At 41.4% G+C, this 144,179-nt stretch overlaps 2 protein-coding genes across 2 annotated transcripts; both read left to right on the forward strand.

The window, feature by feature from the left end:
• Window positions 1-8,042: 8,042 nt before the first annotated feature.
• Window positions 8,043-42,427, forward strand: CLRN1 (clarin 1). Its single transcript, XM_012782807.2, has 3 exons — window positions 8,043-8,295; window positions 29,387-29,566; window positions 42,162-42,427. Exons 1-3 carry the CDS (start codon window positions 8,043-8,045, stop codon window positions 42,425-42,427), a joined length of 699 nt encoding a protein of 232 aa, XP_012638261.1.
• Window positions 42,428-66,001: 23,574 nt separating this feature from the next.
• MINDY4B (MINDY family member 4B) lies at window positions 66,002-98,106 on the forward strand. The gene is made up of 12 exons (XM_076010260.1): window positions 66,002-66,114; window positions 66,351-66,378; window positions 68,001-68,168; window positions 75,678-75,797; window positions 76,492-76,583; window positions 78,500-78,665; window positions 79,235-79,300; window positions 84,168-84,238; window positions 85,843-85,915; window positions 86,497-86,658; window positions 95,864-96,044; window positions 97,964-98,106. Exons 1-12 carry the CDS (start codon window positions 66,002-66,004, stop codon window positions 98,104-98,106), a joined length of 1,383 nt encoding a protein of 460 aa, XP_075866375.1.
• Window positions 98,107-144,179: the final 46,073 nt, after the last annotated feature.

Consider the following 144,179-nt stretch of genomic DNA (forward strand, 5'->3'; position numbering starts at 1 on the left):
CCTGCTCTCAAGCAATCCTCCCGCCTGGGCCTCCCAAAGTTCTAGAATTATAGGCATGAGCCACCACGTTTGGCCTAATTTATCTATTTGTTTTTAATTTTATGGTTCATACTCTTTTTGTCTAAGAAATCTTCACTTAACCCACGGTCACAAAGATTTTTCTCCTATGTTTGTTTCCTCCTAGAAGTTTTTTACTTTAGACTTTACACATAAATCTATTTTTGTGTATGGTATCTTGGTTAAAATAAACTTTTTCATAATGATAAAATATTTGTGTAATTAATATGAAAAAGTCATTGGCTAGCCAGTTTTCATTCCAATAGAAATAAAAGCGCAGAGTTCTTCTCCATAAGGATACCAGGTTGTTGAATTTACATCTATTCTCAGTAGTGCCTGTGGCTCAGTGCCCAGACATTTTACATCCTTTAAAGACACATTGTCGTGTCTGACCTGGCTTGCAGTGATTTTCTGCACATGGCAAGTCAAAGAGTTTTGGCTCCCAATTATGTAATTCCATGGGCAGTCTCCAGCCCAGCTTAGGGATTCCAGGGCTCACCCCCTCCTTACCCACGTGTGGCCGCTTATCTTGGAGAGATACTTTATAGATAAGACACTCATACCCTAGGTTTCTTTGGCTATAATCTGCCCTTATAATTTTTTCAAATAAGGACTATGCACATAAAATATACACAGAGAAGTCAGAAAATTAATAAAGATCTTATATTTATTTCAATCTGAAATTCCTGAAAAGGGCCTCTTAACTTAGAAGTTTTGCCTTGCTAATGCTTAATAAAATTATCTTGGTCACTAGGTTTAAAATATTTAGTTTTAACATTTCACTGCCCTAGTGACTAGCCTGTATTTTACCACCAAAAGGAACAGTACTGTTTCTCTAGGTAAATATATATGTACATTGTTAAGGATTTTCATTTTCTCAGAGATGGACAAAATATTTATTCTTGCTAATTAAATGAAAGAGAAAGAAAGGGGGGGGAGAGAGAACCTCTAGAATAGTTATGGTAGAAAAGATATTTGAAAGATTAATTCATGTGTGTTCTCCCTTCTCTGTAAGTCTGATCCCTTTACATCTACCTTGGGAGTTGGGGGACACAAAGAGTCAGATCCGAGCAGGGCATGCATTGCTTCCTATAGATCTGCTAAAGGACACTGTAGTCTGGGAAGGCAAAGAGGAGGAAGAGACCCAGCTGTCTGGGGAGAGTGTATTGGGAGACTGAGTTGGAACTAGGTTCTGGAGGGAAGTCAAGTCCCACATGCTATGCCCAATTGTACCCAGTCCTTCTCGTGGCCAGCTAGTGAGGCCTACAACCATTGACAGCAGCCATTGACTCACAGCAGGGCTGCCTACCTCTGCTCCAGGACTTAGTTCAGCCTTCCCTACCCCCTTCAGTTCTTCTCCATGAAGTCAACCTCAGGAAGCTCAGCAGCCTGAACTTCCTGAGGTTCACAGCACTCCTGTGGTTCCTCCAGGATAGGAGGGTGGGGCCCTAGACACCTGGGGACAGCATGAAAGTGCAGTACTCATCCCTGATGAAGGAAGGACCAGACAAGACCACCTTGACCGAAAGCTCCCGCTAAGCTAGGGCACTGTTGGCCACAGAGGCCCCGGGAATGGGGACAGTTGATGCTAACACACGTATGTTGTGAACCACACATGGGGTCTGCAGAGCGAACATCTGTCCTTCACTCAGGTGGCCTTCACAGCCAGTTTCACCCAGAACACTGGACCAAGAACCAGACAGTGGGGAGAGCTGAAAATCAGTGCTTTCTGGAGCTTTCTTTAGAAAGCAAACAAACAGGTAAAAGACTAAGAAAACTTTTAAAACAGAGAACTATGCTTTACTGCTGAGAAGGAGAATGGTAGAAAAATTGAGCAATTTGGGCATTATAGTGCAATTCAAGTCCTTATTGGTGGGAAAAAACTTGCTTCCTTCTCACTTTCTGCAGACTGGCTTCCAATGCTTTGACTGTGTCTCTCAATACAATGTCTACCTTTTCGGGAGACATAATCCGATTGATCCAGATGTTTACTCCAAATCTAAATAGGGCAGAGAGGGTGGGTTACATAGTTCAAACGTGGCTGCCACAGAGCTTATATTATATCTGTGGATATTAATAGAATTTCTCGAAGAAAGTGCTAAGGGCTGGGCAGACACCCGAAGGTGTATATTACACTGTAGTAGCACTTGCAATAGTCATTTCACACTGTTATCTTTTTGTCTGGTTAACTGTCTTTTCACATGAGAGCCTGACAACCCAGATTTCTCCAGGCAATTACATCTTAAAAATCTGAATGCATCTTGTTGCTTTGGTCCCATCTTTATAAACTATTAAGACAACCTTGAATCTCAATTTGATCATCTACTATTTTTAGCTGTCTCTGCTCATAGTGCTCTCAAAAAGGTTTGATATGAAGCTAAAATTTTGAATGACATATAGTCTATGCTTTTATCCAAGTTGCTGATAAAAATATATGGATGAATTAGTCTGAAGATCTCTCTAGTTAGCATTATTCCATAAGTCAACACTCCTTGTTTCTGGAGATTTGACAAAATATATATCTACCTAATTGTACTATTATCCAGTTCTTCACTACAAGAATATTTTAGGAAATTTTGTGATCTGACTAAGGATTAAGCTATTATATTAGCTGGGATATCTTAACAGAGAAGGGATAGGAAATCCAATAATTGCACCAGTGTGTCTGAAAAGAAAAGAAGTTAGAATAGAGCTGATACATAGCAAACTCCCCTATGCATTACATTTTTGTTAATATTGCTACCATTATTTTGCTGTAAGTCAACGAGGAAATTGTCAGTATTTTAAGTGTCACACATAAAGGAAGACATTTATACAACAATAATAGTTGGTAATGACAGAATCAAACTACCCCAAAGTTTACCCCCTAAGCATGTCTATCCCAGGTTATAGCAATAAGAAAAATTATTATCTATTTCTCTTTACTAGAAATCTAGTTTTTCTATTATTGTTAAAAACAGTGTCTCAAACTATGCCTTCTTTCTTCACCTCTTTAGGTTAAGTAGCTCTTCCCTCTTTCTTGTAATAGCTCAGACATTCTGCTGGGCTAAGGTCTGAAGGTCAACATAGCCTTGGTGTGAGATATTAACAAGAAATGCAAACAAATCTGAAGGTGTCACACAATATCTTATGCCGCAGATCTCATAGGCAGCAACTTTCCTCCACTGCTTGCTCCCTCCCTGCAACTTCCCTATCAGAAGCCCAGCTCTTCCCCTTACTCTAAATGTCCCCACAACTGTCATCAGCTCTAAAAATCCCTGCACCAAATTCTCCTTCCCAGTCCAAATTCAAATCCACTGTGGGTTCATCTGTATTCCAAGGGAACTTTGTTTTCTTTTTCTTCCCTTCCCTCAATCCTTTTAATCCTCTAGTTCAAGCAATTAGCTCTACAAATATTAGCTGCAATCAAGGTCTAGCACATGTGGTAATTTTCCCTCTAATAAATCAATCAATTCTTTCCATGGAGTGTTTTTTTTCCCTTACAGTCATTAGAGAATTACAATGCTACTTGAGGATCACCAGCAACTTGAATTAGTCAAGGAATGTCAATCAAATTTGCCAGATTTTGCTTTAAAGATGAGAAAAATGGGATAGATTCACAAAGGCCTCTTGTCTTAGAATAGGAAGCTTGATAGACCCTCGTTGAGTCTCTTTTAGAGAGGCCTTCTAGTATAATGATCCATTTGGAGGAAAATCAAAATCAGCACTACCAGTGACAAATCAGACAAAAGGCAGAACCTCTCATTAAATAATCTAAAAATTAATAATTGGTATAATCAACCATGCAATGTCCCTAGGCAATGCGATATTCTCGCATAGCTAACAGGTTAGCACAGCCAAGAAAAAAGAAATAATCTAGCAAATGGACAAAATCTAGTTCCATAACTTACAAAAAAATTTTTTTGTTTTCTTTCATTAGATGGAGACTAAAGGATGCAAACTGTACTTCTCAGAGCTGACTTTAGGGTCGGGGGTAGGGAGCCCTAGAGGGTAAGAACTGAGGGGATCCAGTGACAGTTCCTTGACCACCCATCCTCCCAGTATAGCAGCTCAATTTTTATCTCATTTCACCTAAGAGTTCAGGCAATGGCTTTTCTGCTTAAAAATGATTGAGAACCACCTATGTAGCCTAGACCACTCTTTTCATAAATATGTAAAATGCGAGAGAAATTAAGAAATTCTTAATTTAGTGATAGATCTGGAAACAGATCCATGTTGTCTCTTACACTTGGAAAGCAAATCAGGTAAGAATTCACATGCCTTTGAATTTGGGGGATTTTTTTGGGGGGGTGCTTTTGTTTTCAAGTGACCTTAAAAGCTAATGCCCCAACATTAGTGTGAGAAGAGGCATGAATGCTATATTGGAAGCAAAAACAGAATCTGCAATTGTCCTCCTTTCTAGTCACTCTGAAGAATCATATCATTATCTGGCAACTGAAAGGGGTCATAGGAGGGGAGGCCTAGTTCCATTTTCCTATGTCACCAAATGTATTCCTATTAAGATTGAGAGAGGTAAAGATTTCGGCAGGATACTTGGTGAAAACTTGCTGACATTAATGACTCAAATTCTCAGAGAGACTGCAAGGAAAATGGTGTCATCACTGTCATTCAAGACATTTAAGATGAAATTTCAAAAGAAGGCTGTCAGGCATAATGACTGCCAGATTCCATTATATCATTCTCAGAGGGTAGATCACACACACTACTATGCAGCCTGTGGGTGGTTGATATTGAAGTTTGAAAGGAAGCTGCACAGAGAAGAGGTGAGGTAGATGTAGGGCCTGGGGGGGGGGTGGCTGTCCCTCGTGGCCAGGATACACCCCCACTGACATTCACATAGTGATTTGAGGGTAATTCTATAATCCAAATCTATGATTTGGGGGTAAAGCCTGGTCTTTAGTCTTGGATATGCTGAAACCTGACCCCATCAGGACATTTAGACAAGATCATGCTCTTGGTGCTGACAACATTCAGGAAGGTTTGACCTATAAATTTAGTGCCCATTTATCAATTTACTATGAGCATATTCCTCTCTAGTGACCGAAATGTTCATGTCTGCATGCATTCCAGCGCTGAGACACCTGCGAAGCCCAGTTAGCAATCATAAAGTGTCTATGTGAGAAGGGGGTAAGAGCAGTGGCTTCTGAACTTGGCTGCACACTGCAATCATCTGGGGTGATTCAACACCGAGGTCATACGCTAACATCAAATAAATCTGAATCTCAGGGATGAGGATGCAGACTTCAGTATTTTAAAATCTTCTCAAGTGATTCCAATGATCAGCAAAGCTGAGAACCACTGGCTTAGAGCAAATGGCCCTTTCCACTCGGGGAGCTTTTACATCATAGATCAATGGGTTTGGTTTTGTTTTAAACTAGGAACAGACATAGGTTTGCCAATGTTTTAATTTGTCAAGTTAGGGACATTAAAAATTCAACTACCATTATTTCATTAAGAAAGGAAATTTTAACAACAAAAAGTAGGAAGGACATAATTTCAGGATAAAGGATTAACTCACTATGCTGTATTATTTTTCTCATGTCTCTGTAGAACAGTGAACACTTTGCTACAGACTGATGCAAACTTAGAAACTGATGTGATCAAATTGCTCTCTACATCCACAATCAAAGCTTTCCTGCTTGGGCAGCTTTGGATACACTTGGCTGAGTTTTGGTTAATTAAACCACTCTTCTGTGCTAACCATCCCTCTCTTGACATATCCTTTTTGTGGAGGTATTAATAGCATTAACTTGTATGTAATATCTGCTCCCAGGCTTTGGAATGTTCAGTCTCTTCCAGTTACAGAATATGTTGATTTAATAAGCTTAACTCTCCTTAGACATCTTAAACTAAGCGTTCCATAGTGGACATGACACATATATGCCCAGAAAACCACTTATTAGGGGCACTGATAGCCCCTTATTTTGCTAGTAGACAATGATGGCGATTATGCTAAGCCCAACAGAATTCACTGGAAAGCCAGATAACCTGTGATAAGTTGTTTATTCTATGTGTCAAGTTACAAAAAATAAAAAGACTCATTCATATTGTAAACCTTATTTTGAGTGCCAATTTTGAGTGTTCTACACTCTCGGTTCTTCTGTGGCCATGGTTTTTATTGCCCCCTTCCTCCTCCGAATGTGTATTGGCATTCTTGAATCAGTTCTATACTTATTGTCTATCCTTAACAAGACAGGCTCTGGCAACTCCTAGGACAGGATAGCTGAGTAAGAAGTTTACTGGTACTCCAAGACTACACCCTAAAGTTCACTTCAAAATATGCATAATGTAGAAACTCATTTATGCTGAGAATGATGTGAAATACATGTTCATTTATTAATTTCTTCTAAGCTGTAATGCTTAAAGGCGGATCAAGAGGATAGAAGCAAGCATAAACTTGTGCTTTTGGCCATCTGGGAAAGTTCTATTTGCAGATGTCTGTGTTCTTCAAGTACCCAAGATGTGTTAATTAATAATAGGCCACTCTGTCCTATGTTACTCCCAGCCCAAATAAACCAAACTAAAGTGTTTGCCATTTCTTCAAGGTCAGGGAATTTGCTTAGAATAGCACATACACCTCAGAATTAGAAGACCTGGATTTGAATCCCAGTCTACTACTATCTTAAGCAAGTTGTGTGTAAACTCTCTGAGTTTCAGTTACCTTACATATAAAATGGGGATAGCATCACCATCTTTTTCTTCTTCTTCACTTTATATGGTAATGGTTAATAATTTAGGTAATGTATTCAGCAAAGTGCCAGACATACAAGTTCTTACTAAAGTTAACTTTGGAGGTCAGAGCTCAGCACAATAACATAGCATACAATATCCAGCAAGCACTTCCTGAGACACACACATGCACACACACACACCAATCCTACATCTGTTTGCAGAAGGAGGAATCTCATTGGAAATGCAGAGTTAAAGAGCTGGCACTGAATTCTTAACTGTAGTTTTCAGGTCTTGACAATTTAGCCAAACCTACCTTGCTACTTAAGCTTGCTCATGGCTTTGTCTCTTGTCTTCCTAATGGACTACCTCTGCTGACACCCTTGCCTTTTATGGAGAATTCTAAGAGCCATATATCTGACCACAATCCATCCTTCCATGAATATGCCCTTGGTCTTTACAGATTCTGGTATTCTTTGGACCTAGAATCACATTCCCTTGCCATTCTCCTGAAGCAGCCAAACTCATTAAAGGAAAACATTTAGAAATCTAGATACTTGCACCTGCATTTACATATTTTTGTGTGCCAAGAAGAATTTGAATCAAATTCTCTATTGATACATCAGTTCTAAACCATGGATCTGGGAGAAATGGAGTTAGGAGGGCAAGCCCCCATAGTTGGTCTCTGACACTTCATATCCACATATAACCCAATTCAGTTCAATATTTTTTTTCTGCTATAATTAGAATTTTTCAAAATCCATTAATTATCAGTATATGTACATATGTTCTTCCTGCCTCTGCTAGAGCTCCCTTCCCCCCCCCCACCAAACAAAAAACAAAAATAAAAACATATCAATGAACTTCTCAAGTTGCTGAAAATTTACCATAGGATTCAAGCCTGTTTCTGAAAGTTTCAACTCCCCCAGTCAGACAAAAGGCTGAGGAAGGGAAGCATTTATCAAGTTACATGGAGGACTCCATCTGTTATCTTAGACCTTTGTTACCAAGTGACACAAGAGGAGATACTTGAAGGCAGTTTGAAAGAGTCTTATTTTACAGATTCTTAGTCCAAAGATTTCAAATTGGAGAGAAGCAGCAGCAGCAGCAAAGGAGAAAAGCCAAGTGTGAGTGATGAAGAAACTGTCTTCTGACATTTAACCTGGCAAGAACCACTGCCGATGGTGAAGTCGCCTTTTCAGCAGGGATCTGTCTGTTCAGCTTCTATAATAAATGCAGTCAAAGGGGCAGTCCCTTCTCGTTGCTCACAAAGGTCTTGTGTTTGAACTTCGCCCTCAAAAAAGCCATTTCTCATCATGCCAAACCAACAGAAGAAAATCATTTTTTGCACGGCCGGGGTGTTAAGCTTTGCGTGTGCCCTGGGAGTTGTGACGGCACTGGGGACCCCCTTATGGATCAAAGCCACCATCCTCTGCAAAACCGGGGCTCTGCTCGTCAATGCCTCTGGGCAGGAGCTGGACAAGTTCATGGGAGAGATGCAGTACGGGCTTTTCCACGGAGAGGGTGTGAGGCAGTGCGGGTTAGGAGCGAGGCCCTTTCGGTTCTCATGTAAGTAGCAATTGGATTTGAATTATTTAATACTTTAGGCAGACTCTTTCCAGTGTTGGAAGGAATCATTTTTAAGAGTCTTGCCATTTTTATGGCAGAACATTTTAAACCGGTGTGAACCAATTGAAATACCTAGGACTCTGAGTGAGCAATTTCTTCTTCCTAGTTTTTGTTATTTTACATGTTTTTATTAATTATTTCATTCTTGCTATTTTATTATGCTATTAACTATTATGCTATTAACTATGATAACACATAGTTAATAGTTGTTATGTAATTAAGCTTTTTGAAAATGTAAATAATTAAGATTCTTAAATATTCATATTTATGTAAGAAATTATGGAGTTTTTTTCAAAAGGGAACTTGGGGAAATAGGAAAGCTATAAGAAATGATCTTCATGACTTTTGTTCTTTAAAAAAGGACCGTGTCCTGGGCTCCTTAACTAATCCTACCTGCTTTTCGACTTTGTTCATAATTTTGTTTCCTGTCTCCTCCTCCCTCCCCCTTTCCTACTGGGACCTTCACTGCTGATAAATATTCTGTTTTCATTTTTCACCAATTTGGAATCACTTGGCTGTAGAAATTTAAAACTATCTGCTGTGCTAACTGGGAAAGAAATAGATGCCTATTTAGTGCAGAAAATTTGCAACTGATTGACCTTCAAATCATGTAGAGAATATGAGACAGATTTTCCTGTCGTGATTTTGTGAAATGGAAGTGTTATCCGCAGTATTTATAACCTGTTTATCTTAAGAAGAGAATTTTTAAAAAATTACCATGTGAATAGGCAACTTATTAAATGAAAATTAATAAGAAGTCATTTGTTATATCTCTCACAACACACATTCAGACGTTATTATTATTTCAAAAGGGCTGGCTTGGAACAATCTTATGAAGACACAGTCAGTAAATTACTGCATAAATCACTCTTCAGGAAAGGAGGTTACCAATTGAGGCATTTAAAATGAATTATTTTGTCTGGTTTTTTTTTCTCTAGTATAGGTAGAAGGCTAAATTAATTGAATTTATTATTAACATATGCAGTGTCTAATTAAATTTCAGTGCTGACCTATTTATATTTCTGCAACATACCTTCTATCTCCTTAGCAGTCATTGGGCACCAACCTTCAACTCACATAGGTTACTAAGGGATGTGAATTTTCACAGGGCTCCAGAAAATTTCCAAGAATTAGTTTTCAGCTTTTCAGCTGATGAAGTGGATACAAAATCTTTTCACTGAATGGCTTTAAAGTTCATTAAGGTAAAGACCTGCTTAGTTTGCCTTGGGAGGGATGGGAGAAGAGAACAAAGCAGAATGGTATGTGATAAACAATTGTATTAAAAAACAAAAAAGGGGGAAAAAATAAGTGAAATGATTTCACCATGAGTCACTGGCAGGCAAAGCGTGAGTAAAACTCCTCACAAATGAATTTAGACAAAAGCAGGAGCATATGGTGAATTTTCTGGAGCCTTTGCATTTTCTACAGTGAAATGGAGATAAGCTTTACTCATACCATGGGACATGTTTCAAACCAATAATAATACTTTGATATTATTACTATATATTAAGCACTTTATATATTACTATATATTAAGCACTCATTTAATCCTTAGACAGCCACATTCTTCTGTGGTTCAGTGATTTTTGTGGCTGTGTCCTATACTGGTCCTTTAGCGGTCCCCAAACTTTTTGGCACCAGGGAGCATTTTCATGGAAGACAATTTTTCCATGGACTGGGGTTAGTGGGGGCGATAGTTTCGGAATGATTCAAGCACATTACATTTATTGTGCACTTCATTTTTATTATTATTACCTTGTAATGTATAATGAAATAATGATACAGCTCACCATAGGTTGGGAACCTCTGCAGAGGATGAAGTTGTTCTAATCAGGTGCCACACTTCTCACTTTCTGTGAGGACTGGCAGAGCTGGTGGGCTTTAAACAGAACCCTCTCTTATCTCACGAATTACATTAGTCCCTATAATACCCTGAACATTATTCTCCTTGCCTAGTGAAGAAAATCTTGCAGTTGCTTGTTTGTTCTGCAGTGACAATCCTCTCCATATACTACAGACTATACATGTTAAGTATACTCTATATACTATGCATGTTAAAATCTCATTCATTTTGGTGAGGCCAGTGAAGTATATTTAAAGCATAACTTTTTTCTGCCTAAGCATAAAACTATCTCTTTCAATGCAACATGAGAGAGATTTGGGAAAACTCTCAACTACCCAAAGAGCATAATACCCACTTAAATAAACACCTTTAGTTAAATAAACATTCACCCTGTCAATGATGTTTCATCAGTGTATCCTTGAAGAAGGAGAGTCCTCTGATACTCTTCCTGGTAGAAAAGAATAAGCCCTGTTAATATAAATAAATAAGTGCTGTAAGCTTGCTTTCTCAATAACGGCTTCCTTGGAGCAAAATTCAGGGGCCTCCAGAGAGCTCGAGTGGACGATTTTTTTCTGTTTTTTTCCAGAAACCAACTTATGATTAGAATACAGCTCATTTCCTAGAACTTCCCTCTTTCTCATTGTCCCTCTAGAAAGCTATTAAACAAACACTTGGATCTGCAGAAACTTTCCAGTATAGGAGGAATAGGAAAGGTAACTTATCAAAGTATCAATCACCTCATGGCCAGTTTTCTTCACCTTGTCATGTTATCATCAGTTAACATGAATTTACATTTCAATTCTGTTGGATTGCTAAATGCTATTTTACTTAATCAAACTTTTCATTTTAGATCAGCATTGGTTAACAGAAATATAATGCCAGCCATAAACGCAAGCCACGTATGTCATTTTAAGTGTTCTTCTAGTAGCCAGATTAGAAAACAAAACTAAAAAGAAACAGGTGAAATTAATTTTAATGATATATTTTCTGTAACCCAAGATATCCAGAATACTATCATTTTAACATGTAATCAATCTAAAAATTATTGACATATTTTACATTCTTTTTTTTTTTGTGCTAAGTCTTTGAAATCTAGTGTGGTATTTTACATTTACAGCACACCTAATGCAGACTAGCCACATTTCAATTGCTCATTTTAATGGCTACTGGATTGGTCAGTATGAAGATTCACTCTTAATACATGGACCATTGACAGTGTCCACATTCTAATTGAATTTTTGCTTGGTTCTGCTGTACAATTCTATGTGTGTTATTTTTATGCGCAATGCTTGTGTCACTTTTAAAACCCAGTGATACAGTATAACATGAGAATGAAGAATGGGCCAGAAAAATAGTTTGGCAATGTAGTCATGTTTGTTCCTATTAAATGTTCCCTACTGACCACTCTCTCTCTCTTAATTACAATAAGAATCTGCCCTGCCAGCATGCACAGTTATGCTGGGAAAACTTCTGCCTCGTTTCCTCTGGCTGATTCTCATCCACTTATGGGTCAGTGGTTCATTTTCTAGAGGTCACCAGCATTCATACCTAGCACACAATTTCATTCATTATAATGAAGGAATGTTTTCTTTTCAAGGCAATACAACTGGTAGGCTTAATTTTTCCTGGTATGTCACCTGTAAAATTTTAATGATGATGTTTAAACTCTAAATGTAGCCATCAAGACAAAAACTGCCAGTTTTAAGCTCAGCATGTGTGGGTGGGTTTCTGTTTTGGTGGTTTGAAACACTGCAGAACATCATCAAAATATGATACCCAAGAATCATATGGTATTAATCATTCCTAGATATACTGATCTATTCATTGCCAAGGCAGTTCAATGAGCTGGTAAAAACATATGGAATTATTTTTTGAAATGTGGAAAATAAAATTTAACCAATCATGTATCATCACAGCTTGCAACTTTAGTCATACTTTGAAAAGCATTTTAATTTGCACCTTATGATTGAAAATTCATAAAAAGCTAAACAGAAATTTAGCTTAGAAAAGCAGAGTTTCTTTACTAAATGAGGCATTTGACCCAGATTGGAGAGGATGTTGACACTCCATCTGTGAGCAAGCAGGTGGCTTCTCAAACATATTTTGAGACAGAGTAGTTGGGGCTCAGGTCTCTGTGACTGTCACTGAGAGTTGGCACTTTTTGTCACCATGGTCTCCTGCAAGTGTGACTTTGCTCCTGCTGACCTGGGCTGCCCCAAGCTGCCCTGGTGAACCACTGGTCACCATCTTGCACACACCCTGTATCTCTCCTATTGCCCTGCCCATGGCAGAGCTACCAAGATCTTTTTTTTTTTTTTTTTTTTTTGGAGACAGCATCTCACTTTGTTGCCCGGGCTAGAGTGCCGTGGCATCAGCTTAGCTCACAGCAACCTCAAACTCCTGGACTCAAGCAATCCTTCTGCCTCAGCCTCCCGAGTAGCTGGGACTACAGGCATGCATCACCATACCTGGCTAATTTTTTCTATATATTTTTAGTTTTCCAGCTAATTTCTTTCTATTTTTTAGTAGAGACAGGGTCTTGCCCTTGCTCAGGCTGGTTTCAAACTCCTGACCTCCAGCAATCCTCTCACCTCGGCCTCCCAGAGCGCTAGGATTACAGGTTTGAGCCACAGTGCCTGGCCAGCTACCAAGGTCTTTGATGTATCTCCTTCTGATAACACTGCCTGTCTCTCCTCCCTTCCTTAGCTCATGGCCCGTGTAGAAGAAGGTAGGAGGGTTGGGGGAGTGGGGTGATGGGGGAGGAACCTAAGGAGTTCGCTTGGGAAGATTACCCTGTGCGGTGAAGGGAGGAGGACGCCACTTGCACCACTTCACCAGCAAGCATGGGCTCTCCTGCTTTGTAGCTTAGGGGCCCTGTTTCCTCATCTCTTTCACCTATTAAAATAGTCCAGCAAATAGAGGTTTTGCTTACCTCCCACTGGGAAAAAAGTGATTAATGAAATAGAAGATAATATTGTGCAAGAAGCACTAGTGTGAAAGAAAAACCTTTAATTTTTCTCAGCCCAATAATTATTTTTTCCTCTGTCCACCCCAGACTTTGATGCTCACCCTATTATTTCAAAACACCTGTAAGTATTTGGCAATGTGTATTTCTCTGCAAGATCTTAATCCTCCAGAAGGCAGGGCTGTGTATTATTCAGCCCAGTACTCCATCAAACCAGGGCCTAGGACTGTGCATGGCACAAAGAGGTACCTAATAAATGTCTGGTGAACTGACCCTGTAGAGGTTAAGCAATCTAGACTTGAGGTGGGTCTCTGCCATTCACAAGAGATTAGACCTTAAGCAAATCCCATCACTTCATTGATTGTTCAGTTCTTGCATCTATAAATGGGAGGTGAAACTAGGTGATTTCTAACATCTCTTACAGATTAAATGCTCTCTGATCTATATAATGAGGGGCTGGCTGTTCTAGACAAGGTCCTTCTGGCTTTGAAATTCCATAACCCATCCATCTAGTCTTGGTCACGTGAGCCTCCACTGACAGATTTTGGCCACCATCATTAGATGTGCTGTGTTATGTGTGCCTTTGCTCTGGTCCTCAAAGCTCATGATTTTTAAAGTAAAGTGTTCTGAAATATCTACCATTTATCAGGACCCAGATGGATTTTGTTATCAAAGTGAATGTTTCTTTTCTTCTCTGCCACAATCTTTTACTTTTTTGTATGGAAAATTGCAGATTAACAAAGTGGAAAATGAAGAATGGGATGCTTTGGAACTCTGGCAAGATGGGCTAGTGGGTTCCTAGAATAGGATCAGCTATAACTACTCAAACAAGTGAGATGGCATTGTTGAGAAAGCAAAAAAGGAAGAAGACCAAAAACAAAGAGAGGCTGACTTCCTTCTTCCTCTAACTTTTCCTTTCTCTGTTTTTCCTATGAACTCCTCCTCCATCCTCACTGGAAAACTCCTCTTTCCTAAATCTGATTTCTTAAACTGGTAATAGCAAGAAGTTAGGAATGATCAGCAGGGTACTCCTACTCCAAGGGTATTCTTTACTCAAAACAAGAACTTAGCAGAAATTATCTTTCAATTGATAAGAAACATGGGGAAAATGCTTTTGAGGAAAGGAACTTCTGATTCTCTCTGCTTAGTCTAGAATAAGAACCTTCATTTCTCCCTTCCCCTAATATTAATAACTACCCTCCAATATTCTTATCCAAAAAAATCCACAGAATGAGCATTGTTCAAGAATTATAATTTTGCATATGTGTGCACGTGCACACTCACCCACGCCCAGACACCTTCCTTCCCTTTAAGTCACCCCACATCCTAAGTGGTTGGGGTAGGGAGGAGGAAGCCACTCGCACCATTTTATCAGCAAGCATGGGCTCCTAGTGCTTGGAGAATCATGGGCCTGAGCATATGCTGGGAGAGGAAAAGGTGGCGGGCAGGGCTGCTTCTGAAGCTCTGGATGGAAAAGTCCTGAGTGGGGCTTCTGCAGCTGAACCCTGGTGTATAAACTTTATCTACTGGAGGGTAACTCCAAAGTTGCTGTCACAAATTTCTGCTGTTTTCTCTTCTAAGTTTGATAGGTAACTGGTCTTCTCTAAGGACTTTCAGCCATCTCAGAAGAAACAATACTTATTTCAGCTGCCCATTTATTGGATTCCTCATGGTTCCAAGCATTTTGCATGTATTATCTCCAAACCTCACGTGGGAGGTGTAATGATGCTATTTCCCCTTGGACAAATAGGGAAAGTGGAAACACAGAGAGATCACAACACTTCCCAAAATCACACAGCTAGTAAGTAGGTAGCAGGCCTGGGATTCAAATTTGAATGCCTATGATAAATCATCCTCTTTCCTCTGCCACATTTTGCCTCCTTAGAATATTAAAAAAAAAAAAGATACAAAGAGATGAATAAAATGTATAAAGATTAGCCATCAGTTTCACCATCTATTTAAAAAATATTGTTGCTACCTCACAAGAGCTTGGTTTCCTGAATCCATGGGCTAGTATTTGGCCTTAAGACTTGAATTTATTCATTGCCTTTTTATTTCACATTTCAGTGTCCCTGATGGGTAAACCCCAATCTTGGACCTTTGAAAAATGAGACAGTCAAATGAAGCCTGTTTAATAATCTGGGCGGAGCAGGTCGTATATTATGCACAATCTTTGGTTTATGCAATTATATTACCTTAAGGCTGACAGATTAAGTTTAAGGCAGGGATCTCAGATAGCACATGTGGTTAGCTGATTTATGATCACCGCCAATGAGAATCTTTGTGGTACGATCCCCAGAGTTATTTACTCTGACTATAGCAATGATTTCACCACAGCAATTAACAAAATGGCAGACTCTTTGCTGAGGTGATGTGAACAGTTTTAGAACAGAGTCAGGGACCAAAAGAAAAGCAGGTACACAGCATTTGATTCATTTCAAAAACTAGTATTTTATTAGGAGCCAAAGGGATAGAATTGGAGCATCAATTAAAATCTCTGAAGTAAAAAACAAAAAGTTCACTTTTATCTCTGAAATATATTAGGAACTTCATAAAGCTATAGGCACATTTTTCTAAAACAAAACTCATATATGTTATGCTGACAAACTCGCCTCTCATCTATTCATGTGGATAAACACCCAGACTGGCTGTGGTATGATAAACTCTTATTAGAGGTATGATAGAACTGACTGAACAGCAAACTTAGTACCTGGCAGGCTAATTCATGCAAGGTTCGTATTTTGCTCCCTCTCGGCATGTTGTAACTGTGGCAAAGCCATTCTTGGGAGTTATTACCCCAACATAATCATGCCCCTGTGGATTAGGAGCAGTTAAATGGGTTCTGTTATCAGAGACACATATGTGCCAAAGCAGCTGTCGTCCCTAAGCCACCATGGGTGATTAAGACTCACTGATGGGGCTGCCTCCGAATAGACTAGTCAGGTGGATACGCTCAGCTGAGAGAAATTCAGGTGCGGTACTGAGAAAATTATATTTTAAACGGTTTTATCATACCGTCAGGTCTCCTCCTTTCAAGTGTTGGGGTCACGGATTTCATTCAGCGTGACCACGTAGCCACCGGAAGCCTGGCTCAATACCTGGGTGTGAGATTACGGGCGATATTAAAGGAGATGAATGCATCGAGCTTATGTCAGAGAATGTCTTTTACTGGATTTTCATAATGACTGGCTGCAGATGGGCTGAGGGCAAAGTCAGATCAAGAGCATTTCTGTAAGAAGAAAGAAATCTTCCCTCTTATTCTCTTTCAAGAAAATGAATAGCTGAGCACCAAGGGGCCAAATACTTTAAAAAAAAAACACACATACCCTTTTATGTGGAGAAGGACAAGTTGAGAAGAAAAACAGGACCTCTGAAACTACCTTTATAGCTTTAATCTGGGAAGAAATTGCTGCACCATTGCTGACATCATTATCAGAGGCTGCCTGAGTTCTGAGAGCTTCACAGATGGCCTTGTCTGCATTTTACATCCGGCCAGATGAAGGCAAAAAGGGTGGATGAGACCAAAACTATTAGATCAGTGGTCCATAACCCTGGCTGCACTTAAGAGTCACCTGGGGAGCCTTTAAAACTGCTGATGGCAAGGCTCCCTCCCGGACCAGTTGAATCAGGCTCTCTGGGGGCGGGGCCTGAGCAGCGATGGTTTAAAAGCTCCCCAGGTGACTCCACTGGGCAGCCAAGGCTGAGAATGACTGAGGTGGCCAGAAGCCAAGACAGGTGGACTCAGGTAGGCCAAGGCTTAGAAGCCCTGGCTGTTAGGGATGGGGGAGGCCACCAGGAGGAGGGGAGGAGTGAGAATGAGTGTTTAGCATTGTTTCCACAGTTGGGAGGTTTTCTGGTCAAGCTTATGCTGGGATCCTTGGCCTCCATTTCTGTGAAAGCCTCAGAGGGAATGAGCGGCCTGATTGATGAGTGTGCAGTGAGAAACTGAGCATACTTGGCTCTCAGCCTGGTGCCTTCCTCTGCTTGCAGATCTGCCCACCAGTTTCAGGAGCCTGCTCACCGACTGGGCGGGTTAAAGGAGTCAGCTCTGCCCTTGATGGGGAGGCCTTCAGCTGCCTGCCCTGTCTGTGGCTGCGTGGGTGAAGCCGCCTAATTCGGGGAACTTGGTGGGAGATCTAAGCATGTTCTCTAATCGTTCCATCAGACATAAAGCTAACTTTTGACCTCCATCTGCCCGTCTCCTGTGGAAGGGCTCTGCTCCTTCCAGAGAGACTCTCGGGGGTCCTCTTTAGAGATGTGTTATCAGTCTAAAGATCATTTTAGACAAGCCATTACAGAGAATGCCCAAGAAATTGCACAGGGGAAATAGAATCAAGAATGGGAACAATATATCACACAGCAAGGAAAGTGTGTGACTGGTTTCAAATGAGTAATTAACTATAAATCCAAAGTTCCAGTATTATTTATAGCAATTGTCATCTACCTGGTCAGGGAGGAAAAAAAAGTAAAAATCTGAGCTACAAGATAGAAAGTTTGAATTCGATGTAACCCAAAGATTCCTACAGGGTGTTCTTTGGTCCCAATGCGCAGACACACTCTGACCACCTGTGGGCCAAATAACTCCCACCCTTAATGATCGATCCTGACTCTCTCCCTATACTGAGTTCCTACATTCCCCACTCTTCTCAGGGGAAATACAACCCTCCTGCTGTTCTTGTCATGTTAAAAAAATATCTAGGAAATTACTTAAAATTTACCAAGAGCTTCCACATGAATGATCTCACTTGTGCTTCTCGTAAGCTCTGTGACTTATTTCTATTAGAATCCACACTTATAGTTAAGGGAACTGAGATATACAGAGACCCACATGCATAGTAAGTGGCAAAACCAGATGAATCCCAAACTTCTCCAACTCCAAGAGCTAGGCTCTGTCCATCCTGCCATGCTGCCTCTCAGTTAATGCGCGGCTGTTTGTCTCCCTTTCCACCAGGTCCTCCACGCTTTCTGCTTTGGTGGTGCATTATATTCCAGCCACCTAATACTCACGGCTAATGCCCCTATGTTAGATTTAGATTGAATTTACTAATTCCTGTTTTCAGATTTGTAGGATAAGAGGCATGACTCTTAGACCAAATCAATAATAGATAAAAGGATGACAACGTTTCAGGATAAAATATAACACAAGAACCCAGTGGATAGAAATAAAATAAATTTTAAGGCAAGTGAAATGAAAGCCATACAACTAGGGATATCAAAACACACATTAATGGCAAGTGATAAAGGAACACACTTAGCAGTTAGTAAAAACAAATACTTTTTATTTTATTACCCTCCAATGACCTACTGCAAACAGCATGACTTTACATGTAAAACACAAATTATTTGTAAATTAAAGAGTATACATGCCCTCAAACACCTCTCCCGCAAAAAGATTACTAGATGTCTATTGTGTGCCTGAGCATTCTGCTAGACTCTGAGGATGTGAGGAATTAGAGAGGATGCTTGTTCAACAACTCAGACTCCAGCAAAAGTGATTTTAAATAATCAGCCATTTGGAAGAGCTGTATGAGCATATCAGTCAGGATGTGCTAGGTTATATTTTAGTAACAAGTAAGTCCAAACTTCACAGGTTTAAATCAACCAAGACGTGTTTCTTGCTCTCAGCTCATATTTTTCAGAGAACAGCTGGAGGTCCATTTCGGGATACAGCCACCATCTGGAATGTTGACAGTTGTAACAGAGAGAAAGAATTGTGGAGGCTTTCACACTGGCAATTAAATTCTCTGACCCAGAACTGACACATGCCACCTCCACTTTCGTTTTATAGGTCAAGGCTTGTTACACAGCCCTATCGAACTTCAGAGGGGCCAAGATTTGCAATCCTACCATGAGCTATAGATGGTTGAATAGCACTGATTGAGGAAGAACCAGAGCTATAGATGGTTGAATAGCACTGATTATTATCACAATTATTGTATTTGTTAAGAAAGCTCCTAGAAGGAGAGCACAGGGAAATCAGAGGAAAGTTTTTTAAAATGAGCTAGATTTCACTAGATGGCATTGAAGAAACATTCCAAGTAAAGGAACAGTGTGAGCAAATGTGCAAAGAGCTTATTGTGGCCAGAGTGCAGATGGTGTGTGAGAGTCAGGAGGAAGAGGCAGGAAAGGCTGCAGAGAATGCAGTAACCAGAATACGACAGACCTTGTTTGTTGTGCAGAGGTGGTTAATTTTATCTTGCAGCCATGTGAAGCCACTTAAGCAAGTTAAGCAGGTAAGTGACAGGACAGAAGATGGATTGGAAGACGACCAGAAGAGAGGTGTGGACCAGTCAGGAGTCTCCTCCAACAGTTTGGGGTCCAAATCATAGTAATGGCAGAGGAATGGGAAGGAAGGGAAATATCTCCAAAATATTCAGAAGCAAAAACCAGCAGAACTTGGTGACAGAGGATAAACCCCAGATTTCTGCTGCTTGGATAGTTGTTACAATTCACTGAGATAAGAAATACAGAAGGAAAACGTTTAGAGGGAAGATGAAGTTATTTTTGGTGGTGTTTAATTTGTGGTTCCACCTGTGGCATGTCAAGCGGAGAAGTCCATCAGTTGCACCAATTTGCAGGTTGTGAGAGAGGCCTGGGGGAGAGGTAGAGGAGTGGGAATTGGCAGATTAGAGCCTCCTTGGAGCTATAACTGAAGATGAGGTTTCCCGGGGAGGGGAATCGAATGGGAAGAGGGACAAAGATGTGTCCTAGAAGACTCTACTAGGTACGGGTGTGGGGGGTAGCTGCAAAGGAGACTGAGGCAACAGTCGGTGAGGTGGAAGGGACAAGCTGAGGATAAACCTCGAGAGGAGACACCTTCACCAGGAAGAGTCAAACAGTCCTAAACACCATGGAGTTGTCAAATGAGAGACTTGAGACAGTGAAAGTAGTTCTTTTTGTTTGTTTGTTTGTTTCAGCATATTATGGGGGTACAAGAGTTAAAGTTACATATATTGCCCATACCCCCCTACCCCCTTGAGTCAGAGCTTCAAGCATGTCCAACCCCCAAATAAAGTAGTTCTTTAAACCTTTTCCAAAGCAGTCTTGAAGAATAAGTGCAGAAAGGTATTTTGCAGAGCTGAGGAGGTTCCAGGAGGTGAGGACCCAGAGACAAGGGCTGCAGGTATAAAGGGAAAGACTGAGGCCAGGAAATAGGGGACTGAGGATCCCCACGCCAGGAGAGGGGCGTGTGTGTTTGCAATGGGAAGAGTTTGACAGTGACTGCATGGAGAGGATAGAGCAGGAGGGAGAAAAAGGCTGAAGACAGATGGAAGAGGTAAGTAGTGGATCAGAAATGCCCCATGAAGGTGGAAAAGGGTAGGTCTGAGAGCACAGGGAGAAGGCTACACCTTCGACAGGAGAAAAACATTTCTTTCACTAAGAATAAAGGAAAGGTTGGGCAAGGACCATGGAGAAGGTGTGGGTGGGTGACAATGGGGCACTGAAAAGTTAAGGAAAGTTTTGATAGCCTCTCTTTTCCCTGTGGAATAGGAGAGTTTAGTTCATGAGATATTTTTGAGCCCTTTGTACTCCAGGCATGGAAGACTAAAAGAAATGGATGTGGGTGTGATAGGTGCCTAAGAGTAGGAGAGGGTTGGAATATCTGACAAGGGACAGAAGAGGGAAAGACTGGAAAAGGCTTTGCAGATCAGAGGCTCACAGGGTCCCCATCTGACCAGGAGCAGGGGGCAGGGAGGCAAGGGACACAACTTGAAGAATGCAGTCCCCCACCAAATGATTGCGGGAGGGCAGCTTTCTTACGAGAGCATGCCTGTGACTGTGTTTTCACTCCAAGTCATTAACTTATGACTAACTCAGCTCTGTTTCATAACAGCAGACTTGAGTAATGAGGGCATGACAGCCTTTCTCTGCACACCAAGTTATGCAGTGTGGATTTTCTTTCTTTTTTTTAACCATCTCTCCTGTGACTTTGGTGCCTTCTGTACTGCTATTAGGATAGTGTATTAGAAGAGTAAACCCAGTGACTAGTTTCTTCTAGCTCTGTTTCTGACTAGGTCTCCTGTCAGAAATCTCTGCTTTCTAGACTTCACAGAGGGGGAATAAAGCTTTGAACCAGAGTTGAAAAGTGGAGTTTAATATGTACATTACACAATACCACACATGTTTTTGAGGTTTCCTTGTATCTATACTATAACTTTCATTCTTTCAGAAAGGACTCTGACCCAAATAATTCCTATCCTGGGAATTCACTCAAAAAGGTCATTCCTACTCATTCCCCAACCCATGATAAGAAAGAAAAAGGTATGTTCTTGGAGATGTTCATGGAAACATGAGTTATAATTCTGAAACAGTGGAAGGCAAACCTAACAGACCACGGCGCCTTGGTTTGGTGAAAAACGCATGCAGTTATCCAAGTAATAGTTATGAGGACAATATGTTGGATATAGAAAAAGATTATATTCTGAGTGAAAAGGACAGAACTGCATTATGGTTATGGTAATATAGGAAATAAATATTAAGATATACAAAAATTTTGAAGAAACAAAAATAAAAATGTTGCTATGTTGGTAGGACTATGGATGAAATTTTTATCTTCATTTTATTGCTACAATATTCATCAAGAAAAAAGTTCCTCCATCAACCGTTTTGGACCTTTAGACCAACTAATAGAAGCAAGGTGAGCAGGAAGTCCATTTTCCTCTACTCCACCTGCCCTGCTAACAGAAAAGAGGTTCGTCAAGTTCAGGTTTGAGATGAATTCTTTCTCCAAATCCAGAACTTTAAACCTGTTATTAAACAGCAGTCAGTTTCCATGTTACATGTTGACAATCCCCCGAGTATATTAGATTAAAATTTTCCTTTTAATAAAGGGATTTCAAATTCCATCTCAATTGCCAACCAAGGTCTTTCAACTTCTAAAAACAAAACAAAACAAAAAACACACTGGGTCTTATGGCCCCCTCTGGCCACTACTCTATTTCATGTCCATTGCTCTGGATTCTTCCCAAACCTCTCTCCATCCCACTTCTGTTTGTTTTTAGTTGGGTTTATTGAAGTATAATTTACATATAGTAAAATTCACCCTTTTTAGATGTAGAGGTCTACAAATTTTGACTAATGCATAAAGGCATGTAATGACCACCATGACCAAGATAGAGAACACTTTCATCACCCCAAAAGTTCCTTTCTGCTCCTTGGTGGTCAATCTGCTCCCCCACCCCCAATTCCAGGCAACCACTGATTTGTTTCCTGTCCTAATCATTTTGCTTTTTCCAGAATGTTGTATATATGGAATAATTCAACATGCAGCCTCTTGAATCTGATTTCTTACAGTTAGTATAACACATTTCAGATTATCTGTATTATTATACATAGCACTAGCTTGCTTTTTTTTATTGCTGACTACTATTTTATTATATGGATGTGACACAGCTTGTTTATCCATTCACCTGTTGATGGATATTAATTTTTTTCCAGTTTTTGGCAAATATAAATAAAGCCACTATAAATATTTGCATACAGATTTTGTGTGGACATACATTTTCAATTCTCTTAGGTAAATACCAAGGAATGGGATTGCTGGGTCATATATTAACTCTATGGTCAGCTTTCTAAGTTCTGGAACAACTGAATATCTGTACATAAAAAAAAAAATTAACCTTGACCCAAACTTGTACCATATACAAAGGATAACACAAAACAGATCACAGACTTAAATACAAACCTAGTACTAAAAACTTCAAGAAGAAAAACATAGCAGAAAATATTTGTGACCTTGAATTAGGCAAATACTTCTTAGATTTGACATCCAAAACATGGTACATAAAAGAAAAATGATAAACTGGACTTCATATAAATAAGAACTACTCTTCAAAAGACACTGATAACAGAATGAAAAGACAAGCCACAGACTTGGAGAAAATATTTGTGAATTTCTTATCTGATAAAGGGCTCATATCTAGCATGCATAAAGACTTCTCAAAACATAATAAAAAATCCAATAAAAATGCACAGAAGATACGGACACATCAGCAAAAATGATATAGGGAAAGCAAATAAGCTCACAAAAAGATGCTCAACATCATTAGTCATTTGGGAAATGCAAATTAAAACTAGAATGAGATAAACTACACACCTGTTAAATGGATACTGTTTTTAAAAACCTGCCAAGTGCTGGCAAGAATGTGGAACAGCTAGGACTGTCATGCATTGCTGGTGGGAAGGTGAAGTGGTACAGCAGCTTTGGAAAATACTTGGCAGTTTCTTATGCATTTGGAGCTGGGACTGGGGGATGAGTTGACTACAAAGGGGCAGGTGGGGAGGAGTTTTGGAATGGTGGAATTATTTTATATTTTGATTGTGGTGGTGGTTACAGAACTCTAGGTGTTGGTCAAAACTCACAGAACTGTATACTAAAAAGGGAGAATTTTTTGCTGTGTTAATTTTACTGTAATCTTAAAAATGGGGGCGGGGAAGTAAAAGCAAAGGCAGCAATGTCACTGTGTGACTTGAGGCAAGTTACTTAACTTCTCTGTGCCTTCAGATTTTTTAAAATTTATACACTGAAGATAATATAATACCTCCTTCCTATTGTTGTTAGAATTAAATGTGTTAATGTAAAGTACCTGGAACATAGCAAATGGTTTGTAATAATTGTCTGTTATTTTCTTATTCTTATTATTACTTGTATAATAATACAAGTCTTTGAAGAAGTTTGGTGACAATGAAGACAAAAGAAGGGCAATTAGGGGTTAGGTGGCTTAATGATGACACACTGACTCATAGAGAGGAAGCAATCAGCGAGGAGGGAATGAAAGAGAGGAAAAGCTATTCTGAATGCACAGACCTATGCGAGGCTACTAATGTGGCGTCAGCTGCCCGTTTTAATAAATAGCCCCTCTCACCTGTCAACAGCTAATCAAGTAATTTCTGGAGGCCAGAAGTGACTTGCTAGATTAATGACAGCTCCTCCACAGATCAAAACGTTCAAATTCTTTTTCTGTTGTAATCTTAAACCTAAAAGTACAGGAAGAACAAACAAACCTACCTCCTAGATACACGATATCCAATATCATTAAAGTGACATCTCCCAATATTTATTTGAATGGTCTGCTTTCAGTTTCAACTAAGGAAAAGCCACATTAGTGTTGGTCAGAAGACTGAGGGGTGTTACCAGGGTTCTGGCCGATCATTATCAATGCAGGGATTTTTATTTAAAAAAATAAGAAGAAACCTGATAAAATGTAAGTATAACATGCAGGGATTAGTGTCCCGCTGGGTGACTTTTGCACAAGAGTGGGAATTTTAAGAGATTTCATAAGAATTAAAATACCCCACATGACAATTTATTTTAGCTTCTGGCTTTTCTTTCCAGGAGGCAAACCACTTCAACTTCTTTCTGCATTTGTTTCAATTCAGTAACAATCCTCAATTTTCAGACAGGCTTAACCAACTGCCCTATCAGAGACCATGAGGTTGCCACCTTTTTAAGAGGAGATGAGATGGGTGGAAGCAGGTTTTAAATAAATAAATAAATAAATAACTGCTAGCAGAAACCAAGTCAATAGCTGATTGCATGTGAGGGAAGCTCCAGAGGGCAGGTTGTTGTAGTACAGATGCTCCCAGATTATGATGGGGCCACCTCTGTATAAACCCATTGTAAGCTGAAAATATCAAAAGTCAAAATGTACTCAATACACCTAAACCTGCCAAACACCATAACTCAGCCTCGCCTACCTTAAATGTGCACAGACACTTACATTAGCCTACGGTTCAGCAAAATCATCTGGCAACACAGCTCTCTGCTGCTGCTGCCCGGCACTGGGAGAGAATATCACACGTGTGTCGCTATGCTGGGAAAAGATCAAAATTCAAAGTGTAGTTTCTACTGAATACTTATAACTTTCAGACCATCAAAAAATTGAAAAATTGATATTATGTCGAAAATTGTAAGTCGAATCATCAGAGGTTAGCAACCATCTGTACAAGACCAGCTGTGACTCCAGAAGCAAAAGCCGGCTGTGTCCTTGGAAGACGGGGCAGAGTGGACCACTGCCATCACCCACAACAGGAGCTCAGCATCTGTGAACTTTCACATCCGTGTCGCCACTACCCCATGCTTCCAACAGAGTGGAAGAACTTTCCTATTTTATCTCCATCCATCCATCCATCCATCCATCCATCCATCCATCCATCCATGTCATTTCTAACTGATAAGGATTTTTAAAAACACAACCACAACACCATTAACATAAGCAATAAAATATCAATCACAAGATATCTAATACCCAATTCCTGTTCAATTTTCCCTGGTTATCTCAAAATTGTCTTTTTATAGATGGTCTGTTTGAATCCCAAACCATATCCATAGTCACATGTTACATTTGGTTAATGTGTCTCTTAAGTTTCATTCAATCTGTAACAGTTACAAGAGTTTTTTTACATCCTCATTTATCTTTTTAATTATAAAAAAAAGTATGTAGTAACTGAATAGACACTGCTTGTAGGAAAATAAAAAAAATATTTTTTTCTAAACTGTACAAAAAGATATATGGCAAAATGTTTCTCAGTCTCCCTTCCCAGAAGTAGTGTTACCATTTTGTGTGTGGCCTTCTAGAAATAGTCTCTGCCTAGACACACATGGCAGTCCCTGAGGCTGCTGTAGCATGATGGTAAGAGTGAAAACATGAGTTCAAATCCCTATTCTGCCACTTACTAAATATAAATTTTGGGCATGATTCATAGCCTCTGTGCCTCAGTTTTTAATAATAATACTTAATTCATAGGCTTGTTGAGAGAATTAAATCAGATAAGTGCTTAAATAATTATTTGTTATTCTATATAACCCCCATTGGCTTCAAATAGCAAAATGATACACATTTCTCTTTTCTGTTTGGTTTGTTTTTTCATCTAACATCATATTTTGGTGAAAATTCCATGCCTGTTGTTACAGATTCACTTCATTCTTTGTAATCATTGACTAATATTTCATTGTATGGATGTGCTACTGCTAAACATGTAAGTTATTTCCAACCTTTTGTTATTACCAAAAATGCAGCAATGAATATACTTATAATACTTTATTGCAATATTTTTGCATGTGCAAAAATATTCATTGAAATTGCTGAGCTAAAGTGTATGTACATTTTAATGCTTTATAGATATTTATTGCACAACTGCCTCAAAGGAGGTTATACCAATTTACACTCCCAAGAAAATGCACAAGGGTCCCCATTTCCCTACACTCCAGCTAACACAGGATATTACTAAATGTTTTCATCTTTGTAAACGTGATTTGTAGAAAATGGTATCTCATAGTTTTAGTATGCATTTCTCTTACTATTTGAAGATAAACGGAATGTAATGCTATTAAATCTCTGCAGTCAAATGACCTAGCCATGACTCCTGAGTGAGGACACTGGTGAACACTGTCAGGATCCAAACATCTTTGTATTTATGAAGAGGAGGCTCCCTATCCGATAGCACTAGGCGTACATCATATGTATACGTGTATAGTTAATAATTAGTTATATCCAGCCGTGGTGAAGGTTTGTTCTGAACCAATCCAACTGTCTCACCGGGTCCATTTCTGGCACATGCTCGGGGTAGAGCATCGTCACCACGAGACGTGTGTTTGTACAGCTGCCCGCTACCTCCTCCCTGAAACATTTTCCCCACTGGCTTCCCTGCTGTTTCACTCATGGATTTGCTCTTAACTCACAAGCTGCTCTTTTCTCAGTCTCCTTGGCTGGTTTCTCTCCCCTTCTGTCCTGGTAGACAGGGGAGCTCCAGGGCTCTTTCCAGGCTCTTCTCTCCTCTAACCACATCTTCTCCATGGCTTACATCCATTCCCATGGGTTTCAATACCAGAGCCATGACTACAGTGAGGCCACTGAGGCACCCAGCACATAAAATCTAAGGAGACATTTACTCTCAGACTCATCCAGGTGCAGAGTTGGCCGCGAGGGGGACTGCCTCCTTACCTTTTACATATGAGGCATCTCCTTGCCTCACTTCACCCTAGTCTAGGTTCTGTCAAACACCCGTCTTCTCCCTGGACCTCCAGAAACATAAATCCCATTTGACATCTCTACTTGGAGGTCTTAGAGGCAACTCGAACTTAAAATATCTAAAACAGAACCCTTCCATCACTTCCCAGCCTGGTACCCAAACCTCTTTCTTCTATTTCTCTATCTCAGTTAACAGCATCACCATTTATTCAGTTGCTCAGGAATTAAATTTAGGAGTAATCCTTGATTCTTCTTTTTTGACAAGTCCTATCTTCTGTCTCCAAAATGTATCCAAGACACGACAACCTCTCACCACCTTAGGCCTGCCTCCCTCTTTCACCTCTGTAAATAGCCTTTCCAGATCTCCCTGGGAAGATGGGGACATTTGTCCTTCCCAATTCCTGTGGTCACTACTCATCAGCAAGAGTGATCTTTTAACATCATGAAGGAGACTGTGTCGCTTTTCTACTTAAAACCTTCCAGTGGCTTCCAAATGAATTTAGAATAAAAAGCCAACTCCTCACCATGGTCAATAGACCAGGATCGAGTGAGTACAACAATCTGATCCTAGCATGAAAATCCCACTTCCACCTCCTCGTCATTTGCCAGGCTCCACCACACTGGCTAGTTCCTGCCTCAGTTGTGCTCCTTTTCCTTGGAAAGCTCTTTGCCTAGATCTTTACAGGATGACTTCCTTCTGAATGTTCAGGTGGCTGTCTGTTCAAGGGTCAGTTTCCTGACCACCCCCTTCCACTCATCCGATCACTCAAAATCCCATTACCTTTTTTATTTCTCCATAGTATTTACCACTATCTCAAAGTATCTCATTGTTACCGATGCATACCAGCCCTCCCCAACGTTCAGGGGCTTAATCCAAAAGCTTATTCATTGAACTGGACAGTTCTTGATTGAGTCTCTCCTACTGTTGCAGTTACATAGCCAGCTGGGTAGGCGTCATCTGGTACCTTTTCTGGGCTTGACATCCAGGACAACCCCTTTCCTCACATACCTGGAGCCTCAGTGCTTTTCCAGGTAGCCTCAATCTCCAGCAGAGTGGCCTGGACTTCTTGCATGGCAGCTCATGCCCCTAAGATAAACAAACAAAAAAAAAAAGCAGAGACTGCTGGTTCTCTCAAAGCATATGCCTGGAACCGCACAATGTACTTTTGCTGCCATATTCAGAAAGTCAAAGCAGTCACAGACCAGTCCAAGCTCAAGAGGACTGAGGAAAAAATTCTACCTCTTAAAAGGGGAAGTGACACATGTGTCAAAGCAGGGGAAGGCATTGGTAGTGACTGTCTTTGGACATAAGCTATCACATTCATTTGTTTACTCCCATTAGGTTATAAGCCCCATGAGACAACAGGGGCCTTGTCTATTTTGTTTTATGGTGCTACTTTTAGCACCTAGAATAATGCCTGGCACATAGTAGGTGCTCAGTAAATAAATTAAGCACTTGATAAATGTTTGAGAAACTTAAATAGACTGAACTAAATCTCCCTAGATTGGTCCTGCTGGTTTGCTGATGCCAAGCATGCTGATGCCTCACCCGATAAAAGAAACCCTACATTTAAAAAGTATTTAATTTCCTCTGCAAACAAGAAAAACTTGCCCTGAACACAAAATCTAGAAATAGATTTGGTGTGTTTTCTAAATGGAAAATATTTCTCATAGCACCAGAAATTATTTTTTCACAACTTTGTGCTACATCAAAATATTGAAGCTCACTGAAAATACCCTATTCTTTAATCTTGGTGTGGACTAGAAACCATGTGTGGTTTTTTTTGTTTTTGTTTTTGGTTTTTTGGTGTTTTTTTTTTTTTTTTAGTAACAAGGTAAATAAAAACCTCCTGATATTTGAACTTCTCCAGATATCCCCAAACTTAAAATATCATTACAAGTTAAGACAGATTTAAAAAATGACTACTGAGAAATGGTATTTAAATTTAGCCATCAAAATGTACAGTTTTGGTTTATAAAGCCAGCATTTGTTTATTTAAGTAATTACATATGACCAAGGGCAGAAAAAAAATTCCCTCAACTCTTCCCTTTGCTGATTTTTACTGGCGAATTCTATGAAATGATCCTGTCTTTAAGCTTTTTAATAAACTCCTTGTAAATTAGTAAGTGAGAATGTCAGAAGGAATTTTGTGATATTTGAAATTTAAGAAAGAGGGATTTAATTTTTAAAATTATACTTGCAGACTGCTGCTAATGAAATTTCTTCTAATTCTTGTTTTGCTTTGTCTTTAGTTTTCCCAGATTTGCTCAAAGCAATCCCAGTGAGCATCCACGTCAATGTCATCCTCTTCTCCACGATCCTCATCGTTTTAACCATGGTGGGGACAGCCTTCTTCATGTACAATGCTTTTGGCAAGCCCTTTGAGACTCTGCATGGTCCACTAGGGTTGTATCTTTTGAGCTTCATTTCAGGTAAGTACCAAATTTTACCTTAGAAGACAAGTGTGCTTTTTAATATGTCAAAAGATGTTCTAATGAAATATAAAGTTATAATATATATACACAAATGTTCACTATAGTATTATATATGACAACCAAAAGTGGAGAAATAGCATAACTATCCAACAATAGGGAATTCAATAAATATATTACAGTAGTCCATATGAATAACTATGATGCTGACATCAAATTATATTTCTGAAGATGTTATCAAGAGGATAAATGCTTGTCCCAAAGCTTTAAGTGGAACAAAGCAGTATGTAAGCTTTTACATATTATGAACCTAATTTTATTATGTGTATAACAGAGAATATACATCTAAAATATGTATTATATATTTTAATATATACTCTACCAACATGTATATGTATGGAGGCTATATATTAATATAAGTATATAGGGAGGAGATATAGTCAACAGACAGATAGATAGAGACTCCAGTGGTTATCTCTGAACAATGAAATTTTAAGTGATTTTTATTTTTGCTCATATTTATCAATATTTCTAAATGTTCAATAATGTACCTTTATTCATAATCAAAACATAAATAAATGCCATCAAAAAAGAGTAAAGGTCCAGTATTCCACCCATATATGAGTTGCCATGTTCAGGCCTATAGGTACTCTGTGTAGCCTAATGGCGGGTATATCTAGGCAAAGATAAACTCTAAACCCAGAAATCTGTTCATCAATAAACATGTACCACTCAATAGCCAAGGCTGATGGAAAAGAATATAAAATCCAGTCAGTGACAAAGGGTGTTTACAATATGTTTTCAAAGAGGAGGAGAAAGATGAGAAAATGAAAAATACATAACTCCTATAGAGTAGTTTTTTTCTATAGGAGCTCTCTGATTTCACCCAAAAGATTCCATACTTTGTCCTATTCCTGAGAAGCAAGTAATTTTATTGGTGATTTCAATGAGAGATGAGAGAGATTACAACTCTCACCAGAAAACAATGTAATGAAAATCTCTGTTCCACTGTTTCTTTTTTCCCCTGAAGTTGCCCTTTTAGCTGCCAGTCACCAGACAGGAGGCACGAGGTTCCTGCTTGCTCTTGACACTACTCCCTTCTCCAGCACAATTCAACTCCAACAACAAATTTGCACAGATCCCGCTCTATAAAACAAAGCCCTGTATTTAACAGGGACTCACTCATCTTAGAAGATAGTACAGCCTCTATTAATTGTTACTTACACACATTGCTTAGGGTCTTACCCCATCCACATCTTGCTAATCAAATTATTCTCCCAACCAAAGTAGGTCTCTCTCTAGCAGGAATTCTGCAAATATTTTCTTTATCCTCTGAGGACAGAGTCTAAGTCTTCCTTGTCTTTGTATCTTTGGCAAAAGCATCCAGCATGAAGCTCTGCACACAGTAAACCATTCAATATGTATTTGTTGACTTGAAAAAGCAAGTCCAGGAAGGAGATGTTAACTTGGTCACCTAGACAGAACAGGTTAGAGAATCAGAATTCAAGCGGGATGTAATCAGCAGAGCAGGCCCATAGAGGTGGTAGGACACAAGCCAGCCATGAATAGGACAGAATATTGGAAAGGAAAGCCAAGGGCTTTGAAATCAGGAAAGAAGAGTAAGCACACAGGCTCATGGTATGTACAGACAGATCATGAGAGTGACTCAATCTCATTTGAAAGTCTAGGTTAGGAGGGGGTGTTGGAATTACTCCTCCCCACCCCCAACCATCCAAAACCCAACTGGTGGATCCGTATGGATCTGTATGCCATTTTAGTGATGACCGCTGAATCAATCAGGATCCAGCTAGAAAGCAAAATACACACTATCTTAACAGAAGGAACATAATGTACATCAGTCGTTCTCAAAGTGGAGTCCTCAGATGAGCAGCGTTTGCATCATTTGGGAACTTTATGGAAAAGCAAAGTCTCAGGCCCCACACCAGACCCACTGAATCAGAAACTCTGGGGTGCTGTCCAGCCATCTGTGTTTTAACAAGCCCTTCAGGTGATTCTCAGGCAAGCTTAAGTTTGGGCTATAGGGAATTGATTAAACAGGTGTCAGAGGACTGAAAACACAAAAAGGAGACCCTGAGGTATCTCAGAGATGGTAATTCCCGAAAGCAGCCCCATCCCTAGGATTTGGGGAACAAACAAGAGTTTGGCTCTACCACAACCTGGAAGCTTGAGAAGAGGCCCCAGTGCACTAGGTCTCAGACCTTGAGGAGTTGCACTGTACCTGTTTGAGACACTCTGAGGAATTTCTGTGAGTATGAAAGGGGGTTGGAAACACTCCAATAGTTGCCACCAGGGAGAAGGGCCAGCGGCCAGGCTGGCAGGAATCGGGAGCCAAGTGGAAGAGCGGGCCCTCCTCCCCGCGCCCATCTCCCCTCTCCCCTGGCTCTCACCTTTGGCAGAAAGCAGCTGGCAAGGCAGAACTAGTTTGGGGAGTCTTGACCCAGAATCACAAAGCAGAGAAAAGAAAAGCTGGTTTTGAAGGTGAGACACGGCAGCTTATTAACCGGCACAGCCGTCTAGCGCTCCAGCTTCTGAATGAGATTCAGAAGAACAGACCATTTGGAAGACAAATTATTTGACAGTTCTGACAGACGACCAAACTAATGGCATTGGAAAAGCAAGATGACTCAGAGAATGCAGAATCTAATCCAAGTTCCAGATCTTATCTCAGCCTTTGGCCAAGTCTAATACAAGGAGAAACTGAACACACAAATATATGCGGGAACAGTCAGACCCCATGCTTAGGTCATATTTTATCCATCTTCGATTTTTTTGTAAAAGCAGGTGCTCACAAAAGGCTTGTGAATCAGAGAAGGAAGAAAGGGGGAGAAAGAAAGGGAAGGAGCCAGCCCCAGATGTGTCTTGCAAAGGATAAAGGCCTAGTGTTTCCAGATCAATGTTTTTTTAAAGCTCCCAATATTTTTTATTTTTAATTTTTATTTTTTTTTTTGAGGCAGAGTCTTGCTTTGTTGCCTAGAGTGAGTGCCATGGCGTCAGCCTAGCTCACAGCAACCTCAAACTCCTGGGCTCAAGCCATACTCCTGCCTCAGCCTCCCGAGTAGCTGGGACTACAGGCATGCGCCACCATGCCCGGCTAATTTTTTCTATATATATTAGTTGGCCATTTAATTTCTTTCTATTTATAGTAGAAACGGGGTCTCACTCTTGCTCAGGCTGGTTTCAAACTCCTGACCTTGAGCAATCTGCCCGTCTCAGCCTCCCAGAGTGCTAGGATTACAGGCGTGAGCCACTGCACCCGGCCTAAAGTTCCCAATACTTGTTTTTAAATATAAACATTTTCAACAACTTAAAAAAAAATGTGTATGACATCAAAACATGTTTGAGGGTCAGATGGACTGACAGTTTGTGACTTAGCTCTGGGGCTAAGCAAGTCACTGGAATCACAGATGACCTCATTCCCCTTAAGTCACATACAGTACCCAGAAGCCCCTGGACCTTTGGAAATGTTTATGTAAAGTTGTAATATTCATGCAGACCCTGGCCCTAAACCCCGATTGTGTAAGGGTAGGGTCTGATAGCCTTTATCACAAACACTCTACGTGTGAGCCAGTGCATCGTACACTCAGGGGCCAGAGACTGTGTCAAGGGTCCTCGTGTGAGTCTCATGCCATTAAGAGCCCCCCAAGGGCAGCTTCCTTCCACTGGGTTTCCTCCCCTGTTTCTCTCACCAATGTGCTCTGCCCAGGTGGCCATGCTCCCAGTCATCAGAGAAAAACGCCTTCCTTCCTGGACCTCTTTTCCTCTTTCCTCCTCACTTCTGGGTCCCCCAATCTTCCCCTTTTCCTTTTGTTAAAGTCATTCCAGGGCCATTTCTTCAACTATCTACTCCCCTGCTGGATGGGGACCCAAGACTTGGCATCCTGAGGCATGCAGAAGGGGGAAAGGGAAGGGGAAAGAGGTCTTCCCGATTGTCTATGTAGAACTTTCCAGACTGCCCAGAGTGACAATGCTAGGTGCATCTCCTATGTCACCTTGTGTGGTGCATGCTGGACCATGGAAGTAGAATAGGAAAGAGAGCAAGCCATTGGACCAGGCTAGCAATGGCTTTGGTCACCACGGCTCACTCATGCTTATGGCTTCATACTGTGTTGCCCTCCTGTATCAGCCCTTCCTTCCACTCTCACAGCCTACACTTCAGCTCACTGTCCTCAGCGTCCTCTATGTGATCTTTCTGAGCACTATCAGCATTGCTGACCATGCAAGTCAGCCAGTTTGCTCTTTCTCATTTTGTCATTTATAAACGGCATTGAGAAGTCTTTTCCCCAAGATAGGATTTTAGTAATATATTAATTGTCCCCTATAGTTCATCTGGGGCAGTGATTCTCTTGCTGGACTGTACATTAGAGTCACCTGGAGAGCTTTCTAAGAATACTGATGGGGGGGGGAATGGGCATTTATTGAAACCTTAAAATCTGTACCCCCATAATATGCTGAAATAAAAAAAAAGTGAAAAAAAAATAAAATAAAAATAAGTAAAATAAAATAAAATAAAAACAAGTAAAAAAAAAAAAAGAATACTGATGGTGGGTCCCACACCACACTAATTAAAGTGTAGTCTCTGTGGGTGGGGCTTGGTTATTGCTTTGGGTGTTTTTTTTTTAAGCTCTCAGGAATAATTCTAATTTGTAGCCAGTGTGAAGATTGCTGATGCACATGCATACATTTGATTTATTCAGCAAACACTGAGTGTCCACTATGTGCCAGCCTTTATAACGGGTACTGGTGATCCCACAGTGAATCAGGCATGCAGTCCTGCCTTTGTGGAGCTTGCAATCTAGTGACAGTATACACAGATAATTTTTTAAAAGTGTACATAAATAATTAAATAGTCACAGATCACAATAATCACAATGAGAGTGATAAATAGATTGCTATAATAGAAAATGATAGCAGGGATCCAGCTTTGATCTGCTGGATGGGAAGGGCTGCTTCAAATAGCTGAGTCCTTAAGGTAAGAAAGAGCTGAGGACCCTCACAGAACTTCTCATGAAGAGAAGAAAGCGCACGTGTCTAGGGAAAGAGGTCTGCTTGTTGTAGGAACCAAAAAAAGGCCAATGTGGTTAGGGGCTGGGCAGTGAGAGAGAAATGGCAAAAAGGAAAAAAAAAATTGAGATTAGACAGATCAGTTGATGCCAGTTAACATGGGATCTTAAAAGCCATGATTAGTCTTTTAGAATTGATTCTAATTGCAATGAGCAGGTTTTGAAAGATTTTAAAAAGATGTCTGATAGCTGATTTATCCCTTTAAGAAATGTCTGGTGAAAGACAGTGCTATTGCATTGGAGATGGAGAAAGATGAATAGGTTCTGAAAACATCCTGAAAGTAGATCCAAATTGATTTGCAGGTAGCTTAATGGATAATTACACAATTAATAGATAGCAGCGGCATTAATCAAAATGGATAAGACAAGGGGAGGAACAGACTTAGAATTTAGGACAAGAAAGAGGTGGGGAGAGGAGCTTAGCACCAGAAATCAAGTGTTCTATTTGGGGCACACCAAGTCTGAGATGCTAGGAGAAGTCCAAGTGCGGTCATCAAACAGACAGTCAGCTATATGAATCTAGAGCTCAGAGAAGAGGTCTACAAGAAAGACATTAGGCACTGTCAGGATATAGATATTCCATAAAGTAATGAAAATGGATGAGATCATCTAGGAAGAGAATGTGCATAGAGAAAAACTGGCCTAGGACCAACTCCTGAAGAACACTATCAGTTAATTTTTGGACTAAGGAGGTGGAGGAAGAGGAGGATCCAGCTTTCAAAGAAGAAAAGAAGGAAAGCTGGGATATTGTGGTGTCCCAGAATTTATAAGAGGAGAATGTTTCCAGAGTACCAGTCAACAGTGAGCTTGGTAAAAAGGTGACCACCTATAAGAGTGAATGAGGGTGGGCAAGGAAGGAAAAATAAGGAAAATAGGGTAAAAAAAACCAAACAAACAAAAAAAAAACACCTCCCTCAAGATTTACAGTACAATGAGAGAGAGGGGGGAGATGTACACACATTAAGAAGATAGAAAAAGAGAGGGAAACAAAAAAGAGAGAATCAGGTATAGAAACAACTGGACCCATAGTTTCAACTTGATATTTGAGTATATGCCTTTTATATATTCCATTCTAGAAGTTTCCTGGTTGATAGTGGAAAGTCTTACCCAGAGCTGCCAATAAAAGAGAGTAGGGCCTGTGGAAGACTTGACATGGATTGATGGTAGAACATCCTAATAGTTCAGTGAATACTCTCTGAGGATGACATGAGACGTATTGGCTCAGGCTTTCTGAAGATGATGAAAACAACCAATATGTGGACTTATTGGAAATTGTATTTTTTATAGTTTGCAATAATTGTAATTATTCTCTTATATAAAGCATCTCTTACATATAGCTTCTCTTATGTATAGCATCATGAGTTATGCTTTGTCTTATATATAGCATTTTCTCTAAGAGGTAAACAAATAAAATTGCTGCCTTTCTTTAAAAAGTGGATGCTCCTAGTATGGGCCTAATTAATTATGATAATTATAACTATGGCATGGAACATAAATAAGCACAGTCATATATGAAACACAGAGACAGGAAAATAAAGGACAGTGCAAAAATAGAAGAATGCTTACAATATATATCAGTTTCAGTATTAATAACACCCAGGCCTCTGTAATATGTCTAGGGCATATTATTCCACAATTGGTAGTAGAAAAAATAATCTGCATCTTGTTTCTACTTCAGTCCTTATGGAGGAGCTATTTGTTCAGAGTCTAAGAAAGAGATACAGGCATGTCTATAATCAAAGCCACAGAACCTGAGAAAGGATAAAGGGATATAGGATTGGTGGAAGGAAAAGCCAGCAATGAAAATATTCTACTAGTCTTTCAGCATAGATTTTAGAAAAGAGGTCACAGAAGGAAAAGAGAAGTAACGTTAGCCAGCCCATGATGTCAATGGGCAAGAAAGTACATTTTCTCGTGTGGGACAACGGCTGGCTGAAGGGGCAGTGTTGTGAGAGCATCATGTTCCAGGTCACTCACATCAAGGATGTAGTAGGAGGGCTGTATTTAACTTACCTTGCACAGGGCCCGGCCATGACACTGTGCAAAGAGATATTCAATCTTTTTCTATCACAACTGCAAATAGACTTCTGCCCAATTCAGACTGTATGTCTTCCCTTCTGTTTCATTTAGAGTCGAAGCCCAAGTCTTTGCTACGACCTCCAAAGCAGCACTCAATGTATCCACTTCAGACACACACAGGCAGCTCACTCTCCTACTCTTTGCCTTCCTCTCTTCTCTCTGCTTAAACCACCTGGTTCCTTGGCATTCACTGTTCCTTCAGCCTGAAATACTGTTTTCCCCAAATATCCACCTTTGCACTCCCTCACTTCTCTCAAGATGCACTTAAATGATAGCTTCCCCCTGAGGCCTTCCCTGGCCACCCCTCCCCAACCTTTCTGTCCCTTTCCCTGCTTTATTTTATCCCCTTAGTTCCTATCACACTGACACACTAGAGAATGCACTTAATAATCTTGCTGCTGCCTCCATCTCTCTCCATTGTTCCACCACTGAGAGTTCTGTGCAGAAAGGGATTTGTATCTGTCTTGTTCAGTGCTATATTATCCCCAGTGCCCAGAACAGTCCAATAAGCACCCAATAAATAGTTGTCAAATAAATGAATAAAATAGAAGCAGCTCTGCATATTTCCTGGTAACACATGACATTTTTTTCTGAAAATCAATTCAAATTAGATAAACACTATATTTTTAGATCATTTTTTCTTTGCACCAATCACCCTTCTCTACAATTTGGCATTTATAAAACTTGAGTTAGATGTGAGCTCTTCAACTCTCCATTACAGAAGACAAAGGGAAAAAGCTAAACCCAACTGGCGTTATTCCTTGATCTACATCTGTTCTTTGGAAACACAGGACAAAATTGCTCACCATCAAGACTTCAAAATCCTCTCTTAGTTTTTAACTTGCTTTGCTTGCCCCTTCATCCCTTTTCTAGATGGTAGCCATTGGTCTGCATCTAGCAGTATAGAGTCAGAACAGCTTCTGTTTGGGGAAGAAATCATTGCTGGTGACCTTACCTTCAATTACTGACTTTCTAGTGAGATTGCATGACTTCACAAAAAACTAGCACTTGCACCTGCAAAGTTGTGGCTTTCCCAACCCCATTCATCACCTCTCAAGACTCCTTAAAGAGGGAAATTATCAACTTATCATTCTGTATGGGAAATGGAATGCCTCTAATAGTTATTACCTAAAACAAAATTGAAAGATGGTGTGTTAACTTTCTGAAAATGTTGGTCATTACTTTAAATGGAATTGAAATTCCAACTTGTTATCTCCCAAAATATGATCTTAGTGATAACAGGATAACATTTCAGAGGTTTCTTCCCTTTGAGGATCTAAGCCCATAGTACTCCTGGATTCCCACAGATCATGGCAGGGTGTTCCCACTCATAAGAGCATAGTTACCATCAGGATCATGCAGGGATGAAGAAGCTACTCTCTTGTTGGCTGTGACCTGCATTCCCATATTGCAAGAACTGGAGGAGATTAGTGCCCAATTCTGCAGTCCCAGACAGCTGCTAGAGGAGAGTCATGAATGTGCAGTGTCTAGCACGCTACAAATGTTTGTTAATTGACTGATCATTCATGGTGTGACAGCCCTATAACTCAGCTATCCTATTCAGTCAGAAATTAACTGAGTAATCAAAGCTATTAAAAGGGGAGAAAAAAACTACAGCTCTAGCCAGATGGTGAGGAAATCAGACAGATGAAAGGAAAATGCCTGTAGGTCATCGAATAAGACACTGGGCAGTAAAACCTGGGCCTTGTGCCTGGTTATACTACAAATTCTAGCTTGAGCAAGGTTTGGCAGGTTTTCCAAAGTCCTGGTTTATTCTAACCTTTCTTGTGAGCAAGAGCAGTGTTGATCAGATGGACAGAAATGCAGAGAATCTGTCCAAATGTCCCCATCTGAGTTTCAGTTCTTGGTGTACATGGATAACTGGGAAAAAGAGGAGGGAAACATGTGGGCCTGATCCTAATGTTTGTGAGGCCTTTCTTCCCACTTTCTTCCCCTGCCTGGCTCCATCCCACATAGCAAACGGCCTCAAGCATGTGTGTGTGGACATTCCATTGTGTATTTGAGCTCTGACAATACCCCTTGACACAGCTATATTTTGGGCCACTTTCAGTTCTCAGAGATGTGCAACACCAGCCACAAAGTCTGCCCTTGGGAGGACGGACCTGGGGAAGACACCCACGGAGGCTCTGGAAGTGCAGGGCCATTTGCGAAGGAAATTCCAGGTCCTAGGAGTATCTAGAATGCTGCGTTCTCCATGGGTAAATTCCATTGACTTTAAGAGTTCCTCATCCTGTGGGGAGGGACCTCTCCAGAAGAGAGACAAGGCAGGACCCTCTAAATGTGGGACCCAAACCAGGAGCCCCTCTTGCTAGAGTCTAAGGGGGCGTAATGGAATGCGTAGGCCAAGCAATAGTGTCACCATCACTCACATTCCTTACACACCTCTCTCTGTGTCTGTAGCAGCTGGGCCACAAAGAGAAACTCTTCCTGTGTATCTTTTGGTTTTAAGTCATAAATAGTTATCCTTGATCCCACGTCTTTTTTTTTTTTTTTTTTTTAGAACCACGGACAGAGAGGAGCAAAAATATCCCAAATTCACACTGAGCTGTTTCCCTTCACATCTCCTAGCGGTCACTGGCAGGTTATCAGAGACTCAGGCTGGATTTCTATCCTCTGGCTTTGAAATGACAAGTTAACCTCATGATCAACCCTAGAATCCAGAGTAAAATCACTCAGAGCATCCTCTGCACTGCGAGATGGCACACTCTGTCTCGGTAGCCCGTGTGCTTGAAATACCAGCTATGCCAACAGGGTTTGAGTCTTAAGACACCCAAAGTAACTTTTCCTTTAGGAATTTGAAATACAGCCTCACTACAATGCTGTCTCCTTAACAAAGTAGTACCTTTAAAATATTTAACAACTTGAAATGGAAACCGAGCTTGAATTTTCCTTTCAGGTGCTAAGGAAATAGTGTTTCACTTCTGTCTGAAATTCACCATCTCCTCAGACAAAGAAGCCTCTTATGGTAAAAGCAGTGGCATTTTCCCCACAGTTTTCAAATAAAAGATAAAGGGAAACAGCATTGCAGCCTTTTTGTTAGGATCTAACAATAAAGGAATAATACGGTTTTACCAGGGGAGAGCTCTGGTTTTAAGCTCAGAATATAAAAATAGGCTGACAAGTTTTACAAAGGAATAGTCTCAGCTACCACTCTGAAGCTGGTAGGAAGTGAAGTTTCAAGAAAATTATATTGTGTATTATTTGATTATTTGGAGGTATTTTGTGATGATAATCATGCTGATGTGGCCAGTCCTATGTAAAATTCTAAAGCAGAAGAAATACGATTTCACCTTTTCTGTTCAGCCCTGTCCCCCAGCCCCCACCCAAACCTGGCCTTTGGGTGGGAATGGGGACCATCCTTTGTATCACAGCTCCCCGTGCCTGGAATGCTCTCCCCAGACAGTGCAGCCTCCCTGTGCTCAGCTAAATTTTCCTACAGCTCCTTCCGGCTAGTTCTAAGGAACCTTCCGTGACGCTGCCTACTGTCTCAGTATCAGCATCCTGTACTCCCCCTACATTACCCTTACGGGAATTGGTTGTAATTATTTTTATGTCCCTTGCCCGATTATACTCTGTGAGAGCAGAAAACACATTTATTTTCTTTAATGTTCAAATCTCCACCACTATCCCCATGCTTGGCTTATAATAAGTCTGAATGAATGAGTGAATTAATGAATGGAAATGTAAGCCATTATATTGCCACTTCCAGGATATTTGGATTAACTTTAATTGAAGAGTTGAAAAAGTACTTACTTGAGAGGAATCATAAACTTAATGGGAGAGTATTTGGAGAAACAAGGCCTTGTAAGGCCCACATTCTTTTGGGTTGCCTACCCTGAGGAGTCAGGTTTTCCTGACATGGGGTGGTGTGGGGACTTGGAATAAAATTGCCTAATTTCACATAGCAAGTGGAGGAATCAGGGCTTAAACCCAAACTGGTTTGGACTAAATCAATAGATTATGGTAAGGACTTGCAAGAAAAAGGAATACATAAAAACCACAGGAATAGCTAACAATTAGTAAGCATTTATATGTGTCAATTACAATGTCAAATGTTATTCATGCATTATCTATATTAACTACCTTTTATGCCTAAAGAAATTGAGACTTGGAAATTAAAATTGCCTAATTTCACATAGTAAATAAAGGAATCAGGGTTTGAACCCAAATTGGTTTGACCCAAGTCAGAAAACCATCTCAGCAAGTCTCCTATTAACTCGAAGCCCATTGTGGTACCTGGGATACAGGAGTAGCTGTGGAAACCCTGTAGAGTCTTGCCATCCACTCTGCTCCTGATCTGGTACCTCTTGCCACCTGCTTCTGCCCCTGTGACATTCACCCACCTGGGGGTTTCCCATTCTCCATCCTCAGAGGCGACAACTCATCAGAGTTTCCAGGTCCTACCCAGAATGGAGTAGGCTTGTCCTGCCGAGATCTCACCCAGACCATAGCTGCATCCCTTAGGATTAGATTAGGCTCCCAATAAGTAATACATGAAAGGGAGAAATAATATTAATAGATTAAACAAAATAAATGTGGTGTTTTTTTTTCACATATAAAAAGTCCAGGGCTGATCTGGTGGCTTCAGGTGTCTGGGATCCAGACTCCTTCTTTCTTGTTTTTCCATAGTATTTGGCTTCCATTTCTGAGGCCACCTGGTCCAAAATGTCTGCTGGAGCTCCAGCTATTGCATCCATATTTCAACTACAGGAAGGAGGAATTAGAGGGGAAAGGGCAGCTCCTAGTATCTGTATACTCAAGGAAATGTTCCTGCCCCTACATCCCAGCCACACTCAGCTGAGCAATGTTGCCTATATTCAAGGCAGCCATACGCCCAGCTACAAACTCTAATTCTATTACATGGATTCTATAGATATCCATGACTATCTCAGGTAGTTCCCTTTGTAGCTATGCTCAGGTGAGAGCTGGAGGAGTTGTGGTAACTGTTCTGAAGGGAGGCCTTGGTCCTTTCACAAGGGGCTACATGACTGGTATTTATCCTGCATGGCCTGTGAAATATAGAGAAATTTGTTCTCTTGAAGCTACATCATAGCAGTGGCTGCTTTGTAGCCTGATTCCACCATTGTGCTTTTAAGGTGCCCAGCAATTCAGCCTCTTTCATGCAAAGAGGAATATCTCCCAGTCTGTATAAGATTAGCTTGATTCTAACCACCCCCTACCCTGGCTACAGATGCACACAGAAATCTTACTTACTCAAAGCCATAACCTAAGCACTACCACCCATAGGTTGGAGAATCAGGCTCATGATTACAAATTTGCAATAATATATTTTTGCAGGAGAATCCAAAGAAGGATGATGGTAAAAAGTTTTCTTTGATTTGCACATTGACCCTCTTTCCTGTCCCCTATCGGGAAATATTTGTCCCAACACATTGTTGTTTCTTCTATTGCAGGCTCTTGTGGCTGTCTTGTCATGATATTGTTTGCTTCTGAAGTGAAAATCCACCACCTTTCAGAAAAAATTGCAAATTATAAAGAAGGAACTTATGCCTACAAAACACAAAGTGAAAAATACACCACCTCGTTCTGGGTCATTTTCATTTGTTTTTTTGTTCATTTTCTGAATGGGCTCCTGATACGACTTGCTGGATTTCAGTTTCCATTTGCAAAATCTAAAGAAACAGAGACAACTAACGTAGCTGCAGATCTAATGTACTGAAAGGCAAATGTTTCTATAATTTTCCAAGTAAAGGAGTAGACTTGGTCACTTTGGGATATGGTTAATTTTGTCCATCCTTTTAGACTGCATAAATTAAAGCACCACAATCCTTGTGACAATGTTTACAAACTATGTACTGAGGATACAGGCTGGAAAGTAAGGGAAACAGGAGGAAGACCTTAGAAAGGTGTTTCACCTGGTGGGAAACTGCGTGAGCCAGGTAGTCAAAAGCAGTTGACTAGAATGGACAAATTGTTACTCCATACACATATTAAATGCAAGATGCCTGTTCCATCAGGGAGGAATCCAAAGGCACATGGAATATATTTTAATAAAAACAAATACCATTTCTGATATATCCACACATTTGTTGCCACAGATACCAGAAAACCAAGCTGGAATTGTTTTCCTAAAATGATAATGCATTAAATGAACATCTATAAAATGTATCAATGCTCTTTTTTAAAAGTATGTTTAAAGCACAGTCTTATTAACTATGCCTGGTAGTCAAAATTTGCAGACCTCTAAATGAAAAAAAGTAACAAAGAACACAGCTAAAGTTATTTTCCCTCCTGTGCCTAAGTCCCAATTACATTCACAATGGTACCTTCAATAGACATCATTGCTGGGACCACTGAGGAACCATGAAAAATGATTCCCACTTGACGCAAAATGACTCGTTGGGGACTGTTGTTTCTAGCTATTGTGTCTCAGGCATTAATTTCCAATTATGAAAATTATATTAAACCTGGGATTATGATGGTATCACTACATCATCTTGGTCTTTGGTCTGGCTGTCACAAAGCCTGAATTAGCCATGAAATTGATCTGCAGCTGACCAAGGCCACAGTAAGCCGACTCTCCTGCATCCTCAATCTGCTGTCCTCCAGAAAGTGCCCAGAAAAAAGCAGAGAATGACAGCAACCACACAACCAGGCCCATGGCCACAGGTGCTGGGTACTTGGCCCTCATATAAGGGGTTTGAAAATGCTTCTTAAAACACACAAAATACCTTTTCCCTTTTGCAACAATTTACAAGGAAGAAACAACCATTTGTAAACCTGAGAAATAACTTGCGCTGGTGGGGATCTGTAGTTCACAGGCAGACATCAGAGCACTTCCTGAGTCTCCAGATGCTAGTCCTCCGCCTTCATTCAGGAAATACACCTGGAGAATTTCCAGGCGACCACAAGTCAGTCTAGCCACGAAGGGGGTGTTTAATTTGGTAACGGGCTAGAGTGCAGTTCTGAAAGTCTTCAGCAAAAAGGGTCCAGTACAGAAACCCTGGTAACAAGGCGTGGACAGGGCAGCACGAGGGCCATCGCCCGCTGTGGGTAGTTGCTCTGAGGTCCCCAAGGCCGGTCCCCCCTGCACTCTCATGTGACCTCCTGCTCCCTTCTCAAAGGTTTGAAAAACTCCTTCTAACACCAAGCTTTCTTCTTTAGAAAACAAGTCTCTGGCTATTCCCAGTTCTGTAAAAAGAGAAAGAAAACCTGGAGCAGCCACTGAAAACCTAATGAGGACCTAGGAGGCAAATCGACCAGGTGTCCTGGATGGGAAGGAGAAGCAGGGCTGTGACAGACACCCAAACAGTCCCTACAAACTGTCACACATGCACATAAAACAGGACACAGCCTGGGCACCCACAGCAGTGTGCTAAAGTCGTGCCCCTCTCTTCGCACATGAAATGTGTGGTCCCAGGGTCCTGTGGGAGCCCTCGGAAGAGGGATCTGGCCAGGAGGCGTTTTTGTGGCTCCCTCTCTGGGAATCAAAGGCAGTGGCAATGACATTCATTTTGCTGTGACCCGCCCTCCCTCTCCAGGTGGCAGCCGGCATTCTCACAAGGATGCAGGGCCCCCTGCTGGCTCTGGGGTGGCAAATACCGTGCCACTGTGGGGCACCCGTGTCACTGTCACCTGACACCCTCAGCTCTGAGAACATCAGTGCTTGTGATGCTGCCGGAAAGCAGCAGCAAGAAGAATCTGCGAAGGCCACCCTAAGTCCTTCTGGTGGACCCAGCCAAGGCAAGATACGACCACTGGAATAGGAAGAAGCTCCAGAACTCAATGAAAACAAGTGCAGACTGTGCTCAAATGAAGAGGAGCACTCCTCACAGTTTACAAAGGGCTTTTGTTCTCACAGCCCCATCTGTTCCTCCATGGGGGCCGCTCCCACGTCACTTCACAGGTGTTCAGTGCCCATAATTCAGCTGTGGCTCACACATTCACACAATCAGGGCAAGGGACAGTGCTATGCCTCTCCTCTGCGTCTGCCCATCTGCAGGGAGAGAGGTTAGGAGAGGGGACCACTGCCCCTCCCAACTCCGGTGAAGGGAGAGAGAGAAGCACCTTGGACACCATCGGGGTGCACCAGCTCCAAGGTAAGCATGCCCTGCCATTAGAATGGACGTTTGTCCCAACTGTTTACCTACAGAAACTGGAATGAGAACCCAGGGAGATTGCAGAAGGTAGAAAGTAGGGATAGGGGGTTTTTAACCTCCCTTTTTTCTTCAACCTCTCCCTTTCCAATAAGATTCAGTCTAGTTATTATGAAAACAGAGCAGCTGGAATAGAAATGCTGCTTCAAGACCAGTCTCAAGCCACTGGCCCCATTTTTCTAACTGCCTTGCTGTCCTTAATCCCTTCTATTCAGACGTCATGGGGCCTGTGATATTTCAGTGCTTGGTGCTGCTCTAGTGATGTACACATTCCCAATCCCCTTCACCATGGCAATCGGCCATGGCGTAGGGCTGATGGCTGGTGGGCCACCTCCCCCAGTAACAAGGGATAGAGCAATGCTGGTCAGTATAGAGAAAAGGGTACCTGTTCTTTGAAACTAAAGGGCAGAAAGAAAGGGCAGAGCTGGGGTCCTGGTTTCTGAGCCAAAATTCCCCCTTGGAAGAAGCCCTCTTGCCTCTGTAAATGCTGGTGTACACTGAATTAAATTATATTTTGATTTACAGACTTTGTGATTGCCCCTCCCCTTGGGTAACCAGGGTGTCACAGCCCAGAGCTGAGATTCACTGGCCTATTTTCAAAGAAGAACCAAGTCAGAAATCTCTAGAGAGTCTCCCCTGCCCATCCTCATGGACAGGATCAGACAAGTTGCAGAGACCCTGGGATGGGGTTGGGGGAGTGGGTTATGTACAGTGCGAGGAAAGCCACCCAGGAGTGAAAAGGCAAGAGTCTTAAGGAATAGTGTTTCTTTGCTAGAATCTTGGCCTAAGGGAATTCAACCCTCTCTGAAAGTAGCAGACAGAATAAGTTGCAAGCAGGTGTGTCGCTCACTCAGCAAATGTCCTCACCCACTATTCCTTCTGTGGCCATGAATCTGATTCTGGAGGAGAGTGAGGGACTCGGGAGCTCCTACCAGCCTTGTTCCCTCTTTCCCCAAAACTGGTGTGTAAGAGAATGTGCAGAGGCTAAGGCCTGGACCTCTCAGGTGACTCAAGCTGATATCCCACCAGAAACATGCAATTCAGTGCACACAAGCTGTCACCCTGTCGTTGCATTCTCCTCAGGTTCCAATTTACCATGGACTTTACCTAAGCAAAAAAGTGTAGCAAAACTAATCCAGAGCTATGCATTCCAGGATGCCACAGTTGACTGCTTTGTACTGAAATTTGCTATCTTTCTATTTAGCCAAGTATAATGAATAGTGTGCCTTAACATGGGGAATTTCAGTACCTGCATCCCAGGCCAGAGGCCCCAGGAGAAGCAGGAATATAGACTTTCATTTGCTGCCACAGAGCTGCTCCCTCTGCCCTGCCCATTTGCTGTCACGCCTTCCCCCACAGACCCTCTGGCAAACAATGCTACGTGCTCTCCACCAAGTGTCCTCCTCTTTGGCACACAGCTAAACTACGTTTCCCTGCCTCCTTTCGACTGGGGCTCTGTGAGTGAGGCTATACAGACGATATGCCATTTTGAGACCTGGCCCTGAAAAACAGCCCAAGCCATCCTCCAGCTCTCTCTTCCCCTGGTGCTGCAGTCTTGGAAGCTGTGAGATCCCGCTGAAAGGCTACAAAACAGAGGCAGTCTTCCTGCCCTGCACTGGAGCACAACAAGAGTGGTAAATAAACTTATTTTAGTAAAACCAGTGAGTTTGGGAGGTTATTTGTTACTGTGGCTTGGCCTAACTTAGCCTAGCCAACAAGGGCCCATTTTCCAGGAAAGCTCTTCTGCTTTCTGGACTGAGATACTTTTCGAGGTTTTTTGAGGAATAGGCTGAGGCCAGGTGTGCCTGCCACCATCCCCACTTGGCCACTGTCTGTGCCTCTGTCCTCTGTGGCTGTGTGTCACATTATCCATCACACACTGAAATGAAGACTAGAGAGTGGAGAGTGAATTTTCTGCATAGTTATCTAAAGAGTGTGAACTTGGTGATGCTGGTGTCCTTCAAGATTCTTTCTAATATGGATTAATTAATCCTCTTTCATTATTCAAAAAGGATTTCTGTTGCACCTACTAAAGATACACCTGTGTGAAGGCATAGAAGATTGGGTGAGCTAATGTAAAGAGTCATACAAAAATGTTTTTCCTTGAGCTAATGTAAAGAGTCATACAAAAATGTTTTTCTTTTGTTGAGGGCAGCAAGGAATATCCTTCAAGACTCTTTATGATCTTTTTAAAACTTAAATATGTTATTAAAGAAAGAGTTTTAAAAGTTTACCAGTAAAAGAAAAATCAAATGAAATTCCTTAACTACATAAATGTTTTAAAAGTCAACAATTACCCTAGAGTTTCCATTTTCACAGATTGCTATAAGGACTGTGTTACTTAAATGATGCTAAGAAGAGGTTGTTGTTTTTTTTAGTATGTCCAAAAGAGTCGGCTGGGAGGTGGGAGGGAGGCTTCCATCACAGTCCAGATTTGGGGGCTCACCTGGTTCTGTGCTTGGTTGCACCAGCACATTCCCCATGGGAGGCATAGCTGCTCCCTCCTATCCGAGGGGTAGGCCATTTGGATGAGGGGTTTACTACAGTCCTAAGTCAGACTACGTCTTGGGGCCTAGAGAGTGCCCCTCCTACAGGTTGGTAGACGGGGGACCTGTCCCCTGCTGTCAGCTCAGTCTTCACCTGGACAGCAATGAGGTGGCACTGGGCACTGACTTGGTTTCCCCAATGTTCTCTAGTACTGGTAAAAGATGGTACCTGCTCCAGCAGGAATTCTGTACTCTTGGAGTACCTCCTCTTTAGCTCCTGCCCATGCTCGGCCCTTGTAATTTTCTAGCTAGTTTAGAGACAAAAAAACAAACCCATCCTATAAGAACATAACTGACTGCTTTACACCTAAACCAGTAACTATCGAACTTAAGAATCATTTTTGTTCTCTGGATCCAGAGTCACCCGCTTCTCCCAAAAGTTTATTTGGAGCTGCCTGGACTAGGCAGGGTACAGGTGAAGTGAAGTGAGCACGGGGGATCAGAAAAGCACATCAAAAAGAGCCAGTGAAATATTCCACCCCACACATTAACACTAAACTGGAAACTCACTCTTTCATTGTTTTTCATTCTTTAACAAACTTCATAGATGTCCCCCCAAAATGCTTGTTATTTCCTTTTAAAAATATATATACAAAAATACAATATATATGCATGCCAAATCAATTATTTCTTTCTCCTATAACACAAAGGAAAGAAAGCCTCCCTATTTTACTCAATGTTTTGGTCAGGGAGCATTTAACGTGAGACACAGGCCGGGTGCGGTGGCTCACGCCTGTAATCCTAGCACTCTGGGAGGCTGAGGTGGGTGGATTGCTTGAGATCAGGAGTTTGAAACCAGCCAGAGCAAGAGTGAGACCCCGTCTCTACTATAAATAGAAAGAAATTAATTGGCCAACTAATATAAATAGAAAAACTTAGCCAGGCATGGTGGCACATGCCTGTAGTCCCAGCTACTCGGGAGGCTGAGGCAGTAAGATCGCTTGAGCCCAGGAGTTTGAGGTTTCTATGAGCTAGGCTGACGCCACGGCACTCACTCTAGCCTGGACAACAAAGTGAGTCTCTGTCTCAAAAATAAATAAATAAATAAATAAATAAATAAATAAATAATAATGTGAGACACAAAAGCCCACTTAAACTATCTTAAACAAAAAGCTAGGGAGCGAGAATCAGAGGTCCAACTGAAAGATACAGTGATGTGTCCCATCACACTGGGATACCAGGGCATTTGGGCCACACAAAGGGGTAGATCCAGGAGTTGGAAAGTCAGTAGAAACAAGTTTCCCTTACCATCCTTCTCCCACCCTGCCCCATCACATGCCGGGACATGCATGCATGTGTATATGTGCACTTATCTGTGTATCTAAGGCCACATGCTTCTGGGCCCTGTTTTTGTGCTTCTGAATAATTCACTTCTTTCTGCACATAACAGCTTTATTTTTCCAAATCTTGAGGAGAAAAACCCACTCCATCTTGGGACCTACACCATCCCCTAGATTCAGCCCCAGCTACTAATGCCTCAGTCTCTCTGTTGCCCATTCCCAAATTCCAGAGGAGAAAAGAGAAAGGATTGGAATGGCCCTTTCCAGCCTCTGGATCAGTTCCCCTTGATCAGATGCCCACCCTTGTGCCCCACGACTGAAGCGAGGGCAGCGTGACTCATGGCTGCAGGGGCTGGGTGCAGAGGGCAGAAGTGGGGAATTCTCAGAGAAGAAGTTGTGAACTTGGCAGGTACCCCAAACTGCCCATCATGGTTGGTAAAAAATATGTGATTCTGTATCCTAAATGTTAATATTCACTATAGGGGTCTTTAGGTCCAGTTTCTTTTTTTTTTTTTTTTTTTTTTTTTTTGCTAACTACAGTGAAAATGAATGAACTTTTTTTTTTTTGCTAACTACAGTGAATAGTTTCTTGCCTTATAATGACTGACCATATTGTCTTCCCATTTTATTGTTTTCTAAAATCAGAGAAAAGCAGAAATTTTCCATACAGCTTAACTTTTTTTTCTACATATCTCATTCACAAATATCTCAATTGAGTGACTAGTCCTTCCTTAAAAACAACACACTCCACATCTGCGGTCCCCAAGCCCCAGGCTGCAGACTGGTACTGGTCCATGGCCTGTTAGGACCTGGGCCACACAACAGGAGGTGAGTGGCAGGTGAGCAAGTGAAGCTTCATCTGTATTTACAGCCGCTCCCCATCATTTGCATCACCGCCTGAGCTTCGCCTCCTGTCAGATCAGCAGCGGCGTTAGATTCTCATAGGAGAACAAACTCTGCTGTAAACTGCACATGCGAGGGATGTAGGTTGCCCACTCCTTATGAGAATCTAATGCCTGATGATCTGAGGTGGAGCTGAGGCGGTGATGCTAGCACTGGGGAGTGGCTGGAAATACGGATTATCACTAGCAGAGAGGTTTGACTGCACAGAGACCATAATAAATCAATTGCTTGCAGACTCATATTAAAACCCTGTCAGTGAGTGGCAAGTGACAATGTAATAATAATAGAAAAATGTGCATAATAAATGCAATTCACTTCAATAAATATCAAAGCCATCTCCCCTACCCCATTCCCAGTCCGTGGAAAAATTGTTTTCTGTGAAACTGATCCCTAGTGCCAAAAAGGTTGGGTGGGGACTGCTGCTCTAGATGGCAAAGCAGTTTTATTTCTGGATGTGTTCATTCTATTCTAACGTGACAGAATGTTTCCATCCTTTCCCTGGTCTTCCCTCGCCTAGTCATAGCACACCTACAGCCAAACCCACACATATACAAAGAACAGGGTGGGCCAATCGGCTTGAGCTGAGATTGTTCTGATCGAGTTTACAAACTCACATTTCTCTGCAAGACATTGATGTCTCTGCTTCTTATCCCCCCTGCCTTACCTCCAGCTATTCTGGGAATCACAATACAGTTCTTTACCTCGTGAGACCTGTGCAAGATCAATAGCCACAACTTTCCTTTGTGTTTACTGTCTTTGCCACATAAAGCTAGATGGATTCACTTACCATGGGCATTTCCTGGAGACTTAATATCAACTCACAAAGACTTGATCATTGAATTCAAGGTGACAGCTCTCGCAGCCTCCTATGAAGGGCATTTTGTTCATGATATAGTCCTGTGACACATCTACAGAGCATCCTATTTTTGAAGATTCTTAAGAGACAGTTCCTTCTAGTCTTAGCATCAGGATTAGCTGTTCTTCTTCCAAAGAATGGTTTTCGTTTTTGTTGTTGTTGTTTCATTTTAACAGGTAGTACTATCACTCACTGTAGATTTGTCACTGCAAAGCCTATGGTGACATCTGGGGCTCACTTGCTGCAGTGTCTAGAATTTCATGGGTGTGCTTTGCCTACTGGGATCCAGCTTTATTCCTGCCTTGGCTTTGGCTCCAGTGCTTTTTCTCTAATTTGTTTCTTACTGATCCATCTTTTCAACTTCTGACTGATAATCTTTAAATGAATCATATAGATCTTTATAAGTTGATTTACTGTTTTTACAGCAAGGTGGGATACAAATTTTACAAATCCAAGTCTTTTTGTTATACTGTACTAGGACTGCATGGGAATAAGGAAGTAAATGTAAATACAGTATAACCCGATTTTCAGTCAATTGTTTTGTCCACTGCTAAATCCTGCTCCCTGGAACCGTGTTTGACATGTGTCGGCACTTGAAAACTATTTCTTGAATGAGTACAGGCTGATTTCAAACCTTATTTCTCTTGCAGAGAACTGACTGCTTCCAATCTTGGCTGAAGTCCCTAAACCCAATCAGCTTTCTACCATCTTGCACTTATCATTTTCCTTAATTTTCATCTAACTCTAAATCTGATGAGGCTTTCACGCCTTCATTTTGAAGGAGGTGATTATTATGAGACGTAAGATCTATTGCACTGCCGTATCTTCCTGATCCTTTGCCAGGAACTGCCCACAACCCTTGAGAGAAGATGCTGATGCTGGTTCTAATGAATGAATCAAATGACTCATAAGATATTGATTAAGCTTCAACCATGTGCCCTGCAGGCAAGAGAAGTACAAGGCATGACCCCTGCTCTTAGAACTTAAATCAGTTTCTAAAAATCACAGAAACTACCCTGCCACTAAAATACAGATTGATTTTTCAGTAAGTGAATTCAGTTTGAACCAGCGTGATGAAGTGGGAAAGGTGCTATGTTTAAGCCCAAACTCTTCCTCATACCAGTTTTGTGATTTTAGGGTGTCACCCTGAACTTTTCCTGAACTTTGTTTACTTATCTGAAACAGAGCTAAATATCTCCATAAATAAATGCTATGCTCTCCATATATGAACATAAATAACCATCATACTAGCCTTAATTTCCAAGTTTTAATGGCTTTTAATGGCCCCTCCAAATAGAGAATGAAGGCATTACCCCTGACCCCTGCCCTCTCCCCCAGGTCTCTCCCATTGCATTTGGGAGTTTCTAAGTCCTCCTGTGTCCTCAGGAACAAGTTTCTCATCCTGGTAGGCAGCCAAGGCAGCCCACAGCCAGCCTCCCTCTGAGGTCTCTCTGCAAAGACTGCTTGGCCAAGGCAAAGGAACTGTTCTAGAATGTTCTAACACCTGTGATCGACAGAATGGGGGCAGGGTAGAGAGGAGGTCCCCCACCCCACAGCACTCTCGTACTCTCAGTCTTCTGTGCCCCCGGCCAGGCTTGTTTCTGTCTGGGATGCCACATATCTGCTTGCATTCTCCCTCGTCACAAGTCCCTCTTTTCTCCTCTCCAGGTGCCTCGCTTTAAATTTCCTTCTGACCAGAACGGAGAAGTCTCGTGCTTATCAGCTCTGGCCTGTGTCTTCTCAACGCATCCAGCAGGTCCCTAGCCCACGTTCTGCAGAGTCAGGATTCAACCCGCAGCTTTATTGTCCACTACTTGCAGGATGATCCACCCGAAAGATCCCCACGCTCCCTCACAGCTCACAGGGTCCAGAGAAATCCAGCTCTTCCTCGGGAGCACTGTACCGCCAGATGGTGCAGCGCGTGGCTGGGAGCAGATATTTCTGTCAAGCAGTGGCGAGCAGAAGGCGCCAGAGCCTGCCACAACCTGGCGGTCTCACGACATGGGCATTTGCGAGTCTGTTGCGTGCGCGGTCCCACCATGCAGAGAGAAGAGACGAGAAGGTGGCAGTCAGTATTTTAAGCCTTCCTATTCCTTACTCATCTTTAAGTTTTCTTCCTCCCTTTTTTTCTTCTTCTTTTATACCACTTCTCTTTTTGCTTTAAGCAGTGGAAGGTTTATATTTTTTAAGTGCCTCACTTTGGAAATGAAGTGTCTGTGTAGGGCACTTCGAGGGCTCTTCCAAATCTGAGCTCCCTGCTCAGAAAGTTCAAAGCCATATCTTCAGTACCTCATGAGTTGCAAATACTCCAGATTCCAAGTCAAATTAATCACTGCCTTCAGCCGAGGTATCATCCTGACACCTAGGGAGGACCGTGTTGATTTAGCAAGCTGATAGAGCCTGAGGAAGGTATATGCAGTGCTGATTTGAATCTATCCAACCATGGAGAGAGCTCAGCGTCCTGGTGGAGGCAAACTCTGCAGCGGCAGCATAGAGGGTGCAAGCAGAGCCCAAGGTTGGGGGGTGAGGGTGTGCACTTGGAGTTTATCCAGCAGATCATTGAAGGGAAATGACACAGTCAGATTTGCATTACAGAGCAAGATGCTAGGGACTGTCAAGGAGGGATAGGAACAGAAACTGGTCAACCAATAAAAATATTTTACAGGCACTCACCCAGGAGGCTGTGAGTTTAACTCAGCCAGGAGAGGGATGCAGAAATGTGTGTCATGCTCATGTGTAGTTGGGATTTGGTAATTGATCAGACGTGAGGAGTGAGGAACAGGCTGTCGGCTACATTTGGAATTGAGCTCAGTTCTGTATTGAAGTCTTTCTCTACTACTGAAGTAGCTCAAATAAAATCTGTCCTGCCACTTTTTTTAAAAGAAGCAATATCCCCCAGGCTGGTCACAAACTCCTGGGCTCATTTGATCCCCCCACCTCAGCCTCCTGAGTAGCTGGGACTACAGGTGTTAGTCACTGCACCCTACTAATTTTATTCTATTTTTTAGTGGTGGAGGTCTCACTATATTGCCCAGGCTGTATCTTGCTGTTTTTAAAAAACATTTGGTGAAAAAAATTTTATTACACAGAGGCATGCCACCCAAACATTATGAAGGGGATGAGGAATAAGAAGACAGAAGGTAGAACTGGCATCTCAAAGGTGGGGCCCAAAGTTTGGTGAGGCTCTTGGAGATACCACGCAAGAGGTTGAAATGTTTGGGTGGTGTCTCCAAGAAAAAGGAGAAAAAGCGAGGTTAACACATGAGGAGCTGCCTGCTACGGCACGCAGCGTGGTGTGGGTGTGTGCAGACGTGTGGGTGTCTACATGTGGACACGCACACAAGTAAACTAGGTAGCCACCTGCGTCATTCAGTGGTAAGCAGAGGTGCAGAGGGTTGAAAGCTCTTCCTTTTCTCCAAAAAGCCCTCCTCCTCATCTCTTTCCTACATAAAATTCCTTTATTAGGGAAAAATATATTTTATTATGTAATTAGAATTAAAGCTTACATGGTCATTCTGGGGGAAATATATAGATCTATAAATTCATCTTTTTATGGTGTTAATGATTGCTGTTGGAGCCTTTTCCAATGGCTAATTTTGACTGAGGGAAGAGAATGGAAATAGGGAAGAAACCACAATTTGCCTTTGATCTTAAGGGGGTGAAAAGGGCACAGCTTTATAAGACTAAAGAACCAAATGTTAAACTTTGTCAATTTTGCCAATAATAGAATTGCTTAGTTAAGGGTCTTGTAAGGAAGAGTGATTACTCTGACAAACTTAAGCAAAGAAATGGAATTTACTGAAGGAATAAGGTATTTCACAGAGTATAAGGACTTTTGACCTCCAGGGCTCAGGAAGGAAAACTCCAGGACCCCGGGTTTGTGGATGGTGCCTACAGACCTCAGCCACTAATAGGACTCTGAGTTGAGTCCTATTGAGTTAAAATACCATATTCCCAAAAGAAGTAATCAAGCCTGTCTGGGACAAGACTTTATGCTTGAACCTACCCACCGTGGCCAGGGTAGGGGTCCAGTGCAGATGCACGGCTCCTGGGCTCCCTGTGAGAAAGGCAATGTGATCGGATGGAAGTACAGTGCACCAGGGCACTCTCCACACACTACTCCCCAGCCATGTGGCTCTCTACCCTTTACGAAGCCCAAGTCTCCACAACTCTCTTTGGACTCTCACAATTATCACACACGGTAGGCTAAGCAGGAGCTCTTTCCTGTGATGCAATGATGCCTTCTTCGAGATGAGGAAGATGAAGCTTACAAAAGTTGGTCAGCTTACCCAAGGGCACAGGTAGACTAAATAAAGGAGGTGGGACTTAAACCCCCATCTCCTGGGCTCTAAAAGCAAGTATGTGAGTGTGGGTGTGGGTGTTAGGGAGACAAGGGACTGAACGGGTAGCAAAGCAAGAACAATAGGTGAGTCTGTACCAGAAGCACCAGGACTGAGCAAATGTAGTCACTTGGGCCCCCAAACCAGGCTGTTGGCAGGAAAACAAGGAGAAAGGGAGGAGGGACCAGAATACAGATGGAGGAGAGGGAAAGGCAAGGCATAGGCTCAGATCAAGAGGGAGGGTCCTGGAGTCCACATGTAAACTTATCTGTAAGGTAGCCAAGGCAGAGGCTGTTCCTTGTCCCCCAACATTTATTCTCCCCTTCGTACGTAGCAATAATATTCTTAGTAGAATGGATAGCTGACCAGCTAAGACTACATTTCTAACCTTCCTTGCAAGTAGGGGCCTCACAATTCTGATCTGTGGGATCTAAGCAGAAGCGACATGTGCAAATCATGTGTAATGCCCTTTAAGGGAATGTTATTTCCCCTTTCTATACTCTGGAATGCAGAGTTAATGGCAGGAGACAAAGCAGCCATATTGGACCATGAGGTGCAAGCCAACTATAAGAATGGCAGAGCCACCAATACAAGGAGCCTGGATGCCTGATGATTGAGAAGCCATCATACCAACCACTGCCAATCCAGACTTATTTTTCAAGCCTAAAAAATAATTGTATAACAGTCATATTGAAGAAATGATAAAATGCTATGTATCATGTACAGTATCATAGTAAGCATTCCATAAATGCTAAATGTTTTCATGATTGATAGGCAGGCTAAAAATATAAAACAAAAAGTAAGTATATTTGACTAGAAAATTAATAGTAATTCCTCTGTTACCTATTTATCTACTTAAAATTTTAAATGACTATATATCAATAATAAAATTAATAATAAAGTATATTCTATTAATCAAAATGTTTAAAGACTTGGAAATTTGACACAACCATTCCTTTTTTTTTTTTTTTTTGAAGCAGAGCTTCACTCTGTTGCCTGGGCTAGAGTGCCATGGCATCAGCCTAGCTCACAGCTACCTCATACTCCTGGGCTCAAGCAATCCTCCCGCCTCAGCCTCCCAAATAGCTGGCACTACAGGCATGTGCCACCATGCCCGGCTAATTTTTTCTATATAGTTTTAGTTGTCCAGCTAATTTCTTTCTATTTTTAGTAGAGACGGGGTCTTGCTCTTGCTCAGGCTAGTCTCGAACTCCTGATCTCGAGCAATCCTCTTGCCTTGGCCTCTCAGAGTGCTAGGATTACAGACATGAGCCACTGTGACCAGCCTCAACCATTCCTTTTCAAGGAATTTTTTCCTCATAGGTAAACTTGTTCCCAGGTATTTCTATTATAAACTATATAATTACAAGGACTGTAATTATATACTTTTGGCACTACTGTGAGATTTTTCTTGAATTAAATTCCTTAAAGTACAAATTTTTAATTACTGGTTCTGAAAGTTAAATATTTTAAAATTTTTCTTATGGAAAATTTCAAATATATGTACGATTAGAGAAAGTAGTATAGTGAATCCCAGGTACCCATTACACACCCTCAACTAGCAACTCCTGGCCAATTTTGATTCATCTATAATATGGCCTCATCTGCTTCCGGGCCTCACCATCTGGATTACCTTGAGGCAAATCCCAGACATCATATCATTCCATCCATAAATATTTTAGTATATATCTCAGGACTCTTTTTTAAAAACATGATCATAATACCATTATCACACTAAAGAATCAGTAATTCCTTACTATTACCAAACATGCAGTGTTTAAGTTTCCTCGATTATCTCATAAATTTTTTTGCAGGATCCAAATAAATTCCATACATTACAATCAATTGATATGTCCCTTTTAATGCATAGGTTACTTGGATGTTCATGGGAAAGATCAATAAGCTTCTGGTTTGTTACTTGGGATCTCTCTGACACAACAGCGACATCCTAAGCCCAGAACCACTGCAGCCCCCAGTCCTCCAGAAAGCTTGTGACTCATCGTCCTGGTCCCCAAGCCTGGGCTGACCCTGAGCAAGAGCAGCCACAGAGTTCAGCATCCAGGCTGGTCTCTGGCCAACACTCTCCCCAGGCCTTTTCAGGACTTGGTGTAAGTGCCAGATTCCCTGTAGGGGCAGCCCAGGCCTGGTTCACCTAAAGCCTGGAATTTCCTTCCCAGGTTGAGAAGGAGCTGTGCTGAGAATTAGTCAACTTGTGAAATAAAGTTACAGGGGCCTAAGAGACCATATAAGTCAGGGGTCAGCAAACTTCTTCTGTAAAGCACCCAGATAGTAAATATTTGAGGCTTGGTGGCCCATACAGTCTCTGTTCAACTCTGCTGTTGAGTGTGAAGGCAGTCACAGACACCATGTAAACAAATGAGTGTGGCTGTGTTTCAATAAAATGTTATTTATGGACACAAATTTGAATTTTATATAATTTTCATGAAATATATTATATATCATCTTATTATTACATATTGTTATATAGTAATATGAAATAGCATAATATTTTGTGTCATGAAATATAATTCTTCTTTTGATTTGTTTTTAACCATTTAAAAATGTAAAAACCATTCTTAACTTTCAGGCCATACACATGCATAAATAGACAGCAGAACAAATTTGGCCTATGGGCCATAGTTTGGCAATCCTTGATCTAGCCCAATGTTCTCATCTCTTGTACTGAGAATTAAACTGAGGACCAGAGAGGTAAATTAATTCACTGAAAGTCACACAGCAAGTTGGATGACAAAGGCCAAATTAGAACCTAGGTCTTTGTATCCTAAAGAGTATTTTAATAGGCAAGAACAGTATGCTCAGGAACCATTTGAAAGGCCAAAGACAGAAAACCAGAGTTATACCCCAAGCCATATGGATGCAGAATGACAACAGAGAGCCTGACTGCAGTGCTCGTTTCCTAGTAACCACAGCCTCTCTGATGAAAGATTGCTCTGACTCGTTATTTATAACTTATTTCCCAATAGGGAGAGTGAGTGACTTGATTATATTTAGTTACAAGAGCCAGGGAAATCCTGATCTACCATCTTAGGATATCTATAAACCTTATAGCCACAGCTGCCAGGAGATGGGAGAAAGCAAAGAAAGCTGCAATGTACAGTGTTGTCCCTGTTACTAACAACAAGGGTCACATACAGCAATCACTGACTGCCTGACACAAAGAACAGATGGTGTGAGTGCAGACAGGGAGGAAAGGGGTGGATTCCTATTTATACCCTACAGAGGCAGTCATTATGAAAACCTTTCTGCACCTTGTTCATTACTCAAAGCATCTGTTAATTTTGCCTCCCTTTTTGACTTTGTTAGCATTACTTTGCTTCTGGCTCCCAGAATTATGTTCCTGAGCACAAATTCTGCTGCCTCTGAAGGGGCTTTCTTGATTCTAGTGGGTGATTTGAAGTCCAGGGAGGGGGCACAAAGCATTACAAAATCACAGTCTGTAAATAGAGGAGGTCTCCTGGGCCTACTCTAGGACTCAAGAGGTTCCAGGTGGAGTTAGGTAGAATTGACAAATTAAGCCAAAATCAGAGATGGTAAGCCATGAAGGGGTTATCGAGAGATTATCTAGTGTTGTTCAACCTTATATTTTACCTCCGCAGGCCCAGAGAGGGTAAGTGACTTAAGAAATATCACACAGCAAATTCAACAAGCCCAGATCTTGTTATTCACTGCCGCGTGACCTTTCTGATGCCTGAGCAGCCTCTGAAACAAGGCAGAAAATATCTCAGAGCAGACAGATGGACAGATGTAGAACGCCAACATGATGAATCATGAGCTTTCACGTCCTTCTGTCCACAAATGTAAACAATTATGTATCATTGCACAATTACAGGAAAATAGGAGAAGAGGCAGCATTTGTTAAAAAAAAAAAATAAGGAACAAAAAGAGACTAGGGGTCACCAGTTGCTGGAGACACCCAGTGAATGCCTCAAACACATTGTTAGTAGAATGTAGTTCTTAGGGTTAGTGGCTCAGCTTGGGCTCTGGAAGTACACACGGGGTATCTGTTCTTTGGACAAGAGAAATGAACAATCCCTCAGGAACGTTGTATAGTTTGTTTAAAGCAACTGTTGTCTTTTTCCCTGTCCTCATTCAGGATGCAATATGGCTTGGGGTGTATTTTGTATAATATGCATACATATATATATTTTTTAAATGAGCAGCTATATGTTGATGATAATATAATTCATTGTTATTTTAGGAGCAAATCAAACCCAGCTCATTCAGTTCCCCACCAAGCACTTTCCCCCATCACACCCCACGTACACTTGAGGCAAGATGGATAATAAGGGCCAAGCCAACAAGGACAGGAGGGTGCTGAGCAAGCCAATGAACAGACTTAGAAAAGCGGGGTTTTTATACAGAAGAAGAGTGAGAGGAAAACAAAGCAGCTTTACAGTATCCCAGGGGACATGGGAAGGGGAGGCTGACTAAATGGCTTCTGTGGTCCCTGCATCAGTGACAGTCTTTGCTTCAACAGGAAAAGACTACACGTATTTTCAGAAATAGCTCTTACATCATTTTTATTTTTAGTTGGAGGGCAGGTCTAGTCTTGGTGTCCATACTTTATAAGAGTACAGTGTGCCTTTTGTTTACAAGAAAACATCCATTCCCCTGTCTGGTACCAGCATTTCGATTTTCTGTCGGAGATCCATCCTTCCTCACCCTCAGTCTATGCGGTTGGGGAGTCTGATGTCAGCCTCCAGCTCCAAGAGTGCGCGCAAGCCAGGCCCGGCCAATCAGTGCTTCCCATTGCTCTGGCCACAGAAATTGGACAAATGACCCAATACAATAAATCCTGGGATTTGGGTGGAAATATTGGACATAGTGGTATGTTTCCTGGAGTGCCTTAGCTGGTACAAGTAAGCCTGGAGCTGCCACCTTTCCTACCATAGGAGAATCTTCCTGAAAACAAAGCCACACGGGGGAAAGCAAGTCCAGAGGTGGACAGAGACTGGAGTCTAACAGTTTCATTTGAGCGTGTGTTATTCAATCATACCTAAACTGGATTACTCCCTTGAAACTAAATGAGACGCTAAATTCTCTTTTTACTTAAACCAGTTTAAACCGAGTTTCTGTTGCTTATAGATGAGAGTGCTGGTTAAACAAGAAAGACAAAATAAAACCAAAGACAATCCCTAAAACAATAACTCACCTTGTTTGCATGGTCCTTTCAGATAACAGAGAGCTTACATCCCTCTGAGTTTTATAACAACTCTAAGAGGTCAATCAGGCAGGAATTGTCCCTATTTTGAAAACAAATAGCTCAAAGTAGTTGAACTCTTGCTATGTGCCAATGTTCTAAATGCTTTTTAGGTATGAAATAATGAATCCTCAAAACAACCCAAGGAGACAGTAATATTATCATTTCCATTTTACAAAAGTAGAAACTGAGGCACAAAGAGGTGAAATGACCAGTCTAAGACCACTACCAGTGAGTAGATTGGTGAACACAGTCTAGGTGACCCACATACAGCAACAAGTCATGCTTCTGTGGAATCCTGTCTCCTGAGTCTGGCAGTATACACACCTGCTTCTTACCAGTGGAATATGGCAAAGGGGGTGGGACGTCACTCCTATGGCAATATATGGCAAAGGGGGTGGGATTTTGCAGATGTAATTAAGGTCCCTAATCAGTTTGACTTTGAGTTAATCAAAAGGGAGATTATCCTGAGTGGGTCTGACCTAATCAATTGAGTTCTTATAAGCTTTCCCCAGGAACAGAGACTTCAAGCAGCAGAGACTCCCTCTTTCATGCTGGTCTTGAAGAAACACATTCTATAGTCGTGAGCAAATGAGTTCTGCCAAGAACTAGGTGAGCGTAGAAAAGGATCCCAGGCCTGGAAGTGACTGCAGACCCAGACAACACCTCGACTGCAGCCTTGTGAGACCCCGAGCCCAAGATTGAACTCAGCCATGCCCAGACTCCTGACCTATGGAAACTCTGAGATAACAAAGGGCGTTGTTTTAAGCTGCCCACTCTGTGTCAATCTGTTATTCGGCAATACATTACTGACACAGAAGAGGAGCAAAGATTCCCACCCAGACAGTCTGACTTCAGGACCTGTGATACGTGCTGGTTGTCAGGCACCAAAGGAGAGTTCCCCCACACACACACACACCAACCACTTCTTTAATTCCCCAACACCAAGTATGTGTCCTACAATTCAATTCAATTCTGACACTAACTGCTGAGACTTAGAATCAGACCCCGTGGGTTTGAGAGCTCAGTCCCACAAGACTGCTCTCACTTCAGATGCCAGTCATGAGCATCACGGCACCTGCACTGACTGGTTAGAGACCAGGGGTCCCCATGACTCTCTGACAATTTGCTAGAATGGCTCACACAACTCAGGAAGCCACTTTACTTACATTTATCAGTTTGTTATAGAGGACGTAAATAAACAGCCAGATGAAGAGGCACATAGGGTGAGGTCCAGAAGTGTCCCAAGTGCAGGAGCCTCTGTCCACGGTGGAATTAGGATGCACCGTCCTCCTAACACAGATGTATTTGCCAACTTGGAAGTTCCTTGAACCCTGTTTAGGGGTTTTATGGAGGTTTCATTACATAGGCATTATTGATTAAGTCATTGGCTACTGGTGATTAACTCAATTTCCAGCCTCTCTTTCCTCCCCAGGCAATGGGGAGTGAGGCTGAAAGTTTCAAACTTCTAATCAAAGCTTGGTCTTTCTGGCAATGAGACCCTATTCTGAAGCTGCCCAAGATGTTCCCATTGTCCTTATCTCTCAGGATATTCCACGGCTTTTAGGAACTAGGACAAAGACCAAACATGCTTTTCCCATTATAGCACACTGGTCTTTCAGATGACGACTGGGGTCCATACCAGTGACTGAGTGGTCAACCAAAGGTGAATGACTGAGGTACTGAGTTGGGAACAATGCCTGTGCACCCTCACTTTAGGACTTTTGACTTCTAGCTCTATCCCTGACCCATGCTACCACCTCTACAACATATAAGGCATAAAAAATAAAACTTTTAAAGGAAAATTCTAACATACAAGAGGTAAGAAAACATTGATTAGCATTTAGCAGCTTTCCTGCAAGTCATATTCATTATGATTCTATGAGATAAGTCAAAGGAGTGTGGAAGGGAAGCTCAGAGGCACCGAACAGCTTCTCCGAGGACACAGTTATGGAGGAGGGGCTGACCTTTGACCCTGGTCCTGACCCCACTCTCCTCCTCCCACCATACCACCAAACAACAAAAGAATACATCAGCCATCTTCCAGTTTTCAGTAGATTGGCAGAATTCTTTTAGGAAGGAATATAATCAGGAAATTTCCATCTCCACAGAAAGTGGAACTAAAGAAAATGAATGATAATTAAAGCATAAAGGATTTAACTTAATCCTAAGGAAGAGCTTTCCAGGGATAAGGTTAATTAAACACTAACAAGATTTTATTTAAAAAATCAAAAGCCTGTAAAATTCTGCTTCCAGATTTCCGTTTATGACTCATCACGTGAAAACAGCAAGAAGAAAGGTTGGGGATAATTTTGCAAGCTAGTCAAAATGCTTGCAAGCCTAAGGTTTTCGAATTTGACTACAAGGCTGAATTGAGTAAATGATTGCAAAGATCAGACATAGCTTTCTGAGAGACTATGTTAATGACATTGAATTTTTATATACTAATTTCCCAGTTTGGAATACATACTAGTTTTTCTCATGATATCATTAGTGTTATTTTTTTAAAAAATTTATCAACAAAGAAAGCAGATAGACTCGGGTGCAGATCTCTGCACTTACATAGTGCATTTCTTTTATAGGTGAATGATTTTGGACCTTCCTTTGCCCCCCTTTGCCCCACTGCATAGCTGCAAAAACTCTCCTGCCACCCTATGGCACCCACTTTGTTTTTTCTCTTCCCTTTTGCTGCTACAGACCCCTTGCTGCCTGAGATCCCATATTCAGCCCTAATCCTTTGCTGCATCAGAGGCAGCCTTGGGACAAGAGATTTAGGTGAACTCTTATGCTGTGGGGTGGGGGCAAGGGCATAAAAATGTAGACGAGGAAAATCTCAGCTTCCACATATTTATGTACCCTCCCTGGCCCCATCCCTCCAGACCTGGTCCAGGATCCCCCAATCCCATCTTTTCCTTCTACCCTACTTCTTATACCCAAGCCTTCTACTCTAAGTCTTTTGATAAAATACCCAAGAGAGCAGAGGTTTCCTCTGGATGTGGCTGAATCACATTCTTAACTCTCGGTGCATCCCAGATACCAACCCTTTCCATCCGTATGGCCCTTGTCAGCATCTAACTGAAGAGGGAGAGAAGGGTGGTGAAGTTTAGGCAGCACTCTCTTTATTGAAAAGAGTGGGACCATGAATTCCAAGCTGGGGATTAAAGTAATAAGAGGGGCTGGGCAAGAGATGATCACAAGCAATGATGAAACTTGTCAATATGTAGCAAAAGTCTTTAAAGTGACTATATCATCTGATTCAGTCATTCCACCTCTGGGCATTAAGCCTAAATAAACAATGGGGGCGGCCGGGCGTGGCGGCTCACACCTGTAATCCTAGCACTCTGAGAGGCCGAGGCAGGTGGATTGCTCGAGGTCAGGAGTTCAAAACCAACCTGAACAAGAGTGAGACCCCGTCTCTACTATAAAGAAATTAATTTCTTTATAGAGAAATTAATTTCTTTCTTTCTTTAATTTCTTTCTCTACTAGAAAGAAATTAATTGGCCAACTAATATATATATATAGAAAAAAATTAGCTGGGCATGGTGGCGCATGCCTGTAGTCCCAGCTACTTGGGAGGCTGAGGCAGGAGGATTGCTTGGGCCTAGGAGTTTGAGGTTGCTGTGAGCTAGGCTGACGCCATGGCACTCACTCTAGCCTGGGCAACAAAGCGAGACTCTGTCTCAAAAAAACAAAACAACAACAACAAAAATAAACAATGAGGGGATAAATAAAGTGTAAACAAATAGAGTAATATAACATGTTCATAGATTAGAAGTCTCAGTATGGTCAATATATAAAATTATCCTCATTTCACAGGTGAATCAACTGAGGCACAGAGAGATTACATGAACTACCCAAGGCCACACAGCTAGTAAGAGATAGAGTCATGGTTCAAAACTAAGCAATCTGGCCCCTGAGACAGTGCTCCTAACCACAGACTCTCCTGCCTATCCCCAGGGCTCCCACAGCCCCGCCCCACTGTGCTCACAGCATTTCCCCTCTGAGTGTTTGTTTCCTCCACTAGAAAGAGCAGGAACCACGTCTGATTCACCTTGGGATCTCTAAGTGCCTGATACGTAGGGAATACTCAAAATATGTTGTTGACATACTACCAACAGAATGGCTTAGTGGTAAATTATCTAATTATTGGAATTTATGCTTCTACCTTTATAGAATTATCTATAAATTAGGGCACAGACATACCCCCAAATACACAGATTTAATAATGATTTTTAAGAAAAATAATTTTCTTAGCTGTTTCTCTTTCCTAGTTTTGGATTGTTAAATAATTTAAATGGCAGATCCAGAATTTATTTTTTAATATGACTTTCTAAATAGGAAATTCCAGAATATTTCTCCTTATTTTATTATTTGAGAGCAAGAATCATGTACTTTATTTTTTGATATACCAAGGGTGCCCAATAAATATTAAATGCTTATATCACCATTAAAACTATAAAGAAGAAAAAATAATGATTTTTTTAAAAGGGAAAGTTTATGGTTAGAAAGGGAAATAAGAAAGGATTTATTTATGCCTCTTATGTTTCTAATAGTAATACTGATTCTGAAGGACATTTATGAGACCTGTGAATATGAAATGATTAAACCACAAAAAATAGCTTAAGAAACTGGTGGTAGAACACGCTCAAGCAAGACTGTGGACTCCTAAATTCCCTTTTGGTTTATTTAGTGCCTTGCTATATTTCAAGGTCTTTGCAATATTATAAATAACAAATCCCATCAGCCCTGACATGATAAGTCCAGACAGGCTCTTTGCCTTGACCTCTTAGCATTCCCAGAATTTTATATAACTCATGATCAGAAATGTTTATAGAGAAAATGACCTCCTGCTGAAGAGGTTCAATTCTGATATTCAACCAAGTCAGAAGAGGCAAGAAAACTTTTATTAGTAACCAGTATTTGTTTTTGATAAACACCATTACATTTAGTCAGGGTTTCTCTGAGAAACAGAACAGGAAACATACATACACACGTACATACAATTATGAGGCTGACAAGTCTGAAATCTGCAGGGCAAGCTAGCAGGCTGGAGACTCAGGAAAGAGTTGATGGCGCTGTCTCAAGTCCAAAGGCTACCTGAAGACAGAATTCCTTCCTGGGGGGACCCCAGTCATTTCTCTTAAGGCCTTCAACTGATTGGATGAGGTCCACCCACATAATGAAGGGTGGTCTGCTTTACTCAAAGTCTACTGATGTAAATGTTAATCACAATCTTTAAAAAACTGCCTTCGCAGCAGTATCTAGATTAGAGTTTAGATGGGTACCATAGCCTAGCCAAATTGACACATAGAATTAACCATCACAACCATCAACATCCTTTAGGGTGCCAGTCACTGCTGCGATAATTCATTCAGCCAGTAGGAAGAGACAGAACATTTGGATTTCTCCCTGAAACAAATCAGACCAGTTCTTCAATTGTGCAAGATTTCTGTGTACTAAACTCTACATCAAACACCCCTTGACCAGTGTCTTCATTGGTCTATATATCACCCAACAGTAGTTGATAAAGTTTTTCAATGTCAGCAGGATGGCACTTACCCACTCTGGCTCTTTATTTCAGTTCCACAAACACATCTGAGGAGGCATAACAGCATAAGGAACTATCACATTCCACCATCAGCATGCTCTCTCTCCCCAATTAAATTATCTCAGATACCATGATACAGGTAAGTAATTGCAATCCCTTTGTTTATGAATCTGTGTCTTGGATTAAACATTCATGATGCCTATACAGTGAACAAAAATACATAAAATATTTCACCTCTAATGAAAATTTAATTGTGATCAGATACCAGGTGCTTACAGTGAGCTCAGAGCAGCAATTGTGTGGACTGATCTCTTTGCTGGTCAAAAGTAAGGAGTAGCAACTTCATCCAGCCATCCCTGTCAGCCACCTCGCTTGCTCCTCCACAAACAGACCTCTTTCCCCACTTAACCACTTCCTCTTTCCAGTTCCTCACGTTATCCAAATGGACACGGAGGTTCAAGGCCAGGAACAAAGCTCCCAAGAGCTGGATTTGGAGGAGATAACTAAGAAAATTTCATTTCTTGACAAGTGGAGGGAAATCTTTAGCTATCACAGGTAAGAGGTTGTCGTTTTCTCATTTCTCTAGAAACAGAGATTTTCGGTGTTTAAGTAAAGCTTCAACTTTAATGCTTGCTACATGAGAAGCTTTCATTATAGATTTCACTTTAAAATGCTTCAGGTATAACTATTTGTAGGCAGAAACTTCCCTGGCAAGGTTGAGGTTTGGGGAGGTTTTCGGATGTGAGGTTTGAACAGAGTAATTTACTTGATGTTTTCTCTTTCGTTTATAGGCTCAGAACCAATAATACGAATCCTCAGGTAATTACTTTTCTCAAAGCCAAAGTGTTTTCTTCTAGTTGCTTCTTCAAACAATCACATTAACAGCATAATCTGCATTTATTCTATGCACATAATGTCACTCAGGTACTGGCATTTAATGCCTGAAAACACAAAACTAGAAAGCATGTTGAAGATTTTTTTCTTGTGCTTTCTTTTTTACACAAATTTCCCCTTCTACTTTTAAGAGCTACTTTTTATCATTAAGAGCATCATGTTATTATTCTAGAAAAAATATGATATTAAAATCTAGAGTTGCTGCACTTGTGAAATAACATTAGATTCTGACAACCAAGTGCTTCAATGCCCCTGAAGAAAAGTAGTTTTGAAAATAGTTATCCTCTTTATTCAGCTTTTGAAAAACTGTCTTCCTTCACCATTTTCAAATAACGGAAAAATGACTGAATTCAGGTGTTAAAAAGATATTTTAAAATCTGATATACAATATAAGATGAAAGATGTTTGTACTTCATGTAAACTGAAGGTTTAGAAGGTGATGAACTTAGTATTTCACATATTATTTCAATCACTGAGCAAACACGGCACAATCTAGTAAGGTGATTTTTCTGGCACTATTATATATGATCAAGCACTTGAATTATTACTATTTTAACTAAAATGCTAAAGCATCTTGCTGCAAGTAGCCTGTAATCTAAAGCATTATTTGTACTGAAACTCTCTTAACCATAGTCTAAATTAGAATCAAAGAGATAAATGCTTCTATTTCAGTTCTGGAAGTATTAAACAAAGATAGCTACCATTTGGAGGAATGGAACGTTCAAAAGATAAAACAATCTTTGAAAGGAAAAAAAAATGTCAAGTTATGCTTTACACAGGTGGGAGAAACCCATTGGCATAAATATAAAGATTTTCCATTTGATTTACAAAATGCGTCTTATCCTATCAGTAGTCTGTGATTTGGATGCTGAGTTTCTGAGATAAGAATGCATCTTTGCTTCTAGGAATACAGAAAAACTATGCAGGGAGTTTCCTTCACGTTTCAGCTGCCAACAGGGCAGATTCGTTTGGCTAAGAAAATTGGAAGAAGAGTTGATGCTAACTTATATTGAAATGTCATGAGAATCAGTCAAGAAAAGTAAAAATAGATTTTTTAAAAGGTGGAAGGTGAATTTTTTACAGAAAAAAAATTATTATACTCACTTATTGGAGAATAGAAATTTGAAAGAATTAAAAAGAGATAACCTAATTTCATTTATTGATCAGTTAACAAGATAATGAGAAATACCTGTATAGACTAGAAAGATTGATTCAATGTTTATGAAATGTCTCCTCAAAACAAGAGACAGTGACATTTACATTCTTCTCTAAACAAAATTTCAAGTCAAGGTCTTGATAGCATTAATTATGTTTCCATAGTTACACTTAACCTCTCCAAGTCACATAAAACTTATAAGAAACCCCTTTGACACAGACATGGATTTTTCTGCCTCTTATGTTGCTATTTATCACAATTTTCAGACATCTTTAAAAGTGAGACAACATTTTCTGAACGCTGGTATTTCAGAGAGAGAGAAAGACAAAATTTAAAACAAGGTCATCACCAGCTCTGTTTGCTTTGTTTTGGGGGATGGTATTTTACACAGAATCATGAAAGCAGCCATATATCTGCTGATGAAACTGAAGCTGGAGCAGGAATACCTCAGCCTAAAGGACAAGGACATTTGCCATCAAGTAGTCTTTGTTCTATTCCCAAACCTTCCATCATCTCTTCAAAATTGGGCGGCTCTCCTATCTCCCTAGCAATGGCCGAGGTAAGTATAGCTTGTCAATTAAACATGAAACGAAACGTAATCTTCCCAAAACAACAGGCTGGGGAATCTTATCTGCTGTCATGTGAGAGTATTATTGAAGATAAGACCACAGACAGTTGTTATTGGTAAAAGGAGACTATAATTAAAATGACTTATTTATAGTATTTTTCAAGGACATTGGTGATGATGCGGTTCTTTCCTCCCAAACTCTGAGTGTCTCTCTTTACATACTTCCTCCATTCACCAGTTACATTGGAGGGAGAGAGTGGGTTGCAGTTAAATAATTCACTCTATAAGGTAAGATAGGCCAGACCCTGTAAGCAGCAGACAGCTACAATATGTAAAGTTCTGTCGCTGTGCAAGAAAGGCCCCTGCCCGCGTGTGGGCAGGAGAGAGGGTGGGGGGGGGGGACATGCCAGGCCCAGTCCTGGGCAAGGAGCTGATCTCAGGAAGGAAATGCTTCCTGGGGCTGCCAACTAATATGCAGATTCAAAAAGAACCTGACATTTGAGGATCCCAGTGGATCTATAAGTTACTGGCCCAGCGACCATTTGCTCAATGCAGGATTTGACCAGGCTGAGGCAGAGATCCAGCCAGGAGGCAAAACTAGAGGTAGCTCATTAGGTGAGACAGGCCTTCAGGCCCTAACCCCCGGCCATGGACTGTTCGGGACCTGGCCACAGAGCTCCGTCACGCCGCCTCCCCCCGCCCTCCACACCATCCATGGAAAAATCGTTTCCTATGAAAATGAACAGAGTGTAGGGGCAGGGGGAGGGTGGACAGGGCACAGCAGGAGGTGAGCAGCGGGAAGGCGAGGGAGCGAAGCTTCATCTCTATCTACAGCTGCTCCCCATTGATCACATCACCGCCTGAGCTCCGCCTCTCCCCAGCTCCATTTGTCTTCCATGAAACCGGTCCCTGGTGCCAAAAAGGTTGGGGACCACTGATATAGGCCACAGCTGGAGGCAATGCCTCAGCAAATGTCCAAAACACTAGCTGTCACAGTCTAAAAGATAAGACTGGAAACTGGGGAAGTTGAGGCAGGGGTCAAGTCAAGGCGAAAGTACCAGACCCATAGGATAAAGGGTCCCACCTCTGGAACTGTTCCCCAAAGGGACCCTTTAAATGATAATGACACTTGGGGCCTCTCAAGGCAATTTCCCCACATTCACTCCATCCCCCCAACCTCCACACTACATTCTAGAAGCTCAGGCAGGGACCTCTCCTCGGGGCCCTATGAACAAGAGTTGCAAGACGCTCTTCCTTCCTGAGGACATGCTGCCACACTCCTGGGCATGTTTTCAGAAACGACCTGGGAGCAGCCCAGTATCTGGGCAAAGATCGGCAATGTTTGCCCCGCAATCAGGCCTGCCATGTCCACACAGTTGCACAGTTAGTTCACCGCACATAAGATCCCAGCTGAGAGGATCAGCGGGGACTAAAACCCCTTCCAGGGAAGCCACACAAAACCTGCATACGAAGTCTCCATTTGCATTTTGAGCACAAAGGCTGGTGACCCCGGCTGTCGCATTTCCAACCCTCAATATAGCCTTTCTTTGGGCTCGCTGGACAAGACGTAATCAGAGGTGGGGACTCCAGCCCCCAGATCCCTTTCTGGGTCTGGCTTCACAGAGCAACTTTCTCCACCATCACGCTTGCTGTTCAGACATCTTCACTTGTTCTTTCTTGTTGTTGAAAATCTGTTTACTTCAATCCACCTTCCTTCCCTCTTTGCTCGAATGCCCGATGTCACAGGAAGACTAACAGGCCAGCAGAGCTCCTCTAAGACACTGCACTCAGCTTGTTGGTCTTGAATACCATAGACAGAGCCTTAACTTATGTCTTATTTACCTATATCCCTTATACACTTAATCGCTCTCCTTTCAGGCAATATAGACGGGTAATATGTAACCTTGTTAGCACCCTCAGGCCTCAGTGATTATGCTGCCTTTACTGTAGGTGTAGACCAGAAGCTAGAGCAACTATCTGCATTTCACTTTACAAGATAATGTTCTTAATGAGAAATCTTTAACATAAATGTATTGTGGCCTCTGTAATGCATTTCTATGGAGAACGTCATTTTAAAATTTACACGTATCTGAAAAATAGGCCATCTTTTATGTGAAAAAGAGAGAAAACTCCCATGCTATATTGGCATTTGCCTGCAAACAAAGAAATAAATTCCAGAAGTCTTCATAAGACACGACAGTGGGGTACAGGTACAGGGGAGACATGGACAGGAGGGATGGGAGTCTTCATAGCAAACCTTGTTGTACTCTCTGGTTTCTGAACTATCTATTTTTGAAAGCACACACAAATTTAACAAATAGCACAAGCATTCACAGATATTTGCAGTCTTCTGGTCTCTTTCTGTATTGTGGAGGCAGGAGAGTCTGGGTCTGAATGCTCCCTCTTGTCTACAGACAAAACGTGATGCAATTGGAGACCTCCCCAGTGACGTCTCCCAGGTAATTCTCTCCTTTGGAAAAGGCTGGGAGACAAGGATTCAGACCACTGCAGCCTGAAACAAAGTTGATGAGGTGTTAAGAAAGTCCCAGAAGTAGAGATAATTCATTTTTTAAAAAATGAATTTGCATTTATTCTCATTATATGGGCCAGATGATAGTATTTCCTTTAAATAGTAGTAGCATTAATTAAACATATCCTGGGATTTCAGGATGATTCCAGGGAGGCAGTTTGGAAGCTTGACCAATTCTAATCAACCTTTCAGCAGTGCAGCCGCCTGGCAAATTGTCAGAGCCATTGAATCCTAATACTGACTTGAGAAAGCCTTTTGTTGTCATTCCTCTTTTTCTCTCTAGAGTAGGGATGCATGGTATTTCCTGACATGGGCATACGCGGCCTCTTTGCTAGGAATCTGCTCAGAAAGTAGGGTTGGGTAAAGCACCATACGTACCCTAATTTTCCTCACCTCTCCTGTTTCTCACTTTTCCTTGCCTTCTTTCTAATGCTACAGCTTTCTTCCTTCCCCCAACCTGACATCTTATAGCCTGTGTGGTAGAATGAACCCTGGCTGAGGCTGCTGGCCCAGGTGAAATCGTAGAAAAGGTGAGCATCCCCTCTGGGCCTTCTGCCAGACTACCCAAGGGCCTTCCTTCCCTCCAGTGGCAGTTCTGCATCCTCCTCCACTCCCAGGCCTTTCTCTGAGACTCAGCCTGGAACATATTCCTGTAGCCTCTTTTATCAGCAGGCAATAAATAAACCCCTGGTGTAGCTGAAATGCCACCAAGCAATATCATAATAAAAATGTAATATCGGGAGACTAAAATATTCTAGGAAAATGAATAAAATGAATAAAACTCTAACAGAAGGCTAACAGGCAGGGGGTGCTTTTTGGGAGCAGTAGACAAAACCTAGTGCCCCACCCATGAGCTCAGCAATGAGCCTTAATAGACGTTAATTAATCCACTGCCTCTGGACAGTCCCTAGAGGCATCTCTGATTGGGGTAGGGGTTCTCTTCCATTTACCCTTCCAGATGCACTACCCATCCTTCTCCATTCTGCTTTCAGCTCAGGGGCTGACCTGTAGGGACTCCATCAACAGGGTGCCCTCCTCCTCTGGCTTCCTGCTGAGTCTGGGGAGCCCCCAAGGAGACTGGAGGGAGGGAAGGGAAGGAAATCAGGCTGTTCATGGCTGACTGAGTCCCTCTCCTCTTATGGAAGTCCCCTCCCCAGGACTCTCTCCTTCCCGGTTCAGGACTCCTTCCCTTGCTCCTCCAGGTCTAGGGGTCATAATGACTCCCCATTGTCGCTAGCCCTGGGTCAATTGCTTTAGCCCCATGGTGTCCCCACACCCAGCCCACATCTTTATAAATAGCCCCTGTCTTAAACATTCCTCAAATTAATTATCCTGACTTGAGAGCACCATCTGTTTCCTGCTGGGCCCCTGGCTGGTACAAGTTGAAAGACTTGCATTTGGGTCCCAGAACTGCAATCTATTACACATGTGACCTTGGACATGCCACTTAACTTCTCTGGACCTCAAGTCCTTTAACTGTAAAGTGAAAGGACTGAATTAGATTTTTTTAAAATTCAACAAATACTTATTGTGAGCCTACTACACACCAGGCACTGCACCAGATGCTGAGAGGTCAATGGTGAACACGATAGAGCCAAGAGTCTACCACCCTATTAGATGGTTTTGCGTAAAAATGTCTTCTTAGGACTCGCTAACTCTAAAATCTCTGATTTCATGATGGTCTAGCAATTCATAAGGCAAGAGGAGATTTAGGGAAGGAGCTTCACAAAGGATTATTTCACCTCAAGTTAGGGGAGGGGGCAGGAAAAGACCGGGCAGGGACAGATGGTCACAGGGAAACTCTAAGCCCAGGGACAAGGTCCAAGGCAATCAGGGGAAGAACATTAAACCTGTTGGAAAAAATGACTGAGCACCTCTGTCTGTGTGTGTGCAACGTGTGAGTGTGCATTGTGTGTGTGAAGGAGCACCATCACCATTATCACCGTGAGCGCAATCCCATGAGACGTAGTGCCGGGAAAGAGAGGAACTCGTTACAAATAGTGGAAAACTAGTAAAGTGAAAAAAAAATGCTACAAACCATGCTTGGTTGAGTTAAATAATAATAATCATCGCAGTCATTTATTAGGACCATTTACCATTTGCATCAAGTTACCAAGCAGCATAGCAACCTAGGGATATCATTAAATATGTGTCAGGTTAATCTTATTACAGATTATATTTGATATGAAAGTAAGAGTGATACAAGGTAAGAAGGGTCATCTTTGTTGTCACAGTGGCCAATGGGATCCAGCTGGAGACACCTGCAGCCCCTCGGTCCCAGGCCTCCCCATGGGTGCAGCTGGAGGGCAAAGCTCTCGAAGTTGGAGGTAGCAACTGACAACAGAAACAGAAGTGTGGCTTGGCTTGCAGAGTTTTTTTAAAATTGAATTTAAATTCTAAGCCTGCTTAGTCTCAACAGTCTTAATCTTCCACATTTATACACAGCTTTTCCTCCCTTATTGCTGCCAGTCTCTGGTCTTTTTCCATCTGTGTTGGGACTTTCTTCCATACTGCACAAGATGTTCCTGCATAGACAAGCTGTGTTTTCACAAAGGTAATAACACTACATTTACTCAGTACTTATGGTTCCCAAAGCCCTTTTCTGTACTTCTCTTTCAATAATAGCCCATGATGTGGACCAGGCAAGGGTTACCCCCATTTCTGGAAAAGCAAATAAAATCTTAGAGAGGTTTGGACATTTGTCTAAGTTCACAGGATCAATAAGGAGTAGAGCCGGGGCTTCTCAGCCCTTGAGCTGGGAATGGTCAGTCTTTCTTCTGTGCTGTGTAATCTCAGCATCAGGGAAACACTTTGTTAGTTTTCACTGCCTCTCCAGCAGATATTCTGGGCTGATGACCCTCTTTGGCCATGGTACGCACCGAGACTGTGTCTTCCAAGAGCAGCCGCTGTACCTGTTTGCTGCCTCTCCTTAATGTGCTGCTACCCTGAGACCCACAGTACAGATAGCTTTTGTCCAAATGCTTTACTAGGCCCTTGCTTACACTGAAATGCACCTGCCTCTATTTCTCTGTGGGGAAAACCTTTTCTTCTGAGGGTGGGAGTAGAAATGGCCAAGAAATGAACTCTAGCTATAAAACCAGACCGAGTCAACATGTGGAAGAGCATTCCAGATGCGTGCCTCTCCTGTGCCTTTCCTTTTTGGAAACCATTAGGACCTGCCCTCGGGGGCCTGCTCGTGCACAATTGGGAAGAAGTTCCAGGCTCTGGACCAACTGGGCTCCGTGCTCCATTTGTTCACACCCTTTAACTGGCTCCAAATGCCTGAATACGATATTCAAAGCCCTCCAGGATCAGGCCCCAGGCATTTTCTAGTCTCAGCTTCCACTTTCCTTCCTGCCCTTTGGTCCCCAAACACACATACACTGTTCCAGTCACACTGAACCACTTACTCTGCATTCCAGGACACTAGATCTTTCCCTTTTTCTGGGCTCCCCACTATTATAGGCAATGGGCTATTGTGCTGTCCGTCCCAGAGTGGGGGATGTGTGCCTCTACTGGAACGTGGGGTGCTTTTAGTGCTATGGCATTTAAGTGACATATTATGTATCACTGAGTTACCTAGTGAGAAAGTTACCTGATTCTCTACCTAATAGGTCAGGGAGAAAGACTCAGTAAATTGCAGTACATGTCCACACGTCTTTAATACTTCTTACCTTCATTTAAATTATTAAGAGTGCTGGGCTCAGAGCTTTCACAGGCAATCGTTTCTAGCTGTAATTCATGACACTGTTTTATCTTTATTATTTTTTTTATCATGCATGGCAAGTCATTTTGATATCCACTTAAGGAAGTGATATAAAGTGTCCTTTTAAAATAAATGTTTTCTAAGTTACAAAATGTGGCCTAAGTTAATGAAAAATATTAATTAGATAATGATTGGTACACAAAAATGATAGAAATCATAAAATAGCACATACAGGATGATAGTAGAAACATTAAGAGAATGGTGCAAATCCCAGCTCTGTTTCTACTAGCTGGGCAAATACCTTAACCTTTCTGTACTTCCAATCTCATGTCTGGATAAAAGGAGGATAACAGCAATACCTACTTCACAGAATTAAAGTAATGACTGTAACACGCCTATCCCAGTGCCTGGTGCATAGACAATGCTCAGGAAATCTTGGATGCCCATCACCAGCCTGTTCCAGGGCTGCCTGGAACTTCTTCCATGAAGTTTCCTGAGCACTTCAATCAGGAGTCTCTTTAGTCTCTCTGTTTTCTCATGACATTTTATACTTGTCTTATGGAATGTCACACATTCCATCTTGTACATAGTTTTTTTTTTACATATCTATATCCCACACAGGCTTAGCACATGCTAAATGATTAATAAGTGTTTGATTATGAATGGATTCTCTTTTGTTTTTTTCATGTGTTTGGCTTATAAAGACCTGTTCTCATTTTCCTGGGAAGCTCTAAAGGACCCTCTAGAATCTCAATGTGCTACAGAGCATCCATAAAACCCCACAAAGGTCCTGGTACAAGAGAACAGATAATGCTTGTTTAATATCATGTAAGCCACTACTGCACTCAGGCTAGACACATTAGGTCCTGTCTATTCATTTTTTCTGGGACAAGAGAGAAAAACCCAAAGGTGGGAGAAGCAGGGGTTGCAGAGTCGTGGATATAGAGAAGAGGCACGGGAAGAGGGAGCAGCCTGTGGTGGACTACGAGGGGGTGGCTGGCAATGGAAGGCCAGGCACAAGGGACAGAGATCAGACAGGGACAATAAGGTGTGGGGCTAACACACTGAGCCTTCAGGACAAAACATTCTAGGCGAACCTAACATGAATCTTCTGTCCAGGACTGCACATGATTGGTCTGGGTGCTAGGGAAATATGTGAACCTGAACACGGAAGGGAACAAGGCCCACCTCCATGATGCCACCATGAGGAGTATGTCTAGGAAGAATTATCCTTGTTTGAAGCATTTATTTCCCCTCTTTTCAGAAACTACGACAGGTCCTCTTTGGAAATACAGTCCACGTCTTCAGCTATAACTGGAGAAAGGCCTGTTTCAGGTTCCATGATCCTTCTTCTGACCTGGCTTTTGCCCTGGAAGTGGGAAAGGTAATAGCCAGTTTGTAATTTTAAAAAATCTTAATCCCATGTTCCTTGTCTGAGTTTCCTTCCTGTCCACATCTATGTGAATGCATGTTTTCATTATAATCATATGTAGAAACACATTTTAAAGTTTAACTTTAAATGATAACAGACTGTTTAAAACTACAACATACTGTCTGAGTTGAAGCAAAGTCCTAAACTTCTTTTTCGTCCCATCCTGCTGTGAATTCTAGTTCTCCTGCCTCTTCTCTCCATGTTCCAAGCATCGCTGAGGATTTAAAAGGCAAGAGGAGATCTAGGAACTTCTTTCTGGCTTATTTGAAATATCAATAATTCATGTCATTGATCACATCTAAATCTCAAGGGCTAGCCAACTCGTTCCTTACCTCCCACCAAACTAAAAGTCTGATAGGAAACAGGGGCACAGGGAGGCAGGATGGAGGATGACACACATCCCCCGGCACAGGTCTGTGGGGCTCTAGAAAGAAGCTAAGGCAGGGAGGGGTGGCATACTTAGAGTGTCCCTTCACTGAGCCCTGAGGGTACCAGGAGGGAAAAGGCTGCACAGAAGATAGATAACAGCATCCATTCCTGAGAGTTCTCTTTTGTGTAATAATATTGGCCTGAGTGGTTCCGACATTACGACTGTGCAGCCCCGCGCCCAGCCTTCACACCTTGCTGTTCCCCCTCCCCATTTCAGGGAGGTGCCCGAAGCATTCAGATGGCTGTACAAGGATCCATCATCAAATACTTGCTGTTTACCAGGAAGGTTAAAGACTGTAACTTTCGCAGGTAAGAGGACTGTGAGAAGTACTTGGAAGAGTTTCACTAGAACCTTTATCTGCTAAATAATCACAGCTGGAAAATTCAAGTTGCCTCAGGAAGGAAACCTGCTTCCTAAGGCAGGAATGGCTCTATCTGTCACAGAGAAGCTAGATTTTGCCACTGGGGAGGGCTCTCCTGGAGTCACTCTCAATGTTCTGGTGCAGGATACTGTTGACAGGTTTCATGCTCTACTGCAGACCACCCTGTCAGGGAGAATTAAGCACCAGGTCTCAGGTAGGCTTACTTGTCCATATTTCATGGGAAGCCCTAACCTAACAATGCTAAGAAAGAACAAAAGAGGTGATTAAAAATCCAATAAATTAAGGATCAATTTTCCTATTTAGCCAGGCTGACAAGGTACAATGTTTGGTAGTTGCCTAAATTAAAAAATCAGTTCAGATTTATTCAAATTTACTTTATTCTTAGAAGTTCGTGAACCCCTATCATGTGCAAAGCCCAAGGCTAGATCTTTCAGGAAATAAAAATATATCTGTCCTCAGGCAGGAGATGTTATCACCCCAAACAGGGATTAAATGTGTAATATATTCTAAGATCATGAATTACCAGGTTCCCTAGAAGCAGAGCTCATGATGGGGATTCTTTATGCAAAGTGATTTATTACGGGAGTGCCCTCAGGAGAAATCTATCAGGGAGTGAGGGAAGCAGGTCGGGGAAGGAGAAGCAGCTGAGGAAGAATGTGGTTTCCAGGGGCCAGGAGGAACTCAGGCTGGTAGACTGCACTGCAGAGCTCGCCACCTGCAGATGAGGGACAGACTTCTGCACCTCCTACCCCAGGCAGACACTGGCCATCCTCAGGGAATGCGCATAACCCCCAGCACTTCTCGGCAAGGTGGCTCCAATCCCTTGGAGAAAGTTGAAAAGTGGGAGCCACTAGCCACTGTACCCAAAGCAGCTAGGGGATGAGTCCACCATCTGAGTAAAATGGATCCCAGGGATTCCAAATGGCACACATGCAATATCTGCTACATAAACATAAAGCACTCAGCACAGCACTGTAGCCGGGCTGTGGCAAATATGAAATAAATGTGAAAGAGTAAGCTCTCCTATAGACCTGCTCCTTTAGACCTTACAAAGGAGTTTGCAGTACCAGCCTCCTTGGTACTCATTTCTGTATCACCACAGAGGTGGATGGATTGTATAAATTGTTGCTAAGTTCATTATAAACCTCCATCATGTTTGTTTATAAAGGCAAGAGTGTCAATGTTAAGTATTTAGAAAATAAGCCAGTAAAGGTCCCCTGTGGAAAGCTTGGCTCCTCCTGGAAGGCTGGCCGGCCCCGGGGCACGCTCAGCGAGTGCCAGGCCACGTAAGCTACAGATTAATAAGGGTGATCTGAAGGAGGCCTCAGATGATGCATAGGACATGATTAGGCGGAAAGGACAGACGTGTCCACTAAAGGCACAAGTGCATGAGAAAAGGCATGGAGGTGGAATGCAGAACCTATGTTCAGAAGACTGGTCCATCTGGGGAAGAGGGTTTGCGAAATGGAAACCTGAAGACAAAACTGCAAAAGATATTTGAGGTTGAGCTTGAGAAGGGCTTGCGTTATAGGGTGGAAGAATCTGGACCGATCCCTGCTGGAGTACAGGAGGAAGGACCGTGTTAGGGCTCATCAGAGGTCACAGTGCACAGGGTGGGACTGGCTGGGATCCCAAAGAGAAATCATAGCCTGCAGTGAGGAGTCCAGTTGCAATGACGGTAGAGAAAACAAGGCCCTCCTGTGACATTCTCACATGCTAAGTTGATGAAAGAGCCAAATAAAGTCCGCCGTATTCAGAAGAGAACATGCAATTGGATGCCCCGGCACACAGCTAGGTGACTGTTCATTCTCACAGTTTCCTACCCCGCCTCCTGCATTGCAGTTTGTGTGAAATAAGCAAGCAGGAGCAGGAGCGAGCCCTGGCCACGGCGCTTGCTGGCATCCTGTGGGCTGCAGGAGCCAATCAGAAGGCCACCATCTGTCTTGTCACCGAGGACACTTGTGCTGCCTCTTCTCGGAACTACTCCATGGACGATTTCACTGAGCGGGTAAGCGCACTCCTCCCCATCCTGCCAGAGAAAAGGCCAATGAAGCCTACCCATGCGCTAGACTCAGCAGGGAAGTGGAGGTAACACCCCATCGACGATCCTGGTGTGACCAGAGTCACCTTCCAATGAGGCAAGTCCCTAAGTGATCCAAGCCTAAGTGATCCAAGCAGCTAAAATGAACAGTCCTGGTGTGAATTACCCTTCCAGAATTCACCATGATCAAGAATATCCCAGACCTGAAATAATCATAAACTGCATTTCTCTATCCACTGCCTTAAAGGTAGCTAAATTCTACATATTAGAAAAAAAAAAAATCTCTTCGTGGTTTTACTGCTCAAGATATATTGATTTCAAACTGAGAAATGTAAAAATGCTGCTGGTGGCCAGCCGATTGTAGCGTGTATGTTTTGCATGGCCTTGTGTAAGATAATATGTCAGTTTTTAGTAATGCGATTTTGCAATGAAACAAAAAAAAAAACCCTCCCTTGAGGTAATAACAGTGAGTTAACATCTCTTAGATGTAACTTTCATCTTCCTTTTCATTTTTATCTCCTGTGCCTGATTTATAGCTCCAGCTGTTTGAATTTTTAGAGAAAGAAGCCACTGAGAAATTCATCTATGATCATTTACAATGTGTAAGTGCTTAAGTGTTAAGATAATTCCTTTATGTTGAAATGATCTTACAAGGATCTTCTTTCTTTTATAAAGTGTATTTCTAATGATGCTTGTTAGGAAAAACAGGTCATTTTGAAGGCTAAGAAAGGGCAGGAGAGAATTAGAAGCCTGCCTCTCCCTCTGTACAACCCGGAAACAGGCAGATCACACACAGGCCCACTCACAAATGCCTCTCTTTCCTTGGTTAATAAAATCCAGAGAAGAATACTTTAGAGGGCATATAACAGTATTTCTTCTGTGGCAAGAGAAAAGGTTAAAGCAGTCTTGTCTCATCTAATGGACAAAAAACAAAAATAATATAAAAGAAAAGAAAAACCTAAGGTCCTCGTCTAAGTTGCTGAAATGGCCATTCGCACTGGCTCTGAGTGGATGGCTTTTGGCCTCAGCAAAGGGTCCTGTTTCAGCTCTTCTATCAGCACGTTTCACACAATGTTCTCCACTGCAGTGATTCTTCACCCCCAGTGTGGGGAGGGGACAGAAGTAGGGCAGGGATGATGGAAAAGGGAAAGTGCTTTTCTAAGATTCCTCAGTGGAAAAATAAATAAAAGCTGATTTTTCTGAAGAATCAGAAATCTAGGATGTGAAAGCAGAGAACAATTAGCCAGATAACCAGGAAGCTATCAACTGTAGACTGTATGGAGAGGAGAAATGTGATGGATGAAACTCACTGTTACTTTTTTTTTTTTTTTTCCAAAGGCAATAGAGGCAAAAAACTTAGGCATGGGTGGCCGGCCACGGTGGCTCACACCTGTAATCCTAGCACTCTGGGAGGCCGAGGCAGGCAGACTGCTTAAGGTCAGGAGTTCAAAACCAGCCTGAGCAAGAGTAAGACCTCGTCTTTACTAAAAATAGAAAGAAATTAATTGGACAGCTAAAAATATATAGAAAAAATTAGCCGGGCATGGTGGCACATGCCTGTAGTCCCAGCTACTCAGGAGGCTGAGGCAGAGGGATTGCTTGAACCCAGGAGTTTGGGGGTGCTGTGAGCTAGACTGACACCATGGCACTCTAGCCCGGGCAACAGAGTGAGACTCTGTCTCAAAAAAAAAAAAAAAAAAAAAAACAAACTTGGTCATGAGTTCTCAGCCACACACTCGTTATGTAATCTGGGTTAAACTAGTTACTCCAAGCCTAGCTCCCCACCATCTCATAGATTTGTGTTAACCTGCATGATAGGCAGAGGAATGGTCCCCTCAAAGATGTCCAAACTCTATCCCCCAGAACTTGTAAATATGTTACATTACATGGCAAAGGAGAATTAAGGTTGCTAGTCAGTTGACTTTAAAATAAGGAAATGACCCTGTCTTACCCAGGTGGGCCCAATGTACTCAGGTTCTTAAATGTGGAAAAGGCAGACAGAAGTCAGAGTGATCTGATGTGAGAAGACTGCCACCTGCCTTTGCTGGCTTTGACGATGGAACAGGGCCATGACTCAAGGAATGTGGGCAAGGCCTCTAGAAATTGGAGAGGACAAGGAAACACATTCTCCTGTAGCATCTCTAGAAGGAAAGCTGTCCTATTGACATCTTGATTTTAGCCCATTAAGACCCATTTCAGACTTCTGACCTCCAGAACTGTAAGATAATAAATTTGTATTATTTAAGCTATTAAATTTATGGTAATTTGTTGCATTTTTATATGAAACTAATAAAACCTGTATGATAGATTTTTAAGTACTTACCATGAAATGCTAAGCTAGAAGGCTGCCTGGGGACTCCTTATTGTGGGCAGGAAATATTGAATGGGATTATGCCAATATAGCATACCCACTTAAGAAATTACCCTTTCAGCAAAAAGGGGCAAACCCCTCCCTCTCTGTCTCCCATCCCCTCAACTCAAACGTGGGAGAGTCTAATTCAACAGGAAGGACCCTCCACATCCACAAAGAAATCCTTAAATGTAGCCACGATTGAGATCAGAGGATCAGAGCTGAAGCCATACACAGGCTTTCCCAAAGACTAAGTGTCGAGCTGGAAAAAGTAATCAAGGCTCCATAGTGAAGGCCGCCTGGGCACAAGAGCTGACCATCGCCTTAGCCACCCTGGGGGAGGGTTGCCACCATTTCACAAGTGAGGGGGAACTTGATGGGATATATATTCCTCTTGAGGGCATCCCCAGGCAAGGGCTATATGTTTGGATCGGCACGCCTATTCAGAACTTTACCAAACCCCCCCACTATCAAAATGCACCAGTCCTGTGTCCCACTCCATTTGTTTAGAGATCTTGGGCTAGGAGTCTAAGGGCTATGTGTGGGCAGTAGACGTTTTGTTTGAGGTTGAATTATGTCCACACAAAAAGATAGTTGAATTCCTAACACCCAGTACCTGTAACTATGATCTTATTTGAAAATAGGGTCTTTGCAGATGTAATCAAGGTAAGATGAGGTCATGCTGGATTAGAGTGGGATCCAATGACTGATACCTTTATAAGAAGAGGGAAAATTTGGACACAGATACAGACACACAGGAGGACACCACGTGAACACGGAGGCAGAGATTGGAGCGATACGAGCCAAGGAACACCAAGGATTGCCAGGAAGCACAAGGAAGGAGCCTCCCCGAGGGCCTTCAGAGAGAGTGTCCCCTTATCTGACACCTTGATTTCAGATTTCTAGCCTGTGAGGAAATACATTCCTATTGTTTTAAGCAATCCAAATTTCTAGTAATTTTTTATGGCAGAAACAGATACACCTATCATATACAATCGACAGCATTAACCCACGCAGTGTGGTTTTGTAAAAATCTGAATCAAAAAATGTCAAAAACAATCAGGAAATTTCACATAAAAACCTAGATTTGGGGCTTTTACCAAAAAGTCAGGAAATCTGGCCATACAGGGCCTATATGCTTGCATATCCTCAGTTAGCTGACATAGGAGGCAGCTACTACCCACATTAGACAAGTTTTGACAGGCTGAATGCTGTCCACATCCTAATCCCTGAAGCCTGTGAATATAGTAGTCCTTCCCTTACCTGCGGTTTTGCTTTCTGCCATTTCAGTTACCCAAGGTCAACCACAGCCTGAAAATATTAAATGGAAAATTCCAGAAATAAACAATATATGCTACCTGCTCACGACTCAGTAGCCCTCTCAGTTATCAGATTGACTGTTGGGTCATCACGATGCTTTTGTTCTAATAACCCTTATTTTACTTAATAATGGCCCTGAAGCACAAGAATAGTAATGCTGACATATTGTTATAATTGTTCTATTTTATTATTAGTTATTGCTGTTAATCTCTTACTGTGCCTAATTTATAAATTAAACTTTATCATAGGTATATATGTATAGAAACGTAGCAGATACAGGGTTCAGTGCTATCCACGGTTTCAGACATCCACTGGGGGTCATGGAACTTATCCCCTGTGGCTAAGGAGGGACTACTGTATGTCACCTCACTGGTTAAAGCGACTCTGCAGATGTGAGCAGTTAAAGATCCTGAGACGGGGCGGTTATCCTGGACTATCCAGATGGGCCCAGTTAATCATGAAGGTCTTTATAGAAGAAAGCGGGAAGCAGGAGAGTCAGAGAAAGAGAAGGGACCAGGCAAGCAGAGTGAGAAGGGCCCTGTGATGTGGGGCTACTAGCCAAAGGGAAAGCCAACAGCTTCCAGAAGGAACACAAGCTTGTGGGCCCTTTGATTTTAGCACAGTGAGATCCGTGTTGGACTTCTAACTTCCATAACTATAAGACAATATGTTTGTGTTGTTTTGAGCCACCAAGTTTGTGGTACTTGGTTACAGGAGCAATAGGAAACCATTACACATGTGCTCTCCAGTTTGCACTGGGCACCAGCTCTCCCCGTTTCTCTCATACCCTTGTAATATACTTATTTTGGCTCCTGTCTGGTTCCTATGGCACTGGAATTTGTTCTCCTGCCTAAGGGTCCTGCCCCCTGCCAGGTCATAGATAGCAAAATGGACACATTAATCCATATAGGGAAAAGCATATGCATTTTAGCAAAAGTCTTCTTGGTACAATGCCTTTAAAAAACAAGAGAGAGATTTTAACCCTGTGCACGTAGATAGCCAGCCAGGGAAGCTACTTCACTTTTCAGCAGGTAGAGTATTGACCTGAAGCTAAAATAAAGCCAACCAATGAGAGGCTCTGAATGTTTGTTAGGTAGTTTAGATTTGATCTGAGAGATCACAGGGCACCTACAGAAAGTTCTAAGAAGAAAGGAAATCTGGCCAAGAAAAGAGACAGGGGAGAAATGCCCTAGAGAGGGACAAATATTAATTTTGCTGTGGATCTAGCATGTTCTAAGAACCCAGGAAGGTACTGTGCATTAATTATTTAACTTTTGCAACAAACCTGGGGAAAAGGTTATTTTTATCTATGATCGCAGATGAGATTGGAACCTAGAGAAGTTAGTAAGTGGGAGTTAGTAAGTAGTAGAACTGGTTTTGAACCTAGGTTGTATAACTCCAAAGCTATTTCTACAAGGTCTCTCTGCTCCCCCTGAGTTGAATGGGCAATGAGGAGTGATGCTTTGTCAGGAGAGGCTGGATAAAGAGGAGGCCAGCCAAGAGCAGCACTGAGGTGGGCTAGGAAAGATACACTACACCTTAGCCAGGATTTGAAGATGATCACGTGGCAGAATTGCAGGAAAGAAGGATAAATTGAAGACCAAGAGAATGGCAGGCACAAAGTAAGGAAGGAGAATGTATCTGAGAGAAGGAAGACTTAGGGAAGCAGAGAGAGCTCTATTCTTTTGGCAGCTGGGGGAAAAAAAGACTCAGGCTGTAAATCCTTGAATTCATACCTACAGTTATACACATGTGTGTTGCTTTTAGGCAAATGTGCTTTTCTTTTGTTTCCCAAACAGTTCAAAGGGGAAGGAAGCCATGGTGTTATCCTGTTTCTGTACAGCCTGATCTTCTCCAGAACATTTGAAAGGTAAGTTCTACAATCGTTTGCACAGGTATGTCCTATAGTACTGGAATCACATAAACAATGTACTCTTGTGTTGGAAACTATTGCCATTGTCATATTAGAAACAGGAGTACAGTCTTTTTTCTCGTGGATACTCCCCTGTTGACAGGTCCTTCCCTGTAGTTGGTTTGACCATCTTAATGGGCAGGCAGATATCATTAGTCAAGTTTGAATCTGTTCTTATAGAACAGTAGCAGTTTCCTTCTTGTGGTTGTAAATGTTGGCAGATGACACTAAATTTATTTGTATAAGTTTCATAAATATATTTTATTATTTAGATCCACAATAAAATATATCCTCAAATATTCACTTTGTCTCTCTGATATGCAAAATTCTGTTCTGTGGAAAGTGCAAATAAGAGAGGATATGGCCCTGACCTCCTCCAGGCTCCAGTCGGGGAAGGACAAGAGGTGAACATAGAGATGCTGGGCGAGTCCCAGGCAGTGCCTGACACGCCAAATGAGGTGTAAAGACAGTGAGCCTTAGTGGATTCCAGTGGAAGAGGTGTCCCCTGCAGATAGGGTAGTCAGGAAAGGCTGCAGGAAAGAAATGGACTTTCTTCTGGGGCCTGAAAGAAAGATAAGTTTTTGAGAGTCTGAGAAAGAGGGAGATCTCAGGAGGAAAGAATCACAAGCCCTGAGGCAGTGTTCCTGAACCTTGTCATTGATATACCACCATCACATTGTTATGGTCTGTTACTATTTTGCTTAACAATTTTCTTTAAATCAACACACATTTAAATATCAACCTTGTCCTAAACATTAATATCCTTTATAATATATATAATATAATGTGCTATGTTAAAGATAAAACATTAAAATAAATGCATCACTATTAAAACTATAAAATGTTCATATCTATACCACCTAAAATCATACCATCCTTTAGGAAACACTGCCCTGAATTAAATCTGATGCCACCAGGGCACTTGCCATGCTTGACCCAAGTCTTTAGGTCTCATTCACAGAAGGACATGATCTACAGTCCTGTGAATATATTCATTCAAGAACATATACAGCTCTCACAGCAGTACTCAGCGCTTCCCCCTGAGTGACAACAGGAGCCACACTCAACCTTGACCGTATATTGTCAAGGGTAAGACCCCGGCCCCTGGCCAACAGTGGAGGCTGCCCTTCTGCAGCCAAGAAATGGGCTCAACAGCCACGCTGGTGCTTTCCATCTCTTCAGCCCTGCCTTGGGCCAGCACTCTGTGGCGTGGTTGTGTATCACCACCCTGAGCCAAGCGTTCCTTGTCACCTAGAGCAAACAGGTTCTCTACTGAGCCCAGCATCCACCCAGAGCACACACAGGGGGATTCTACCATATGAGACATCTGTATCTTCTCCCTGCTCCCTGCCACTCATCAGGCTCTTCCCCCACCTGCATCCTCAGCTTCCCAACTACCTCCTAGAGACTTTCCCTGTGAGAGATGGAACTGTGCAGGGCACCTATGAGGGACTGCGACTAGGAAGGCCCATGTACTGCTGCTCTGTGTCAGGGATGGAGGGGGGAGAGGCCACAGACTTCCAGTGCAGTCATTGCTTCTGATGGCTTCTCCCATTCTGCAGGCTTCAAAAGGACCTAGATGTCACCACCACTCATCTGTTACAACCAAATGCTGGGGGCTTCCTGTGCAGGCAGGTGAGTTGGAAGACTTTGCTTTCTATTATAGAATCTGAATTAAGCTTCTTTTCTAATTAAGTATATTCTTCCCTTAAGCAAAGAGTGATTAAGTTATCTTTGAAAACTAAGAAGATGAATCTGGGTTATACCATAATATCCACCGTCCAATTTCTGTAACAGTCCTCCCTAGTTTACCTCTGAGAGCCACGTCCCTGCGATTCTAGAAACATTAGAATATATCTTGATAAGCCCCACCAGGAATCCCTAATAACTGAAAAAGAAGTTATAAAAGCTATAAAAACATCTTAGCTTCTTGCTTCTTAAATCACAACATGGAAACCAACATTAAGTGTAAAGGGAGGAAGGTCAGTAAGATCCGAGTGGGGCACAGAGGGAACTTCGGGGTAAGGTTCAAGAAAAAAAGTCAGTGAACTATTGCTTTAACCCTACCAAATGTTTGGGACATATGTTTTTCCCGAATTATGTATTCTATGATTTCATTCTTTTCAGTAAAAGTAGTAATTTTTAAAAGGAAAAAAAATTAGGTCTTTGTTTCATTGCTAACTAAACCATAAATATTTGCAAAATGTGCCGTCTAGGCAGTTCTGAACATGATTTTAACTGGAAGAGCAAGTCCCCATGTCTTCAATGGCTGTGAGAAAGGAAAGTCTCAGGAAACGTTACACGGCGTCCTGACCCGCAGTGATGTCGGCTATTTGCAGTGGGGTAAGGACACCTCGGAAGATGACAGACTCTCTCAGGTGAGTGTGTTCCCATCCTTAATCACACCACCAGAATGTCAGCATTTTAACATTTTTAAGTCTCTATATTGAGATGATTCAAACCTGGAGCCTACTTTTTCCTTTACTGCCTTGCTGTACCCCTCCTTCCCACCGCACACAGAGACATTCGGGGTCTAAATGAAAATATCCGTCTACTCTCTTCATGTTTTATATTACATACTTTTACGTATATAGGAGATAGCTAATACAAGTAATACATACATTTGTATAACAATATTTGATGGCATATAGTGGAACATGAGGAAAAAAATTTAAAAAAAAAAATAAACAATATTTGAAATGTGGAGGAAAAGAGGAAGTCCTCTTTTGTCCCCACCCAGCCACAGACCACCTTCTCAGAAATAAATACTGCCAGCAGTTGATGGGTGTCCTCCCAATTCTTTATTTATGCAAATGAGTGCATATATTCTACGTATTGCCCAAAGCTTTATTTTAAAAAAAAACACTGAATAAAAAAGAGGGGGCTCTACTTACGAAATGAAACGTCTGTCAAAAAGCTTTCCAGCTCAGGGGATTTACTTACAGCCTCTGACAACCAGAAAGTAAAATGTCCTGTTGAAAAGGACAGCCAGAGAATTAAGTAAGATGTGATTCTGCAAAAACAAACAAGAGAGAGAGTAAGAAAGCAAATATTCCCATCCCGAACCACAAGTCAAATCTGCTTCTGTGATATTTTTCACAAAAATTTGCATCCTAAAACCTAGGGAAGGCGAGGCAGATTCTGTAAAAAGCAACATTTCTCCAGAGTGGCCTTGAAACCAATAAGGCTGTAACTCAACAGAATGGGGACGTAGAACCCCCAGGCCGCCCATCCCCCGCCTCTCCCTACACGGGCAGCAGACAAGGCCTCCCTGCTCAGCACCTAGCCTATCCTCTGGCTCTGCTGGTTCCCGCTCGAAATGCCTTCCGTGGTACAGGACTTCGCACTTTCCTTCCACAAGTACAGGACTTCACACTTTACGAGGCACTTTCAGATCTGTATCTTCATCTGTCTTTCCTCCTACTGTGTGTTATCCATGAAGTCAGGACCATGCAACACGCACCTGTCATGTGCCTGATAGGATCAGGAATACTGTGTCTAACTCCAGCAGAATTGGCATATTTGGCATACAAATATGTTTTAAAGTTTGCTTCTTACTTGCATTTGTAATCTCAGTCCATCATAGAAAAGTGAGAAGTGATAGAAAAGATAAAAGTAAAAGAAATAAACCCAATCCCATTACCCTAGGGGTCAATCTTTTCAGAAATACTTCCTTCTCTTTTTCTTACATCGATATGTCTTATTCCACTCTTCTGAAACCCACTCTTCTCATTTAACACAAGTATCTTTATATGTCAATGAGTAAATGACGTTCATTATATTTAATGGATGCAAAGTGTTCCATCATGTGGATGTGCTTTGAAAGCCTGTGCTTTGAATACACCTTGGACAAAGAATGGCTTGGTTATTGTTATAAAATTCCTAATTCCTTTTTCCAGATAATCTGGAAATTTATAATTTGGTTTACGTAAATGAAGAGGGAAACTAAGCCAGAAATACTTAGGAGACTTGTACATTTCATTTTACATAAGTTTCTTTTCTTTCAACCATGCATGGTTACTTGGTATCCATGGTCTAGCACTGTGGTCCCCTATCACCAGGCCGTGGGCCAGTTAGGAACCAGGCCACACAGCAGGAGGTGAGCGGCAGGCTAGCAAGCGAAGTTGCATCTGTATTTACAGCCACTCCCCATCATTCACCATGCCCCCCGCCCCCCGCCCCTCAGTCTGTGGAAAAATTGTCTTCCGTGAAACTGATCCCTGGTGCCAAAAAGGTTGGGGACTGCTGGTAGTATCTATATCTGTCAGAGCCCACTAATATGCCAAGACTCAGTTTGGAGAAAATGGAACAAGTTTCAAGGGGTAGGGGCACAAAAATGACAAAAATAATTTTAGTGTTTTGTCTATTATCACAAAAGCTCTTTCACAATAGTATTTCACTAGATCTTTGTTATAACCTGGAAAGATTTATTTAAGTAGGTAATTCATAAGCTTTGTCATGTCTCTGTGCCACCTTTGCTATTATTTACCTAATGTTTTTCTTTAAATCAACTCATTTAAAATTTGGTTCTAATCTTTTCTGCAGCAGTAATATAAACCATGGACTTGATGTGCTAACTGCTTTTTGTCCTAATACATATTTAAATAATAAATAAGCCTTTGTTTTTTAAAGTTCACCCCTGTGCCACCCACTTTCATGCCACATGCCACCCACAGACACAGACACCTGGCGTAAAGGTGATGAAGTTCCTGTAGCAGATGCAAATTATCCCTGGCCTGGAAATTGGTGGACTTGGTTGGTGGCCTTGCCCTGCCACTCATAGCAGTGTGCCTTGGACCAGTTTCACCCTCTCTGAGCCTCTTTCCTCAGCTACAAACTGTAGATACCCACATACACCTGCCCTGCAACCACAGCACTGATGTGAAGAGCGAAGGAAACCATGAATGTTGCAGCTTGTGGGAAAGCCAAAGTGTCCTATAGACATGCAAGACTTTATAATAGAAGATAAGAAGGAATAACATTATAGTACTTTATTCAGCTGTGATCATTTGGCATCTACTAATTGTGAGGCTCTGCGACTGAACACAGAGATGAGTCACACTTGGCCATACATGGACATATTAACACATACACTGATTACCATAGAAAGGACATAGGCAATAAATACTAGACAGCAGTGATGTCAACCCCAGCTGCACGTTGAAATCACCTGGAGCACTTTTAACACTATCAATGCTCAGGTCGCTCCTAGAACGGCGTTAGCTTCGTGAGTGTGCAACCCATGCGATCAAACAGGGCTCCAGACTTAGAAGACTCCACACTTGGTTTACTGCTCTGATGTCTGGTGTCACTGCCTTGAAATTGTTAATAATTTGTGAACAAGGGCCCCTGCATTTTCTTTTTGGATTGTGCCCCACAAATTATATAGCTGGTTCTGACCAAAGACTATTTTATTTGGGCTGGGGAGCACCTAGGCATCTGAAATTTTTAAAGCCCACAGGCGATTCTAATGTGCAGCAAGGATCAGAAACCTCTGTTTCAAAGCAGGGCTTTTCAGCCTCAGCACTACTGACATTTTGGACTGGGTGATTCTTTGTCATGGGGGCTGTCCTGTGCTCTGTAGGCTGTAGGACAGCATCCCTGGCCTCTACCTGCCAGATGCCAGAGGGACTGCCCCCCCCAGTGTGACAATCAAAAATGTCTCCAGACATTTCCAAATGTTCCCTGGGGAGGGTAAAATCGCCCCTACTTGAGAATCACTGCTCTAGAGGAAGGGAAAAAAAGAAACCTCTTTAGTTGTAGCTGATTAAATCCATGGTGTGCAGAATTGGGAAAGTAGCTATTTCCACTGAACTTGCAAGAAAATATATGTTCTTTCAATCAGTATCAGAAAGGTTGACAGCTTTCTATTCCTTTTAAACATTTGCAAGGCTTTCAGAACAAGTTTCAGGCTTTATCAAAATTAAACATTAAACAGGTGTTTGTGAAATAGCTACTAAGTTGCTCTGAGAAAAGGGACTATGTCAGAGAATATGCCACCAGAGCAAGAGAGACAAAGAGAGCATCAGAGAGTCAAAATTTCACAGGGATCCAGTGCTACTATTTTTTCTGGATCACATTTCTTTCTACACAAGTCAGCTGAGACCAATAATGCTGCTAAATCATGCTCTAAAGAAAATTACCAGCAAAGCCTAAAATATCCTCCAATGATAAAGTGGATATTTGCTGGGACCTTAAAGTCAGTCAAGAGGCCAGAGCACAAGGTAAAAAATAAGAGCTTTCTTTCTGGGAAGAAGGCAAAATGTACCGAACAATAGGACCACCATCCAAATGCATGTTCACGAATTGGAAGTAGGGCAAAGGATGGAAACTGCCCGGGTTGGCTTTCAAATCTACATAGAAATCAAACCTACAATGCTTCCATCGTTCTGAAAATTGACTAATGTGGCTTTTCATCCTTTTTTGTTGGACTCAGTGTTCTCTCTCCCCAGGGAGACACCTATGAATCCTGCTCCCAGTGAAAATTGCCTGAAATTGTACACTAATGGCTTGAAACTCTGAGGATGTTTATTATGTTGTCTCTGTCATGCACTTGGAGTTTGGTTTCAGAAAAATAGTATTAAAGAGCAAATACAGGTTGGCAGTTCATTTTCTTACTTGAACTCTTGAGATGTATGAATATGTTAGACTCATGCATGTAAAGTTGATTTTACCTGAAGGTGTTTTATTATTCTTTCTATATCGGTTCATTATTTTGGGATAAAAGCAATCCATAATTCATATATATTATTGGAATAATTTTATACACAGATGTGTGTATTTCTTACCATTCCTGACAGATGGTAATTAATGGAAGCATATATGAAGCTTATTTATTCATTGTAGTGCTAATAATCATGTGCACAGAGTGTCTATTATGTGCCAGGCCCTCTGTGAGCCACGTGCAATGCTATCTTATTTCATTTAATCTCCCAATTCCACTCAAAGTTGTAAGTCCAATGCCTGTTGCTTGGTCATTCATTTTAGAGATGAGAAAAGCCAGACTGAAGGACATGTAGCAACTTGCCCAAAGCCACCAGCTAGGCCAGCGTTATGAAGCCAGTTTTATCTACATTCAATGATCACATTGTGGCCACTGTGCCATGCTGCCTGTCATCATCATCTTTGTTTTCTCATAAACTGGTAAATATATAAATGCCAATTTATATCATCAATGCTTTATAATCTATTGTATCTATAGATTTGTATTGTATCTATATAGATATTGATTTATGTTCATGTATAATATCCATTATAGGTACGCTGATGTTGGACTACCATGTTTAAATGTTGGCAAATCATGACTGGGTTTTAGAATGCTCAAAAAGCCATGTTTATCTGCTGATTTCCAGGTTAAAGCAGTTGTGAGTTTGTGTTGATTGGGAACGGCGGGTACTTGGGGCATGCACTCTCTGAAGTGTTTGCCCTCCTTTACCTCCTGGTTTGCAGATTGCATGTGTCAGGTGTAGGGAAATCCTCACCCCTAGGAGGACGAGCCCAGCAGTACTCAGAGACAGGCTAATCTGAAGACCATCTGACTGTGCTGTGCTGTGTTGTACCCAGAAGTCTAGTATTTCATAATACCCTAGCACAGAACTGACACACCTTGCAAAGCAGAAGTGTGCTCAAGAAAGAACACAATGTGGTTCTAGAACAGTGCTATAAGTAAGTATCACTGGACTGAAGAACCCAGAAGCCACTGCCCTTTCTTCCTGCCCCAAGGCGTGGTGATTCCTCAGGAGACCCCTGAAAATGCCAACTATGGATATAAGTGCTTTACGGGTATTCAGTGGCTTCTGCCTAGGATGGGTATGATAAATCTGAAGATTATATGTATGTACTGATAATAAAAACCTAATATAAGAAAGATTTCTAAGTTCAAAAGAAAACCAATGTGCTGCCTGACAGCTACATTCTGCTGTCAAGGTGAAATCCATCCTGTAATGCTGCCTCTGTCTTCCCTAAGTAAATCTCTTCTTACTCTGCAATAAAATTGCAGAAATTGCAAAAAATTCATGTCTTTCAATTCCAATGTCACAGCCCAGTAGGTGAGAATATAAAAAAAAAAAAAGATGAAGTTCTCATTAGATGACATGTCAAACCCCCCGGAGCCCACCAGACTCACGGTTCCTGCAGGACACAGCCAGCTACTTACAAGATGAGGCACTATTTTGAAGCTTCTCTGTTACTTTTCTATTTGAATGTACAGGTTTGAGTGTGAGGTTCCAATACCTAAGTGAGAACATAAAGCAGTTTGAGTCTAACACCATCTGGAAAGCCTTGGGAGGTTCACATTATCTTCACACCTGCCACTGAGAAGAAAAATCAACTCTGATTTTTAGAAGGGACAGAAGCCATTTAGGTCTTGCCAGAATTACTCCCACGGCAGCCTTGGCAGTGCACACCACCATCCCAGTTGCACCTTCTTCCATCTTTACATTTTCCCTTTAGAGAGTCTGATAGGGAGAAATCTAACCATAAAAGTACCAAATGAAGCTCTACCCACTGCATTCTGCCACTAAGTCACGGAGGTGGCACCCTGCAAACACGAACTAATTTGTCTTTACAACATACCTGCAAACTCAGTGAAAGAAGTTACATCAAGTCTGTATTCCAGGTGGCAGAAATGAGAGCCAGGCCATTAACAGTTATGCACAGGAATTGTCACCAGGAATCAGCAAATAAAGCACACCATTTCCAACACCTTTCTCCTGTTCAGATTACCAGCCTGGGGCCTTGGGACTTGCAACATCAAACTCATTATGCGAAGGCACATTCTAAGCACTGTTGTTCTAGACAGCATAAAAAAGAATTACATGGACTCGATTCTTGTCCTCTAGTGTGTAGAATTTGTCCATCCTCCATCCTGTCCTTATAATTTTACGTTGGCTTAAATGATATATGTTATGAAAGGCTTGATTGCTGCATGTAAGGCTGAAACTACTGGGCTTATTACACAATGAGTGAACTTAAGGAGAAAGGTATTTTATTTATAGAACAACTGTATCACAATTTAATTTTTTTACCATGGCAACATGTACAAATTCAGCATTGGTGGAATCGCACCAATAAAACATATTTAGAATCTTGCTTTTGGGGGGTAGCTGGTAAATTGTGTCTATCCAAAAGCAGTACAAATGCTTCAAATGAAAAATTCCAATCAAACTTCTTACATGGTATGCCAAGAAAAGAGAAGAATATGATATCTGGCTGTACTCAACTGGCCCTTTGTTTTGTTTTTACAGGACTCACATTAATCCAGATGTGTTCTCAGCTGTAATCTTAAAGCTCACCTCTTAGAGTTAATACCTCAAGTGCCATGACAGTCATGCATGACATTTCCTTTTTCACCAGAATCTCTCAAGGCAAGCAAGAGAAAGAAAGCTGTTGCATTGTGGCATAAAGTAACAATCGTGTGGTATCAGCACCTGGCAGCATTGTCCATCTGAATGTCAGCTGAATTTTGCCTACATTAAAAATATTCTGGCCTGGCACGGTGGCTCATGCCTATAATCCTAGCACTCTGGAAGGCCGAGGTGGGTGGATTACTTGAGCTCAGGAGTTCAAGACACCAGCCTGAGCAAGAGCGAGACCTCGTCTCTACTAAAAACAGAAACAAATTAATTGGCCAACTAAAAATACATAGAAAAAATTAGCCAGGCATGGTGGCGCATGCCTGTAGTCCCAGCTACTTGGGAGGCTGAGGCAGGAGGATCGCCTGAGCCCAGGAGTTTGAGGTTGCTGGGAGCTAGGCTGACAGAGTGAGACTCTGTCTCAAAAAAAATAAATAAATAAATTCTGTGGAATGATGTCATATACATGTATATTCTATTACATCCACTTAGACATAATTTATAGGGACTTTGATTAGTTTAAAATTGGCCAGAATATCCCCTGAAATTCAAATGGAATGACATTTTATTACAAATAGCCTTCAATCTCCTAGTTTATCCAAGTTTTATTCAACCTTAATAATTCCATGTCCTCCTGCCTATCATATTTTGATTATCTATAATCTTAGTACAGAAGGGTACCATAGCAAGAAGTCCTAAGAAAGAAAGTGCTTATTTTATAACTCATGAATGAAACTTGGAGGTAGATGTCTGGAATGTAAACACATGGGGCTGCTTCCATGGCACATGCTTTGTGTTTGATTCCAGATGTAGCCAGTGGGCAGACTTGCCACATGTTTGATATGTGAGATGCTCTTGTTATACTCAGCCATGAGACTCTAATTCTAGTGTGAGCAGATAGGTAAATCCTGTATTCACTATGAGCATGTTCTGAATTGAGGGAGCTAGTCTTGCACCCTTTTTTAAACTACCGACCAAAGCTGAAGTCATTTCTTTTAAGCAGAGTAATATAATTTCTCTATGGTAGCTAAAAGCAAAATGCTTAAAGACAAAAGCATCTCTGATTCACCTACTCACCCACAACTGAAGAATTTAAACTGAGAAAAACAAAGAGATTTGAATAGAACTAGTGAGAAATCAAAATGTCAAGTTATTAGCCTTTAATACTTGGGTTTACAAAACACAGTGATAATTTCTCAAAGCTGGATTTTTCCACCAAACAGAATTTGTTCCTGAACAAATTCTAAGGACTAAGAAGAAAAGAAACAGAAGAGAGGCCACGCTAAGGGGCTCGGTAACTCTCCTTCGCATCACATGGAAATCATGGTTTTTTCCATGTAGCTCACGTTTACCTAAGTAGAAAAAATTTTTTTCAATGAATTTTGATGGAAATCTTTTTTAGATTGTGCTTTAAATATGTGCTTCTTTACCTCTTTAAACAAAATGATGGATATCAGTTACAGCAGTGCACTTAAATATCATGGTCCCTTCAGAGGCTACTGAAGGGTACAAGACTACTCCCCTTTTACTGCATGGCACCCCCACAGTGGTCGTTTCTAATTCACTAGCTATGAGAATTCAAGGCTGAATTGACAGTTACCTGGAAAAACCAAATAAGGTGCTTTTACAAATAGTAAACTTTGTATTATAAGTAGTATTAAACCAGTACACTCTAAACCAGTACATCTTCACAACTGTTACGCTGTAGACATACATGTGTATGTGTGATGTGTGCATGCATCCCTCATTTTCCAGAAGCTTCTATATTCTAAATGGCTGGTGTTGCCAGAAGTCTGACCACCACCTGCTGAATGAAATATTGCCCTATCTTGGGAACAGGAGCAGATACACTAGTCAATGACAAAGACAGAATTGGAGTTCTCTTATTCTACCCCTACACTTACATGACAGTTTATCTATTTATTCTTTATCTTGCCTCAAAACCAAACTGAAGTTGCGTCACCCCTTCCATGGGGCCACTAAAAATTTTTTTAGTATAATTTATTCAGAGAAAAAGTACAGCATCGCCACTATGCCGGATCATTCATAAATGCAAATTCATTCATGATGAAGCGTTCATTTCAAATCTTACTCCTAGGTACAGTGCCCTGCACAGCTACAAGTGCAACAAGAAGCCTCAGAGCTGCTTTTTGATCATGATGATGTATCAGCATCTGTCGCATTGTGGCAAAATCTATGTATTCATCTGTGTTCCCCTCTCCCCTTCCAGGTGGGCAGCATGCTGAAGACTCCCAAATTGCCTATTTGGCTGTGCAACATCAATGGAAATTACAGCATCCTTTTTTGCACAAATAGGCAGCTCTTGTCAGACTGGAAAATGGAGCGTCTCTTTGATCTGTACTTTTACAGTGGCCAGCCCTCACAGAGAAAGCCTGTGCACCTTACAATAGGTGAGCATTTCAGACCCCAAGTGCTGTGTACTTTACTGTACTCAAAGAGAGTGGCTGCTGCTGTTGAACAGCTGTATGGGCATTCGCGCTGGCTCTGCAGGAAAATGCACAGGCTCAGCTTCTGAAATGAAGCCCATGCGTGAAAAAAAAAGCCCCTTGTGGGCCTAAACCCAAGCACTACAACGTGGGGATTCTGAACCTGCTTTAAAGAGGGGTGAGGGGGTTAGAAATGACACAGAGGAACAAAAGACTTTTAGGTAGGAGAAAAAACAAAAGGTAAGAATCAAATTTCCAAAAAGCCTTCTCCAGGGCCTTTTATCTTCGGGCATGAGGTATTCAATACCTGAGGAAAGAAGTGGAAAAATAAAGGGGAGAAGGGGCTTCACCTGGCCAATTCCACCCCCCAGCTGAACACCAGATGACCATCCAGTGACGTAAGTAAACAAACTGATAGTGCATTTCTGTTCAGATTAGTTCAGAACACATTTTTGAGGGCCTACTATGTACCAGACACTGGGCTAGACACTCAGAAAACAATGATGAATAAGGTACTGTCCCAGCAAACCTCCAGCCCAGTGTGGGAAGCAGAAAACCAAACAGGTCATTTCATGTCAATTACAAACATACTGTTTGTTTTAAGACAGGGTCTTGCTCTTGTCATCCAGACAGAGTGCAGTGGTGTCATCATAGTTCACTACAATCTCAAACTCCTGGACTCAAGGCTTCCTCCTGCCTCAGCCTCCCAAGTAGCTGGGACTATGGCATGCACCACCATGCCTGGCTAATTTTTGTATTTTTTGTAGAAATGGGGTCTTGTGTTGCTTAGGCTGATCTCAACTCCTGGCCTCAAGTGATCCTCTTGCCTTGGCCTCCCAAAGTGCTAGGATTATAGGTGTGAGCCACCACACCCAGCCACAACCACACTTTTTTAAACTCATGAAATAAAAAAGACTAACCTTAAGGTGTCTTTAAACATTGGCCCTTGGACAGGTATTAAAAGTAGACAGACTGAGAGTTTGTATCCAGTAGTCCCAGCTCCATTTATGGGGCCTTGTTGATGTCTAACTCTTTGCGTTTAGCATCCCAGGTCTGGCATTAAGTAATCCCCCATTATTGCCACTACATGTGGAAAAGAATCTTAGTGACTACATTATCTGTGCAGCCCATAATTCTTGAATTATGAGAAATACATATTAGCTCATTTAATTTAGTGCAACATTGACAACATGCTTCTTAATATATATATCATTTCTATTTAACTTTTTTCTTTGAGGAAAGCATCATTTCTTTATCAGCACACAAACATCACACACATTCTGTTGTGGACTCTGTGTTCATTAACCCACTAAATTCCCGATAGTCATATGAGGCAGGAACTGTGATTTCTGTTTTTATAGAGAAGAAACTGAGGTGCCCAATAAATAGTTACTAATTGAATAAATGAGGCTTGGTGACAGATATTAGATACCTTCTCAAATGTCACCTGGCTCGCAGGAGGCAAACCCAGACCCTCAACCCAGTTCTTGAAGACCCCACTAGAATGCCTCACCTCTACCAAAATGCAAATGTACACTTAGAAGCACTGAGAAGTGGTGAGTTCTCCCTTTTCCTGTATTTTCTGACAACCTCCAGTGACCTACCCCTACTTCTAGGTGTCACATCATGGCGCTGGAAGGTGCACTACACAACTTATCAACATCCAAATCCCAAAATATACAACAATCCAGGTTACAACTGACTGATTCTGTACGGAGCATTTCAACATCCCATCTGCTCAAATCCTGCCCCCTGCTTAACCTGTTCTGGGAACACAGCCTGCTGAGCCCACTCCTGCGCCCACCCTTTTGTCCTTCCTTACTGGCTCCCCCCAGAACAGTGTCCGCAGGCCTGGGTCTAAATGCCAGCTGTTCCTTCCCCAGATACTCACGCCCATCACTGGGAAAGAGACCAACAGGAAGATAAACACAGAGCAGGAAGACGGTTTTCTCCCGTGGAGATGGTGATCAGAACCAAGTGGAGAGAGGCTACCATCAACTGGAATGGGACGGCTCCCTTTTTCTAAAGTGAAAACTAAGCTGTGCAACGAAGTCTGAGGTGTCGGAACTGCACCTAGGACACAAAAGCCTAATGTCAGGGGCAGACCATTTCGTGTCTATGTTCCTCATTCATGAGCCACACTGAAAAATACCATTAGCAGTTTTTTCATTGTTTTCTCTGGTAAACCCTTCACTATCAGTGTTGTTTGGTGGCTTTCTGCAATCACACAGGCTGAATTCTTTGTTGTATTCGAAAGAGAAAATGAAGTCTCTTTTCTGCATGTTTTCCAAATTAGTCTTTTCTTGGTGTAGGATTATGGAAGCGGCATAATCCTTCCATGGGGCTTACAGAAGCAGGCAGCTAGCTCTCATTTGGGGATGAAGTCATCGGTAATGCAGCGGCAGATTTTTAGTTATGGCAGGAACTCAAGCCTTCTCAGAGACTTCCTGGTATGGACAGCATTCCTTTCCAAGGATACATTTCACATGCCCACATTAGCATGTTCTTGTCATTAAAATAGTAAGCGGGCTTCTTTGGGCTTGAAGCAGGGGCTATTCCTGGTTGACTGGCAGCTACGGCAGTTGACATGTGGGTTCAAGCACCCAAGGCAAGCAGACAGGAGGAGAGATTCTTTCTCTGTGTGCTGTGTTTGTTTCTTTTCTTCATAAGCTGGATATAAAGACATGTACAAACAGATAAACTGAGAAAAAGCCTAATTCCTACATAAAAATAAAATTACATATAAAATTAAACTCTCTTATGTCATTGTTCAAAGGGGAGAACAATTTTATTTAGAATATAATCTTTCCCTGTCTGGCTAAATGCCTACATTTTTTCTGGAGAGATTCACAGAGTAGACACATATTGTTTCTAAAAGAAGTGCATGAGAACCACTTAGACATTTTCCCTACTCGCCCCACTGGTCTGCCAACTCACAGGCTCAGGGCTTGATATTCACAATCCAAAGGTTATTTTCCAAAGAACAACTTTTCCACACTCATTGTCCGAATTAATTTATTAGATGCATTTTCATTTGGCTCAAAGAATAAGGTGTTAACTTAAGGAGCATGTAGAAAATGAAACTACAAGGTGAATAATAACTTATGTCAAAAGAAAAAGGTAATTTGGCTTGGATTGCTGATTATAGTGTCTTTATCACTGGTGTTTTCATTTGGGATTTTAAAATACATTGGACAAATGAGTGGATTCCTAAGATCATGGTCTTATTTTGTCTTAGTCTTAGCCACATCATGCTTTTCCTGAAGTGCAGGCCTTTTTGTGTGTTTGTTTTATGGGCACTGAATTATTTCTTGCTAAATGTCTCTTTTGGAGTTGATTGTTAGAAGATCTAGAGCCAAATTAGAAACCATACCAAGTGCATTAGTGAGGAAGTGCTCAGCTGCAAGTAAGAGATCTCACTAAAAGTTTCAAGCAATAAAGACATTCCTTGTAACAAGAATTGTCTAGCTTGGGGATCTATGACTCTTAGATCAATCGTGGTTCATCCTTTATGACTGAGAACAGGACACTTGATATTGGAACAAAATAAGTGTTCTGTAGAAGGAAGATGTGCAGGTTGGCTGTTGGGTAAACAACCAGCAGTGTATGCCTGGCAGTGTATTGGTCCTTACAAAAGGCATTTTTAAAATTGACTTCATTCGTGTATCCATTTTCTGTTCCCACTCTTATCTTTCCTTTGAATTTTTCATTTGTTTATAATTTGTTAGTTTTCCATTATTTTATATGTTGTTATATTTTATCTGTGCTAAATTATTCCTGGAACAAGTCTTTAAATAAGTAAAATAATGGAGGAAAGATTATCTATGTTTTATATATAAAAGTATAATAATTTGACATACAAAGGTATTAATCACTTTCTATGTCAATATTCAGTGAAAATAAGTTTTTATTTTATCTTATAAACAGGGCACCCAGGTCAGGTATGGTGGCTCACACATGTATTCCTAACACTTTGGGAGCCCGAGGTGGAGGGTTGCTTGTAGCCAGGGGTTCAAGATCAACCTGGACAATATAGTGAGACCCCATCTCTAATAAATAAATAAATAAATAAATATTGAATGTCATGTGTGGAGACTTGAAAAATAAATAAATAGAGTACCCAGTAGTACTTGTTTTTATTTTTTTTCCAGGTGGAGATATGGTATTTAAAAGCAGTTAGTAGCCAGGTGCAGTGGCTTATACCTGAAATCCTAACACTTTGGGAGGCTGAGGCAGGAGGATAGTTTGAGGGCAGGATTTGAGACGAGGCTGGGTGACATAGTGAGACCCCATCTCTACAAAAAATTTTTAAAATTCGCCAGGTGTCGTTGCATGCCTGTAGTCCCAGCTACTCAGGAAGTTGAGGCAAGAGGATCATTTAAGCCCATGAGTTTGAGGTTGCAGTGAGCTATGATTGTACCATTGCACGCCAGCCTGGGTGACAGAGTGAGACCCTGTCTCTAAAAAAAAAAAAATTAAAATAAAAAAAAATAAATGTAGCTAGAAATTTTCTGGGGCCATCAGTTTGCCTTTGACCTTTCTATGTTTTGAGAAAAATGACTTTAATTGTCCCTTCAGCTTCTCAAATATAAAGCGGGAGAAAGCTATTTGCTTGAAGATATAGATATTAATTTTTCAACTGTGTCTTTAGTGGGAATGGGCCCTTGAGGAGACGGCAAATATTTTTCTTTTTCAAATATTGACTTGGACTGGTACCTCTCCCCAAATGATTATTTGTTCTTAGAGGAGATACATGAATCATTTCTTTTAGTATATTCCCACCAACGTCACAGGACCAGGTAGGACTAGGTCCCTTCACTTCGCACTACAGAAATAACCGTGAATAGCAACTGGCTGGGACTGACACTGCATTGCCCAGGTTATGGACAATATTCAGTCACACCTGGACCTGAATTTGCTATTGATTGTTGTAACTGCCCTGTCAGGGCCTTAGAGCCATAATCTTTCATTCATGCATTCATTCACTCATTCATTCAATGTTTTTTAATATCCCCCATGTGCCAGGCACTATGCTAGGTGCTGGGAAAACACAGTGAGCAAAATCAGACATGGCCTCCCTCTTCTCTCATGGAATGTAGGCTCTTCTGAGGAGATGGCATTAGTCAAAAAATCACTCTAATGAATATAAACTTGAAAACTGAGGTAAGTGTTCAGAGGGAAGGGATTTTTGGTGTTTCAATCTTCTTCAAGGACTGGAAGAACAGGAAAAGGTATCTCTGAGGAAGAGCCGGTTAAGCTGAGGTGGGAAGGCTGAGTACAGGTACCAGGACGTGCCCCGTGGGGTGTGAAACCCTGTGGTGAATGCACTCGAGGAACAGAGAAACTCGTGGGGCTTGGCAGGAGAGAGGCTGAGGAGCAGTGGAGGGACAGGTGAGGGCCACCACAAGGCATTCTGGACCATGGAGCAGGAGAAACACTGCAAAGGTTTTAAGTGGCCTGGTAAGATTCGCATTTGGAAAAAATGTCTGAGTGTGGAAAATGGATTGGAGAGAGCCCAGAGTGCATGCAGGGACTAGTTAGGTGGTGATAACAATGGTGTAGGCAAGTGATGCCTGGAACAGAGTCGTGGCGGTTAAAGTAGACTGACTCGGACTTCCCAGGAGACACCACTCAGTGGACAAAATAGAGAAGGCCGAAATAGATCGTACAGGGAGGGAGAAGGAACAGTCGAGAATGATTCCTAGGTTTCTGGTTTGGTAACTAGATGGAAAGTTGTGCCTTCACTGAATTTGGAAACATTAAAAGAACACCAGATTTGGAAAGGAAGAAATCACAAGTCCAGTCTTGGACATGAAACATTCAAGTGGAGAGGTAGATTAATGGATTAAAAATAAGGATCTGTAAATAAGAAGAGAAGTTTGGACCAGAGAAATAAATACGTCTGGGAGTCACTGACTGTAAATACCACGATGGTCTGGAATAAAATTGCCTAAAGAGAGCATGAAGCAAGAATAGAACTGGGCCCACAACTGAGCCCTGAGGAATTCCAATGCCAGCCATCAGGCAGAGGGGAATCTGCTTCACCTGGGGAAAAATACCTGGAGAAGCCAGTCTTGGATGGCAACAGGTCTCCTGGGAAGCCCAGAGCAACAGGATGGAAAAGAATGACTACATAAAGGGCTTAATGTGAGGGAAACAGATGACACCAGAAAAAAAAAAGAAAGAACAACAGGAAAAAACAAGTTAGACTCAAGAGGGGGGCAGAAAAGCCCAATCTCAGAGTATGCAATTCTAGGTGAACTTCGAACTTAAGTAAGGGATTAAATCCATTTCTATCAGGTTTCACATTGATACAAAAATGCTTACCCTGATCTCATGAAAATAAATGGCAAATGCATTAAAGAATCATATTTTTGCATAAAAACAAAAATATTATTACTGGCTATCAGGGGTTATTTCAATAAAAGGTATTTTTAGTCAATTACTCTTTATGTTCAAATCAACCAGAGAGGATCAAGTTTGAACGAATTTAACCAGTTATTTTCAGGACAGCCAGTTTAACTTTAACTCTACTAAATGTATTCGTATCTTATCTCCTTCCAAGAGGGACTTGGTGTGGCTGGTAACTGGTAAACTTTCTGGAGAACTTTCTATCTTTTTAAAATTGTTTCAGTGATTGAACCCAATTTGGAAAAAAAAAAAAAAAAAAAAAAAACCTTTTCACTACTGTCCACAAGGTGGTGCTATGAGAGTGACGTTTTCAATCTCATTACCAAATATAATTATCAAACTAAATGTGGGCAATTTAATTGCCCGCGCAAACACACACACACACCTTAAATATTTATAAAATTGATGTAATGGATATTTAATTTTTGTGAAGCCTGATTGGTGGCACTCTGTGTTGTGGACTGCTCTGAGTTAGGAGTCATCCCCTCTCTTCCAGCCCAGTGGGGCAGCGTCAGAACCCTCAGCTCCGAAAGAGCTCCACCTGCACCCGCCTCTGTCACCGGGACTGCTGCAGTAGCTATCCAGCGGTGCTCTCCTCGCCTTCTCCCTTGTCCCCTTGCCATCCCTCTTCCACACAGCAATCAGTTATCTTTTAAAACTTCAAGTCTGATTATATTAGAGTAATGCATATTGTGGTCATTTCTATGCACTTAGAACAAAAATGCCAAAATCTTCAGGTGAGCCTGTAGGATTTAGCCCTCACTTCATCATCTCATGCCAGGCTCTCCTGCGGGCCCTCTCCTTCCCACCACCGTGATTCCCCCAACCCAGGCTTATCCCCATCTCAGGGGCTTTTTCCTGCTGTTCCCATTGCCCACAATGATCTTCACCCCAATCTATTTCTTCAGATCTCAGCTTAAAAACCACTGCTTCCATGGGGCCATCTCTGACACCATCCCCCATCTGAACTAGGGCTCCTGGTTCATCTCTCTTAGTACCTTGCTCTTTTCCTTCATATCTTTCTCTGTGGTCTACAATTATATACTTATTTGTACCTTTATGTGTTAAGTACCTGAATACCCACTAGACCAGTGGTTTCCAAACTTTTTATCTCAGGACCCCTTTATGTAATTAAAAATTATCAAAGACCTCAAAGAGTTTTTTATTACCTGAATTATAGCTATTAATATGTATCCTATTAGAAATTAAAACTGAAAAAAGTATATTTATTAACTCATCTAAAATAATAAAATCTATTATGTATCAACTTAAAATAGTATTTTATGAAAAACTATGATTTTTTCCAAAGAAAAATTCATAAAAAGAGTGCCATTATTTTACATTTCAGTAAATATGTTTAATGGCCAGCATAATATGAGATAACTGTATTCTCACATCTGCCTCTGCACTCAGCCTTTTGTGATATCTTGTTTAGGTTGAAATATTTGAAGAAAACTTGGCCTCACATAGATATCAAGTTTTAAAAAGGTAGGAGGAATGTAATAACTTTTAGGCTATTCTTTGATACTACACCAAAACTCCAAAAGTGGTAATTTCTTAAGGGTTGGTTGCAATGTGAGCACTAAAACCATATCAAGGAACTTTTCAAACCTATTACATTAAAATTCATTGTTGTATCATGAACTTTGATGATTCTTTCCCATGCATTGGTTATACTGGTTCCTTGAATGATAAAGATCATTAAAATGTTATGTTTTATAAAACAATATCCAAAAAATCATATTAGTTACTATCACCACCAATATCATCAGAAAAGTCTCTAAGTATTGAAAAGGTGTCATTAAAGTATGTTATAGGCAGGTAAATCAGATTAATAGACTATTCTAGAAAAAAATCACATTCTAGTGTTTCTTCTCATGGTTCCTCAATTATTTCACACAGTGATTTATAAATGTTTATAATAAAAAGTCTGGTTTCCACATGAAATTTCATGTGGAATCCCAACATGCAAAACTGACAAACACAAAGCAGAGCTGGGGCCCACGGTCTGCCCACTTTAATCTCCTTTCCCACTGCTGGTGCTATCTCAGGCACTTTCCTTGACTCTTAAAGCCCCAAGAAATCGTTTTGAAAACCACTGATACATTTCAATCCTTGCCTGTAGAATTGGTTAGATTTATTCTGGTAGCAGAAACCCAAACCAAAATTGGCTTAAATGAAAAGGAAATTTGTTGACTCATGTAATTGACGAGCCTAGGGATAGTCTTGGCTCTCAGCACGGATGGACTGAGCAATTCCAACACTGTCATTGGAACTTGGTCTCTCTTCTGCGTCTCTGCTGTGTAGTTTGTCTCCTTCCTAAGGCAAGCGCCCCCTCCCACTAACAAGATGGCCACCCCCTCCCATACTTCACCTGCCTTGACTCCTGTGCCCTGACTAAGCTCTCCCCACCCTCCCACCCCACCACACATTTGATTCACACCTCAACATGAGCACTCCCGGTCCCTGCCTTGATTTCCTGTGCCCAGTACTTTGAGGTCACCTACAAATGATGATGGTGGCAGCAAGGCAGAGCTAAAGCTAAGGCAGAGCCTAGAGCAGGCAGAAGGCAAGTGAGAGCCTGGTTACAGGAGCTGAGACCCAAATCCCAAACCAGAAACCATGCTGTCGGAGTCAGAGGAGTGCATGCAAAGAGCGAGCTAGGTGGAAACCACGGAGTTGTCTAAAGCTGTGCACAGAAGTCTGGGTTGATGGTGCTGCCCCCAAGTGGCTTGCAGACCCACTTGCTTTAAGATTGATTGTCCCTACTATGGAAAATAAGACCAAAACCCAAGGACTTAAAATCAGACTCTGTCATTTTCCAAGAAATGCATTGCAGAATAGGAAAAATGGCATGCTCGCCAGGCGGTGGCTAAGTGACCACACTATCCCAGTTCCTTAACCCATCAAAATCTTCCACGTGGTTATAATTTTAGATCTGAACACAACTTAATACTCTGATATTTGTCATGAAACACTTGATGTGTATAAGGGGTAGGAGGGAGGGAGGATTCCACAATCTTGTGATAGTGATCAGAGAGAAAATAATCTTGTGGTCATAAATTAGCAAACTTTAGGCCAGGTGCAGTGGCTCATGCCTGTAATCCCAGCACTTTGGGAGGCCGAGGGAGGAGGATAGCTTGAGGCCAGGAGTTCAAGACCAGCCTGGGCAATGTAGCAAGACCCTGTCTCTGTAATCAATCCATTAATTAATCAATAGACAAGCTTTAAAATGCTATTTGTACCTATTTAAACTACCTAAAGAGTGCATTGAGTTTCTAGTTGCTCCACCTTCTTGCTAGCATCTTCATCATGCTGGTGGGTGTGTATATCACATTGTGGCTTTAATTTACATTTCTCTGATGACTAATAAAGTTGCACATCTTTTCATATGTTTACTGGTCATTTGCTCTCTTTTGTGTGGAAGTATCTGTTCAGCTCATGTGCCTGTTTTTTTATTGAACTCTCTTGTCTTTTCATTGTTGATTTGTAGGAGTTCTTTGCTTATTCTGACATAAATACATGTATTGAAAATATCTTCTTTCACTCTGTGAACTTTTCGCTCTGTAAATGGCATCTTATTTACATGCAAATTTATACCATCACTTTGAAAAACTGTTTGACAGCATCTACTAAAGCTGAACATACACAGACTCTGCAACCTAGCAATTCCACTCCTAGGTATATATACCTTGATGAAACATATTTATGCTCACTAAAAGACAAGTTTAAGTATATGTATGGTAGCACTACTCTAAGAAAGCCAAAAACCTGAAACAACCCAAATGTCCATCAACAGTGGAATGGATAAACAAAACTAGGATTCCATAGAGTAGTACACAGCAGTGAGAACGAATGGACAATTGCTATATGCAGCAACAGGGATGGATCTTACAAACATAATTTTAAGGGGGAAAGGCCACACAGGAAACAGTACATGCTACATGGTTCCATTTATATATGAGTCAAAAAAAAGGGGAAACTAATTTGTGGCGATGAAGGTTAGCAGGGTGTTTACCATTGGGGGCAGTGACTAGAAGAGGCAAAAGGGGCGTTTGAGGTGCTGGTAATGTCATATTTGTAAGTCTGGATACCAGCTAAACAATTGCATTCACTTTGCAAAAATTTATCAAAATTACACATTTAAAATTTATGATCTTTTCTATGTGTATATTATAGTTAATAAAAAGATTATTCTGAAATAGGGCACTTGAGCATTGATGGAACGACATTGTGGGCCCAGAAATAAGCCCTAAAATTTATGGCAGCCAATTTTTGACAAAGAAGCTAAAATAACTCAATTGGGGAAAGAATAGTGTTTTCAACAAATGGTCCTGGGACAACTGGATATTCACATGCAAAAGAATAAAGTTACCCCTGCCTCACACCATACACAAAATTTAACTCAAAGTGAATCATAGACTTATATGTGAAAGCTGAAACTATAAAACTCTTAGAAGAAAATACGAGTAAATCTCAGTAACTTGGGGTTAGGCAATGATTTCTTAGATACAATATCAAAAGCATAAGCAAAAAAAGAAAAGATTGATAAGTTGGACTTCATCAAAATTAAAACTTTTGCACTTCACATGATGTCATCAAGAAAAGGCAATCTACAGACTCAGAAAATATTTGCAAATCATGTATATGATAAGAGATTTGTTTACAGAATATATGAAAAACTCATAACTCAGTAATTTAAAAAAACCTGATTTTAAAATGTGCAAATGATTAGAACTGACATTTTTCCAAAGAAGATATGTAAATGGCTAAACAAGTACATGAAAAGATCTTCAACATCATTAGCTATCAACAGGTTACTAATTACCAATCCCAAGGGATGAATCCCACTGCATGGAGGATAGCAGAGACCATCACTGTGCCAACCCCTGGTAACAGTAGTCTAAACACTTCTGCCTACTGCATCCTGGGCTACAGTTTTACTACTTTCCCAAGTTCAGTAAGACAGAACACACTCACATGCAACAGGTTATATGAAATAGATTTATTATTTACAGAGAAGCAACAAGGTGCAAAAGAAGCCTGGCATTCATCAAGAACCAGTTCCCCAAGGCTCAGGAAAGCTACCCAGGGTGGATGAAGTCTTGATTATGCATGTCCCTCTTGCATCACAGCTGAGGTACCCTGAAAGGGAGCCCTCCCTGGGTTATATATGTAAGTAGAATATGAATCACTGAGCTAAAACATTGAAGGGCATCCTGTTCATAGAGGAGAGACAAAAAGAGCCCAGGGCCCCAGGCTGTCCCAGGCAGTTTCTCCCTATCCCAAGATGTTACATACCCTAGTGGGGACAGGGACAAAGCTTAGGGATTTCAGGCAGTTCCTCCCTAATTCAGGATGTTACGTTCCCAGGGCATTCAACAGTTATTCTGAGAATTACAAGCAAGAAGAGGAGGGAGAAGCTGAGTTGGCCAAGACTATCTGAGGACTGTCCAGCATTAGCCATTAGGAAACTGCAAATCAAAAACACCAACCCCCACCCACGAGGATGGCTATAATCAAAAGGAGAATTGTGTTAAATAGAATTACGTTTAGACTAAAGCTGTCTCCACAGATATTGTAAGTTTGGCCTAAAAGTTTCTTCATACATCATGAACTGTAACCTAGTTTGATGCGTAAAGGAGACTGTAACCTACTCTTGTAACGAGTAGCTGAGTCTCAGCCAATCAAAAGCAGCCAACTGTTCGAATCATGTTCAACTAAGGCAAAGGCTGAGCTGTAGCCCCTCTAGCTATTTCTGCACCTCACTTCTGGTTTCTATACATCACTTTTCTTTTTCTGCCCATAAATGTCATCTGACCACGCGGGGGACCTAGAATCACTCTGAACCTATTTTGGTTCTGGGGACTTCCCAATTTGTGAACCGTTCCTTGCTCAATTAAACTCTGTTCAATTTAATTTGTCTAAAGTGCTTAACAGATTGGTGTCACAAATGAAATCTCAAGTATAGCTTCCAATGACCCCAAGGAACAATGACCAAGTGAGACCCTTTGTGCCAGGCCCTTTGTGTCCACTGATCACTCACAGCAACTGGGGATCATGGGTTGGTTCTCTCTCGGATTCCAAAACTCAGCAGATGTGTGTTTTGCACTTTATGAGTTTGAGCAAATTTTTGCTTCAGAAAGAATTCAGAGCTTCATTCTAGAACAGGAATAAAAGCCAATTAAGATCTTTAAATTTAGTGTAAATTTTGTCTTTTGACAGTTTTGGTGAAGCAGATGGGACCTGACTTCTGAGACGCCTTGGAATGCAAGAGAGGTGCCACTGACCCCTTTTGAGGTCCCCTGTCTTCCTCACAGCACCCTAGGGGTTATGAGTTCCTCTTGGATCAGACACTGCTCTGTTTGCATTGAGCCCCAGTCTTTCTTGGCTTTTGAATCAAGGGTATTATGTTGTGAGAGGGCATATGAATTTTGGGGGTTTCAGCTGGGTAGTGCATCACTGGCAAAGCTGGACTGGCTCCTGAGTTGGACTGGATTTGACAACTAACTGAATTGGACTCAGTTAGGAAGCCTCAGGTGTCTGACTGGGTGAGACGGAAACTAAATTGAGTTCAGGATCAAACTGGATTGTCACAATTCAAAACTTCTGGGATCCTACCTTCTGAGACTACAGCTAATTTTACATATTAAAATTATAAGCCCAGAATGTGTCCATTTTGAAACAAGGTGTTAACCTCTCTAGAAACAACTCAGACTTAAAGAGGCCATAATGGAAAAGTTTTAATTTGGATAAAATTATTTATTTGCGAGGCACATCAGAAATGAAGGCATCAAAAACCCCACAAAAACAATGGGATGCGTTCTTTAACTGGTATATGAGGCATCTAAAGGATTAAATGGATCAAAATTTGCTTTCGTAAAAATTTCTTTGCAAAAGGCAGATGAAATGCTTAAACAACAGCTAAAGAAGTGACGAAAGAGGACTGTACCTGACTGAATAACCCCACTGCTCTTTCTCTACATCCATCTTTACCTCAATATTCTGAGTCTATTAACCTTCTTGTCCAATTACCTTTTCATTTCGAGGATAATAAAAAAGGGGAAGTTAGTAGGGAATTAACTTTTCTTGCAAGTTCCAGCTGCTATGGAAAGTCTATTAAATTTCAGTCAAACTGCACCTTGCAGTAAGTAGACTCATATCTTATAAAATTATTATTTTGTCTTCTTCTAGGCCAAATTTAAAACACCACGACTTACTTAACCCTGCTGCTCTACTACCTCTGCCAGACAAGGATGAAGACTGCAACTGTGTGTGTGGTGTTAGAATCAGTGGCCCCGCGTGTTGATTTACAAGATACTCCACTAGATAATCCTCAGTAAATACTTCCTGTTGATGGGGCTTATGCCAAAAACTAAGAAAGAAAGTATCAGGCAGGGTATGCTGTTACAACCCAACTGCATAGCAAGTCTTATCTTTATTCAAGGTGTTTTTTCTTGGCCATCCTGTCTTAACTGGGCCTTTACCTACAACCTCTTTCCTTGGTTTGGGAAACTGATGGTATTAATATTCAGGACTAAAGTCTTAGCTCTGTGCTTTTGATCTGTAAATTTTTACCTTGTTTTACCTAGGAAATGTAAATTTATGGGGAAAAAAAATTAGATGGTTGTTTAAAATGGGATAGTAAGCAGTAAAGCAGATGGTGGTGGGGTTAAAACAAAGCCTAAATCTACCAAAGGCTGAACAGACCAGAGGGACCAGAGAGACTCCTGCAAGTCCCCTCACATTACAGGGCCCCAAACCAGTCTACTCTATATACCCCAGTTTGGAGAAATTCTAAAAATCAGGAGGCAGAAATTATAATAAGCAACCTAGCTAACAATTGCTTAGGGCAATGATCAGGTCAGTAAAGAAAAGGCAAGGGTCCTTGACTCAACCCCTTGCTGGAATGGGAAAAAAGTTGTCAGATGGACTTGTAGTTTCAAGAATCTTTTTCAGTAACTTAAAGTCTTAAAGTCATAATAAATTAAGTAATAGATAGATATGAGTCAGATATTTTATGACTAAGTTAAAATACTAAACCATTAATTATTAAGCATAAGTTTATATACTTTGGCATCTTGTTTTTATTCAGTGCAGAGGAGCTAAATATATGAGTCTGTTGATCAGCATAAAAAAATTATATTATGAGAAAATATGTTCTTAATTATAAAAAATGCTGATATAAAACAGTTAAAAATTGCTTAATTGCTACATTTTTGCTAGAAATTAAGGTTACTAAAAGTTAAAAATTCTAATCAATATATGGTAATTAGTACTAGAAATAATAATGGAAACAAAAAAGTAAGATTTTTTGGTAAATGCAACTTACATGAAAAATATTTTTTTGTTAAGGAAAAAAAGGAGAGTAATTTTTGTACAAAAGTAGAGAGACTGGTTGTTCCAAATGAGAAAGAAAAAGTATAGGGCAAATAACTGAAGGGATATGAAAATATAGAAAGTTCATGAAAGATGAATCTTATGAAATGTTATATATGATCAAAATGACTAAAATTAGAAGGGAATTATAAGGTTTTTTTATTTTTTAAGTGAGCATTTATATCAAAAGTACACTAATGCAAACTGGAATTTGGTCCTCTCTGTTAAAGCAACAGGTTTTCTTAAAATATTAGCCTCTGCTCTTAATAGGAAATAGTGAAAAGTTTTTCTTTACCTTCTTAGTAATTCGTCTAGGAAATAAGGATAGCATGTCTTACCAAGATAATTTTCTGTGCTTCTAGTTATCTTCTATTATGTCTTTGATTATCTAAGAAAACTGAGTCTTCTTAATATTAAAAGAGCTAAGCTTTTTGTTCTCAACTATGTAACCTTCTGTATTTGCCTTTGCAATCTTTGATGGTCACTTTGCAGATTTTCATGCTAAGTCAGCCAGTACTGAAATTGTTAAAATATGCAATTTGAATGAACTCCATGAGATTAATCCAAGTCAAATTACTTATGATAATATATTTAATAAAAATGGCTATGCACCTGAACTGGAAAAACAAAATTTTAAAGGATGTAAAGGATATTTTAAAGGATGTAAATCCAATATTAAGCACGGACTCATGCATAGCCTGGATGGCCACTTGGTTCTTCCTGAGTCCTTAAAGCTTCCATTATTAAAAGCTCTATACTCTATGATTTATCATAGAAGAGATAAGTCAAATTCTCCAAATTATTAAAAAAAATTGATATGGTAACTGCTCTAAAATTGCCAAAATACTTTATGACCAATGTTTGGTTTGTCAAACCCATAAGCCTGGGAAGACAATCAAAACTTCAGGTACATTTCTACCACCTGATGGGCCATTTGAACCTTTATAGAGAGTTGTCATTCAATTGCCATTTTCAATGTATGTTTTCTGGTTGTACAGAAACATTCCCATACAGGAAGGCTGATGCTATAGCAATAGCTAAAAGATTATTAGAAAATGTGTTTCCCACATGGGGCATTCCTGAAAATAAATCTCTAGTAACAGAGGTAACTTGTTTTACTGGGCAAGTTGTAAAACAGTTAAATAAGGTATTACAGCTACAATAACATTAGGCAAAGCTAACTGAATCTATTGGATTGCTTTGGTCAAAGATATTGCAGATTGATAGCAATCAGATCCACTTCTGCTGAAAATATAAGTTGACTCCTCATGAAATAGTCACTGAAAGGCCTATATCCCTGATAATAAAACCTCATGTGTCTTCTGTGCTCTTCAAATCCGATATGACTAAATGCTACAAAGCTTTAGGCCAAAAGTATATTTTCACCAGATAAAGGAAGCTTTTGATCCACTGACTAAAGACAATCAAACTCCTTTTGATCTAGAAAATGAAGACTACACCTTCTGGAAACAGCATCAGAGAAAGACTATCCTTGAACCCTGTCAAAAGGGATCATATGAAGTTCTTCCTTGATGGGATTAAGATCACTGGGACTTAGGGATGCTGTGTCTGAGGCTGTGAGAGGAGAGGAGGTGAAGGAATTGCCTGAGCAGAAAGCCTGAAATAAGTGCAGATGTTAACTGCCTAGTTGGGGGACATATATCAGCCATCTGGGAGTACAGCAAAGCATGCTCCAACCTCAGAGTCTAAGAGGTCTCATGCATGAAAAGCCACAGGCAGCCTGACATGAGAACTTCTCATGTCAGAGGTAGATTGCAACCTCTGACATCTAGAGGTAGATTGCAACATGTTAGCCCGGGAGAAGGGTCTCAAGGCTTCCATAGTGTTTGCACCCTGGGCCAAGCTCCTTCTCTCCCTTTCTCTCAACAATGCCTCAGTTAATGTAAAACCAGTCTCCCAGTGGAAAGCATGTAGTTTCCTTGTTTCTTGATCAAATGGGTCGCAACTACTGACATTAAAGATTGATATCCATGTACATAGCTTGAGCATGGGATAAATCAGTTTACCTTGATCAAAAGGGCTGTACCTACCAAAGAAGTATATGTTTTTCACTTCTAGAAAGAAGAAAGAAATTAACTAGGACACCTTGTGATTTGGGGGGGAGCACTGAAACCTTTGATCATTGTATCCTGTGATTTTTTTCACATGAGATCATTGTATTTTGCAACATGGCAAAGAATACAAAGCAAGTGCTGGGATTCAGTCACTGCCACCTTAGCACCAGACTGCTAGTGGTCCCCTGATCTCCCCGCTTTCTTAACTATTATTTCTGTGTCTGTGTCTTTGTTTCTTTTATCTCTTGCAACACAGTCTGCCAGAGGATCCTGTCTTTATTGGGGACATCTCGAACCCCTGATACTTCCTACCACCCACACTCCAGCAAAACTTTGGTACCTCAAACTTTGGGTCCATAACCTCACATCTCAGAAGGGCCCCTCCTGATTCTTGGAACTGTACATCATCCTCCGAGACCTTACGGTAAAGCTAACCAGGGAAGTTTCTCTCCAGAAAGAGATTGCATCCTAGGCGTGGACAGTTTTCCCAAGATTACAGATCAAAACTTCTCTGCCATCATGAAACTCTTAATTTTTCCTTGCTTTTGTCTACCTCTTTTGCTCGGCAGGATAATGCTGTTAATTAAAATTTCACAATCAGTAGCTTCTGTGAGTCACCTGACAGAGTTTAGATCTGTCACACCAAGCACATGACCTAAGGGACCCTTCCGTTCCCCCCAGTAGGTAACTTTAGCAACACCCCTAGCATAACTATTGTTCAAATTGTAAGATTTCTAGACTGACTTGTTCTCACTCTCTGTTTTAATTTAACCCAGTAATGTGATATAAAACACAGAACCAACAAGTATATCACAAACAGGTTTGTACCAAAAGCCCAAATGAAGTTTCTTACTAATTGACTTATGTGCCTGGGTATTACAGAACTCTTTAACACACTGCCACACTACAAAAAAACAATGTTCCTTGGGGCCATGGTGTTTTATTATGAAAATAGAATAAAAAATTTGAAAACTAAATGATCCTTTCTAATTTAATGAAAAATTTATTATTTTTTATTGTTTTCTGTACATGGGTTATATGTAATTAAATGGTCAATATTAATTGTAACAATAAGAATATCAACAAATAAGATTTTCATGAACCAACTGCAGGGTTTTCCCCGGGGGACCACCCATCATGTTACATGTATGTTACAGCATGGCTGCATGAATTGCCTGTGCACCACGCAGCTCCCAAGGTAAAGATATGGATGAGTTACATATGCTTCATGAGGCCCCAGGCTCAAAACTAGTGTGAGTTAAATATAACTCACATGGTAGTCACTATGTTAAACCCGTAATAACATCATTCCAAAAATAATGTATCCATGAACAATAGAACTGGAGAAGGGGCCTTGTATGCACCCAAGAGCTATACTTTTATCTGTGGAGGATTTCCTGCCCAACCTTATGCACGGGCAACCTCATGCCTTGATGGGTGGAAGATGAAGGGCCAGTGTGGGACAGGAATTTTAAAAGTAGCTTTGTTGCTCCACAATCAGTCAAAAACAGGACATTGGTTCACTCATCTTAACCTATGTCATAGGTCAAAAAGAACATTATTAGGAGGCATTAACCATACTGAATGGACATCATTTGTTAGGTTCTTTTTTCCATGGGTTGGAATAAATGTAAATGAGGCAATGATTAGAAATTTCTCTCTCAAAATAGACTTTATAGCAGATTCTACTGCAAAAGCTATGTTTGCACATATTTGTGCTGGATAATAGAATTGCTCTAGATTACCTACCGGCTGAATAGGGAGGAGACCCTGCAGTTGCTGACACTTCTTTTTGCACATGAATGAATACATTGGGTATTACAGAGACTGAGTTGCAGGAGATTAATGAACAGGCTGATTGGTTTAAATGGGTAGACTCCTCATCTGACTCACACTTTGGCCTATTCAATCTTAACTGGTTTGGCTCATGGGGACTCTGGCTAAGGAACATACTCCAAACTCCTGGGATTATCCTCCTGATAGTCATAATAGTCTCCCTGGGGCACTGTATTCTCTCAAAAGTTCTAAATGTTTACATGCAGCCATCTGTCAAATGTCAAATGGTCTGAGTTTGACTAGAATGACAAAACCTAAAAAAAAAAAAAAGTGTGATCATGAGGACACCACACCTATGAATGATGTGCCGAGGCTAGAAACTCAGAATTACGGTAACTGAGAGCGAGCGCTGCTAATGCCCTAAGTTTTGGTCACACTGTCACCTCAATGAGAACCTGACCAAAAGTGGGGAATTACTAAACAAAATTATGGGAGGTCATCGATTTGGACTGATCCTACACTAGGCCCCAGCAGACCAAACCAAACCCAAATGGAGTCACTCTCAGTAAGTGCCACATAATCAAACTGAAATGTTAAGGATGTAGATAGATCCCAAAATAATCAGTTTTTTTCCCCCCTGAAAACAGGAAATTCCAGCATAATAAGGAAGTCCCCTCTGCTTAACCTTTACAAAAAAGTAACCTGATGTTAACCAATCAAGTTTTTAAAAAATTCTTCTATTTTCTTGTTCCCCCTTTACAAAACCCCCTGCTCTGCTATTTCCCAGTGGGATTTGAGATCAAATAAGTCCATTTTCAATGGTGACAGTGTCGATAATAGACTTGCAGAGACAAAATGGCTCTTTCGCTAATCAGTGTGTTTTGAGATGTGTAACTGTGTCTGTCCCGGAAGGGAGAAGGGGTGGTGAAAATTTCATCTCTTATTTCTACTACTCAACATAACCAACACAGTTCCAAAAAGAAACTCGTTTGGGGAGTGTTTCACACCCTGGAATCAGACACTCTCCAATTTGACCAAGTCATTTTACCTCTGACTAGCATCTTGCATGAGGTTGTAACTCCACTGGAGAGATTCAGCTGGCCCCTTCCTCTCCCAGAGGACTCTGGGAGAGGAATTTCCCGAGCTCTCTGAACTCTTCTATCTTCCCCCCTTAGTGCTTGCAATGGCTGTCCATGATGGCACGAGACATGCTGCAGGGGGCGTGCAGGTTACTTCTCAGTAGCAGCCCAAAAGGCCGGCATTGTTCAAGGACTAATCAGACTTGACCAGGCAGAAAGACCGGGAGCCTTAATGGGCAAAACAAAAGTGGCAGGGAAGCAACCTGCTGGACTGCTACTTAAAAGCAAGTAACTAAGCAATTTAAAACAACAGGGAAGAAAGAGGTGTGCAAATGAGCTGGCTAAGTGAACTCAACCGTAGCTATAGAAAATAAAATAGCCCTCCCCCTTGGGTGGTGGTGCACAGGACAGTCTCCAAATGCAAGCCATGCCAGATCTCATGTGAGTGCACATGCTATGAGTCATTTCTGAATAGCGAATCCAGTTCAGGATAGCATCAGATGTGTTCTATTCCAAAGCCAGAATTTCCAGGGTAATGAAAAGACAAAAAGTTGTTACATGCACATGACCGTAATCCCTGCTTAAAATTGTAGCTGCCCCAGCTATTTCCATGAAAAATTAAAACCCAATTTGGAATCTCTTCCATAGAGTGAGATTTTCCATTTTGAAAAAGGAATGGTACAACATAGAAAGTATTTCCTCTTTGCAATGACCCAGGTCACTTTGCCCTGCATACTCAGGTTGAGGCTGCTAGCACAAGAGAAAGGATGAAATAGTCATTCAAGAATTTAATAGATCCAAGAACATAGGGTATGACAAATCTCCTTGTTCTGCCCTCAAGTGCTAACACTTACCAGGAAAAAACAAAGAAATTGCATGAAAAACAGTCATTCTAACCTACAGGCCACACCTAGGCAGTTTTTTGTTTTTGTTTTTCTCCCAGCTTTTCTCCTGGGAAATCCTCAAAGAGCTTTTTGATAATTTTGTTTACATGGAGTCTGCACTGCATAAGTAACTCTGAAAACTATCCAGTCCCAGCCATTTTTCTCTGTTACTCCTTTTCACAAACTGCCTGTGAGTCACTTTGGTGTTGATAGAAATGTATCATTTGGTGATCTAATCAAACTGTTCCATTTTTGATGAACATAATAGGGAATAAAGCAGGGGTGGTGCTAATGGGGGAGAGAGAGAGAATGAACCCCAAAAGTATCTCAAAACATACTGGAAAGGGACAAGCTGCCCAGAGACCTAAACTGAGAAGAAAGAGAGTACAGCCTACTAATTGTACACATGTTTTCTAGAAAGCCATAATAGATACCTGTTCAGTCAGAAAGGCTGACTTCTTGCATTATGTCTGGCTTGTCATTTCATATGAGAAGAAAATAATATTTCTTCTCTGTGCTTCACTCTTCTCATACAACCCCCAAACTATTTCCAAAATCCATTAGGACTACAGCAAGACTTTAGGCTCCTTCAGACAATAGCAAAATAATCATTAAGGAAAGAGAAAGCATTTTAAACTTTAATTGACATTTAATAGTTAAGAATGTGGTGAATATTTTTAAACATATTATGTCCACACACTTTAAAGACATAATATTGAAGAGTACAGATAGTATTTCTTAATGGTTTAGATCCACAGTTTGCTAATTGCTCTCTCTCTCCTGTCCAAGCTCACCTCCACAGCTGTAAAGATTTTTTAATTACCAAATTTCAAAAATGATAATTTTGTTAGGTAGAGATCAAGGGATTCTAGGGACAAAAGTAGGTGCTGTGGCTTTGGTGCAATTGCCCCACCTGGGAAGAAGGACAAGCGTGGGCCCCAGGCCCCCATCTTGGTACTGCTTCACCTTAATACTCTCCCAGAGCAACTGCCGCACCTGAGGGCAGAGGAAATACCCTACGAATCTGTCAATCAACTTAGCACACCAACTGCAAAAGATTACAGAGGACTCTCTAGCCCACAGGCAAAGCCGCATAGGTACCATAGAGTCCAGAAATTAACCTACAACAGCCGCATCCATAGCAGTGCAACTCCCAACTGTCCAATCAAAGTGGTTCCATGGTGACACCTGAGCCATAGGGAAGTCCTAATCCCAGCACTATAAAACAAGACTGAGACCATAACCAACCCCCTTTTGTACCTTTCCTTTTGGCTCTCTGCTCTCCCTGTGCTACGAAAATGGGTCCGGTCATCATCTGTGGCATATGTATCATGTTCTGTAAACCTATATCTTGTTCTTGCTCTATAATCCTATCTTTCTCTCCTCAATAAACTTCATTTTTGTGCTTGCCTTACTTTGGTGTGTGTGTTCATTCTTCCGCAACGAGGTCACAATATAAAATTACTTAGAGGTCTAGACCAGCTCAGATGCGACATGAAGTCCTTGAGAACTTGGAAGGGCTCTACATGCCCCAGCTGTGTCCTACCTTACTCATTTCCTGCTTTGGGAATCCATGACTGTGAACTTGAAGCGAAAGCGTGGAGCACCTCTGTAATATTCCAGAGGGTACCAAAGTCGTGTGCTCATAGCACAGAATCGCTCTTCAAGAGCAATGCTGTTCTAAAGACATGGACATAAGCAAAAAAAAAAAAAAAAAAAGAGCAATGCTGTGATGCAACACGAGAAGCAGTGGGCAGCGAAGGAGCCATCTCAGTTTCTGGTGCTGCTCCTGCCTGGCGTTCAAAAGCAGGACCAAACTGCTCTCGCCCAAGTAAGCCCCTGGAGGTTCTCAAATAATAAGGCAGGTGGGGGGAGGGGGTATCTAGAACAGAATTCAAAAGGAGATACACACACTTTATGTGTATATATAGACAAAAATATATTCAAGTGTTAGGAATGACAATCACTAGATGGTGGTATTGTGGATGATTTTCTTCTTTATGCTTTACATGCTACAATTATTTAAGAAAAGTAAAGCCTAAGCCCATGTGTCTTACAATTATATGGAAAACATTTAAGTTCCTCCTCATGGCAGGAACCCTACACCCAGAAGCTTTCCCCTTTAAGGCAAGTGGACCGCACCTTTGACTCCAGACCATTCCGTAGCCTGTGCTCCACCCAAGGCACGTGGATGACAGCAGCAGTGGGGCTCAGCAAGGTGATGGGCAGACGCCACCGGACTCAGTGGACAGGGAAGGGAAGTGCAGTCACAGACAAGACCCCAGACTGCCAGACACAGGCAGCACCATGGAGGTCACTGACACCAGCTGCTCCCAGCAAGTCACTGGAACTGTGTTAGGTGAGTGTGACTAGAGCTGATCTTGTATCTTTTTCTTACATTTCTTTAATGTTGTGTTTTTACAATTAAAAAAGTAAGAAGCAAAATCAAGATTGGTCAACAGGTAATAGATAAGATTTCCTCTGATTATGATTTAGAGTAGGCATTCTACAGTCAAGATGATTTTTGTGCTGGTTTTCCTTGTGGATTCCCTGAAAGGGAATTTTTCGGCGTGGATGAGGTGGGGGAAGGACTGTTCTCCTAGCATGAGCTTGACCCTAGAGACAGATGTCTCCACCTCCTGAGAGCCATGCGGAATGTCTGACGCCTGTGGCTCCCCCACGCCAATAACAGGCTCCTCCGTGAGAGAGAGAGGCAAGGGCAGGAACCACTCAGCCACAGACTTCGATAACTCTCTACATGCTAACATGGGATCGGTGAGATCTAAATTGAAATGTGCGGTTGAATGGCTTTCTGAGAATGTCCTGCGCCTCTAAGTCTTTGCAGAAGTTAAAAACCTCCTTCAGGGAAAGGGAAAAACAGTACTCATGTGGATGGCTATTGCTCACCTCACCTTTTTCACAGAGATAACACGGCAAAGAATGGATTCTGTTGCTGATGGAATGGGAAATGGGATTGGAGGAAACAGGATATTCTCCAGAAAGTGGAGTCTGAGAGCAAAGGCTTATACATGTCTCCTTAATTAGAAAGTGCCACTCCATGGGGCAGCAGTGAGGGACAGGGGTGGGAGGTGTGGAAGGAGGGAGGGCACAGCAGCTGGAGTGCACCTGACTGCTTGACCTCAGAGCCCTCCTCTGGGGCAATTTAAAATCCGCCTCAGGACCCCTCCATCCAGGAGAGAAGGGGGAAGAAGTCATTCATCTGCTCCTGGCTCCGGATAAAGATCCACTTCATGGAACGTTATTTGCCCCATAGTTCCAGGTGGGTAAGTGCGGGCACCAAGCAAAGCTCCACAGCTTCCTGTGCCTCAGCACCCACAGGGAAGTCCCAGAATAGAAGGCAAGAGGTCTGAGGCACAGGCGGAAGGCAGGGCGCTGCCAGATGGCGCCTGCGTGAGGTTGGCCGTGGCCCATGCATGGTAGCTGGTCACCGCTGCAGCCCCTGGAACTGCGGTCAGGGGCTGAAATGGGGCATAAAAGGTATCTGCCAGAGGGAGATGCACAAAACAGTCACAGAATAATGTAAGTGGTAGATAAGAGTAGCAGAGAGGTGTAAGGATTAGTAAAGAGGAAATTCTCAGTAATTACTAAGAAAACCATGTCTGAACCACAGAGGCATACAAATGATTGCGATCCATTGTGCGAGGCAACATCCAGGGAGTTAGTGGATTCATTCCAAACCACATGCAGGCATTCAGCGCTTTAGGAAGGAGTGCATGAAAATAAGAAATTCATGGCAAGTCAAAGGTCCACATCCCGTTTCCACATGGAAACACCAGTTTTAACCGCAGATTTGCCTCAATAATCACTTAATGCATAATGATCATATAAAAAATATCATCCATGTTGACAGGGTTCAAGGATGAGCCTAGCCATCCTTGTCAAGATTCTGTGATCTTACCAGCTGGATTCATTTTAAAATTCAGAAAAAGTACCGGTGAGTCCACGTCAAAGCAAATCTAACTCACAGCAGGTGTGTGAAATGACCCCACCTCCCTCAAGTTTGCCAGGCCTGCTCTTTCCCAATCAGTCAGATTTATCCAGGGTCTGAATGTTGGGCATTATAATGGCAAGAAGAGTCATAAACCAAGGAAAGAGAAGTTATGGTTCTTGACCTCAGAAAAGTTACGCTATCCAGCTGTTGGGATCAGAAAATGCACAGAAAATAGTTTAGACACATGAAACACAGTCAAATTACACCAATTAACATATCACGAAAACACATAAAAATTATAATAAGTGGGATTCATCTGGGAAGTTTTACTAGGGAAACTTCTTGAGCAACATAAGAGCCTGTGATTTTATGGAGAGGAGATGGGAGAAAACACTCCCAATGATATAACATGTAAACTCACCAACAATTTGAAGACTAAGAAATGATGGGCATGTGTGGAGCAGAGAAAGAAATATCAGGAACATTGGATATCTTACAAAGAAATAATACATGAGAGTTTTTAAGCTTGCATTACTTTTAAAAATTAGACAAACAAGTCATATTAGTTTGTTTCATATAGAAAAATTAGAAATACAGATAAGAAAAAAGGAAAAAGAAGAAAGAAAGGGAGATAGAAAGGAAGAAGAGAGGGAGGGAGGGAGGAAAGGAAGAAAAACTCTGACAATCCCAGAACCCAGGAAAAAAAATTATCATTATTTTGTGCTATCAGCCTTCCTACATGTGTATATGCTGGGTTTTTATTTGGTGTATTTTTATTTTTTAAAAACAAAAATCATACTGTTTTGCAGCCATTCCTTACTAGAGAGTAATTATGAATGTGCAGTAATTTTCAGCTGGAGGAGACACATGGAATGCTACACTCACAACCACCTGAAACTTGATCAGCTACACAGGTACCCCACAGACATGCATCCCTCTGGAGCATGTTTCTCCAGAGCCTTGAATCAGATTCACTATCAAAATGAGCCTTGTTACTGGTGGGAGTGTCATAATCCTTGAGTGTGCTGTGGAAGTTAAGAACAAACCTTCATGTGTAATCTTTATTGAGAAACATACTGTGAAATCAAGACTGACAATGAAAATAAGGAGCATGTATTTGCTACAAATGTTTGCAACAAGACAGTTTTCTAATTGGGCTCAAACAGTTTACCATCTCTAGATTTTGCATAATGTGGCCAGGTGCGGTGGCTCACACCTGTAATCCTAGCACTCTGGGAGGCCAAGGCGGGCGGATTGCTCAAGGTCAGGAGTTCGAAACCACCCTGAGCAAGAGTGAGACCCCCGTCTCTACTATAAATAGAAAGAAATTAATTGGCCAACTAATATATATAGAAAAAATTAGCATTAATTTTAATATTAAAATTAATATTTTAATATTAAAATATTTTTAATATTAAAATTAATGTTTTAATTAAAAATTAATATTAAATTAATATTAAAAATTAATATTTTCTAATATAGAAAATATTAGAAAAATTAGCATGGTGGCACATGCCTGTAGTCCCAGCTACTTGGGAGGCTGAGGCAGAAGGATTGCTTGAGCCCAGGAGTTTGAGGTTGCTGTGAGCTAGGCTGATGCCACAGCACTCACTCTAGCCTGGTCAACAAAGTGAGACTCTGTCTCAAAACAAAAAAAAAATAAGAAAAAAAAAGATTTTGCATAATGCTCCCCTCCCTCATCTTTACCCACTTCTTTTGCACTTTCTGGAAAGAGAAGTTAAAATTCACAAGACAGTTTAACACAATGAACAGCACAGTATTTTCTCATATTCTATACCCTTCGGATGCTCCAAGATAGAAGGATTCTAACCAAACTTCTTTTTCTATAATTAAAAAATACTTGGGAATACATTTAATGAAACTTTCTCACCTGTGATTTCTGGGTGTATATTTGCTCATCAGGGAGTCTCTCAGGAGTGGAAAATTATATTTTATGATCTATGTAATTATGAAACTCTCCTTTTCAGTGTGTTGCTTTTTTTCATCAGTTATAAAAGAAGTAATTCAACAGACAAGAATTTGAGAGGAGAAATTAATCTAGCTTAACATTTAAAAGCAATTGAACTGTTTTTAAAAGTCAAATTTTGTTTTTCATTTTGATTTAGAAATAAACTTATACACTAATAGATTATATGCACCTGTAGAAGAATCTTGAAATTAAAGTCAAGAATTCACCACAAACTCTTAACAGAGTTCCCTTGTATCGCAGAATAGATGAGCATCAGAAAAGTTGCTCCAAAACAACTCCCTTTTCCTCATAAACGTTCACTGTAAAATAAGAGATGTGTCCACTGGAGTGAAAAAAGCTTTCATTTCGTGAAATCAAGATGGTGCCCAAACCCAAGGCATGCTGGGTATTGCAAGCTCTGTAAGGTTAGACCTCAGTGGAGTTTGCTGCACATCTAGCTTCCTCGATTTGCCCACTGAACACTGCAGAACCATCTTTATACCAGGGCTCTTGCCTTGGTCCTCTCATTCCCTTGCTCTCCTAGTCCACAGGAATTTCTGCACAGCAGAACAACCTCTGACTCCAAAACTGTGCTCCTTTCTTTCTCCTTTAGTTGAAGACATTAAAATGCTCCTGACATGCATCTGTCCATTGTTGCTGGCTACTCTTACACACACTTCGAAAATTAGATCAGATATCTCCTCTTCCAGGAAGCCTTCTCTGACAAACCACTCCCCCACTGTTCCACGAAAATGATTCACTTAATGATACATACACTGACAGATTATTCCAGCCAGATAAGTCTTAACATAAAGGCTTTAGATTCTGTAAAATACATTACTACTTAATAAGCTAAATATTCAATACTCCACATGTTGATTTTACTTGACACAGCACAAATATATATCCAAGATAGACTCTATAGTGATTTTTAAATTCTCATTCGCTGTGGAAGAAATTAATACTTATACCCAAATATTCATTTCTCATTTTCTATAATACTATACTAGTACTAAAAGGTTTTTTTGGGTTTTTTTTGTGGTAGAGTCTCACTCTGTTCACTCTGTTGCCCCGGCTAAAGTGCCGTGGCATCAGCCTAGCTCACAGCAACCCCAAACTCCTGGGCTGAAGCAATCTTTCTGCCTCAGCCTCCCAAGTAGCTGGGACTACAGGCATGTGCCACCATGCCTGGCTAATTTTTTTCTATGTATTTTTAGTTGACCAATTCATTTCTTTTTATTTTTAGTAGAGACAGGGTCTCGCTCTTGCTCAGGCTGGTTTCGAACTCCTGACTTTGAGCGATCCGTCTGCCTCAGCCTCCCAGAGTGCTAGGATTACAGGCATGAGTCACTGTGCCCGGCCAGTACTAAAAGTCTTTTACTGGGCACATGGGCTCCCAGAATACACTTCTCAGGCTCCCGAGCAGTAAGGTATAGCCAAGTAACGCAGTTCTGCCCAACGGTATGTGAGCAGAGTGGGTGGTGCAAGCACCAAGTTGGGTCCTTACAGGGAAGGGTGAGTGCTCTCCTTGTTCTTTTTTCCCTTCCCACTGGTTTGAAGTGGGAAGTGGTGACATTCCCAACATTGTGGTGACAGTCCATCTAAAACCATGTGGACAAGGACAACACCTTCAGAATGGTGGGAAAAAGAAACAAAAGGGACCTGGGACCCTTCACCCTGGTGCTGCTGTCTCAGTGCTGGACAGCTTCTGCCCAGACTGTTAGGTAAGAAAAAGATACACGTCATGTATTCATTGCCTATTCAAGAAAAATTTTATTGACCGTTTTACTATATACCAGGCATTTCCTATGTCCTAGAAACACGGGTAGGGATATGGAGATAAAAGATGTAGTCCCTACCTAAAAGAAGCTGTTAGCCTGGCAAGGAGAGACACCATAAAAAAAAAAATTATACAAACACAGTAGGGTGTGACAAGTGCTATGACAGAATTGACTATAGGTGCTATGGGAGTGCATGTGGGAGAAGTTCAGGGAGGGCTTCCTGAGGAGGTGATGTCTAAACCAGGTGAAAGAGTCAATGAGGTGTAAAGAGCAAGAAGGAACAACATGCACAGACAGTAAGGCAGGAGAGAGCGTGGTGCTTCCAGGTGAGAAGACAGTGGAGCTCAGTGCCTAGGGGCAGGGGCTCCACGGTCAAATGACACAGATTCAAATCCTAGTTTAACAAGCTTACCACTTATTAGCTAGATGACCTTAGGTGAGTTACCTAGGGTTGTCACTAGGACCAAATGAGATAACCCACCTAAAAATCCTCAGCACAGTGTTTAACAAGTGGCACAGAATATGCTCAATAAGTATTAACTTTAAAAAAGTAGTCCCAGCTACTCGGTAGGCTGAGGCAACAGGATTGCTTGAGCCCAGGAGTTTGAGGTTGCTGTGAGCTAGGCTGACACCACGGCTCTCACTCTAGCCTGGGCAACAAAGCGAGACCCTGTTTCAAAAAAAAAAAAGTAGTCAGGAACCCAGATGTCAAAGTGAAGAGTTATCAGACAGTAAGGAGACTGAAAGGGATGGTCTATGACAAGATCATCAAAGAGTTTGGCTTTCATCCTAAAGCCTAAGGGAAACTCCTAAGGATTGTAAGCAGGAGACAGACATGGTCAGATAGAATTCTGCCTCAGAGAGCTCGATCTGACAGAAGAGTGGCACATGGATCCAAAGAGGCCATTCCAAATGAAAGAATCCCATTAGCTATGCACACACACAAAAAAACCTTTCTATATATTGCACCGCTAGACAAATATTTTTGTGAATTCTTGATGGTGAAAATAGGGTGAGCCAAGTAGCATAAATAGATTACTCAATAATGACAATCCACAACTCTGTCGGATGGGGGCTCACTGCCTTGTCTCTGTCTAGGAAGGCAGGCATATTATTGCTTTTGCCATGATACATCTACAACAGCCAAAGTTGCTAAGAAAAAATTTCCTTGGTCATATGACCAAGAATATCATTTTCCACATAGGAGTAAGCTATTACAAAAGGGTCCCTCATAGGCAGGTGTAAATTCACTAAAGTTCTTCAGATAAAACCTGACTTACCTTTCAGTCTGTTTTCCATGCAAATTATCAGGAAAATCCTCAGGACTTTGCCCATTTGTTGGCATCCTTTGGAAGGCCCAAGTATATTAAACAGAGTGCTGGGAGCAGAGTGCCGCTGTGAGGAATTCTCCAGAAAATCTCCACCCAGAGCTGGACTGACTCGCCTTCACCATGTCACAATTTTCCTTCAGAAACAGGGTGGGGGGTGTACCAATACAATTGTGACCCTTTTTCTTAAAGACTACCAAATAAGGTTTGCAAATAAGATATTGTAAAATATCTCCCTATCTGCACTGAGGGAGAATAGATAACAAATCCTTGCTGGAAGATGGGGGCAGGGGGAGGGCTTTCCTTTCAAATAAAGTAAAATAAAATCACCATGAACCAAGAGTTAATGGGATTTCTCCATGGGTAGTGAGTGAGCAAACTCACCAGGATTCTGAAAGCTTCTCCAGGAAAGACAACAAAAAGCACTAAGAATACCGCCTCCGTTTTCTGGAAGGGTAACCAGTCAGGTCTGCAGAGCCTCAGCTATTAAGGCATAGGTAACCCCTGGGTCATGTTCTGTCCCAATCACTAGGAGAGCAAAACCAGGCTTCACAGCCTCACGTCTTCAGACCACTGAAGAGCCTCATCTTGAAGCAGGGACTGGAAATGCGGCTGGTAATATCTGAACATTCTTAAGACATTACATTTGATATGTGAAAACTTTAGGACTGTCTTTGTTTCTTGGTATCCAAAAATGTACATCCTGTTAATTGAATGGCAGATAAGCAGCTATTATATAGTCCCTAGAGGGATAGGAAAGTGTGGGGAAACAGCCCCTCCAACTGTTCCCACATTCTGGGACCAGGGGCTGGGAAGGGGCTGGATCTAGATCTGGAAACTCTCTCTGAGGTCACCAGCTCCTAAGAGAGCTCTGTGGCCAAGGGGAGAGTAAACACCAGCAATCATTCTGAAGTCTGATCCAATGGGCAAGACACAGGACCTGCACAGCAGAGCGTGTGTCTGAGGCCAGACAGGAAAGTACCCAAAAGATACAGCCAAGCTGTCTGAAGCCAACAGGATCTGGGAGGATGAACTGGAGGAGAAGAGGGCTGGTCATGGAGGCAAGGCTGGATTTGGATGTCAGGTAGGAAAGGTCCAAGAATAAAACCCTAAAGATACTGGATTGGGATGTGATGATACATCTTGACAGAGATGAGAATGTAGTTGGGTTTCTTTTGTGGGGTTATAAGTAGGGCCTCAAGGAGACAGCCTTCCACTCATCTCCAGTGGCAGACCCTTCAATTCTCAATAAGGACCCTGAATTAAATCCCTGTCTTGCACAGAGAAGCCCCAGCACCAAGCAGGGGTCTTCACCTACTCCATGGAGGCCTGGGCCTTGATGAGTCTCTGGGTCTGACATTATAGGCTGGAAGCAGAGGTCTCACCTGCTCAATCTAAATCCCTCTGCAGGACTGTTTCAGTCTGTTCCTGCTGCTATAACAAAATACCTTAGACTGGGTAATTTCTAAATAATAGAAATGTAGTTCTCACAGTTTTGGAGGTTAGAAATTCCAAGATCAAGGTGGGAAGAGATTTGGTGTCTGGTTGGGGCTCACTTTCTACTCCTAAGATGGCACCTTCTCCTTGCACCCCACATGGCAGAAAGGAGGTCCTCACGTGGCAGAAGGCAAAAAAGAAGATGAACTCACTTCCTCAAGCCCTTTTGTAGGGCACAAATCCCATTCATGAGCTAATCACCTTCCACAGGCCCCATCTCTTAGTTCTATCACCTTGAGGGTTAAATTCAACATATGACTTTTGGTGGGACACCGGCATTCAGGCATAGTGAGGACCCTAAAGGAAAGAGGCCTCGATGTTCAGTGTAGCAGAGGAACAGTGTTATCTACTGAAACACGGAGCGGTAACCACACGATTCTGAGTGGCAAGAAGTCTTCTTACTCTTTGGACATTCAGTATAAATGTACTCATCTGCCCCAAATAATATATAATATAATCTTTGGATTATACCTTTTAAAAATAAGGATGATCAGGCACAAAAGAAGAAGAAAACTACATGAAATACACCAGGAAACACACACAACCTGGGAATTCTCTGCCCTCCGAAGAGGGTACATTTACCCACTGTGGGTGCATTTCCAAACTCCCAGTTCCCTCCTATCTGAAAGTATAACTTTTCATATGGGGATTCACAGTTAAGTCTCTGAATTACTGGAGAGTGGGTCTCGTCGCCTCATTAACAGGGGCAATCTCCTGTTGTGTCGCATGCATGGCTAATGTCCCATTACAACTTCTCCATTAGTTAGCTCTAATTATTCTAAATTAGTGTTTTCCCATGGCATACCAAGAAGGGAGGAGCAAAACCTCTTCTCCTTCTTTGAACATCTCATCTATTCTTCACCCTCAAAACATTCCAGAGCCAGGTGGCCTGGCTACCCAGGACTCTAATTGCCTCTGACAAAACAGAACATTGGCAGCGTGACCTTTCAGAGGTAGGGAACAGTGAAAATGAGACAAATTCGATTGATTTCAATATTGCTTTGTCATGAGCTTACCAAACCTTTCAATGATTTCTACATTTGAAAAGTAGAAATTGTCCATTTGCACATTGGGGGAAACTTCAAGATTATTATTATAGTTCCTCGGTGTCACCTACTAGAACATGAAAATGCCCCGAATATGCATGGAGATTCATTCCATCTCAGAGTTATCTCCAAGGAATTCATGATTTATTACACATTGCCACCGTATTGAAGTTAATTATGTACATGCATTATCTCTTCCACTAGATTGCAAAGTCTGAGAGGGCAGAGACAATATTTATTGTCTCTTTACCTTTAGGAAAAAGCTGGCAAATATAATCATGTGTACACCAAGTCTCTCTCTCTCTCTCTCTCTCTCTCTCTCGCACACACACACACACACACACACACACACACACACACACACACACACACACACGCACAGTACATCCAAAGCCTAGCACAGTGCCTTTCCTATTACTGTTGAAACTTTAATTGAATGGCACTCTTCACCATTAAAAAAAAAAAGTTTTCAAAGATTTAATGACAAAAGGAAAAACTATCAGTACAGATTATGCCCCAAATTTTCAAATATAGTTACATAGATATCTATGCATATATAGGGATAAATATAAAACACTAAAGTATTATTCTGACTGGTAGAGTTATTTTGTCTTTATTCACAAAATTTCCAAGTTCTTTTCTTATAATGAACTGTTTTGTTTTTTTTTTATCCCCCCCCCTTTTTTTTTTGAAACAGAGTCTCGCTCTGTTGGCCAGGCTAGTGTGCTGTGGCATCAGCCTAGCTCACAGCAACCTAAAACTCCTGGGTTCAAGCGATCCTCCTGCCTCAGCCTCCTGAGTAGCTGGGACTACAGGCATGGCCACCATGCCCAGTTAATTTTTTTTATTTTTACTTGCCTGGCTAATTTTTTTTTTCTATTTTTAGTAGAGACGGGGTCTTACTCTTGCTGAGGCTGGTCTCAAACTCCTGACCTCAAGCGATCCTCTCACCTCGGCCTCCCAGAGTGCTAGTATTACAGGCATGAGTCACTGTTCCCGGCCATGTATTATTCCTAAAGTCAGGAAAATATTTCTATAATAAGGCTGTATATCTAAGTTGTTAAATGGATCCATGCATAATTTCCAAGATGCTGAAAGCATCTAAGTTTCCCAGGGAAGGCTTAAGAGTTTAAAGGAGAAAAAAGAGAATAAGATGAAGATTATATTACTTTCTGTGTTTCCCTGACTCCAAGATTCTCTGCCTTCTGAACATGACTGAATAGTCTGTATGAGAAAGACTTCCCACTTCACAATCATCCGAAGTCCATGGGGCCCCAAACTGCAGATGAGTCTGGGTTCCTATTAGCAGAGGCCGAAAGCCCTGATACTGGGAAGGTGATGGGCGGAAGAAGAATGTTAGGCGAGGGCACCTGGGGCTACAGCCTCCCACAGCACATATGGGGCCTCTAGACAGATTGCAGAAAATTCCCCAGCAGATGAGTTTTACACGGCCCTTTGCCAGGCTGCTGGGCTTGGTGAGCCTGGGGCTGGATTTCCTCCTCCCTCTGCACTCTGGTGCCTTTGTACAGGGCATGAACTGCCGTCCTATGCTTTGGGCTGGCCAAGTAATAGGTAAATACATGTGTAACATTGTTAGATCTTTGTCAAGTCTCCTCCATAGGGGTTGTACTATTTCGCATTCCCACCAGCAATGGAAGAGAGTTTCAGTTTCCCCATAGTCTTGAAAACAGAGTTATCAAACTATTGAATTTTTGCCAGTTTGGTATCTCAGTAGAGTGGTTTTTATTTATTTATTTTTTTCTTGTCTGGAGTTTTGTATTTAGCCATCTTAGAGGCGTGGTTGTTATATCTCCCACATCACTAATGCTTGGAGTCCTCTTTAACATCCATGGCCACTTTGAAGCCATTGTCCCCCACCCCCAGCCCAATCCCTGGCTTGGCTCAGAAGCTCAGGTGTAATCAGTCCGCATCACCTACTAACCCATCACAAGCCCCAGGTCTCTCCTCCTACTTCTCCATGAGTTCAGCTTCTCTCAGCATAGTTTTACCTTGCATTCATCATATTTTGAATGAAACTAAACATTTTCTTTATGATTATAAGCTATTTACAATTCCTTTTCTGTGAACTCTTTGTTCATATCTCTTGTCCATTTTTTTAATCAATCCATTTATTTTCAAAGGATGAATTATCCAAGGGAAAATCTCATAATAGCAAAGCAAAGAGAATGCCAATTAGAAATTCTGAATGCTAAAAATAACATTGTCTTCCTGTATTTAAGTAAACATAAGCAAATAGTTTCCGCTATTCTCAATACTAATCCCTAGAATTTGTCATTAGCTGGAAAGAAAAGCAAACTTGAGCAGCCATAGCAATAGAGGTTAGTGATACCGATTCTTTTAAATGTGACAGGAATGTTTTCCAAATTGATCAATCAGATTTTCAAGACACATTGGAACCAACCTATGCATAACATAGTCTCAGATTTAGTGTATGTTATTAGTAGTCTAGTTAAAACATATTTTATCATGAAACATTTTAGAGAAAAGTCTTATTTAATCTAAGATGTTTAATATTTTCCATTATCTATTAATAAAAAATAAAATTATATGCTAGCTATTGGACCAGTTTTTAGCCATATTTACCTTTCTGTTTTATTAAATTGAAAAAGTTCAATTATATTGTCCAAAAAAATATTTCAGATTATGCTAAATTCTAATCTTTTTCATGAAAGACCAGGGTTCCTATGTGTTCCCACATTCAGTTATAAGAGGACTACCATGCTTTTATCAAAAAACTAGCTTCCACAATAAAATAACTAAAAATGTTAGCTACAAATTGCACTGCATTATTACAATTTTTTAAAACACCACATTAATTTCAATTGATTTTTAATAACTCACTGTATTAGGTATCTCTCAAAGAAGCCGGATCACTAAGATGGGATTCGTTACAGTAGTTGGACCCCCCGCAATTGTGGGATCCGGTTGTCAGTCTCTGCGAGGCTCTTGTCTTCCAGGCTGATGCTGGGCAGGCAATGGGGAAGGGAAGGCGGATGAATGGAAGGTGGGAGAGAACAAGAACATGCTGGAACCCACAAGTGTAAGTCTGCATCAGTTCTTGTTGCCGCTGACCTTAATGCATTGTCTGAGTGCCGTGCAGAAGCCAGGGCCTTTTTTTCCATGTAGCTAAACACGAACGCATGCCCAGGAGTCAGAAAAACTAAAGAAGGGTCTGGGGAAAGGTGCAATTGCAAACCCAGCTGCTGCCTCTTGCCAAGGAGGTGAGCCGAGGATAAAAGACAACCCGAGTGAACCACGCACGAAGTGGCTGCCACTTCACTTACAGCCTCCACGCCCCCCTCGGCTCTCCTTTGTGGTGCACCCTAACCAGAAACAAAGGAAAGCCTAGGCAATGTATTTCAGCCTGGCCAATTTGACACATTTCAAAGCCACAACAGTCTACCGCTTGTCAGCTTGACACCCACACACATGTTCCTAAACCAGAAATCTCCAAAGTCAAAAGCAAAATCATACTTTTGCCTAGCATGCTGTAAGTATCCCCCACACAACCAAAACTATTCCTTTCCTAAGGGGTGGATGCGAAGTCCCTTTGTTGTCCTTGGATAATGTTCATTCTTCTCCTGGCTGATTCACACTCCACTTTTGCTATCTTTTAACTTTTTAACTTAACTTTATGCCGAGGTATAAAGTTAAGTACTTTGAACACATTTTATATTAGTTGATAAAAGGATAAGAAGGGAGAAAAAAACAAAAATATTTGGTTAATATATACCAAGATAAGAAATAGACATATTAGGCCAGACGCGGTGGCTCACGCCTGTAATCCTAGCATTCTGGGAGGCTAAGGCAGGCGGATTGCTCGAGGTCAGGAGTTCAAAACCAGCCTGAGCAAGAGTGAGAACTCCCCCCCCCTCTACTATAAATAGAAAGAAATTAATTGGCCAACTAATATATATAGAAAAAAATTAGCCAGGCATGGTGGCGCATGCCTGTATTCTCAGCTACTCGGGAGGCTGAGGCAGCAGGATTGCTTGAGCCCAGGAGTTTGAGGTTGCTGTGAGCTAGGCTGACGCCATGGCACTCACTCTAGCCTGGGCAACAAAGCAAGACTCTGTCTCAAAAAAAAAAAAAAGAGAGAAAGAAAAGAAATAGACATATTACACTTTTGCAACAAGGCATGTGTTTATAATTCTTACCTTTCATAGTTCAGCCGCTCTCAGCAAATGCCTCAGCAAACACCTCTGCAAACCACGGTTCCTTGCCAGGTGAAGTAAATAAACCAATTCTATCAGGTCCATGTGATTTAAATAATAACATCACTGTTTTCATAATCTAGCTTGTAAATTTTCTTTCAGTAGTTGTTAAAACATCCCTGGAAATGTGAAGAGTTCAACGAAGTGAGTGCTATGCTGTGGCAAAACTTTTTCCACTGCAACCTACTTATATATGTGAATAAATGTGTTTATTTTTAATATCAACAAAAATAGGAAAGGAATTGATGCTAAACCTTGTCTCATTCTAGAAATAAATATTCATCCAGATACATAAATAAGTTGAAAGAAATATATTGTAAAAATTTATTCCTAATGCAAGTTTAATTTTCATGTGTTTATCAAAATCTATAGCATACTGTAGTTGTTACTTTATCGTTTTTTTTTTTTTTTGACTAGTCAAGTGCAGTAGTGAGAAGAGGGGAAAGTAGTAGAACAAGGAGTTCAATCTGTAACTATGAACAATCACATGAGATAACTCACTACCTTCAGGCCAGCCTGTATTTGTTACTTTATTCAACTGTACAGAAAAATATAACTATAATAACAACCCAATGTGAATAATGTTTTTAACAGAGCCTTAAGGTAACAGGAAATAAAACTAATTATAAAGCTTTTATTTACACACATATATTTATTGCAGAAAAGACAATAAAACAACTAAAAAGGACTTTCAGGGATAAAAATGCATTATGTTAGAATAAAATTCTATGGGGTAGCAAAATAGAAATGTAAGTTCAAGGAGAAAAAGTAAAGACATAAAATGTCCTACTTTAAATATTACAGAAGAGTTTTTACACTAAAGAAAAACTTGGGCCGAGCGAGGTGGCTCATGACTGTAATCCTAGCACTCTGGGAGGCCAAGGCAGGTGGATTGCTCAAGGTCAGGAGTTCAAAACCAGCCTGAGCAAGAGCAAGACCCCGTCTCTACTATAAATAGAAAGAAATTAATTGGCCAACTAATATATATAGAAAAAATTAGCCATGTATGGTGGCGCATGCCTGTAGTCCCAGCTATTCAGGAGGCTGAGGCAGCAGGATTGCTTGAGCCCAGGAGATTGAGGTTGCTGTGAGCTAGGCTGATGCCATGGCACTCACTCTAGCCTGGACAACAAAGTGAGACTCTGTCTCAAAAAAAAAAAGAAAAACTTGGTCATGTGTTTTTAAAATAAAGATGAAAGGTATCAAATCATGTCATATGTAGATTCCATTAAACATTATTTAATAGAGCATTACATCAGTTTTAATTTAAGATGTTAATAATTACTACATGCCAGAAATTATATCCTTTCCTACTATATAAATCTATAATGAAAAATTTTAAATGTGAACTGAAAGGTGTTCAATGGGTACACAGTTATCCAAAAAAGTTTGCTTAGGTGTATCTAAGCAAAAAATAACAATGTCAGCTAAGACTTTCTGAGCCTTTACTACTTACCACTGTATTAAGCTTTTCTTATAATTTAATACTCTGGGGACAACTCTGTGAGGGAGGTTTTGTTATCTTCATTTTACAGAAGAGGAAAACAGAGTGGAAGAGGGATTCTGTCATCTGTAATTTACTTTTAAATATTTCAACACAAACAGTGTGCTATAAATATGTGTATTCGTAAGTTTAGGCTATACTCATGTGACAGTCATTGCCCTAATCAGGCGTATACACTCCAGGGGTGGTTTGCTGGCATTTAATCAAAGGCACCGCTCCAAAGGGTGTTACTATTATATAAGTTGCTTGGCTATTTTTATCTCTAACCAGCACTTCAAGTTTTTTCATTAGCATAATGGATGTTAAAAAGAGTTTCCATTGATAAAATTAATACTTTGCTCAACATATATGGATGACTAAAATAATTTAAAGAACCCACTCAAATGAATGAAATATAAGAACTTTCTGGTCATTATGTATATTTTCTGATCATTGTGTATGTTCTGGTCTTTTGTAAATTTCTATTTCTTTTCATATCCTTTGCCCATTTTTTTCCATTAAGGTATCATTTCCTTCACTGGTTTTTAAGAATTCTTTCCATATTAAAATTACTCCTTGGCTAAAAATAGATTTCCCAGTTTATTGTTTGAATTTTTAATTTCATGGTGTTTATTTTTTGTCTTATAGACGTTCTGGGTGTTTATTTAGGCATACTGTATATCTTTTGCTAAGCATTCATCACATCTTCCTTCTGGTTTTTCTGTGTCGTTGTTTTCAAGTTTTTCTATGCTGCCATTGTTGTTTATTTTTTTACTATTAACTCTTTAAACCATCTGAAATTTATTTTAATATGTTTATTATCTCTAAGGAAATAAACTTATTTTTTCTAAGAGAAGAAAAAGAAACTAAGCCCTTATCAACAACCCTCCAGTTTGATCCAGTTTGATTCATAAACAGTTCTAAATCCACCTGCTGATTCCAAAGGATTCTTGGCAGTTTGATTCCAACCAAATAGTTCACAGAACCCTCCCACTAGAATACAGTCGCATTTGTCCTAGATGCAAATTCTATGCAAGGAGCAATAAGAGGAATCAAGTGCTCGGATTCCATCAAGCTCACTGAAGAGGGAGTGTGCATGTTTTGTACCTGCTCGTTAATAAATATTTATGTGTAGCAGAATTTTGCCTGAGACCTCTTTTCCTTGAAACTCCATAGTGAAGTTGCAGCAATTCATGTAACATGGTCCCACTACCCTATATATCAAAGAATGCCCAGTGTCTCCCAAGAGCAGTTTGTGCTTTGCCAACGTGGCTTAGTTAGGTATGTTGGCACAAAAGCTTAAGAAACGTGCTCAAGGTCACACAGGTGCTAGTGATAAAGCTGGGATTGGAGCCCAAGGCTGCCTGCCTTTAAAACCTGACCTCCTGTCTGTCCTGTTCTGCAGCCTCCCATGGAACTCACTGAAAGTGATAATTCAGGATTGTTACAGGAATGGAATAAGTGGTCAGGGAGCAAGCTGCGTAATAGACAGATAATCTTCAAATGCCTACTTCCAGGCAAGTTGGAGTCTTATTTGAGCTTTCCTCCAGAAAACAAACTTAAAAGAAGTGTCAACTGACAGTTTAGCACTGCTAACCTGGAAATCCCTTCCTCTAACTCAGCCAGAAGTGAGCCCAAAACTCTGTAGATAACCACAGAGAACTCTCTGGGAAGTGTGGTTCTGAGGGGTAAAGCTAATTCCTGAGGCGTTGCAAATGACAATGGAGCCAAACAGCTGCTGTGACTTAGTCTTGTTAACATTCTTCATTTTCTCTCTCGTTGAAGGCCAGGCCCCGACATGAAGAATTATAACCAATTTATGGAGGAGTCTGCTCTTGCCAGGAGCACTAAAACGTGAACTAGTTTTGTGCTCTGTTTTTATCACTGAATCCCAACCGTTGAATGTTGACCACTCTTTCTACACAGGTATATCTTGGTCAGATACTTCTTTCTAGTTATCAGAAGTTATTTTAAAAGTCCATGTAGTTTATACCTCCCCAGCTACATTTGATACAAAGCTTTTTCCCTTCCAGACCACTCAGGCTATGACTGCAGGGCTTGATGTGGGAAGAAGTGGGGATGCTCTCTCTCCTACTCCCTCATGGAGTTCCCTGACTTGGGAGATCTGGCTCCTGGTTGCTCCATCCAGCCCTTCAGGCCCTATCCCTGGCAATTCTGCCCAGAGCCTGTTGATTCTGGGGTGCCCCTCACCTAGAGGGCAGCTCTCTGGACCCCAGGGAACGCTCACATCCATATCTCACCAGTAGGTGGCGTCTGCCGCACTCCCGTTCCCCCTCAGCTCCGCCATGTCTCTCCACTTCTCTTTGCCCTGCTCAGGCAGGTGGAGGGCGGTTCAACAAGTCCAATGTCCACTCAGGAAAATATGACAATGATGGGCTGAATAATGCCCCCTCCCAGATGTCCTTGAAACTTGTAAATATGTTACATAAGGCGTCCTCAAACTACGGCCCGTGGGCCACATGCAGGTGTTTTTGCCTGTTTGTTTTTTTACTTCAAAATAAGATATGTGCAGTGTGCATAGGAATTTGTTCATAGTTTTTTTAAAACTGTAGTCCAGCCCTCCAACAGTGTGAGGGACAGTGAACTGGCCCCTTGTTTAAAAAGTTTGAGGACCCCTGCCTTACATGGTAAAAGAGATTTTATAGATATAGTTAAGGATCTTGAGATAGGGAGATTATCCCGGATTCTCCAGGTAGACCCCAATGTAATCACAAGGGTCCTTATCAGAGGGAGGAAGGAGGGTCAAAGTTAGAAGACAATTTGACCTCCTTGGGATCCCTTCAATTAAGAGTTGGGTAGGACTAGCTACAACACCCCACCCCCATGAGCTGATAGTTCACAACTCCAACATTTCACTTTCTCTGCTGACCCCCTCACCTGCCACCCCCATCCTTACCCCCAACCCCAAGCTGTCTTTGGTCAATGCAGATGAGGAGGAGCATGGAGTGATGGCTGGGATTGGCCAAGCCTTTTAGCCACCTTTTACTAAGCCCTGAACAAGGTGATTGGCCCCAATTTTTACAGGTTCCTTGGCATCTTTCTCTATAGAATGTGAACAAAAGAAGACTCCTTTGTCTTTAGTTTTGGGCCCTGGCCACCAATTCCTCTGCTAAGGAAAAGTCTGACTCCGTATCCTATTACTCTGGGGTCTGATCCTGAAGCAGTAGGGGCCCACAACACATTTCTGAGAGAAATCCGTTGTTCTATAGCATTAGATCCCACTCCCCTCATTCCATACCTGAGTACCCTTTACGGGAATTTAGGATTCTTCACTATGAAAAAATATTAACTCATTCCTTTGTAATCAGACTCTAACATATCAAAAATAAGGTCTACTGGCTTTCCTCTCCTGCTTCTAGTACTTTGTCCTCACCTTACTTCCACCAACATAATTGAATCCAGCAATTAGAACCAAGATCACCCAAAGCTATGCAATGCACGTGCTTGGTGAAAATTCATTCTACTGCTAAAGGAATCACCTTGTAGTAGTAGATCTTACCCTCTGCCCTTTGCTGACTGGTGCTGTCACTAACATGCATTGGACGACAAGTAATAAAGAAAACGTGCCAAACATTAGCATACATCAATAAGGAACTGGTTAAATAAATATAGATACATCCACATAATAGAAAAATACATGGCTGATAAAAGGCATGAGGATGCTACATATTAATGTGGAAACATCTCTAGGACATAACGTTAGGTGAGAAAAATAAGTTGCAGAAGGCCGGGCACGGTGGCTCACGCCTGTAATCCTAGCACTCTGGGAGGCAGAGGTGGGCAGATTGCTCGAGGTCAGGAGTTCCAAACCAGCCCGAGCAAGAGCGAGATCCCATCTATACTATAAATAGAAAGAAATTAATTGGCCAACTAATATATATAGAAAAAATTAGCTGGGCATGGTGGCGCATGCCTGTAGTCCCAGGTACTTGGGAGGCTGAGGCAGCAGGATTGCTTGAGCCCAGGAGATTGAGGTCGCTGTGAGCTAGGCTGATGCCATGGCACTCACTCTAGCCTGGGCAACAAAGCAAGACTCTGTCTCAAAAAAAAAAAAAAAGTTGCAGAACAGTATACATAATGTTGCCATTCCTGTAAGAAAGGTGCATATTTGTAAATATTTGCCCATAAAACGCTGAAAGAACACCAAGCAACTTTTATAGTTACCTGTAAAAAAGGAAGGAGACAGTGAAGACAGCGTGAATGAGAACAGGGATAAGAATAAAAGTTCACAATGCATGCTGTCATATTATTTTCATCTTGGAACCAGATGAATACATTACCTATGAAAACTTTTTTATCTTTGAAAATTCGGTTATGTAAGATGTCGCTATTTGGAAGATCTGTGTGAAGGGCCTCTTTGTACTATTTTTGCAACTTTTTTGTAAAGTGAAGTTATTTCAAAATGAAAACTCTTACAGATGGTGTTAGAAGGGTAACAAATAAAAGACCTAAGAAATAACATAACTATCAAACATTCAGTTGCTCAGAGAGAAAACAGGAAAGAGAATGTGCGGACAGGAAAATAGTTGAGAGGATCAGGGAAGGACTAATTAAAAAAAAAAAGCTGGCACCCTAGACCCCATTCTCAAGGGTCCCATTGACTTCTGCCCGGATTTTTACAAAGAGAAGAAGACTCCACTACGATAGATGAATCAGTGGTTCTTGGCAGCCTCCCTGGGACAACCTTCTCCTCCAAGCTCTGCTTTCCTGCTGGACGCTTTTCCGCGCTCCCTCCCGCGCGCGCGCTCTGCAGAGAGCGTCGGCCCAGAAGGCGAGGCTGCAGCGCTAGCAGCAGGGCGCGAGCTGTGCCCTTTCGGTTGGAAGCACTTAGTGCAGGCAGCCGCGGCCAGCAGGTTGCACGCGCTTCCCTCCGCGGGAAGGAGCATGCAAATTAAATCCTCACGCTGCAGGTCAACAAAAATAAAAGCCTTTACTGCGGGTAATGTGTTTACCAGCCCGGGTTCCTGGAAGCCAGAAACCGCAGTCTGGTTACAACAATGCGGGAGAAATCGCTGGGAGGTTTATTGAGGGAAGCCCGCAGCGCAGCTTGTCCGAGGTAAGCGATCTCCTGCTTACTTGCAGGGCTGCCGCCTCGACGTTCTCAAAAAGTTCTCGTGTGCACAGAGATGGCGCTGCCTGGGAGCGCCCAGTCTCAAAGAGTCTAAGAGGGTACCCTATAAATACATACCATTATGTACCCATAACAATTAATGGAAGAAAATGAAAAAAATAAAAAATAAGAGTCTAAAGAAGTCTCCAGGGGGGTGGCTGTGAAATAGAGCCACCATCTAGGAAGTAGGAACCAAATGTGAAAAAACAAAAAGAGAGAGAGAGATCCCTACGCTGACACCTTGTATTTGGGTCTGTTTAGCCCTAAGACCCTGAGCAATCATCTAGTTTTCATTGGGGTCATTTTATCCAAAGTAAGTTTGCTAAGGCTGTATTTTCTTCAAGAATGAGGTGGCAAGGGTGGATTCTATGGGCAGGATCTTCAGAGATTGCACAAGTTCTATACTATGTAATGACTTACATTTGTATAGTAATGCTATGGTGTGTTAGTATTTATTGAGCATTTATTAAGTGCTTTGCACATTTTATATTTTTAAATCTTCACAATTGTATAAAATACTTTTATCCCTAATGCAATGAGGAAAAAGCTGAAATGTAAAGGGTTTAAGTCATTTGCCAAGACCACTCAGCCACAGTATTTCATTAAATCTAATATGCCACTATAATTTCATATGACAGTAAGAAAGAAAAGAGCGCTGCCAATTAAACTGTGATGCACCATCAATTGCAAAACGTCTCCCATGTCAAAGATATTAAATGTGAAACGATAGGGATGTTAGATTCTAAAATGCAATAGTAACTGGTAAAACTACTCTGTAGCTCTCTGCTATTTACAGGGCATTTCTGCAGTCATTGTTGAATTTCTTCCTCAAAACAAACCTTTAGGATGTAAAACAAGCATAATTATGCCCATCTTCAAGTGAGGAAATAGGCTTAGAGTAGGTAAGCAATTTGCCCAAAGTCACACAGCTTGCATGCACTTGTTAATATAACTCAAACATGGAAATCCTGGCTCCTAATATAGCACTTCTTATAATCATGCAGCTTCCACTCACCTTAAGAAATGACTTATCTCTCCAACCCAAATTCTCAAAAGAAAAAAAAAAAAAGAAAAAAAGGAAAAAAAAAAAAAAAAAGAAATGACTTAGCTGTTAGTTATTTATCAATGGAATTATCTAAAAAAATAAATAAATAAACAAGGATAGAGAACAAAGAGTAGTAGATCTCTTATTATTACAGCTCTAATGACATCTTGCTGAGCTCTTTGGTTGTGAGTGAAATGCTACCCCTTCTTCAGTTTAATTCATATAACACTTATTTATTGTATGCTTTGAGCTAATGGACATTGTGCCAGGCAGGAGATCGGGGGCTGCTTTAGTTTCAAATTTTATTATGAAAATGTACAAACATACGGAAACATTCAAAGAATAACGCAGTGAACTCTCACATACCTCCATCTTCACTGCACAATTATTAATCTTTTGCCATGCTTGCTCTCACCATATGTATGTTTTTAAATCCAATGAACATAAGTTGTAGACATCATAACACTTTACCTTAAATATTTCAATTCGTATCTTCTAAGAACAAAAATGACTTTCTATGTAACAATAATACCATTATACCTGTAAATGTCAGTTTTGTGTGTCAGCTTGGCTAGGCTACAGTCCCATTCATTAGTCAATCAAATACTAATCTAGGTATTGCTGTAAAAGTAATTTGTAGGTGTGACTTAAAAGCCACTCGCTTTTAAGTAAGGGAGATTATCCTAGATAATCTGGGTGAGCCCGAATCACTCAGTTGAAAGGCCTTAAGAACAGAGATAAGGCTTCCTGAAAGAAAAAGAAATTTTACTTGTAGACAGCAGCCTCAACCTGTGCCCAAAAGGTCCAGCCTGCCCTTCGGGACAGGCTGCCGTGCGGATTTCAGACTTGCCTAGCCATCCCACAATCTCCTACACCAACTCCTTGCAATACATCTCTTAATATACATCTCCTACTACTTCTATTTCTTTAGTTAAACCCTGACTGATAGAAAACCTAGGAAAATTAACATTATGTCAATAGTATCTTCCTTTATTGATGATTTCTGCCCTGATGGGCTCAAGGGTCGGGAAAAGCCTGGAACCATGCTCAGTGTTTCAGATGATTTTACATTTTGTGAATTTTCCTGGAGGAAAGGCTAGCTTTCATAGAATCCTCAAAAACCGCATTACCCACTCAATGATCAAGAGCCTAACGCGTCTTTCCAGCTCTGTAAACCTGAGGCAGTGATAATGGAAGGAGGCCAACTGGCTTTACGGGAACCCCAGGTGAATCCCTGGGAGAGAAATCTGATTGTGGTGGGAAACCGCCAGAGACTCTGTGGTGGCTCCAGAGTTTCATTCTTGTTAGTTCATGGTGACACGAGGTATTTACAATATATTGTCAACCTCTCAAAGACAAGGACAAAGAGAATCCCTGCAAGTTTCATCGTGAGCAGCTCCGAGCACAAAGCAACGTAAATTTAGCTATCCTTACGTAGGCAACTATGGAGGCAAGGAAGCACAAGAAGGTTTTGCATTTAATTTTAATCACATAATTTTTTAAATAAATATTTGGGATAAAAGGCTAAAAAATATAAGCTAGTTTTTTGGCCAACAGTTCTTCTTGCCAAGATAAAAAAAAAAAAAAAAAAAAAAAGATAGCAAAAATGCCTATAATCTATGGTGGGAAGGGGGATGTAGTTGTTGACTGACCAAGATGGAAGGTACAAACTAACATGAGTCAGGATTACAAGTCAACCTTTTTAAAGTTCTTTCAACAAAAGCAGTACATTCCTAGGGAATTATTTTTCCCTTATTAAATCCGTGTAATTTATTAAATCCCTATAATGGATCAGCTGCACAAATACAGGTATTCCTCCTATTTACAAAAATCTAACTTGCAAGCATCAGTATTCCCCTCTTGTCTAGCTTAAGGTACCCACTGCCCATGACAAGGCAGCAAAGGACAGAGCAGAATCCCCCTGGAAATGTGCCCCTTTCTGAGCAAGGAGCAAGTGTCCCTCCCTCTGTTGGCTAAACCCAGGGGCTAATCCCAACCCAGGCTCTGGGCTAGTCCTTGTCTGAGTGGGAAAGAGCCAGCAGCTCTAGGGACACTGCCATGTGGTGCCTGGGGTTGGCCACAAGGGTATAAAGCTAATGTCTGATATCACAGGGATGTGCCCTGTGCCCAAGTATAACCTCCTGGTTCTTTTTCGGTTTGAGTTGTTTTTTGTTTTGGTTTGGTTTTGGTTTTTGTGTCCCAGTGAGCTGGCTGATTCTATAACCCAACTTTTGCCTTTTGTTTCCTTAGGTAAGACTTGAGTTCCTACCTGTGACTGCAACCTTCTTCCAAATACCTAGGTTAATTTCTCATTAAAGGGATAGTAGAGTGCTTGATCTGAGAAGGAAAGTCCATTCCAGAACTTGACATGCATTTATACCAATCTTCGTTATTGGGGTTAAGGAGGAGTTGGTGAGTTTCCTAAATTATCAGAGCAAAGTTTTAATGGGGCTGTCTTAGTTTGTGCTGCTACAACAAAATACCTGAGACTGGGTAATTTATAAAGAACAGAAATGTATTTCAGTTCTGTAGACTAGGAAGTCTGAGATCACGGTGCTACCAGGTTCAGTGTCTGGTAAGGGCTGGGTCCCTGCTTCTAAGATGGCACCTTGTTGCTGCATCCTTTGGAGGGGACGAATGCTGTGTTCTCACACACCAGAAGGGTGCACGGGCAAAAAAGGGGCCAGCCAGTCCTCTCCAGCCTGTTTATAAGGGCACTATTTCCACAAGGCAGAGTGTTGGGAGCTGTCCCGAACACGGGAGAGTTAAAGTGTGGTTGCTGCCCGGAACACTGGGGTCCTTGAGACACAGCACCTGGTGCCTTAACTCATAGCTCTGACATTCTTGGCCTTTCTTCTAGTTCACGGAGGATGCTGGAGATAACAGTAGCAGTTATAGAAGGTCACTAAAGTAATCCTGTGCACACAGCCCTCGTAGCTTATAGCCCCCCCCCCCAGGCCCTGCACACTCCTTTCTCAGAATTGTTAATTACGCTTGGGTGCTCTTTCCTTGAACTGTCTGAGTGATCATAGTTGAGTATTTGTAGCTTTTTTGATATCAGAAAAAAGTTAAGTTGTAGATTAGAAAACTGCTTAAGTGAGGGAAAGGGCTATCAAAGTGACGTAAGGTTGAAAGAAACAAGAACTATTTTGTTTTCTGGTTTAATGAAGACATGCACCACCTATTCCAATGCATTTTGCTTCTCCTTTGTTCTTATCTGTATAAATACAGCAACTGAAATAAACGAGGTGCGGCAGTCAGCAAGGACTCCATCCTCCCGTCCCCATCTTTTTGTTGTCTCTTCATTTCTCAGCCTGGCCCCCTAACTCCAGGTGCCGCACGGCACGTCGCTGGCTGGCTCCGGCAGGTGGTGGCCCGTATCGGGAACCCTCTCTCCAGGAGGGCCTTTGGTGGCACTTGGTGACACGGGGATTCGGTGAAGGCAGCTGCTCGTGGAAGGCCGGCCGAGACAGAAAGAAAGGTGAGTTGGGCAGAGAGTGTAATTGACGGGAGTAAGAAATTATGGGACAAGGAACTAGTAGGATGTTGTTTGTACAAGTGTTAAAGAGTATGCTTTGGACCCAAAGTGTTAAAATACGAAGTGTTGAAATACGAAGTGTTAAAATAGGAAAAAAGCAGTTAGAAAATTTTTTAAGTTTTGTAGAAGAAGTATGTCCTTGGTTCCCTGAGGAAGGAACAGTAAATTTAGATACATGGAAGAAAGTAGGAGTTAAATTGCAGGACTATTACTCAGCCCACGGACCTGAGAAGGTTCCGGTAGATGCTTTTTCTCTTTGGAATCTTATTAGGGATTGTTTAGATCCCCAGCATGAAGGACAGCGCTTAACTTTAGGCCGGAGTTCCGCAATCCCTGAGGATGAATCCGATGATCACTCTCCTCCTTTGCCTGTTAACCCCTATCAAGAGGCTCAAGATCTGACCTTGAGCTCTCGCAGCTACAGCCTCTGTGAATTCTCATACTCAGAAACAGGCACCTAACTTGGTTAAGGAATTAGAAAAATATGATG

The sequence above is a fragment of the Microcebus murinus genome, chromosome 1 (genome assembly GCF_040939455.1).
Source record: "Microcebus murinus isolate Inina chromosome 1, M.murinus_Inina_mat1.0, whole genome shotgun sequence".
NCBI classification, from domain to species: Eukaryota; Metazoa; Chordata; class Mammalia; order Primates; family Cheirogaleidae; genus Microcebus; species Microcebus murinus.

Bases quoted from the DNA above. Each gene is read 5' to 3' on its own strand.
- CLRN1 (XM_012782807.2), top strand. From the start codon at position 8,043: ATGCCAAACCAACAGAAGAAAATCATTTTTTGCACGGCCGGGGTGTTA. The intron at 8,296-29,386 runs GTAAGTAGCAAT...CTTTGTCTTTAG, and splicing joins GAGGCCCTTTCGGTTCTCAT to TTTTCCCAGATTTGCTCAAA. The intron at 29,567-42,161 runs GTAAGTACCAAA...CTTCTATTGCAG, and splicing joins TCTTTTGAGCTTCATTTCAG to GCTCTTGTGGCTGTCTTGTC.
- MINDY4B (XM_076010260.1), top strand. From the start codon at position 66,002: ATGGACACGGAGGTTCAAGGCCAGGAACAAAGCTCCCAAGAGCTGGAT. The intron at 78,666-79,234 runs GTAAGCGCACTC...CCTGATTTATAG, and splicing joins TGGACGATTTCACTGAGCGG to CTCCAGCTGTTTGAATTTTT. The intron at 96,045-97,963 runs GTGAGCATTTCA...TTCCTTCCCCAG, and splicing joins GCCTGTGCACCTTACAATAG to ATACTCACGCCCATCACTGG.